At 48.9% G+C, this 140,018-nt stretch overlaps 6 protein-coding genes across 6 annotated transcripts in view; 4 read left to right on the forward strand and 2 right to left on the reverse strand.

The window, feature by feature from the left end:
• Positions 1-16,198: 16,198 nt before the first annotated feature.
• Positions 16,199-31,505, forward strand: MYOCD (myocardin). Its single transcript, XM_058038785.1, has 10 exons — positions 16,199-16,229; positions 18,510-18,671; positions 22,528-22,703; positions 24,068-24,193; positions 24,681-24,934; positions 25,283-25,436; positions 25,799-26,740; positions 29,341-29,454; positions 30,326-30,383; positions 30,943-31,505. Exons 1-10 carry the CDS (start codon positions 16,214-16,216, stop codon positions 31,503-31,505), a joined length of 2,565 nt encoding a protein of 854 aa, XP_057894768.1. The 5' UTR covers positions 16,199-16,213.
• A 7,251-nt stretch (positions 31,506-38,756) lies between these two features.
• MAP2K4 (mitogen-activated protein kinase kinase 4) lies at positions 38,757-100,910 on the reverse strand. Its single transcript, XM_058038786.1, has 11 exons — positions 100,787-100,910; positions 78,238-78,340; positions 63,468-63,642; positions 54,045-54,164; positions 48,726-48,845; positions 47,937-47,988; positions 47,423-47,550; positions 42,549-42,626; positions 40,966-41,114; positions 40,440-40,485; positions 38,757-39,706 (listed from the first exon to the last, which is right to left on the reverse strand). The coding sequence occupies exons 1-11, from the start codon at positions 100,878-100,880 to the stop codon at positions 39,593-39,595; spliced, it is 1,179 nt and encodes a 392-aa protein (XP_057894769.1). The 5' UTR covers positions 100,881-100,910; the 3' UTR covers positions 38,757-39,592.
• A 5,390-nt stretch (positions 100,911-106,300) lies between these two features.
• On the forward strand, positions 106,301-111,154 carry TMEM220 (transmembrane protein 220). Its single transcript, XM_058039065.1, has 6 exons — positions 106,301-106,372; positions 106,477-106,506; positions 107,305-107,365; positions 108,447-108,570; positions 109,376-109,435; positions 110,474-111,154. The coding sequence occupies exons 1-6, from the start codon at positions 106,301-106,303 to the stop codon at positions 110,604-110,606; spliced, it is 480 nt and encodes a 159-aa protein (XP_057895048.1). The 3' UTR covers positions 110,607-111,154.
• Positions 111,155-111,222: 68 nt separating this feature from the next.
• On the reverse strand, positions 111,223-113,949 carry ADPRM (ADP-ribose/CDP-alcohol diphosphatase, manganese dependent). Its single transcript, XM_058039063.1, has 3 exons — positions 113,386-113,949; positions 112,807-112,923; positions 111,223-112,403 (listed from the first exon to the last, which is right to left on the reverse strand). Exons 1-3 carry the CDS (start codon positions 113,936-113,938, stop codon positions 112,117-112,119), a joined length of 957 nt encoding a protein of 318 aa, XP_057895046.1. The 5' UTR covers positions 113,939-113,949; the 3' UTR covers positions 111,223-112,116.
• Positions 113,950-113,983: 34 nt separating this feature from the next.
• Positions 113,984-117,488, forward strand: LOC131092155 (protein SCO1 homolog, mitochondrial). Its single transcript, XM_058038706.1, has 6 exons — positions 113,984-114,145; positions 114,248-114,338; positions 115,249-115,446; positions 115,658-115,750; positions 115,864-115,979; positions 117,116-117,488. Exons 1-6 carry the CDS (start codon positions 113,984-113,986, stop codon positions 117,242-117,244), a joined length of 789 nt encoding a protein of 262 aa, XP_057894689.1. The 3' UTR covers positions 117,245-117,488.
• A 7,235-nt stretch (positions 117,489-124,723) lies between these two features.
• The window catches only part of LOC131092213 (myosin-3-like), a 20,614-nt gene continuing 5,319 nt past the window's right edge, over positions 124,724-140,018 (forward strand). Inside the window, exons 1-30 of the mRNA XM_058038827.1 lie at positions 124,724-124,927; positions 126,076-126,219; positions 126,301-126,457; positions 127,181-127,208; positions 128,090-128,198; positions 128,560-128,562; positions 128,691-128,783; positions 129,092-129,155; positions 129,237-129,335; positions 130,304-130,407; positions 130,493-130,631; positions 131,166-131,284; positions 131,886-132,035; positions 132,466-132,636; positions 133,285-133,594; positions 133,764-133,837; positions 134,073-134,160; positions 134,244-134,361; positions 135,689-135,812; positions 135,904-136,040; positions 136,112-136,367; positions 136,547-136,789; positions 137,156-137,332; positions 137,413-137,558; positions 137,641-137,731; positions 138,152-138,541; positions 138,793-138,919; positions 139,013-139,131; positions 139,380-139,576; positions 139,748-139,931. Coding sequence (XP_057894810.1) covers positions 124,724-124,927; positions 126,076-126,219; positions 126,301-126,457; positions 127,181-127,208; positions 128,090-128,198; positions 128,560-128,562; positions 128,691-128,783; positions 129,092-129,155; positions 129,237-129,335; positions 130,304-130,407; positions 130,493-130,631; positions 131,166-131,284; positions 131,886-132,035; positions 132,466-132,636; positions 133,285-133,594; positions 133,764-133,837; positions 134,073-134,160; positions 134,244-134,361; positions 135,689-135,812; positions 135,904-136,040; positions 136,112-136,367; positions 136,547-136,789; positions 137,156-137,332; positions 137,413-137,558; positions 137,641-137,731; positions 138,152-138,541; positions 138,793-138,919; positions 139,013-139,131; positions 139,380-139,576; positions 139,748-139,931 — 4,365 coding nt within the window. The remainder of the gene's footprint in view (positions 124,928-126,075; positions 126,220-126,300; positions 126,458-127,180; positions 127,209-128,089; positions 128,199-128,559; positions 128,563-128,690; positions 128,784-129,091; positions 129,156-129,236; positions 129,336-130,303; positions 130,408-130,492; positions 130,632-131,165; positions 131,285-131,885; positions 132,036-132,465; positions 132,637-133,284; positions 133,595-133,763; positions 133,838-134,072; positions 134,161-134,243; positions 134,362-135,688; positions 135,813-135,903; positions 136,041-136,111; positions 136,368-136,546; positions 136,790-137,155; positions 137,333-137,412; positions 137,559-137,640; positions 137,732-138,151; positions 138,542-138,792; positions 138,920-139,012; positions 139,132-139,379; positions 139,577-139,747; positions 139,932-140,018) is intronic.

Below are 140,018 nucleotides of genomic sequence, written 5' to 3' on the forward strand. Positions count from 1 at the left end.
CGCCTCCGGGAGCTGAGCCCCCCAGCCCCAGGGAGGTGCGGGACCCGTGTCCCACCACGCTGCAAAGAGTTAAGCCCTGGCTGTGTTGATATTTCCAGCGGCTCCCAAAGTCGGCGCAGACGGGGAGCGCCCGGATTGGCTGCGTACGGCCGGTAGTAATTAGGATCAGATATCAAACTTCTGTCTTTGCTAAGACCCTTTCCGATAGTCGCTGCTCCCCGCTAGACGATGACATCAGCCAGGACACCCAGCTGCTGGTAGTAAACTACGAGCGGGAGGAGGCTCCCGCTGGCTCCACGTTAATTAGTTCAACACAGCACAGGGGGAGCAGTCGGTGTCTGTGCAGGGTCACTGCTGGATGGGACCAAATCTTACAAAGCCACTTGCTGCTCCTTGCCAGCCGGCTGTAAAAGCGCCCCGAGAGTCCAGGAGAGCTGGATGAATGCTGAGCACCAGGCACGCTTTGGTCGGCTTTTCCCTGTGGAGGAAGTTAATGGTTTAAGTGAGGGGCGTCTGGATCTGCTCCCCGAGTCACCATGACTCTCCTGGGGTCTGAGCACTCCTTGCTGATTCGGAGCAAGTTCAGATCAGGTAGGGAAAACCTTGAGATTTCTCTTAAAACTTCTCTCTCTGTCAAGCCGTAGGTACAGAGTGTTTTGCATTAAATGTTGGGAAGCAGCATGTGAGCAAAAGACTCGAGGGGTTGTAGAGCTGTCACGGCTTTGCTCTTCCAGAGGCTGTTCCACAAGTGGAGAGACTCATCTTCCTTCCTCTCTCTTGCTTTTTTTGCCTCCTGGTTTTTTGCTGTCTTTGATTTATGTCCGTGGTTGATTTGGGTAAAACTGCAGCTCCCGGTTCTCCTGCTCTGGCCCTGCTGGGAAGGATTTGGGCAGGAAGCCAAAAGGGCATCTGGGATAAACAAGGTACCTGCTGCTGTGTGTATATTCCAGGTGCTCCTGTGGGTCTGGGTGGGATAACCATGGGGAGCACGGGCCTGACACCCTCTCTGACAGGCAGGCAGCCGAGCCTGTTCCATTAAGTTGTGACTAATTGGAGAAAAATGAATTTGAAGAAATGCGTCATTTTTAGAAGTAAAAATAACAAATGGAACATGAAAAGTATTTAAAGTGACATCATCAGAGAAATAAAACCAGAGGCACACACAATTGATTGCCGCTGGCGGAGGGTTTGCAGTAAAACATGCCTCCAGCTCGTGAGGCAGGGGAAGCACCAGGCAGGGCTTCTCTGAGGACAGGCACTGAGAGAAGGTGAGTGAAGGTGAACTATGGGACAGTCTCTCCTAGAGCAGCCCCTCTGCTGGATGTTCATGCCTCTAGTCACTGGCTGCATCTATAGTAAGTATGCTCTCCTTGGGAGTGGGGATCCTGACTTGTCGTTTTGCAAATTTTAACAGTAATGCCAAAAAAATTGTTCTCAGGGTGCTTTCTCTGACCTTCCCAGAGGTGAAGTTCTCGCTGGGGATATTATCTGTGAAGGTGTGCAGATAAATCAGCTGCATGTGCTGCATGGGATGCTTTAAATGCAGGCAGGGCAGTCACGTTGGAGCGTGCACCCGCTCTGGCATGTCACCCACGCCGTGTGTGTTTCTGCCTCCTTACTCACTGTAGATAATGAAATGGGAGATTTATGGTACTGATGGGAGACATGAGTGGTGTTATCAGGATCTCTTAGATAGCTGGGTGGTCAACTTAAACTTTGTTTTCTCAGCAAATACAAAGTTGGCAATTGGTTGAAAACCCCAGAGTGTGTGTGCAAACACAAGTGTCCTAGTCTGGCTGAATTATACAAAGCCTTGGTCCAGGTCTTTGGTGTGGTTTCCATATCGCTCTGATCTTACATTTCATTAGATTAAGTCATTCCTTAAATTTTGTTGGTATATTATGGTACACTGCTGTTCATTTGAAAAAAACATCTCAGTCTGTAACAATTCCTCCAGCATGTACAAAGCAACACTGCCACCTCCCTGAGGAGTGGAGGACGGGCTGTACATTGTCCCTGCATTCTTTTCAAATGAACCAGGATTGTTTTTAAGGCTCATTTCTGGTTTATTTGTAAGCTGGCTTTATTATGGAACCAACAGAGAGCTCTCTAAACATATTTTTCAAATGATTCTCCAGGAAAAGTAAACTTTGTGGGTCTTTGCATCCATAAATTCTCGTGCCTTTCAGCATTTCTAGGACAGTTAATTTGTGGGGCATTCTTTGGTTCATGATTTATTCCCACAACTGCTATCCCTTGCTATGGCCTGGTGAAAGGCAGGCTTCCCATTTGACAGGATTTCTCTGCCTGTTGATTTTGTTAGAGCTGGGCTCATCAACATCCCAAATGCTGTCTGCACCTCGCTCTCCCCAAGGCTGTGACCACTGCTAACATGGGACATGGCCACAGCACAGCCCTGGTTGTGACAGAGTGATGAGGGAGGAGACCAGGATGCTGAGAAACCCAAATAAGTCAATAAAGCAGCTTTCAGTCTGTGCTGGATTTTTAATAACATGGGGAACAGAGAAGAAAAAGCAAATATTTAATGGAATATCTTTTATTTGCAAAGTCTCTGTGGCACAGTTTCCCGTGGTGTCCCTGCTCTGTGTGCAGGATTTGTCAGCTGTAAAGCTCTACAGGCATGGCAGGAGGTGCAGAGCTCTGATTTTCCATCCTCCATTCGCTTGGAAGAGAGTTGAACACCTCAAACAGCCCATGGCTGTGCCCCACACCATCCTGCACAGCTCAGGGGCTGTGAGAGGGGACAGCAGCAGTTCCAGAGCTGTGTGGCTTGCACAGAGGCAGGAGGGATCAGCCCCAAGGAGCCACACTGAGCTGTGCTCCATCACTTTGGGAATGCTCCTCAGCCAGCAGGTGTGAGGCTCTGTTTGCTCCAGGTTTGGGAAGGATTAGCTGTGCTCCATGACTCATGATGAGTCTGAATCCCTTTTGAAGGATTCCAGGCCAATATTAAAGAGGGCTGAAGTAAATCTTAATAACTGAACTTGTGCTGTCTCTCCCTGGCCTGCACAGGCTGGGCAGCTGAAGGAGCAATGTGAGTGTGTTTAGAGGAGCTGGACATACATCACTTGGTGTTTCCTCCTCCCAGAGTCCCTTTGATCTCTGTGTTAAGCAGCAGGCAGAGAGTGGAGCAAGGAGGAGGCAGCTGGAAGATGGTGGCACTGGTGTGGCTCCAGGGCCAGCGCTCCTATCCCTCACTTCCATCCAGCAGCAAGCAGAAATGTATTTATGCAGGAAAGGCTGCTTGGTGGTGGCAGTGGCTTTTCTCAGCATGCCCAGCCGTGATGCCTTGGGTGCCAGAGCTGTTTCTGCTGTTCTTGTCCTTGCAGTGGTCCCAGTGAAGACACAGCTGTGCCATGAGGAGGGACAGTGGCTATCCCAGTGCCAGGCATTGAGGAGAGAAGGAAAATCACCCCCACACTGCAGTCCTGCAGGGTCCTGCTTCCCTTCCTCAAGGAGCTGTGTGCCTCTTTATTTTGTCTGTTTGGCCAAAGAGAAATATTCTGATCTGAGGTCATCCTGACAAATTTTGCAGGAATGATGATTCTTCAAGTCTGCCATGCTGTCCCATACGATCCAGCTATCAATGGGATTGCACTAAATCAACAGGACATGGAAGGGCTGTTCCAGAAACACATTTAACTCTTCCCAGAGATGATCATTTATGTGATCTCTTGCTCTGAGTAAAAACCAGTTGTCCTCCAGCACTGGAGAAGCTTTGGCATCAGACAAAGCAAACAAAGCTGACAAATGCAGATCCAACCTTAGCCCTGACCTTTTTTTTGCAGCTACATGGAGAGAGCTTACAAAGCCAACATCTGCCTAACTTCAGTGGTAACTCAGATAATTGGTGAGAAGTGAAAGTTTAACACTATAAATAAGGCTCTGCATGGCTTGGCATGGGGTACCAAGACCTAATTGTGGACACATGGGTGTGGGTTTGCAGAGAGGACTTGCCTGGCTCCATGGAGGAAAGAATTCCTGCTTACACATAGGGCTTGAATGAAACTGAGATGGGAGAGGAATTTATTCTGTCTGCCTACAGTGGCCAGAGCAATTTGGACCAAAATCAGCAGGTCAATAAAGGCAGAAGAGAATAGGTCTTGGTAGGGTGTTTGGCCAGGCGTTTTGGCAGAATCTTTATTTTGATTTTCCTGGTGTCCAAAGATAAAGCATGTGCCTGTGTTTCCTCTCAGATCATGAACTCATGCAGCTCACAGTCAGTGTGTGTGTGTGTTCAAACATGGCCTTGCTGTAGCTGATGAGACTGGTTTGTGAAGTTTTTGTAAAACACTGACTTGATGTAGATCAGTTTGTGCTTAGTTTCGTTTTTCTGGCATTTTGTCCCTCGGTGTTTTAATGGGCAGTCAGTTTTAATGTTTCTTTGTCAATCAAAGATCTTGCAGCACAAATCTGTCTGGGCTGCTCATGGGGGTGCTGAAAGGGTGACTCCAAGGGGAGAGCCTGTTCTCAGGACCATGGTGAGGTTGGGTTGCACATCATGATGGATTCAGAGGGATTTCACAGCTGGCTGTGCCCATTTGGTGCTCTGGGCTCCTTGCTAGCCAGCTGTGCTAACCTAATATCTCTTCCAAGGTACCTGAAGACTTGGGGTTAGAAATGAAGTTCTCACCCATGCAGAGATTTTTCAGTGCAGTCTCCCAGCTAACACACACATTTGTAGCACATCTGTCTGTCAGAAGTAAAATGTTCCCAGCTCTAAAATCATCACAGGCAGAGATAAAGCAGTGCCCACCTGGGAAAGGACTGACCAGGGCTGTCCTGGCTGAGCAGTGCCATTTCCAGCTTCATCTCTGCTCACACAGCTCCCACAGAGGTCATGTTAAGGATAACACAGCCCTGGGCTGCTCAGCCAATTCCCCAAGGACAGGATGGTGCTGGAGTGCTCTGGCAGTGCCCCAGTGATGGAGGTGATAAAATCCCATCCCACCCTGATTATCTGCTGAGCACCAGACTCAGTGTCCTCAGAGGCTGAAGGAGATGCCAGATCTGCCTGTTCTGGGGTGGGGAGAAGATGTGAACATGTCTTTTCTGTGCATCATCAGGCCAGGCAAGGCCCAAGCTGTTCTCTGAGCTTCCTCCAGCTCTGAGCTCAGCTCCAGGATAGGAGGATGACTCAGGACTGCAACTCACAGGGCTCAAAGCTTGTGCCACCAGAGGCAGCTGGAGCTGGTGCCAGGAGGTCTTGTTTGCACCCCAGCCCTACTGCACAGGACATTTCTGCAAGCCAATATCACTGGATGGGGCTTGGTGCTAGCATAGAAGAGAGGAGTATTCATTTCTAACAGAAAATTCACTGGGATAGGTCTGCCCTGTCTCTCACCATCCCAGGAGGGTTTCTCATCGTGGAGTACCCCAGCAGGGAGCAGGATTGCTGAAAGGAAGGTGGTGGTGGCACAGGATGAGCAGTGTGCCTAGCTGCTCCCTGGCTGCCACTTCTCACCATCCAAACTGCTGCAGGCAGCCAACAAGGATGGGGGGTGGCACCAAAATTGTCTCTTCAGTGCTCCAGCCACCACTTTTCATATGATAAATGTTCCTCTGAAGTGTTAGCAGAGCAGTTGCCTTGTTGAAATAAGAATGTTCATGAAAATTTAATTCTCATACGGCACTCAGGCCTGCAGACATGAGCAAAGGAAGAGGAAAGGAATGGAGCTGGGGTCAGACACAGCTCCAAGGAAAGCAGCAGCTGCAGCTGAAGGGTGGTTTGGATGGTGCCAGGGGCTCCTCCAGCCCTGGTTTTAAGCACTGTAGGTTGTAAGAGAAAGGTGCAAGCCCTAAGCTGGCATCTGCCAAGCTCCAGCACTGCCTCAGAGGCTGCTCCCCTCTTGTTCAGGGATGTTCAGCATTTTTGTCTAACACTGTCCACTACATTTCTTCAAATGGTTTGCAACAGATCTTGGAAGTCCACAGAAATATTTAAGAGTCAAGTCATGCATCCTACTGCATGGGGAGGTCCAGAATGGGATGAATATTTGGTGGCTGAAGTAACTCTTTCATCTGTTGAGTGTGTGCTGCTCCTGGAGGTGGCTGCTACTTGCACTGGCCTGTCCTCACGTTATTTGACAGCATCACATTTTCCTCCTTGCCCTGTAGCTTAAGGATGGGCCAGATTTAGGAGATTTGTAAGCTCAGCATGGCCCATGATGAGCTCCCTGCTTAGGGAAGGAATTGCTCAGCTCTCTGTCACCCCAGAGCAGTGGGTGACATTGCTGGCTCACAGCCTTTCTGCCCCTCAGCACAAAAACCAAGCTGGAGACCTTTTCATCATCATCCCATAGCCCCAGACCCCTCTGTGACAGTCTCACCACAGGGCAGGAGGCAGAGGAGGGGCTGTGAGGTGGAGAATGGACCAGCTGCAGGGGGATCTGGGGAATCTGGATACCCAAGGGTTGCTCCTGCAGTGGGATCTGGGGGATCTGGGTGCCCAGGTGCTGCTCCTGCAGTGGCAGAGCTGTGGCAGTGAGACCCCCAGGTTTCCATCACTTCTTGCAGCAGGGCAGATGATGAATCCTACACCCACCACAGGGGAAATCATCATCACCCTCCCAGCTATGCCCCAGGGGGATTTGTACCCTCTCCTTTTCCTCCTCACCAGCCTGGCTGGCAGCTGGCTGCTCCAGGGGGCTGGGGAATTGTTTGTTTGCTAGGAAGGGCTGGGAAATAAGCAGGAGCAGCAGGGAATGTGGGCACAGACTGTTGGAATCCCCTTGCCTGTGTGGATGTGGTACAGCACTTGGTCTGGCTGTGTGGGAAGTTGGAGTGAAATGGTGCAAATAATTGGGCACCCGTGGGAGCTGTGAAGGGAAGTGATGGAGGATCCTCACTCAGATATTTTACAGCCTGCTGGGGCACTGCTGTGGCCTTGGCAAGGTGCTGTGTGTGACTGGAGAAGGCTTTGCTGTCTCTGGTTCCTGTTCATAATGTGGTATTGTGTAAATTGCCTCACTTGAAGGCAGGATTCTCTAATTCCTGGGACACTGGACCAGGACTAGAAGAGTAGAGAACCATTCTTGGGTGAGCAGCAGATTGGTTTTATTCTTGGCCAGTTTCTGACCTCCCTGAACTCACCTATCCGATAAAGATCCATCTCTTCCTCAGGGAAAGTGCACAGTATTGTGAGCAGTCACAGAGAAGGTTCTATGCAGAGAAACTGGGCTACAGCTCACACCTTTAACCTGCCTGCATAGCCCAGGAGGAAACCCAGGCATGCCCAGAGCAGGGACTGCCCCATTTGCTGTTGAGGGTCCATCAGGGGTGACTTCTGCAGATAACGGGGTGCAGTGTAGGTACTCAGAGAGTGAGGGGCTAAATCCATGTCCACAGGCAGAACCAGCACTCACTGGTTCCATGGGAAAGGTGGTGAGGGTGGTGCCATGGGGCACAGGAGGGTTACAAACCCCCTGGCAGCAAGGTTTGCCAGTGATTTCAGCCACCAGCTTCCCCCTGGGTTCAGAGAGCAGCACACACACAGACTTCACCACATACTGAAGGCTGCATTTTTCCCTCACAGCAAGAATCTATCTTTGGTGTCCAAAGAAGTGCTGGAATTTGGCAGGAGATCATTGTCCCATAGGAAGCCTTCACTAAACATTTGCCCTGAATGTGAAACATGGTTTGTCCAGAGGACATGGAAAAGTCACAAGCCCTGGCATCCCAGGGAGCGCCATGCTTTGGGGACTGCTCTGGGAGGGATTATTTTTCAGCTCCATCCCACATCCCAGGAAAGCTGTGTTGTGGACATGAGCTGCTGGCAGAGCAGGTTGCTCCCAAGGACAAAAATGCTGTTCTTGCCTTTCTTTTCCTTCCAAGCCCAGCTCAGTCCAGGCAGCTGAGGAGAAGCAGCCTGGGGCTGTGCTGGTGGGCAGGGAAGTTTGTGCTTGTTGTGACTGAGGTGTCTGTAGTCATGGCAGGCTGTACTGAGCTTCCAGCAGGACAGCAGGGAATGAGCTTTGTGTTTTCTTGAAGACAAATCTGCAAAGCAAAGGTGTAGAATCTGACTAACTCAAAGTACAGGCATGGTTCCCAGGATGATGGGATGAGCTGAATTGTTGCCAAGGCTGGTCCAGCAGTGCCAGAGCTGTGTGCCACATACAAACCCTGCACACGTTGTCTCTGTGTAATCCTGCCCCTGTCCCTGACTCTGTCTCTCTCTCTCACACACAGTTTTACAGCTCCGGCTCCAGCAGAGAAGGACCCGTGAGCAGCTGGCAGACCAAGGCATCATGCCACGTGAGTACCTCCTCTGCCTCTTCATCCTGGCTCATCCTGGGCACTGCTGGGGCACTGTGTGGCACCAGCTGCCTGCTCAGAGCTTCCATGGGCTGCAGAGATGTGGTGATCCCTGGTGCTGTGCATTTATCACACAGACTGTGATGGCCCTTCTCAAGCTGGAGTCAGGAGGGATGCTTGCCTTACACCATCCAGAATTTCAGCTGCAGAGCTCCCTGTCCCAGAGGTCACTTAGCAGGACAAGCAAATCCAGCTCCAGCAGGGGAGGCACAGAGCTGTGCACAAGGCAAGGGCAGAGAATTTCCTGTGCTCCTGTAAAGGCCAGGAACCTCTGCAACAGGACAAGGGAGAGGATGAGGGGGGTCCTTCCAGGCAGCTCTGGGAACTGCCTTGGCCCCAGTGCACACACCAAGCCCTGGAGGAGTAGGACGTCCCCAGATGTGTGCCCAGGCAGGACCCCACAGGGCAGAGCTGTCACTACACCCCTGAGGCCATGGGAGCTGCTTGCTGCACAGTGACAGATGTGTTCCCCCTCTGCCCCCACCCAGCCCTGCTCACCTGGCATTCCAGCTGAAGGACAAACCCCAGGACAGCGTTATCATGAAACCATTCTGCACCAAAACGTCAGAGCCCAAAAAGTCAGAGAATGAACACCATCCCCTTCTGCACCTGCAGGTGCATCATGAAAGCTGTAGCAGCACTGGAGAAAGGATGTTGGGAGCTCAGCCCTGCTCAGTGGAACACTCCATCCTGACCTAGCTCAGGCTCCATGTGCAAATCTGTGCTTACCTGGGACCCAGGTAGAGGATTCTCCTTTCTGTCTCATCAAGGACCCTTGGGGTCACTGCTGAGATCACCATTTCCCAGAGGCTGTGGCACTTCTGTCTCTTCTGGTTGCCCCTGCAGGCTGTGATGCAGCTCCTGCCTAAGCAGCAGAACACCACCTCTCTAAGGCATGGCCCTGGCACTGCTTGCTGCACCCTGTCCCTTTCCTGTCCCTGCTGGAGGATTGTCCTGAACCCCAGACACCTTCTCAGGACATTCTGGTCAGCACCAAGCACCAGGAAAACTTGAGCAGGATGACAAAAATATATCAATGATTTTAAGACTGATAAATGAATACTCTCCATTTTTCACCTGCTTATTTCTTCAAGCATTTAGATTTTATGCTTTGATCACAAGACTCCAGGGGCTGAAGCTTTAGACAAAATGCTGTGATATTTGTTAGAGCAATGCAGGAACATGGGGCAGCAGTGCCCCCTGAGAGGTTTGTGCACCTGGGGTGCTCTGTGAGACTCTGCTGTCACACGTGGCACCCCACACCTCCAACCTGACACATTGCAAAGGGTTCAGCCAAATCTCTCTGATGGCAGCTGAAGGGTATTTTCCTCTTACTTACAGCTTCTTTTCACTCCCAGCTTCTAGGCTGACATTTTGCAGTCTGGTTTCTGTCCAAGAAGACCATTTTGGGAAACTTGAGCACGGTTCACTCACTGAAAGTAATAGAAGAAAAGGCACTTATGCCATTATAAAAACAAACAGGCAGAATTTAACTGCTGAATTTGACATCAAGAGGAAGTGTTAGATGTTAGCATTTCATACATGAGAGCCCCAGCCAGTTTCCCCATGGCTTGGGCACGTGCAGACATTCCTTAGGAAAAACAAGGCTTTGTTATCTGTATCTTCCCATGCCATGTTGGTTCTGAGGACCAGCAGGTGAGTCCCCCTGGCTGTGATGGACTGCAGAAATACCTGTGCTTGAAGGCCCTGCTGCTGTACAGCCACCCCCTCATCCTCACTGAAACCTTAAAACAGCTTTCCCCAGGTGATCAGCACCACACGAAGCACCTCTGCCCTGTGCCCCCAGCCCTCACCCATCTCATGCTGAAATGTCATCCCCTGACAATTTCTCTGACCTGGCATTGCTAGCAATGTCTTTATTTGTTCTGCAGGCTGCAACAAGCTGCAGCACCCCCCTAATTCCTCCAAAAACCTTGGTAAATTACTAAACTCTGCAGCACTCTCCTCTGGAATAGCCCAGCACTGGCCAGTGCCTGCAGCACGCTGCCAACACCAGAACCTCACATCAGCAGGGCTGGGGACCTCATCTCTCTTGCTAACTCCATTTTCTCGTGTGCACTGTTTAATTTTGCTTCTGGTTATACCAGCTGTCACCAGGGCTGGTGGCTGCTCACTGGAGCGTGGCACAGCAACACCAGCTTGTCTGTCTGTCTGTCTGCTTTCCAAATGGCAGGAGCAGAAATGCGCCCTCTGTGGCTTTCTGTCACTCACTGGATGTTCCAGGGGTTGCCTGGGTGTTGACTACCAAAAGTCAATTCAGAGGGCCCCCAAAGCTTTCCTGTTTCTCCCCAGTCTTCTTTCCATCCTCCCCTAGACTGATGGAGGATAACAAGGCCTGCATGAAAATAATTTCTGTCTTTATTGGATCCCATTCAGAAGATGAAAAGAGAATTTCTGTTGCCAGACAAAGAGTTGCAGCACTGTTTCTGTGGGTCAGGACACCTTCCCCTTCCTTGTCCCAATGGGAACAGTTAGTTTTGTCTGCTTACACAGACAGAAAAGAATTTTTGTAGGATGTGAGAAGTATTAACCCCTTCACCATGCAAATTCTGCCTCCGTTTCTACTCCACCACAGTAAAAAGGGGAATGTGCAAGATTCCCCATGACTGCAGTACAGGCTGCTCCATGGGGCTGGTGCTCACTGGTCCCAGAGTCACCAGGGATTGTTTTTGGGAGCACCACTGGGTAAATCCTCTTTGAAGTCAGGAGATGCTGAGAACATGCTCTGCTGCTTGTCATGGGAGGTCCCAGATGTCACAGCTGCTTCTGAGCAGGGGACAGCACAAATGTCAGCCATGGTCAGTGACAGAAGAGGGATAAAGGAGCACTGGCAGTGCCCCACTGGAGGCTGCACACAGACCCCAGGAGCTGAGGCAGGTGTTAATCCTCCTGCTGGCCTCAAGCCTCAGCCACCTGCAGGTTTTACTTTCAGCTGAGGTCCCTCTCAGGTGTTTGCTCTTCTCAGATCTGTCTTCTGGAGCTGTGGTGCCTTCCACACCTGCAGGGCACATGAGAGGGAAAGGATTTCTCTGCTCTCTGCCGTGTCCCACAGAGCACTGTGTTTCAAAGCCTGCACCCCTCCCTGCCCACGTGCCTCCTGCTCTCCCCATGCTCTCCATCCCCCTGCTCTCTTGCCATGGACTGGCTGAGAGCATGGGATTTCCCAGAGCTTTCCTGAGTTATTTTTAGTCAGCACAATAAAGAGAACAGCTAGTTTGTGTTGCTATTTTTATGGCACTCATTAAAACGCTGTTGCTGAATATCCTGGTAGCTGCTTGCTTCCGCTCCTGTGCTGACTGCTCCTCTCTCTTTCCTGTTGCAGCACTGAAAAGCCCATCTGCATTCCATGAACAGCGAAAAAGTCTGGAGAGAGCCAAGGTAACTCCTGCAGAGGGAAGTTCCCAAAGAGGGAACACACCCAGGGGCTTGCTTTGCATGGTCACGGGGTTTGAAAGCACCTTGCACCACTGTCCCCTCCTCTGGCACCCTCCACGCTGGCCCAGCGGCCAAGGATGAGGGCAGGGCACTGCTCTGCCTCCAGAAATGCTGCCAGGCTCACAAATCCCCTTCTCTGAGCAGGGATGGTTTAGAAAAAGGGCAGATGGGGCATCTGTGTGCTGAGCTGTGGGGTTTTACAAAAGGGTTCAAGCAGGGCAGGGTTCAGCATGGCTTTGTCAGTCCTTGCAGTAAATTCCAACCAGTGGAGCTGCTGCTCCCCCCCAGGTCACATCCACAGCTGCTCCTGCTGTGCTGGCTGCTCTGCACCCCTGGCAGCCAGCTCAGAGCAGGGAACAGGGTCAGACAGGGTGCAGGGGCCACCTCAGCCTGTCCCAGGGAACTCACACTTGTCACCAGGCAGGAGCTCTGCCTTTCAGCTCTGCAGTAGCCATTTCCAGGAAACTTTGAAACTCCGTGATCTGATCACTTTTTGGGAAATCACATTGGTTTTCCAATCACCAGCAATGCAGCCTTGCTCAAGCTGGAGGGATGATCCTAGAAAGGGAAGCAATTCATCGTGCAGGTTTTGCTTGAACACGAGAATTTGTTCCATTAATCTGCAAAATGTGCTTGCAGTCACATAGGAAAGGACCTTTGCAAGGAAGAATGATGGTGAAACACAGGGAAGTGCTCTTCTGAACTTAAACACACTCCAAATCACTTGCCCCAAGTCTCCCGTGGTAATAAATGGCGAGCATAAGAAATACAGCATGACTCTGAAAGATTAGTATGCTTAAAAAATTTCAAGCAATCCAAAGTATCCTTGAAGTGTCATATATTTTACAGTTAAAGTATACATTTGTGTCTCTTTGTCTTTCTCTTCAAAAGCTTTCACTGGCTAGTTGCCTGGGGAAAGGGGAAGGATGGTCTAGTCCATCCCAAACCATGAGCATGTTTAGAAAGTGCTAATGAAGACACTGAGCTCAGCCCATAATAAACATTATTCCCTTGCAAAGCTGCCCTGCTTAGACCTGGGAAAGGGAAGATCAGCAGCTGTTTCCAGACAGTCACTCCAAGACATTTGTTGTTTAGCTGATACTGCCCCAAGCTGATGTTGTGCAAACAGAAAGCAGATAACTGTTCATGTGTTGTGAAAGCTCCTCTGCTTCAGCTGATGTTAACAAAGCTCACATCTGAAGGGTTCATCATTTGCACCCCAGAGACACAAATGCAGCTCATTAACAGCCAGGGTCCAAAGGAACTGGAGTCACAGCAGGAACACAGCTGTGGGACAGCAGCTGGAGCTGAGCCCAAGGCAGGACCTGATCTAAGGATTAGTTGGACATGCATGATGTGAGTTTAAATGCACTCAGGTGCAGACACCAGCTTGCTCTGACCTGGCACAGGAACCAGACAAACCCACATGGTCCCAGCACAGGATTGTGTTGGTGGAAAAAAGCTGTGAAAAATATGGGGGAAGGGTGAGGCGTTGTAAAGACTTTAGTAAATAAAATGTCTATTGTTTGTTTAAACATGTCACTGGCTATGTTAGAGGCTGGCACCAGGCCAGCACAGCAGACTTTGATGTTCTGTAATAGATTCCTGGGGTGGAGGACAGAGAGCAGGCTGGCTGTCCTGGGGCTGTCTGGCTCAGCACACAGAGGCTGCAGGGTGGCTGCCCCAGAGCAGAACAGCCCCACTGGGCAGGTCACAGAATCCACAGAATTCACAGAATTCACAGAATCCCTGGGTTGGGAGAGACCTTCAAGTTCATCCAGTCCAACCCAGCCCCAACCCCTCAGCTAAACCCTGGCACCCAGTGTCACATCCAGGCTTTGTTAAACACACCCAGGGATGGGGACTGCACCACCTCCCCGGGCAGCCATTCCAGAACTTTATCACCCTTTCTCTGAAACACTTTTCCCTGCTATCCAACCTGTATTTCCCCTGGTGCAGCTTGAGGCTGTGTGCTCTGGTTGTGTCAGTGCTGCTGCAGAAAGAGCCCAGCCCCAGCTGAGCACAGGCACCTTTCAGGAGCTGTGGGAGTGACAAGGTCCTGACTAAGGAGCACTGACAGACACCCACTGCCATGAGCTGCTCTGGTGCTCTCTGAACTGAAACCCAGCCCAAGCTGTTCTGCTGAGGTTTGAGCACATTACTGTGTGTATTCAGAGCTGGGTCTCTGTTTTTTTCTGTAGCACTTTAAAAGCTGTTTTACATCCTGTGCCCCAATAGCCATCTCACCTCTGGGCCAAGCCACCTCCCCTCCCCTCAGCCCCCTCACTGGTCTAATCTCTGACCCAGGGGTGATGTCTGTGGCTGCTGCCCAGACCCTTCCATGGGCACAGACCAGGGCCGAGCTGACACCCTGTGCTCTGGGTTTGGGGTTGTGGGTCAGCTGCTGACCACTGGATTCTCCAGAGCCTTTTATACTTTCCCAATGCATGGAGTAAGTGATTTCTGCCCAAGGCCCTGTCCAGTGACCACTGCAAGAGCATCTCTGGTGCATTAAATCTTCATCCACCGCAGCGCCCAATCTCCTGGTTTAGCTGTGGCTGTGTCCTGACCACAGCCCTTCCCTAATGTCCTCCTTGAATCTGCAGCACATGTATTTCAGATCATCAGCTGTGCCAAAGCCTGGTGTGGTGTAATCAGTTAGCCTTGAATGATTCAGAATGAGGGAGTATGTCTTCTATCATTCAAGGCATTAACTAATATATTGACTAGCAGGAAAAATTGCTTTGTAACAGGATTTGATTTATTCTTGTTTAGACTCTGAGCCATTTCCAATTCCTCTGGTGATTCAAAGCTATGCTCCTTTTTTATATTAGTCTTATCCAGACCAAATTTCTCTGGCTTGCATGTGAGAAAGCCATGGGAGATAATGTCAAAACATGCTTTGAGTCAAGCTGCATGATATTCATTGTTTATTGCTGTACCAGAAAACTGTCATTTCTCCATAGAAGGAATTTTGGTTGGTGTGATGGGATTTGTTCTTGATAAATCCATCCTGGCTGTTGCTCACCTCCATGCTATCTTCAAAATTCATTTCTAAAGATTGTTTGATTGCTTGGTTCAATATCTTGCTGTCTGGTTTCTTCTTCCCATCTCTTTTAAAGCCAGCAATTACTCTCCTTTGCCCAGTTTCCTGGAGAACCATAGATAGCTGCTATTTCTCCAGCCTTATGTGTCTCCAAATTGTTTGGGAACATTTTACTCCTCTGAGTACCCTCTAACCTGCTCTCCAACGTGACAACTGGGGCTTCTTCTCTTTTCTTGCTGAAGGTTCTTGGCTGAGTCACCTGTTTGATAAAGAGCCATTTGTCTTTTAAGTGGGGATGATTTCTAAAAGGCATTAAATCCTGTAGCCATCTCAGCAGTATGCTGAGAATTATTTCTCCTGTTTATGGAACACAGACAGCACTTTCCATTGCCTGATCCTGGCTGCAGAATCCTTATAAGATCTTTTTCTTATGATCCTGTACATTTTGTACTGTGGATTTCCAGTTTTGCTCCAGCTGCTTGTATTATTCTTTTATATTTATCCTTAAGATTTTAGTCTCTTTGAACTATGTACAATTTCTGTGCTATTTCTTCTTGCAGCTCAGCTTAGCTAAGAGCTTGTCTAAGTTGAGCTCTAGCTTTTCTTCACCAGGGGATAAGATTATATTTGTATTTTTGAGGTAATCTGCCCTCAAGGCTCTTTCTTGGCCCTTATGGATGGTGTTCCTGTAGCTCTGTGTGCCTCTCTGTTCCCAAAGCCATGAGGGGGTTGGCACAAGGCTCCAGGAACGCGTCCAGCACCAGCCCAGCTGCAGTGACTGCAAAGCAGATTTTCCCAAGCCCACATCACAGCTTGGGTGGGGAACAGAGCACAAGGCCTGCAGGGCTGCAGGAAGGTTAACCCTGGTGGCTGACCTGGGTTCAGAGTCTGAGTGGGTTCAGGACTTGTTCTGCCTGATGTCTCACCCCTGAGTGCTGGGCTTCCCACAGAAGCCACTGCTGCCAGGGCATTCTGAGCATCTCAGAGGGGACATGATGGGCAGGGCCACCACTCCCAGGGAATAGTGTCACCCTTCCTGTGTTCTCATAACACTTCAGGCATCAGAAGCCCACTAGTGATGGCAAAGGGCACAGAGTGGGTGCAGTGAACAGTCAGCAGCTTCATGCACCTTGTTCTCTTTCTGAGGAGCTTCTGCCCAAGAACAGGACAGTGTTTCAGGGATGAGAAATGTCATTTAGGAGCTCGCTCAACCCAGCTTGTGATAAATTCAAAAGAATCATGGGATGGCCCAGGGGCAGGTGCTCTCAGTACCTTAGTGCTGCTCCAGGCAGGTAACTTTGCATTTGTGTTCTGCAGACTGAAGATTATCTCAAGCACAAGATCAGAAGCAGGCCTGAGCGCTCAGACCTGGTCAATATGCACATTCTGCAAGGTAAGAGTTTCTCCCACACACTCCTTGTGTCTCCTGCCCTGGGACTTGTGTTCCTCCTGCCCTTCTTGTGTTCCTTCAGGAATATCACTGCCATTACCTTGTTCCAGCTGCTCATGGGAGGCAGACTCAAATGGGACATGTTGTATGAAATTGTGTCCAGAGCTGGTGTTAGGAAGCAGGACACACTTTTATTTCCTGACAGACACAGTCCCCAGGCCACCCAGGCTTTCTCCCATCTCTGGCAGTGTAAGATGCTGTATGGAACAGCTGTGAGAGAGAATTCTGCTACACACCAGTGCCAATATCTGATCATGAAGAGCAAGCCCAGGGAATTTGTTGTCCAGGGCACTGAAATTCCTATAGCAGACCATTGTAGCACCTTCCCAAGCTGGACATCTTTTGTGCTGCTGTAATTCTGGATATTCTGTGTGACAGCCCGTGCAGTCAGTGACCCAGGCAGGGCAGTATGAAAAGCCCTGCTATCAGTCTGTGAGCCACAGCAGCTCTCTCCTCTACTCTCCCATCCTGGTGTTCCCTCTCAGGCAGAGCTGGCAGAGCTGGATCCCATCACAGACAGCAGAACACCACAGTGTCCCTCGTTATCTCCAGAGATAACAAGATCCTTAGAGACAGAGAGGATGTGCAGCCTCCCTCCCTCCTTGAGTCCTGTCACTTGCCTGGAAGAAGCAGATCACTCTCTGGCAGCTGTGACTGCTGCCCTCTGCTCTCAGCACGGATGCAATCTGTGTTTCTTTTTCCCTCTGGCAGGCAGGAGGGCTGAGCCTGGGTCCAGTGCTGGATCAGTGTTGCTGCCTTGCTTTTCCCCCAGGTTTCCATCCCAAAAAAAACTAGCACCATTGCTTGGTGAAGAGATGGAGAGTGTGATTCCCTTAGGTTAAATAATGGAGCTGGGGGGCTGTTACCAGACATGGAGGCAGCTTCAGTCCCTGGGCATGGACAGGGACAGAGGGACAGAGACTGCAGAGAGCAGAGTGCCTGGCTGTGCACTCAGCAAGATGCATGTGCTGCCCCACACCCCCTTACCTGCACCCTCTGCTCACACATCTGTCCATCCTGCTCTGCATTTCAGAGCTCTGTCTTGCCATATCCATTTGGTGGATTTGACTTACAAATCCATTTTGTTCACAAATGGACCTAGAGGTGATTGGAACTGGCCAGGTGACACAGTTGGCATCATCCAAGTGCTTTACAGGCCTCCCTTTTGTTACAGTTCACCTTGAAGAGCTCATTTGTGTTCACTGGTCTGTATAATGTGAATGGCCCTAGAGCAGCTCTCCTGTAGAGCTCTCCTGTAGAGAATTTCCGTGGTGCCAAGCCCTGTAGCTCATGTTCCCTACAATATCTCTTCCAGAGAGTGTCCAGGCTTTGAGGAAAGAACAACCTCAATGCAGCTGTTCTTACTTTAGACCCTCCAGGGTTCAGAAATGATCTGGTTTAGGATCCCATTCCCTCACTACTCATGCCTGGTCCAAGAGAGGAGCCAGACAGCTTTGTTCAGGAAATCTTTCTGTTTAAGTTGATATTCTTCTGTCACCCTTTAACAGCTTGGGGTTTCTCAGCTGGCTTTGGTAGGGCTGCAGTTTCCAGATCTACCTTTTCCTCTGCTCATCCCCAGCTCATTTTTCCCTGAAGGCCTGGAGCACTGTAGTCATGTCACCTCCAAAAGTGCACAGCCAAAGGCTCAGCATTTTAAATTCCAGTGTAAGCCATTTACTCCAGTTGAGCACTGCCAGTGGTTCTATTCTCCAGCTGTTTCCCATCTGCACTAACCCAAAAGGGGCCAATGGCAGAGAGAGGAGCTGGAGACCCTTTGGCCCTTTTTGGTGGCAGTTTGCTGACGAAGTTTCCATCACAGATCACTCCTGGTCCCTGCAGAGGCTGGTCCAGCTGTAGGCAGGGTTTGCAAGCCCAGGATGGTAGAGAGAGGCTCTTGTTTGGGAATGGAGAAGCTGGGCCTGAGGCTCAGAGATGTCCCAAATCAGCCCCACCCAGTGTGGCAGAGCAGATCCTGCTGTGACTGGGGACACGGGTCCTTCTCTGGGCCTCAGGACCTGTGTCTGGCAGAGCAGACCCTGCTGTGCTGAGCCATGCTCAGGTACCACAGCCCCAGAGGCTGTGCTGGAGGGCACCACATGGTCAGCTGGCTCCTGCTCTGTGCCAAAGCCCACTGTTCATGCAGAAATCCACTGCTGGGAAGGGAATCCTGAGTGCTGTGCCCACAGGAGCCCCTGACCCTGATGCCTCTGTTTGGCCTTTCAGACTCAGCTGCAGAGGGGTCCATCCAGTCCACCCAAATGAAGCTGAAAAGAGCCCGGCTGGCAGATGACCTCAATGAGAAGATTGCGCTCAGGCCGGGTCCTTTGGAGCTGGTGGAGAAGAATATTATTCCAGTGGACTCAGCTGTGAAAGAGGCCATAAAAGGTACTGACAGTGCATGTGGGTGTTGTGTGTGTGCATGGAGTGGGGCAGGGGCTGCCACAGTGACTGCAGGAAGTGACCAGCCTGGATGTAAGAGCTGCTTTTATTGCTTAAATTGAATTATTTTCAGAGTAACCATCCCAGTCCAGCACAGCCTGGGAGCACAGAGCTCTCATCTTAGAGCAGTGACACAAACATGCACCAGTGCTCAGCCACATTCCCCCAGAAGGAACCTCCCTTCTTACACCCCTTCCCTCCCCAAGGCTCTGAGCACAGCAGTGGTGATGTTGGAGAGAGGACAGTCCTTCCTTCAGCATGGGAGAGAACCCAACAGGGTTTGGTGGTGAGAGCAGCCCAGATTCTCCCACTCATGCCCTGCCAAGCTCTCACATCCCAGTAAATGGGGGTGGAGTGGCCCCAGTTCAAGAAGGCTGAGGGTTCTCTTTTATTTTTTACCTCTGGTGGTATCCAGGACCCAGCAGAGCAGGATGCTGCATCCCTGGGGTGTGGAGCACCCTTGGGGTGCTAAATTGCTGGAGAATATAAACAGGGCACACTCCTACCAGCCAGAGCCAGCACTTCTCTTATTCCTAAGCTCGGTTTTCCTCCATCACCTCCTCCCACCAGAGGAGGGAGGAAGAATCATCCACAATTACTTCCCCCACGCTGCTGTGGGAGCCAACACAGAGCAGAAAGGTGACTCAAATTTCACCAGGGCTCAGTGCCAGGACAGGGAGATCCAAAAGCAAAGAAAGGAGCAGGAAAGCCAGCAGGGTCCTGCAGTGACATGGCAGCAACTCTTAGTTTTAAAGTCTGGGGCTGTGTCCACATGTCCAAACTGACACTCAAGTCTCCAGTGAGACACTGAGAGCTGCTCTGTTCTGTTGCTCACAGTTCCTCAATTAATGGGATCATTTCCATTTCCATAATCCCGTTTAAAAGGTCTGTTCTGGAGCTCAGAGCAGGCAGGGGACAATGGCAAGGTTTTGGGGAAGAAAGGGTCTTGGAGTGACAGGAGAGATGCCAAAAATGAGAGTGGAAACAGGAAGCACTTTGACTTTTATTTCATCTCAGAAACCATATTAAATGACATTAAATACTGCAGGCTCAGATATTGCTCTGTCCTGCCCCACAACTATTCCTGCTCTTGGTTTGGGGCTGTGAAAGGCAGGCTGTGTATGTACAGCAGCTTCTCCAGCCTGGCCCTGGAGCTGCTCCATTCCCAGCGTGTTGCAGCTCTCCTCTTTGAAGGTGAAATGTTCCAGGACTCTGCCTGAAGAGGAATTTTTAAGGAGAGTTCAAGTAAAATCTCCCCAGCCACTTACTAAAGGAGAGTACAGTGGAAAAAAAAAGGTTCAAAAAATCCCCCCCTTTATAAACAGTTGAGGCAGTGTGAGCATGACTTTATCCCCTGGAGCTGAGGTTTGGAGACAGGAGAAATGAGCTTGAGTCTTGAACAGAGCATCTCTCCAGCTGCCTTGTCAGGAGCTGGTGGTAAACAGAGATTTACAGGACCAAACTGTTAAAAAGTCTGGCTTAAAAATGATTTGTTCAGTTTTAAATTTCTCCCCTTCACAATGCTGTTCTATCACATTGCTGGGGAAAAACGTGTCCTTGTAAGCCAGTTCTATCCCATTTAGGGTCAAACATGCAGCTCATTAGGGTCCAGCATTAGGTTGCTTGGTACCATAGGGTGCCATGAGAAGAAGATGGTGCAGAAACCATCCCTCAGGTTTCTGCAGAAGTTGAAGGATCCTCAAGCTCATTTTTGGAGTCAGAGGCACCTTGTGGTACTCACAATTTGGGGCAAAGGGCTGAACACATAGCGGAGATGAGTACCGGCACTTCTGAACGTTAAGCCTTTTGTTTTTGCAATACCAGAAAGATGACAGGGTTTAAAATCATTTTACTTTAACCTTGGAATCTCAACTGTTTATACAGTGGAAAGTTCAGCTGACGTGTTCCTCTAATCACCTCCGGCAGGGCGAGCACAAAGTGCCAGACCCCAACCGAAAGCCCCAACGTCGCAGTGACAGGAGGCCGCCAGTGCCCTGCATAGCTGAGCAGTGATACAAGGAACTTTTTTTACCAGGTCCTTGTCATCACTTTGTCCAATGCGCTCCAGAGGACAATACCCAGTGCATTAAAAACAGCCTGGAGCAAACACCATCCTGCCTGAGATTACAGCAGGGACACGGGACTGAGAAACAATACGCTCAGGCCGGGCTGGGTGAGAGCAGGGCAGATAAAGGAAGCATTCCCCATTGGCACAGCCCTGTGGTATCAAGCAGCAGGATGCAGCACATTCCTGTCGTGCTCTGGGCTGTCGCTGTGTCCTGAAGGTCCCTTGTGCTCCCAGCTTTGGCACCACTTCCCAACACACACTCCCCTGTCAGCACAGCAGGAGCCCTGCAGATCCACAAGTCCCCATTGCTTGGAGTAATTTGTCCCAAGAGGGGATGTCCATGCTGGCCTGCAGCTCCCATGCAGCCCAGGTGGCCCATGGAATGCTGCAGCTGCTCAGGGACCTGTTTGGGTGCTGCCTCTGATGGAGAGGACACAGACCCTCTTTCCAGGGACAGCAATTTGAACACAGCTGCTCTCATTTCCCCAGCCCATGTCTGGGCAGCAGCTCAGGCAGGGAGCCAGGGCTCTGTCCTCGCCCACCCTGGCACCAGCAGCCACAGGGAGTGGAGATAACCCTTATCTCTCAGATAGGGCCAGGGGTCAGAGCAGAGTTGCGTGTCGTTGAGAAGGTGCACATTGCTAGGGCAGCAGCAGGGACAGGTGGAAGCTTGTCCCCAGGCCCTTCCTACTTCCCCATTTGTCACCTCACTATCAGCGTGCCAAGCTGCCTGACAAATGCCAGACATGAGCACGAGGAGATTACGAGTGTGGCCACGCTGCTCCTTCCTCTACCCCCACCTGCAGCTCTCCTGAGGCTCACATGAGACCTTTTTTCCTCAGCACTTTATTTATCATCAAACCTCGGGGTCAAGAGCCCTTGCCCATCTGACTAGCAGACAGGAGTGCAGGAGCTGTGCAGGGAGGGCAGCCTGGGGCTGTCAGGCAGCAGAAGTGGTTGGAATTGTGTCCTGTGGGTGAAACCTGTGCACAGAGACAGCATGTGGGAGCCTCTGTGCACCTGCGGCCACATCCACCCTTGTTGGCTCTTGTGCTGTGAGCAGATGGATCACATTCCGAGCTGATTTCAACCTCACTCCTTGTGCTGAGGACAGAGACCATGCATGGTGTGGGTGCTCAGCTCAGGGAGGGCGATTTGTGCCCCTCTCCCATCCCAGCCCAGCAGAGGGGCAGGATGGCAGAGCCCCTCCCGCCCCAGCCCCACCTGTCTGCACCAGCCCTGCTGTGCTGGTGGAATGGGCTCCTCCATCCCTTCCTCTCTCCTGTCTCAAGGAACAGGGGCCATGGTCCCAGCTCCTGAATCCCCTCCTCTCTTCCTATCCCAAGGAACAGGGGCCATGGTCCCAGCTCTTCCATCCCATTCTCTCTCCCAAAGAACAAGGGCCATCCCGTCTCCTCCATCCTCTCCTCTCTTCCTCTCCCAAAGAACAAGGGCCATAGTCCCGGCTCCTCAGATCCCCCTTCTCTCCGATGGGACACAGTCCATGATCCCAGCTCCTCCATCCCCTCCTCTCTCCCTGTCCCAAGTGCCCTGTGCATGGCTGGAGTCCCCCTGCTCTCCCCCAGCCGCGGGGCACCCCCGGAGGTGCCCGAGCCCCCCGTGTGCCCTCACCAGGGCCGGGGAGGGGGCGGCGGGCCCGGCCCGGCTCCCCACGGCTCACCCCGTGCCCGTGGCTCCCCGCAGGCTCTGACCGTGGCCCCTCTGCCCCCGCAGGCTCCCAGGGCGCCTTTCCCCGGCAGAGCGACGCCTTCGCCTTCGAGGAGGACAGCAGCAACGACGGGCTGTCCCCGGAGCGGCCCCGCAGCCGCGGCTCCCCGGGGCCCGCCGAGCCGCCCCCCGCCTCCAAGGCCCCGGAGCCGCCCCCCGCCGGCCCTGCCGAGGCTCCTCAGGTACGGAGAGGCCTCCTGGGCCCGGGGGACATGCGGGGGGACAGGAGAGACCCGTGCGGCACAGGGGATGGCACGGGGGATGGCACAGCGGAGCGACACGCGGGGTCCCGGGCCGGGAGGTGATTCCTGCCCTGTGCTCGGCACTGCTTGGGCTGCACCTTCCGTGCTGTGCCCAGTCCTGGATCCCTTAATTTAGGAAGGATGTGGGGATGCTGGAGCGTGTCTAGAGGAGGCAACAAGGCGGGTGAGGGGTCTGGAACACAAGTTCTGTAGGAGCGGCTGAGGGAGCTGTGATTGTTTATCCTGGAGAAGAGGAGGTTCAGGGGAGACCCATCACTCCCTACAGCGCCCTGACAGGAGGGTGCAGCCAGGTGGGGTCGGGCTCTTCTCCCGGGGAACAGCGACAGGACAAGAGGACACAGCCTTAAGCTGCACCAGGGGAGGTTCAGATTGGACATTAGGAAGAAATTCTTCACTGAAAGACTGGTTGAGCATTGGAATGTGTTGCTCAGGGAAGCGGTGAAGTCACCATTCCTGGAGGTGTTTAAGAGCCTGGATGTAGCAGTCAGTGCCATTATTTGGTTGACAGGGTGGTGTTAGGTGACAGATTGGACTCGATGGTGACAAAAGTCTTTTCCAGCCGTGTTAATTGTGTGATTCTGTGACATTCTGTGTCATTCTGTCATTCTGTGTCGTTCTGTCATTCTGGGACCGCGGGGGGACCGCGCTGCGCGGGGCCGGCGCGCCCACTGCCGGCCGGCGTGGGAACTGCAGCCTCGGGGAGCGCCGGGCCGGGGTGGAGAGAGGGACTGGGGGGACTGGGAAAAACTGGGGGAAACTGGGGGAATGTGGAGGCTGGGGGAACAGGGGGACTGGGAGGAAATTGGGGGTAAAATGGGGGAATGTAGAGGCTGGGGGAACAGGGGGACTGGGGGAAATTGGGGGAATGTAGAGGCTGGGGAAACAGGGGGAATGCGGGAGCTGGAGTGGATTGAGGCAGACTGGAGGGACTGCGATGGACGGGGAGTAAAGGGAGGAACTGGGGCAGGCTGGAGTGAGGGAGGACCAAAAGGATTTTGGCCATCCACAGGTCAGCTGAGAAGAGTGGGCTGGTCTGGAGGATACTGAGGGGCCAGCTGTGATCGAGGATACAGGGCTCAGGTGAAATTGGGAGGGCTGGAAAAACAAGCAGGAGGCAGAGAACTGGGAAAGGACTGGGATAGACATGATGGGACTAGGATGCACTGAGGCATCTGTGCGGATTGGGAACAACATGGGGTGAGGAAACGGGGCACCAGGAGCCCTAATCCAGGCTGGACAGCCCTGGACCCGGCCCCACAGCCCCTGTCCCCTCTCCCTTGCAGGATCGTCCCCCCAGTGCCGATGGGCACGCTGCGGACGCTGCCCCGGGGCAGGGCAGCCAGTGCGACAGCCCCAAGCAGCCCGCGGGGCAGGAGAGCCCGACGCTGCCGCTGCCCTCTGCCGTGAAGGTAATGCCGGTGCCTCCGGCTGCCCAGGAGGAGAACCATACCGGGGCAAACCAGCCTGGAGTGCCCATGTGCTGTGCCACTCTGGTTCTGGCCTTAAAGGCTTTGAATAATTCAGGCAGACGTCCTTGTGTCAAAAACTAATTTAATGAATTGTGTTATGGTACAAGATACAACATTACACCTTGCTAGAGGCAGCTGCTTGAGCCCTGCACTGAAAACATCCCCTGGGGCTGGAGCAGGAGGAGATACCAGGCCACACTGGAGCACCTTCCAGCAGGGAGGGTCATTCTCCCATCTCATGTGCTCTCCAGCCCAGCTGAGATGGGACGCAGTGCCAAGGGAGTGCCCCACAGCCAGGATCAGCAGCTCAGAGCTGGAGTGTCACAGTGCCAGCAGGAGCTGCCTTTGTTCTGTCCCAGGCCTCTGGGGTCCCATGGGGATGGCAGGAGCTCTTCTCACCCCTAATTCCTTTCCTTCTTTCCAACAGTCCAAATCATCCAGTGACAGCAAGAACCGTCACAAAAAGCCCAAGGACACCAAGCCCAAAGTGAAGAAGCTCAAGTACCACCAGTACATCCCTCCAGACCAGAAAGCAGAGAAGTCCCCTCCACCCATGGATTCTGCATATGCCAGACTGCTCCAGCAGCAGCAGCTCTTCCTGCAGCTCCAGATCCTCAGCCAGCAGCAGCAGCAGCAGCAGCAGCACTTCAGCTATCCTGGGATGCACCAAGGGCAGCTAAAGTGAGTGGCACTGTGCCAGCAGCAGGACTTGCTCCTGTTTCTCTCCAGGCTTTCCCTTCTGTATCCATTTGTGCCAGAGTAAGGCGACAGAGGCACACCACCAAATCAGAAAAACTTGGGAACAGCACAGACTCCTTCCAAACCACTCTGGCTTTGCAGTCTGGTTGAGGCACCTGTGGTGGGACACCAGCTATCCCCTGCAGCCCAGCCTGGTTTTCCTTGGCCATCCTGAAGTCTCACATAGGGGACAGCAGACCCAGGGGAGCAGAGGGATGGGATGCTGGGCACAAAGACCTTGGGGGAACAGACAAGTTACCCCAAATCTCCTTTGTTATTTTGTTATTGCAGGCAATCAAATGAGCAAATGGTCAAAAGCTCAAATCCTTCATCAACTTCTGGCAACAACACCCCTCTTTCTCCAGTGAAAACCACCTTTTCAGGCCAGACTTGTGTCTCATCTATCAAGCCAGGCCCTCTGCCCTCCAACCTGGATGATCTCAAAGTGAGTGCCAACTTTGTCACTGCAGGAGCAGAGTGTCACAGCCTGAGTGTGCTGTGCTGCCTCTGAGTGTGCCAGGGAGTGCCCCAGGCTGGGAGGGGCCGTGTTAGAGATGAAACAACCTGAGCCCCCTGCTCTGAGCCACCCAGGAGAGCAGCACAGCACCCTGGGCAGGGCTTGGTCACTGGGGAGGCTCTGAACACCAGGGCTGGTTGCTCTTCAGGTGGTCAGGGGTGCACTGCTCCAGCCTGTGCAGCAGCAAACCAAAGGTACAGCTTCTTAAGGAGCCAAAGCATAATTTGATCACTCTGTCAATAAAGGGGCACATCCCTACAGAGTCTGACCACAAGTGATTTCCCTTGCAGGTGTCGGAGCTGAGGCAGCAGCTCCGGATCCGCGGCCTGCCCGTGTCGGGCACCAAGACAGCGCTGATGGAGCGGCTGCGGCCCTTCCAGGAGTGCAGCAGCAGCACGGTGCCCAGCTTCAGTGAGATCACCACCGTCACCTTCCCCGTCACCCCAACCAACACCCTGTCCAGCTACCAGTCCCAGTCCTCCACCAGCATGTTGTCCAATGGTTTCTACCACTTTGGCAGCACCAGCTCCACCCCGCCCATCTCTCCTGCCTCCTCTGACCTCTCTGTGAGCGGCTCCCTGCCCGACACCTTCAACGATGGGCCCATGGCTTCCCCACAGTTTGGCCTCCAGCCATCACCAGTGCAGGGCAGCGCTGAGGAAAGCCTCATGAGCAGCATGAACGGAGGGAGCATCCAGCTGGAACTGGAAGGGATAGACACGGAGAAGGACAAGATGCTGGTGGAGAAGCAGAAGGTGATCAATGAACTGACGTGGAAGCTGCAGCAGGAGCAGAGGCAGGTGGAAGAGCTGAGGATGCAGCTCCAGAAGCGGAAGAGAAGCAACGGCCTTGAGGAGAAGCAGCAGCCTGCTCAGCATTTCTTTGGTGTCCCCATCAAGCAGGAAAACACCGTGTCCAGCTGTCCATTTGCATCCAAACAAATGGCCCTGAAAGGCCAGGCGGGCAGCTCGGATAAGCTGAGTAACTGTGGAGTGCCACAGGTGCCCCACATCGTGAACAGCCACTGCTTGGAGCCCGCCGGGCAGAGCACCATCACCTCCTCGACATTCCTGAGCCCGCAGTGCTCCCCGCAGCACTCTCCCCTGGGCGCTGCCAAGAGCCCCCAGCACATCAGCCTGCCGCCGTCCCCCAACAGCCACTACCTGCTGCCCGTGTCCCCCGAGGGCCGCAGCGGGTCCCCCCCGGGCAGCAGCTGCCTCCGCACGGCCCCGGTGAGTGCCAGCCCAGCCCGCAGCCCCCCGCTCACACCACGCGGGGGAGGCCCTGCAGATTCCTGCTGCAAGCGTCCCACACGGGCAATGGCATGGAGGCTGAGAGCACTGCAGGGTCCAGTGCAGGGTTTCTTCTGGGGAGCCCTGCCACCGCGGCCAGTTGTCCTGGAGGGGTGACAGCACAGCTCTTGTGCCCCATGGAGCCCTGGCACAGCTCCTGCTGCCCTGGGGAAGCCCTGGCACAGCTCCCCTCCTCCCCAGCACTGCTCTCTCTGCCCCTAGGTGAGCCCTGGCAAAGCTGCCTGTGTCCTGGGAGCATCCTGGCAGAGCATCCTCTGCCCTATGGAGCCCTGGCACAGCTCCCTCTGCCCTGGGGAGCTCTGGCACAGCTCTCTCTGCCCTATGGAGCTCTGGCACAGCTCTCTCTGCCTCTGGAGGAGTCCTGGCAAGCTCCCACTTCCCTGGGGGAGCACTGGCACAGCTTCTCCTACCCGAAAAGAGCCCAAACCCAGCTGCCTCTCCCCTCAGGGGGAGTCCTGGCACAGCTTGCTCTGCCCTTGGGGGAGTCCTGGCACAGCCGTGCCCCATGGAGGCCTGGCACAGCTCTGTACACAGCAGGGACGCCCCAGCGTGGATCCCTCAGCTCCTGGGAGAACCCTGGCACAGTTCCTACACCCCTGGGAGACCCCACTGCAGGGCTGCAGGCCTTCCCAGGAGCTTGCCAAGCCATTGTGGCTCCCAGCAGCGTGTGAGGGATTTTCACCACTGAGCTGGAGGAGAGCAGTTCCCCTGGGGAAGCCTTTTCTCAGGGAGCTGGAGCAGGGCTGGCAGCTGAGCTCTGCAGTCAGAGAGAGCTTGTGCCTCCCCACCAGGCCAGCACAGAGCCATCCTCAGCAGCCACCACTGCTCACTCAGCCCCCTGGCCCGGCACAAACACTTGGGGAGGGGGACATGCTGCACAAAACAGCTCAAGGCTCTGATCACAGCAACCCCAGTGCCCTCCCAGGTGCCCATGCAGTGCCAGGTGTGCTCACAGGGGTGTGGCAGGGCAGGCTGGGTGTGTGGGACAGCCCAGCCCAGGGCAGGGCTCTCCCAGCCCTGCACAGTGGCCCTGAGCAGGCATTGGGGTGCAGCCCTGCACAGTGGCACTGAGTGGGGCTCAGGAGCATGGCAAGGTAGGTGCCATGGGCAGCTGGCAAACAGCACAGCCAGGGAGGTGGGAGAGGGCAACAGCTCAGGGTGAGGAGGGCACAGGCAGAGCTGCCAGTGGAATGGGCAGGGAGGGCAGTGGGGCTGTGCAGGGGTGAGGAGGTGATGGGAACACTGGTTTGGGTGGTGGGGAGCAGAGCAGGGGATGCAGGGGGTGACCCTGGCACTGGGCACTGCAGCAGAGCTCTGGGGGCAGTGGGACACAGGGCTGTGAGCTGGTACCCAAGAGAGGCACCAGGGCTGCTCTGGACAGATGGACAGTGGGCAGTGAGGCTCAGGAGGGAGCTGTGACACCACAGGGGCATCTCCAGCTGCTCCCTCACTGCCCAAGGGCAGGGGCATAGTCCCATTGTGTCCTGCAGCTCGTCCCAACTCCACCATCACCCATCCTGGACCTCCCTCTGCTGCCTGCAAGGGGCTCCTGGGGGTGAGGGTCCTTCTTCAGCAAGAACTCTTCCTTTGTGCCCAGCACTGCAGTGCTGTTCCCCATGAGCCAGGGGCAGTGTTCCTTCAGGCTCCCTCCACAGAAAGGTGGCCAGGATGTGCATGGCCAGGCAGAGTGACCCCACTGCTGCCCTGGATCCAACCCACCTGGAGGGACAATCCCCTGGGGCTGGTTTTTGTGGGACAAGGCCATGGCCAGGCAGCAGGGAAGGACACACGAGGGCTGGAGGTGATGGGGACAGCAGCTGACAGGCACTGGGCTTCACATGCCATCCATCCTGGAAAGGGAGCCTGGCAAAAAGCTGGCAAAGACCTGCAGGTGTTTGGCACAGGCAGAGATTTCCCTCTTCCCAGTGACCTTTCCTGGCCTGAGCTCTGTGAGATGCCCCCTCAGGTGGTGATGGGGAGGGCTTGGGGTGGCTGGGGAGGTGCCTCATGTGGGGTTCACACTCTCTGAACCTGAGAGAAGCAGAGAAAAGAATGATCAAAACAATTCTTACCTCACTTATTGCACCTGTGCTGTTCACAAGTGGAATGCATTGTGGAGATTGTTCACCTGGAGGGAATTGGTCATTGGATTCTGGTGTGAGTGTTTTGATCATTCTGTTCTCTGCTTCTCTCGGGCTCAGAGAATGTGAATCCCACACCTCATCACTGGCCAAGCACAGCTGACCAGCAGCAGCATCTCTGCCCTCCCCTTGTCCTGCATGTCCCCAGGACACCAGGCTGTCCTGTGCCACCTGTCTGGCAGTGACAAGGGGCCAGCCTGGCCCTGGCTCTCAGAGCTAGCTCTGGGGCTGCTTTACCTGCCTCTGTCCTGCTCAAAGCCAGGCATTTTGGGTTGGTTTGACCCACAAAATTGACATTTTCCCTCACCAACCACAGCAGGATGAGAGCCAGGGCTCCTGCCATGCACTGACTCCATTTCCCTGTATCTCCCCATGCAGATGGCTGCGCAGTCAGGCCAAAAGTTTTCTATTTCATCCCCAAGTTTTTCTAAGTCAAGCCCAGCCCTGTCAGAGGTAAAGCAGCCTCCACCCTATGAGGATGCAGTGAAGCAGGTAACTGCATGGTTTCTGTTTTCTCCAGCCTAGGGCTGCCCCTGCTGTCTGTCTGCAGTCAGTGGGACTCAGCTGCAGGAGTCCCACCCTGTTCTGTTCTCTGGGCAGGACAGACCTGTTTCCATGAGGAATGGGCTTTCCTGAAGGGTTGGTGCTGGCTAGCTGCCACAAAGGAGGACACCCTGCTGGGCTGGATGGTGTCCCCTGTCAGGGCTCCTGGCACCCCCCAGCTCCCCTGGGTGCCAGTGTGCTCTCTTTGGGTGCTCAGTGCTGTGTCAGAGACAGACCCAGGTCACCAGGAAAGCTCATCCTGCTCATCCGTCTGCCCCTGAGCCATACCCTGGAGCTCTGTTCCTGCAGGGAGGACTGGCCATCACCCAGGAACACCCAGAACACCCAGAACACCTTCCTTCCCATCACTCTGGGAGCAGCCTCAGTGTTGGGACTGCTGGTGCCTTCGGGAAAGTGGAGTGATACTGTTAGCAGGTTGAAAATGGGTTTATGCCAGCGTGCAGGAGATTTGCAGGTTCTGGCCAGGGAGAGGAGGGAGACTGGGCAGTGCAGGGAGGGCAGACAGGCACGTGCCAGTGTGAGGTGCTGGGGCCAAAATGCTGTGTCCTGAGGGCCCTGGGACAGGGCAGGCTGTGGTGGCCACAGGGCAGAGGTTGGCAGCAGGGAAGGTGCTTTGCTCATTGTGCCACATCCCTGCAGTGCCCTGAATGCTGCTGCCAGCCCCGTGTTGGTGTGGCCTCTCTTTTGTGTGGGAGGAAGCCATTTGTGGGGTCTAGAGCCATCCTTTCTGGGGTATAGAGCATCCAGCTGGCTTGTAGCTCCTAATGGCCTCTCCTCTCCTCTTTGTCGCTTGCTGCAGCAGATGACACGAAGTCAGCAGATGGACGAGCTCCTGGATGTGCTGATTGAGAGTGGAGGTATGCTCTGCTTCCCTCTTCCCCTCTGGGGCTCCCCCTCCAGTTCAGTGCACCCCTGCAGAGCTGCCTGAGTCGAGCATGGCTTTCCCCTGCCCTCCCTGTGCCAGCAGCCACTGAGATTGGACCCAAAAGCACATTGGCCTTCCTGGACTCTGCTCCTGTGTGTGCCAACTCTTTGGGGTGGTCTGGGCTTGGCTGTCACCTGTGCAGAGAGAGGGGACAGCAGGACAGGAGCCCTGTGCATAGCACTGCCAGCCCCCAGTGCCCCCCATTCCCAGGGCTGCCAGTGCCATCTCCCACACTTCTGCTGCCCTTCCCTGTGCAGAGTGCTGCCTGTGCCCTTCCCCAGCCCCTTGGGGACAGCTGCCAGTGCTTGTGCCCTCGGGACTGTGTCCAAACCCAGGGGATAAGGTCAGAAAGCAGGAATGTGTGAGGGATGGTGGGCAAGCAGTGCCACTGGGATCGAGCAGGTCTCCAGAGGGATGCCCAGGAGGTCAGCTGAAGGGCTGTGGTGGTGGGCACTGCCAGGGCACCTCAAACCCTTCTCCTTTGTTGACAGAGATCCCAGCCAATGCCAAGGAGGATCGTTCCTGCCTGCAGAAGGTGCCTCAGATCATGGTGTCTGCGGGGAGCTCGGCTGGCCCTGTCCCCAAGGGCTCTGCCCCCTTCGAGCCGGGGCCCCCAGCCCCGCTGCCCTTCGAGCACTGCCCGGGCAGCAGCGACGCCCACCTGGAGGTGCTGCTCAACAGCCCCCTGGGCAGGGTCAGTGAGATGGCCCTGCTCAAGCTGGGGGCAGAGGAGCCCCCCTTCGAGGGCATGATGGAGGGATTCTCTGGCAAGGCCGCCGACGAACTGCTCAACTCCCAGGAGATTTTACAGACTCCCCTGTCGCCCATGGACACCCAGCTGTCCCCCTCCCCTGCCGAGGGCTCTGCCTTGCAAATGAGCTTCACTGAGTCTCCGTGGGAAACGATGGAGTGGCTGGACCTGACCCCCCCCAGCTCGGCCAGCGGCTTCAGCTCGCTCACCCCCGCGGGGCCCAGCATCTTCAACATCGACTTCCTGGACGTGGCTGACCTCAACCTCAACACCAGCATGGACCTGCACCTGCAGCAGTGGTGAGGGCACGTGCTGGGGCAGGGGGCTGTGGGCCTGCAGCAGGCAGCACAGCGTTCCTGCCGTGCCACAGAACGTGCAGGGCTAACGTGTGCCTCGTCCAGGGCAAACTGGAGTCATTTCCCAGCATATAGACTTGTTTGGATTTCCAGTCACTGAAAATTGACAACACAGCTCTGGTACTTTGGTTTTCCTCCATTGACACAACCCCACAGAGGACACCAGTGCCTGAAACAACACTTCCTTTGATTGAAAAGAACTTCCATTTTCTTTCCTTAATCTTTCCCCCTCCCAGTTTTAGCAGTCACTCTTGTGAGAACTGGAGCAGCTCATGACAAGACTGTGTGGTGAGGTGACCTCACCTGGGTGGCAACAGGAAATCATGGAGAGGGAAACGCCCTCTCCTCTCCTTTCCTCTCCTCAGGCAGACCTGTTGGGCTCACTTTGGCCGTGCCCATGCCAGGGTGAGGAGCAGGGGCTGTGCCCAGCCAGGTGCCCAGGTGCCCAGCACCCTTTGTGCACAGCTGGGCTCTCGTTTCCCTCCTGCCCAAAGCTGCACTGCCCCATCGAGCAGAGCTCTGCTCCAGGTGGATGAGAGATGGAGATCACCGAGCTCACGGTGGCACCTTGGCATGTCCTGAGGGGCTGAGAGCCCAGGACTGTCCTGGCTGCATTCTGAGCTGGATCAGGCTGCAGCCTGGGAGCAGAGAGCTCTGAACGTTGGAGCAGATGTTGAGGATGCAGGCGCAGGAATGGGGGATGTGGCAGCCCGGCCGTGTCCCCGTGCACACAAAGAGATGAGTGATGTGTTTTGGCCAAGGTAGGAGCAAGTGGTGAGAAAGGACCAGCCAGGCTTTGGAGGGGCTGTCCGTGCACAGCCAGGTCGGGGTGATCTCCAGCCCTTGCATGATCCGGGAGCAGGGGGAGCCGCGCAGGGGCACTCGGTGACATCTCGGGGGGCAGAGCCGAGCGAGCCCTCGCCTGGCCGAGGCTCTGTGTGAGTGCCTGCCCCTGCCACCCTCCCGTCCGTCCCTCCTCCGTGCCCAGCAGCGTTCCCCTCCTCCCAAGGTTATCCAGCGTCACTGCCCCCAGCCCAGAGCAAGGCTACCGGAGAACAGCTGTGAATCACCGAGCCGGAGGAGCCCGTTCTCCCGCAGTGATGCTCCCGTTGGGAATCACCAGCATTTCTCCTCGGAGTCTCTGTGCAATATTCTTCCTCAGGCTCTCACAAGAAGGAGCCTTTGCTTCACTTCTTGGCTTCCACCAAAGAACTCGCTGCAGACTTTGCGACGGGCAGCGTCCGTTCGTCGCAACTCTGGTTTTGCCAAAGTAAATATTGTTGCTGACAAAGATTGTTGAACTATTTACAGACTGAGTGTATTTAATATTTGTTACTGGAAGGACAGCGCACGGAGGTGAAGCTGCTGGGAGGCTCCCCCAGGGATGCTGGAGCTGTGGGAGGCAGCCCTGCAGTGTCCCCAGGCCCTGGCCTTGTTGCATGCTGTATAAAGCACCCGGCAGTAGCTTTCGAGTCACTATTTAAAGCACCATTTTTCTATTGTACAAATGTCACAGGGCACTGCTAGCATAGACAATCACAGGTTGCATTTTTTTAAAAGAATTTCTTTTTCTAAGTGAGAGATTTTTTTGAAGCCAGTCCGTGGAGAATATTCAGAGCACTTGAAGCAGAGTAGTGTTAGCTGCTCCACTGTGGCCTTGTACAGAGTTTTCCAGGTAACTTTCTCCTCTCAGCAATTGTATTTCCTTATTTAAAGGGATGCTGTCAGCTTCAAACCTGTAAGCAAGCACATTTCCTTACCTATGTTACCAGCAACACCTTCATTATTAAAACCCTTGTCTTGCCACTCTGTCTGCTCGTGGTTTGCTGTTTGACTTCACCACTGGGACAGCCACAGCCATCCCAGCTGCCACCCCCTGGGACCAGCTCCATGCCCTGGGACAGCCACAGTCCTTCAAGGCCAGATGAATTTCATTCACAGCAGCACTTTCTCCTGGAAGATTTCTGAACACACCCACCAGAGCCTCCTGTTTTTCTTCTGTTGGCTCTGGCTTTGCTGTTTTCCTGCAGCCCCCACTCCTTGTGTGCCCCTACAGGCAGAGCTGAGCCCCTGCCCACATCCCTTGGTGTTTGTGTCAGCACTGGGCTGGTGGCTGCAGGGTGCAGCTCTGCACAGCCAAACCTTCCCCTGCCCACAGGCACAGCAGGCTGGGACCTGGGGAACCCTGGATCCTTCTCCACAGCAGCCCTGAGTGTCTGTTTCCACATTTGTCACATCTTCCCTTTGATTAGAAAAGTTTCCCAGGCATTTGCCCACCTGTGTGCAAGGAGGGACTGCCCAGGGGGGCTAAAGGTGAAATGGTCCTGAGACATGGCTCAAGTGCACCTGAAAATATGCAGATGAGCAATTAACCAGTTCCTATGAACATCTTTAATGTCTAACCACACCCTGCAGCCAGGTGGGCTGTGATGAACAGCCTGGCTGTGGTCACTCAGAGGATGAGGAGACAAACCTCAGCCTGGGATTAATTCAGGAATGACCATGGAGTGGAGCACTCCCCTGCCCGGTCTGCCTGCTGGGGAGAGCCTGCCCGTGCTGCTGTGAAAGGCAAAAGGCAAAGAGCAGAGGGAATGGGGCAGCTCTGAGGGCAGGAGGGATGCCTGGCAGGTGCCAAGGTAGGCTGAGTCCAGACCAGGCTGCAGCGGCTGGCAGAGAAAGGGATCACAGCCCCAGATTTTCTGCTGCATGGAGAGCTCAGCCCAGCTCTGCCTGGGCCCCTGGTCCTGCAGCCAGCCTGGAGCAGCCTCCAGGGAAAGCAGAGGGTGTGCCAGTGGGATGGGACCCCTCCCCAGTGGGATGGGAACCCTCCCCTCCACTGCCCTGAGTCAGCCCTCACTCAGTCTTCCATGTGTAGGTGATCTTCCCACACAGCCTGCCCCAAGGAATTTGGGGGTCTGGGATTTTCCTTTCTCTCAACACCAAGCTGAAGGATCCCAGTGATGCCCTGCTCTCCCTTCATCTTCCTGCCAGAAACAAACAAACAAACAAACAAACAAACACACCAGAAGTAATGCAAAACAAACAAACAAACAATGTTTTGAGAGTCAAATTAACACTTTTCATGCCTTTAGCAAGCTTTTTAAAATATGAGCTGCCTGTCTCAGTTCACCATGCAGTGCTTCCCCCACCACAGGCACTGAGACATCCTCAGCATCTCCCCAGCAGCCCACAGGACAGGACGAACCATGGGAGTTTCCCTCCACATGGAACCCCACAGGCACCACAGGATTTACCACACACAGTCCTGAAAGCCAGAAAATCTTCTCAGTGTCCACATCTGCCTTCCCACACAGCCCAAACCGCTGCGGGAAGGGAAGGGAAGGGAAGGGAAGGGAAGGGAAGGGAAGGGAAGGGAAGGGAAGGGAAGGGAAGGGAAGGGAAGGGAAGGGAAGGGAAGGGAAGGGAAGGGAAGGGAAGGGAAGGGAAGGGAAGGGAAGGGAAGGAGGGCACAGCCACACCTGCAGGGTGACACCCCTGCACCCAGCTCTTCTGCTCAATTTGAACAGGAGTTTCCTGCTTGGCCACGCCACGTTCTCCTGATGGGAGGCATGGATTTATGCCAAGACAAAAGTTTTCTGGCAGATGTCTCCCGGAACAGCCCAGCCTGCCCTGCTGTTCTCTTTCCAGCAGAAAGTGCCGTGTCTCTCCAGGAGAGGGAGTTTGTGCTTCATCTCGTTCTCCAAGCACTTGCACAGCTGTAAACATAAAGGCAAAATACAGCATTTTCCTTTCCTTGTTCCTCAGAGCATTGAGGAACCTTTCCTTACCTCGCTTTGAGCCCAGGGAAAGATGGAGTGATTTGTGTCAGTCCTTTCCTCAGGACTTTTTCTCCTGAGAAGCTGAGAGGCCTCAGAAATGAAATGCAAACTATAATTATCTGCTGCTGTGGAATGCAACAGGTGCATCTGTGATTGGCTCATGTGGTTCTTTTTAATTAATGGTCAATCACAGTCCAGCTGTCTCAGACTCTCTGGTCAGTCACAAGATTTTATTATCATTCTAATCCTTTTCCTTTCAAGCCTTCTGACGAAACCTTTTCTTCTATTCTTTTAGTATAGTTTTAATATATCATTTTCTTTTAATATAATATATATAAAAATAATAAATGAAGCCTTTTGAAACATGGAGTCATTCTCATCTCTTCCCTTGTGGGGGTTGCCTGCAAATTCTACATTTGGTGACTCCGAGTGAGGAACATTCCCACACAGCTTTTCCTGATCCTGAGCTCTGCCATGAGCAGGGGTCCCTGCAGGTGCTCTGCTCTCCCTCTCTGGGCTGGGCACCCCTGGCCTGTCCCATCCAGCCCAGTGCAGCAGGACAGGCACTCCTGACCAGCTCCTCTTCCTTCCCAGAGGGGCTGCTGAGGTCCAGCTCTGACTGGGCAGATTTCAAACCCTCCACAGCTTCCAGCAGAAGAGACCTCCCAGCACCAGGACTCACCCAGGACTCTGAGTCCATCTGGGTTCTGAAGACCTTGCAACCATCAGAGCTGGGAGCTCCACCTGCCCTTTCCCTGGAGGGTGGGCACAGCCCCCTCTCACCCTGGTTTTTTAAGATTTTCTAAGCCTTCTGACGTTGACATTCCTGTAGTGAACTTTCTCACACACTTTCTGTAAATAACTCATTGTTTTGCATTCCTTTATAGAAGAGGAGAAATTTGATGGACTGTTGGTTTGTCCAGTGTCATTGGAGAGGTGGCACTGTCACCCTCCAATCCACTGTCACTTTGGGAAAACTATAAATGTTGGAGTCAGAAAATAAACTTCCCTTTTTCTTCACCTTGAGAACAGTGGTGTGTGCTTGTGTTCTTTCATGTCCTACAGTGAGCCCCCTGCCCTCCTGACAGGGACAAGGTGTCCTGAGCCACCAGGACCTCCCTGTGCTGCAAACACTGCTTGTCTGAGAGGAGCCCAAACACTGCCCAGCAGAATTCCAGAGCTCCAAAACACATCCAGGGCTCCCTTCACCTCCTTCATTCCAGAGCTCCAAAACACATCCAGAGCTCCCTTCACGTCCCTCATTCCAGAGCTCCAAAACACATCCAGGGCTCCCTTCACCTCCTTCATTCCAGAGCTCCAAAACACATCCAGGGCTCCCTTCACCTCCTTCATTCCAGAGCTCCAAAACACATCCAGAGCTCCCTTCACCTCCTTCATTTGGCACAAGAAGATCTGAAGGTTGCTTTCCTCTTCCACCTGGAAGGCAGGTGTTCCACCGCTCTTATGAACCTTCCCCTTCATGTCTGACCTTACAAAATGAAAATAACAAGGTCACAGTCGCATCTTAGTTTTATTACAACTGACCTGCAGGCAAAAGGATAGAACTATTACATAAACACTCTGATCCATGTAGAATAGCTTAAATAGAGGAGGAAGTCAAACCAGGAGACCGGATAAAATATTCGGAAGCTCTTTGAAGCAGTTATGTTCCTGAGCTTCGTTTTACAGACAATAAGGCAACATCCCTGCACATCAGCTTTTTGATATTTTTATACATTTTTTTTCTATGGTACAAGAAAAAAAATTAATAACCAGAATTCACAATGTACAGTTCTTACACTATTTTCACAGCTTCTGAACACTATACACCTTTTTTTCTTTTTTTTTTTTTTTCTTTAATAGATACATTGCAATAAATGGTGCACCCTTAGTAATTTATAAGAATCTGTGTTGAATAGGCTAAACCTGTCCTGTACAGCAGCACCTCCCTCCTGTCACTGGCAGCTCAAAGCAGTGCCAGCAAGCTGGTTCTGGGCTGGAGATGGGACAGCACCAGAGCACAGACCCAGCCATGCCCACAGGGCAGAGCAAGGCAGTCCTGTGTGTTTTAGGAGGTTCCATCACAGTGCTGCCCCTCTGAGAGGTTTTTGGGCTCCCTGCTGCCAGGAGGAGTCAGACTGACACCAAAGGGAGGGTGAAGCCCCAGCTGTGGCTGCCCTGGCTGGGTCTGGGTCTCTCCATCCCCACAGCCAGCAGCCCTGGGGACCTGCAGTGCCACTCCAGGGGCTGGGGCTGGAGAGAGGAACCCCATCTCCACGGGGATCTGCCTGAGAAAGGCTCTGGGGTGGGCACACAATGGCTGCTTTAGGCAGGCATGGTCTGACTGACCTCCGTGCAGAGGCACCAGAGCTGTCCAGGAGGAGCAGGGACTGCAGAAAGCTCTGCCTTGCCTGAGGAGCAGCCCAAGAGGAACAATCCAGGAAGGGCAGCAAAGGGAGCCAGCAGGAGCCCCAGGACCTGTCACCTCCGTGGCAGACAGACAGACAGACACCAGCTGTGTCCAGGGCCTCAGCTCTCCTTCCCAGCTGGGCTGTGCTGCTTGCTCTTCACTCAGCCTCGGGCTGCTTTGTGCATGGTGGCTTTGGTGGATGTGGGGAGCCCTTCCTGGGGATCCTGCCAGCACCACGGTGTTTTCATTCCCTCTGTGTCCAGCTTGCTGCTGAGCTCTGATGGGAGGCTGCTCGGGAGGCTGCTCTAACACTGATGAAGTCCTACCAAGCACCTCAATCAGCTCAGAATGGAAAGCAGAGACCCTGCAGCCTCCATTTTATCCCTGGTGTGCTACTAAACACCTGAAAACTGCAGTATTTGGGGGGGAAAAAAAGGTTTTGGGGAAAATTAATCTTTGAAAAATATGTCAATTAAGCAAACAGAAAAGCCTGATGTGCTGTTTCACCTAGGAGTGGACCAGAAGATGACAGCTTGCCTGGCCTTGCTGGGCCAGCTGAGAGGAGTTGGAAGCTCCTTCACCTCCACCTCATCTCCCTCTGCACCCCACAACCTCAGAGATTTGCTCAGGGTGCAGCAGCAGGAGCTGTGGAGGTGCCAAGGAGGTTCAGTCTCCAGGTGATGGTGCTGAAGTGTCTCCAGCAGCTCAGCAGGGTGTGCTGGGCACAGGGTCACCCCCCCAGTCCTGCCTGCAGCAGCAAGGAGAAGAGCTCAGGTCTGTGGTGGGACTCAGGAGCTCAGGACACGGGCTGGGAGGGCTGGGCCGTGCCACAGGTGCAAGCAGCAAGGCTGGGGACAGCAGGGACACGAGAAACACTGGCCAGGACTCTCAGCCATCAGCTGGTGGCCCACTCAAGCAGCTGCAGCCTCTGTGGATGGCTCTGGGTGAAGGCAAAGCAAAGCCAGTGGGTGGTGAGCACTGTGCACTATAAACCAGGTCAACAAGCAGGTTAAATTCAATCAAGTAGTTTAATAATTCTTCAGGTCAAAGGTCTTATCTTACCAGGTAACAATTTACAGGACACCTAGTTAAGAGTGAAGAGTGGCTGGCTTGGTAAAAGGAGGAAGAATACATTATGTCCCATCTCAATAGTTTAATGTTAGCCTCTTTCAACGCAACATATTTTTGGTAAAGACATATTCACTATATTTAACATGATCTCTCTTTAACAGGAAGTTCAGCTGAGCACACTGTCCCCAGAAAGTACACTGCGACTGTAAAGCAACAGAATTTCATAGCAGTAAATCTATTGCACTTTGTGAAGAATAAAATTCTCCTTTGCCTTTCCAGCTCCAGAAGGCAAAGCATCTCGTTGGTTAAGCAAGTTCTTCTCCCTCCAGGCAAAGTCTCTTAATGTTCAGACAGACAACGCCTAACTTTTGTTTGTTTGCTTTTTATTATTACTTGAAACAACAATCGGAAGAGTTTGAGAGAAAAATCTTTCCAGTAGCTGCTGAGGAGTCTCCAAGTTTTGAGTCTAGAAATGAATTTTAGGTGCTATCCAATCACAGTCAACAAATATATGTACTTATTTCCACATTTCATGAATATGTCCACAAAAGAGCAAGATGAGGTCTCTCTGTGACCAACACTAACACTGTGTGATCAGGTATTACAGGGATGCACTTTATATGTGACAACAGTATACAGACAGGATGGAAATAACACCAATATTATTGCACATGGTGTCTGGGCGAGCATTAAAAACACTGCAATATGTGATGAAAATTCTTTACAGCTTGTTTTCTCTCAGCCCTTTTTCTAGAGTTTGATGTAGCAGCAGTATCAATCCACGTACATTGGAGAGCTGGGAGTTGCTGGCATTTGATCCAGGATTTTACAAACATAGCATGCAACATCCACTGTGCGTTCCTCATACATCAGGATGAAGGGATGTTTCTGGAAGCAGATAAAAAAAAACAACAAAGTTATGGTCACCCTCCTGGCATGTGCCTCTCAGATAAAAACTGAGCAGGGGAATTTGTCTGGTGCAAGAACATGGTTTGTGGTGGCTCTAGGGCACCAGGACACAGCCTGGTAGATCCATGTCTTTAACACGGGAGGTTTCTGAGGCAGGACAGGACTGCAGAGCTCAGGAGCTGCCAGGCAGGAGGCAGTGAGGGTGCAGAATCAGCAGCTCCTCTGCAGCACCGACATTTCCTGAAATCCCTTCAGGAGGGGTTTCATCAGCAGCATTGTCACAGTGGGGACAGTGACAGGAATGACAGGGAGTGGCTTGCAGGGGTCAAAGCCAAGCTCCGCTCTCCTGAGCCCCCACCCTCTGCTCTGCCCAGCAGGCAGCACTGGCCAGAGCCAGGTCAGAGAGCTGGCACAGAACATCAGGGAGGTTCTGGGCCAGGACATCAGGCAAATCCCTTTCACATCAGGTGATGTGAAACCCAGGGCTGACTGTGGAAGCACAGCCTCCAAGAGGTGCCCTCCAGGTGCCCAGAGCTCCTTGAAGTTGCCACATGTGACTGACCCAAGCCAAAAGCATTGCTGCTGTCTTCTTTATCACCTCCCCACAGACAGGCCCTGCTGCTGCCCAGCTCCAGATCTCACTTCTGCCTGAGCCCAGCCCCCTGTGAGCTGTGTATTGGAGACATTGAAAGATGCAGCACTGAGAACTCACCAGAAGCTCTTTGTACTTTGGCCTTTTGGACTCGTCCTTTGTAAGGCTAAAGAAAGCATAGAGATAATTAGGAGAATGTGGGATCAGGGAAAGTTACAGACTTCAAGTACAAACTTTTACAGGACATGATGCTGTCAGAGTGGGACACACCACCTTTGGTTTTCTGGAAAGCCCATCCTTACCCTGTGAGTGACCACAGGAGTCATTTCCCTTCCTTCCTTGCAGCCATCCCAGCTGTGCAGGCAGGGGCTGGGGCTCAGTCTGACACAAGCCTCCTGCCATGGAAACTTCCCTCCTTACCATGTCTCCTGTCTCTAGCACAGCCTCTCAGAGCTTTTCTCCTAATTCCTTTCCTGAAGAGCAGTTTCCAGGCTCTGCCCTTCAGTCCCAAACCCCTGAAATGTGAGAGGTCCTCCCCTCATGCTGGTGCAGGAATATGAAAGGGAAGTGCTGGACACACGACCCTTGCCAAACACCGGCCAGCAAAAGGAGCCCACCCCCAGTGCCTGCAGCAGCACACACTCACCACAAGTTGACGAAGTTGATGAAGCTTGGGGAAAACTCCCTTTCCTCTGAGTTACTCAGCTGTGGTGGGTCTCCTTTCACTACTTGTGTCAACTGGTCAAACACACTGTTCCACTTGGGGTAGGGGAATCGCCCCGTGGCCAGCTCGTACTGCAGGAGACAGGAGCAGAACCAGGCAGGTTTATACCAGGGAAGCTCAGTCAGGGAAAAAAATGCCTGCAGCAAACTTGAACCACCCCAGAAGGAAGACTGAGATGAGATTTTTCATCCTATGCCCTGTATGGTTCTAAGTAGAGGGAAAGTTTTACTCAGCAGTAAGTTCTGCTGCTGTGTGAGTGGCATGGCCAGATCTACCCTGACCAGGCCTCTGTGCCATGTCTGCTCCTCCACTGACTATAAATCAAACCAGTGTGGCAGAGTAAAATCCTCCAGTCCCTCCCCAAGCATCCTAACAAGCACTAGAGAAAATGGATAATGAGAATGAGACAATCACATGATATCTCAGGTTGGAGAAGACCCATAAGGATCCCTGAATCCAACTCCAGGATAATGAAAATGAGTTTTTTTAAACATCAGTAGTGAGAACAGAAGCTACTGGTACATACTTAATTGCTTCTGCTTTCTCTTCTGCTCCACAACCTGAAGAAAGTAAGGGCTTCTCAATGTGTAGAGCGAGCAGTGCTGTGGCTGAGCCAGTGAGGAACCCCAGAATCCAGGATTAACCAAAGTCTCTGTGCAGCCAAAGCACAGCAGCTGCCAGAGGCTTATTCACACAGCCTGGGTGCTCTGCTCTGCATCACCACACTCAGCACCCTCACCTCAGATTCTGAACACAAAATTCATTTACAATCCAACACTTCTGTCACTGTTGTATTTTCTGAAAAATCCCTTCGCCAGGATTTCTTCTCCTGGGAAGCTGAGAAGCCTCAGAGAAAAATGTAAATAATAATTATCTGATTCACTTCTCCTGTGTTTGCTGCTTTGGAATGTGGTTTGGACATTGTTTACCAACTGGTCATTGTTTGATTGGTTTCATGTGAATTGTTTCAACTTAATAGCTAATCATGGCCAGCTGTGTCGAGGCTCTGAGAAGTCACGAGTTTTCATTCTCATTCTTGTTAAGCCTTCTGTCTGTATCTTTATTCTCTAGTATAGTATAATATAATATATATAATATAGTATACTATATATAATATAGTATAATATATATAATATGGTATAATATAATATATATACAATATGGTATGGTATAATATGGTATAATATATAATATGGTATAATATATAATACGGTATATCATATATCATATCATATAATATCATATCATATCATATATCATTAGCTTTCTAAGAACATGGAGTCAGATTCACTCATTTCCTCCTCATCCTGGGGACCCAGCAAACTCAACACACCTCCTCCCTGCTCACATCCACAGGGGCTCGGGAGAACCATGGACGTGGGAAGCCCCCAGGCTGTTCCAGAGGCAGGGAGTGCCCACTGTGAGCAGGGCCCAGGAAGGAGCTGGGCTGTGCTGCCCCTGGCACAGAGCAGTGCTGCCCCTGGCACAGGGCAGTGCCCACTCACCAGTGTGATGCCCAAGCTCCAGACGTCGGAGCGCACGTCGTAGCCTTGCCGCGAGGCGCTGGGATCTATCCGCTCCGGCTGAAACGGCAACAGGAGTGTCAGGCTCTGGGCCATGCAGGGAGCCTCTGCAAAGCTAGAGAGAGCCCTGAGCCTGGCACAGCCCCAAGCAAAACCTCTGGCCAGGGCAGCCATCCAACCCCAGCAGAGAAACATCTCAAGGAATCACTAAAAGCACTGGTTTTATGGAGGTGTCGCGTAAAAGGTGATCAGAAATGGCAACTTATCACAGTTCAATGTTTGGGTTTTTTCTTCCTTTTGCACAAACACTTTGAATGATTATGACTGTCTTATTCATTTAGTTTTGTTCAACTTTGGGATGTCTTTAGCGCCAAGTCTAACTTTCTGTTTTGACACCCAAGGGATGATAAGAACTGGAATCAACATCTCGCCCCCACCCTGGGGACTGAGGCTCAGCAGCATCTACCAGAACTCTTCTCCCCAGCCAGCTACTAAGAAGGTATTATAAACTATTGTAACTATTTTATTAATATTTATATAAATATAATTTTTATAATTTATAATATAAATTATACATTTGTTATAAACACATTATGATAGTGTGCTTAGTATATATATATATATATTATATATATATATACTAAGCACACTATTATAATGTGCTTCAAGAAAAGCTCCTCTGAACAAGGTTTCAGTCATCCCTTGAAGGCAACTATGATGTTACAAGGCTTTAAGACATGCAAAATGCCTTTCATAGAAAGCAATATTGGGCCAGACATGGGTGATTCACACCTAAGAGCAGAGCTGAGCCAGCAAAAACATCTTTATGCCTTGCATGTCATCTTTATGAGAAACCTCAGTCTGCCTTCTTTAGTTAAAAATATAATAATTAACATGTCAAAAGAAAGAGACTCTCATTCAGTTTTGACTACAACAATAATAAAGATACCTGCATAGCAACAAATCCTAAATTATGGGGTACAGGAAATATTCTGAAAGCCCTGGTTGCTTTTGTAAGCTACGTTTTAATACAATTTCATGGCAGACACAGCTGAGAAGTGCAGCAGCAGGTGGCCCAGCCCTGAACTCCACTGGGGACACACCATTGGTGTCTGGAGCTGCCACCAGGGATGGACCAGCTCAGAACACATCAAATGCTGGGGATGCTGGCCTGGCCAGGGCTGTGACCCACGGGGATGTGCCCCAGCAGAGAAAGCTGCCAGGCTGCAGGTGAAGGATGGGAGCAGCCCAAGAGGGACTGGTGGGATGGGTGGCACTGGTGAGACACAGCTGGTTGTCTCAGGCACCCATGAGGGGCATCCTGCTCCTGTCAGCAAACAGAGCAACAGGGGTTTGGCCCCAGACCATGGTGGCACAGTTAAAGGGAAAGCAGGATGGACCCAAAATAAATCCCATCTAAATACAGAGCAGGAAGAATGCTGAGAATTTTCCATGTAGATCACATGGGAGCAATTAACACCAAGGAAGGAAGAGTCACCATGTCACACTCTGGGGACCTTCAGGGCTGCAGACAAAGCCTGGCTCAGGCCAGGTGTCCTGATGCCAAGTGCAAGCAGGAAAGGAAATGGCTGAGGTGGAGACCCAGCTCTGGATGTGCTGATGGGTGAGGAGACAGGGGATGGATGCATCAGAGAAGGGTACAGGCTGCCATGGGGCTCCTCCAGTTCAGTGTCCACCTGAGCACCAGCATCTTGACTGAAAAATGAGCACAGATCCTCCCTCTTCCAAACCCCAGCTACACAAACAGCCATACCTGGCCTGATCTCTGCCTGAACCACCTGAACATAAGACATCCAGCTGGCCCTGACAGCAATGCCAGCACCAACTGTCCACCTTCACCAGGGAGAAGTGAGAAGCCAGGGTTTGCAGCCAAAGGCTCCAAACTGACCTGAGAAAAGGACCTGAGTGACCAAGGATGGAGGCGACACCATCACACTCCACTCCTGTGGAGCTCTGGAAGGAGCAGGGCAGGATGTCCATCCTCACAATGGCTGGGCCTGCCCCTCCACCCCTGCCCAAACCAAGCCCTTCCAGTCTCACCCTTCCTCTCTGACACGGGCACTGGGTTCACTGGGGCACTCAGAAGGCAAAAAGCAGAAATGTCACACAGAGCTTACTCCCAGCAGCATCCCCACAGCCAGAGCAAGGCAGGGAGCACAGGGAGCAGCACTCAGGGAGGATGCAGGGCTGGCCAGGAGCATCCACTGCTGGGTAAGGGCTGTGCAACCACACCTGGAACAAACCCCAGAGCTGGCAGCAGCACAGGGTAGGGCTGAGGAGGGCTCAGAACAGCCCAGGCTGCTCCAGGGGCCAGAGACTGCCTGGGAACTCAGTCCTGCCTTTCTTTCCCCCAGAGAACACGAGGTACCCACACTCAGAGGTCTTTTCCCACTGTAACAATGGCAGGAGAACTGAAAGCCAAAAGCAAAACAAGCTCCCAGCACCGCAGCTCCAAGGCTGAGGCGCCGCTCGCTCTGACAGCTCCAACCATCTTGGTTCAAGCCCACAGCACTTGCTTGGCAGCTGGACATGGCTCCTGCTGCCTCCTCAGAGCACTCACAGCCAGACTGGCTGACATCCAGGGCCATTGTTACCAACAGCTCCCTGGGGACCAGGCTCCTTCAGGGGTGAGTGCCACGGGGTTGGTGAGCCTTGCAAAATGAGACACCATCATCCAGCAGCCTCCTGGCTGAACAGAGCTACAACTCTTGGCCCATTTTACACTAAAAAAATACTATTTTCCTTTTGAAAGGAGTGTGGCAGCCTGACTCCTTCCCAGGTATATCCAATTTGATCACAGCATCCCTTCAGACATCAGCCTCTGCTGGCTTGGCAGATGTGCCTGCCCACTGGGGACACCTCCCCATTTCCCAGGCTCTCTGTACGTGGAAATGCTCATGTACTTGGAAAGGAGTCACTGAGGTTGCAGAGCAGCAGGGAAGAGGCCAATTGTCTCCCACATCACTTGCCAGCTGCTGGCTGCCCCACAAAACCTGTGCCCTGCCAAGGCTCTGAAAAACACAAACTGAACACTTCTGCTCACTTAAAAGTCCACCCAAGTCTGGAGCTGCCAATGGAGCTGCACAAATCTGAGTGCACACAGACAGACAGACAGACAGGAGAAAGGAAAACCAAAGGGCTATGGAAGCACTCACTCACCACATCCCAGGGGAAAGGGTGCACTGCTGCTCTTTACAGACATCTCAGTCATCTCATTAACTGTCATTGCAGTCATCTCAGGAACTGTCATGGCATAAATACACCAACAGCCTGAGCAGAACTGGCCACCCACCCATGGCTCAAAGAAAGGTCAGAGTCAGGGCAGACAGGTTTCACCTTGGACACCACAGTCAGAAAAAGCCATCTGAGAGCCATGGCCTGAGCCAGGTGGAAACCATGTCTTGGAAGAGAGATATTTTCCTTTTTTCTACTTGGTGGTAGATAAAAAGAGTTCAGAAAACAGTATTTTTCAGCATACAGAGCCATGAATATGTAACAAAAATTAAAGCCAGGCACTAAAATTAAAGTTATATGAGCAGCAACAGGCACAGCTCCCTGCACAATGTACCCTTGGCTCAAGTGAGAACAGAGATGCATTTTCAAAGTACCCTGAAGCACTGAAGTGTTTAAAACCTTCAGACAGCTTCCAAAATCACCACTACAGCTTTTCACTCTGGGAGGGGGAGGGCAGCAAACAAGCAGGACAGACTCCCAGGAGCCACAGCTCAGCCCCAGCAATTTCCACACAGCTGCTCTGCTACTGCTGCTCTCCAGAATCACATTCTCCTGGAATGAAGTTCTGGCACACTTTGGAATTAAAGTGGTTTACAAAAATCACTGTAATTCTGCTCTGCAATAACTCCTGTGAAATAATCTTACCAGAGCAAATGGATTTCTTGCAGACCAAGACAAACCCACACTCTGACAGCCCTGCTCCCCTGGGCAATGGTGTTTTGGAGCTGCTGGAAGGCACAGAGCTCCTCTCCACTCCAGCAGCACAGTAATGGCAGCAGCAGAGGAACCCAGCAAAAACCCAGGAATTGGGACACTTTGCCACAGCCTGGATGACACTGTCACAGCAAAGCTCAATCCAGAGCTCAATTTAATCCATGAAAGGGGTGTTCATCCCACAGGAAGGGTGTGTTGGGGAAGATGAAACAGAAAAGCCTTATAAATATGATTGCCTGGTAAAAGATTTTGAGAATATAGAAACTATAAGCGAGATTGAAATTAAAGCAAGCTTTGAGATCCCTCAGTTACTGAACAACTGGAAAACAATGGTGTGGCCAGCTGAAGGTAATCCCCTTTTGATGGAACAACACCCTCTGCTCACAGACAGCTCCAAGGGTCAGAGCAGACCCTACAGCTTGGCAGAAGGAGTCCAAAGAGGAGTTTTTAGGGTTTAAAACTACTGCAAAGAGTGGTTTTTAGGATTTCCAAAGAGTAGTTTTTAGTCTTAGCAGAAAGGGTCCAAAGAGTAGTTTTTACGGTTTTTTAGGGTAAGTATGGTAATGTAATGATTCTTATAGGCTGTATGTAAAAGCTATAGGATTTGTATCTTGTATTAGATTGGTTAGTGAGAATTAGAATATTCAATACACAAGAAGATTGGTGGTATTGTAACTGGAACTTCAACCTCTCATCCTCTTTACCACTCTCTTGCCTTCTCTCTCTTTACCACTCCCTTTACTTATCTGAGCTGTGGCTGGCAGCTCCCAGCAGGGCCCTGCACTTGGCCCTTTGCAATAAACCACAAGTTCCAAGCCCTGGCTGCAGAGATCTCTCATCTCTGTCAGTCCTGCAGGGTGGGATCCCCCAGAGCCCGTCCCACTCACCGCCATGTACGGCCGGCACCCTGCATCCCGCGTTTTGGCAATGGAGTCCACGAGCTGTCCGCTAATGCCAAAGTCACAGAGTTTAATATTCCCATTTCTGTCCAGAAGAATATTGGAAGGTTTGATGTCTGCAGGGGGAAGAAATTTAAAGCAGTAAGTCATGGTTGGAGGTGTTGATTTCAAGCAGAGCAGCTGCAGGGGATGGAGGGCAGCAGTGCTGTGCCATCGCTGTCGCCCTTGGGGTTGGATCCTGCATGGGAGCACAAGGGGATGGAGCCAGCCCCAGAGGTGCCACAGGCCCAAAGGCAGCAGCAGATCACACTTACATGGAAAAAGCACATGAAGGGGCAATAGGACAGGCACTGGGACACTTGTTCAAAACCTGCACTCAGACTCATGGTGGTACATGTGCTGTGCTTACACTTGGAGTCAACCAAAGGCCACTAACAATTCTTGCAATCATTTTAACAGACAAGAAAAGACATTAAGTTAAAAAAAGACATGAAGAACTCACCTCTGTGAATGATTTTCAAGTTTTCTTTTAAGTGGTTTAGTGCTTTCACAGTCTAGGAAAGAAAAACAGATGAAAAATAAGCAGATGCCTTAAGAGTCCTGTGGTTATTACATTTTTGGAACTCCAAGAAAAGGTGTAAAAAGCATTTAACACATTAAGATATCAATGCTGTAATATGCCATGTAATAAAACATATTTCTCTGAACCTCTTCTGCAAACAGAAGGTGATATAAGGGAGAGTGTGGGCTTAAGTGAACACACATCCCCTGTGACCTGCAAAGATCCCACTCTGGGACAGGGGAGCCAGAGGTGGAGCCAGAACAACCTCTGATGTTAACTATCCTCAGCAATCACTTATTTCAAGCCCTATGCTTTATTTTTTTCAACAGGTCACAACTGTTTCAATTATCTGACTTTTCATTGGACCAGAACTTCCGGGTCATATTAGAAAACATCAGCCAAGTTCTCCAGTGCTTTTGGAGCCTTTGCACAAGAATTCCAGAAGCTTCTCTGGTCTGGGCTGGTGCCTGTGCTGCTGGTGCTCATATTCAAGCAGACAGAGCAGGAAAATGATGCTGGGGTCTGTTTATGACCCCAGGAGCTCTGTTTACACCATGCAACATACTTTGGAAAAGTCATGAGCACCCTGAAGAACCATTCCCAGTGTGGTGCAAACAGCAGCAGCAATTCTGCTCCACAGACCAACCAGCTTTTCACAGGGAGGGGGATCTGAACAAGGATGTGAACTTATCAATTATCTTCAACAAAAAGGTTTAACAAAATACTCACAGCTAAAGTGATTTTGCCTAAGATTTCTTCTGGAATAACATCATCTAATACACTATATACATATTTGTAAAACTTATCAAACGAGGTAGACATGAGCTCCATACAGATCCAACAGTCACCCTGGAAAGAGAAAACAGTGTGAGATAAAAATGAGAAATACAAATCCAGAGAGCATACAGAGATCCACTGAATCCTATGAAATACATAAATAGCAACATGTATTCTATAGAAAGGATGGAATTCAGCTTGATTCGTTTTAGCAATGAAAGACTTGCTCCCATTCACAGCAGAGGCATTTACCTGCCCAGCTCACACCTGACATCTGACATTACAGTTTAGATGCCTGAACCCAGGTGAATCCAAGCCTCACAGAGTGCTTTGCTCTCCAGGAGGCTGCAGGCACAGGGGAACACACAGAAGAGGGGAGCTGCTTTCCTAGGAAGGGCTGTGTGGCTGAGGAAGAAGACTTTGTGCATCTCCAGCTTACACTGCTCATATGGCATCAGCTTTTCACATCAGCTCAAGGTACAGCAGGAGCTGATGCAATTCTCTCAAGGGCTGCTACAAGCCTGAGCACAGAAAACTCTCACTGCACCCAAAAAAAGCAGAAGATGGAGTAAGTGTTGTGACAGACATGGAAGCAGGGACATCACTGAAAGAGGCCAGAGCAGCACAGCAGGATGAGGGCATGACCAGCACACTTCAGGGGGCCTGGAAAAAGCTGTACAGACCACAGGTTGGCTATGGAGGAACTTGGCTAAGGAACTGTTCAGATTTCAACTACAGAAATGAAATTGGGCAATACATGTAGAAAATTTCTCTTTTCTGCATTAGCAACAAAGGCAAAGTGCAGATGAAGCACTTGCATTTCAACAGGAAGAAAAGGAAGGCTGGCTGGGGACTCAGCTGTCTTCCTGACCAAATACCAACAAGCGCTGATGTACATGGGCAAGTCCTGCTCCATTGTGAACTGTGAGGAAAAACCACCCTAACGGGAGTTTCACTTCACATTCTGCCTCTTAAGTCAGGTTGATTTCTGATCAGAAAATGACAAAAGAGCTTAAATTTTCTCTTCCTGTTAGAGCTATTCTTCCAAAGAATGTATTTTAGTCCTTACTGGGTATTAGATTACCAGATGCTAATGCCCATCTCATAGACATTGCAAAAAATGTCCAGGAACACCCTGTGCATTTAATTCAAAATATCCCTGTCCAGGACAGACACAAAAGCCACTTCACAAGCAATGGAGATGCTTCAGCTTCTGAATGCAGAGAATTCCCACTGACAAGGGAGCAAGTGTCACAAGGATGTCACCCATCTGGAGAGCAGCTCACCACGAAAGGACCTGTGGCTCCAGGTGGACATTAAACTGAACATGAGCCTATAATGCATCTTTGCTGGGCTGAAGGATCACAGCATGAGGCAAAGCATCACCAGCAGGTGGAGGGAGGTGATGAGGTTCCCCTCAATCCAGCAATGGTGAGGCACACCTGGAGTGTTGTGACCAGTGCTGTGCTCCCCAGGGCAAGAGAGACTCCAGCAAAAGGCAGCTAAGATGACTGAGCAACAGGAGCATCCTCCCCATGAGAAAGGCTGATAAAGACAGGGCTGCTCAGCCTGGAGAAGGTTCAGGGGAACCTCATCAACCTAAGGGGAAGCTGCACAGGGGATGGAGCCAGGTTTGCTCAGTGGTGCTGAGCAACACGAGCAGGGGACACAGGAGGCTCCCCCTGAGCATAAGGAAACACTTTTTGTGAGGGGATTAATCACTGGCACAGGCTGCCCCAGGAGACTGTGGAGACTCTGTTCCTGGAGAGATTCAAAGGCTTTTTAGACACAATCCTGGTCAAGTGGCCCCACTTGATCACGGGGGTGGAAAAGGTGCCCTCAGGGGTCCCTGCCCACACCCACCACTGTGTACAAACACTGAAGGTTTATCACACCTGCTCACTGCAGGGGCAGCCAGCTCTTCATGCAGCTACACCAGTGACAGAGACTGACAAATGTCACCACCACCATCATATATTTACATGGCACACAGGACACTTTTCCTAGAGACCAGGGACTGAAAACAGGGACAGATGTGCTGAGGAATGGCAGCACAGTCAAGGATTTCCATAAAAACAGTGTGAGGTGCATCAACAGCAAAGAGATCAAACTGAGCAAGGCTGTGTCAGCAATTCACACCAGCCCAGCTCTGTGCTACCAGCACATCCATCCCAGCTCCTCTCTGCTGCCAGCAGAAGCTCCCCATGGGCTGATTTACCCAGCTTCCTAAGCATGTTCTGCAACTTGCAATGAATTTTTCATTGAATAATTTTATCAAGTATTGAACTTATTGGTTTAAACTTGGCTCAACTACACTTGCACTGTGTAGGAGTCACTCCTGAGATTCCAAGTCAGATAAGGCTTCTTTCCTCTTCTCTTAAAAAGAAACACAATCAGAACAGGTACCTTGAAGAGCCACTAGTGTGGTCATGGTAACTACCCAAACATTCCCAGCTTTACAGGTACTGTTTTAAACCAGAGCAGCTGCAAAGCTTGTAGCAGACAGGCAAAAAAAGACCTGGGTTTTTTTCTCAGACCTAAAAACCTCTTAAAACAGCAATGCTCAGGGGGGTCTTGGGGGTCCCAGTGGGCTCAGCCCACAGCTCCTCTCTTCTCACAAGGAGAAACTCAAGTGAAATGTTTGCAGAAGCCCTGTCAACTGACTTTTTTATTTTTTTCTTCCCCCATCTATCAAGTACAGCCCTGAGAGGAAACACATGAGCATGAGACCCTCTTCAATGAGAGCTGTGATGGCTGATGTGGACAGCTCTGGGCTGTCCTGGGTTTAGCATGGACAAACCAGCTGGTATCCTGGTGCCAGGGGAACCCCACAAAGTTCAATGAGTGTCAGATCCTGCACTTGGCTCAGGGCACTCACCAGTACAATGATGATGGGATTCAGAGCAGCTCTGAGGAGAAGGGCTGGGAGATACTGGTGGATGAAAAACTGGACATGAGCTGGCAGCCCAAAAAGCCAGCCATGGTGTACTGAAGCCCCTGATTGCATGCATAGACTGAAACAGTCTTTTACTTTTTCAGCTTTGTTCTTGTTTCACTGACCAGGCAATTTAATCTCATCTAGTGGGTTCCAATGAGCTGAAGCAAAGTCCTGTACCTGACAATCAACCTGTGCTTGTGCACTGTTACACATTCCATCACATGTACAGACATACAGGGACAGAAATGTCCCTCCTGACTGAAGAACAGGCAGCAAACGATGAAGGTTCAGGTGCTGCTCGCTGAGGGACAAGCAGGACCCAGAGAAGACTCTCCCTGTCACAAAATGTGGAACAAGCAAGAGAAAATACAAATTTCTGTGGAGTATTTCCTGCCTTTCCAAATCCTGCTGGTATTCACAGAGGCTGCCACAGGAACTTGTGTTCACAGCCACTTCCCTGACTGCATGCTGGGACATTTGTCTGGCTACAAAGTAAGACCTTGCATAACTTTATCCAATTTTTGGTTTAGTATTCCCAAACTGTGAGGATCCCAGAGCTTAGCTCTGCCCCTCCACATCCAGCACTCCCTGTTGTGGGAGGCTGCCTGCCTTCCCTTTGTGCCAGCTGCCCTGCTGCTTTCCTGGAGCTGCCTGGATCCTGCCAACCCTCTGCACAATTCAGCCTGCTAAACCCCTGTAAAGAGGCTCACATGGATGTCTTTCTGGTTGCTCTATCCACAGCTGAATCCTAGCTCAGAGCAGGTAACCCCAAAATGATTTCCTTACTTTTCAACTTGAAATGCTGCAACAAAGAGCTTTGTTTTAGTTTGCTGAAGATTTCCTGAGAGAGTTTTGGTCTTTCCCAATGTCCCATGAGCTCTTACACCTCAGGGGATGGTGCAGCAGTGACCTGGATCTTTCACAGTTATTTGAGAACAGATCTGATAAACAGACTGGGGGGGGTCAGACAGATCCAAACATCCTGGTGAAATTACTTTTTTCTCTTCCTGTGCTTCTCTGGTGCCATACTTTGCTATCTTTAAGATATTAAGATTCTACTTAATACTGGAACAAGTAATTAATGAGACAAGACACAAAACTTTATGGAAGCCTCCCAGCCCACCCTGGGTACATCTGAGGAAGGTGACCTAGAGCATCCCTAGGCAGTGGGGACCAAGGAGAGGGGAAAGTTGCTTTCATCTCTGAAGGAAACACCACTTATGTAGAAGGGAAAAAGGGGATTTCACTCCAACCAGAGCAATACCAATGAAACCTTTCCCAGACAGAGCAGGCAAGGAGCCCTGGGAGCCCTGCCTGGCTGCAGGATGATGAGATTTTGGACATGACAAAGAGGGCAGCCAAGCTGACATCTGGGTGCTGATTAAAGTAAGTTTTTATGTTGTTTGTGTATTTACATTTACACCCTGGAATGTGTCTAGAGCTGAAGGGAGGTGAGAGGCTTGCACAGCCCTGAGCATGTTGCTCCTCAGCATCTGCTAAGACCCTGTTTTGTCCACAGACCTTTCCTCACACCAGCTTTGTCACCTTTATCTCAGCAAAGCTGGAAATCTCCAGCCAAGCTGAGGCTCCACACACGGTAGGAGCTTGTACTGTGTGAGTATGGGCAATGCCTGAGGGCCCAAAATGGCTCTGTGTTCAAAAAGATCAGAAAAAGCAGAGCATGGGAAAAGGAAGGATTATTATGCTGATTTTAGAGAATCAGATTTAAAGCCAGAGGAGTGACCTGGCAAAATTACAGAGGCAGACTCTCTAGAAGCAGGAATTAAATATTCACACATAGTTTTGGGTTTTACCTACAACACTGACCTCTCTCTGAATGTTTTCCAGTAAAACCCCACAGGACTCTGCACAGGCTGCTATGCCTAATAACCCCCAAGGACCACCTGCAGCCCTTAGGTCTCTGTTTTCCTCCTTCCCTTTAGGAGAGGGACTGCATTTGTGCTGAAGTAATGGAAAACAGGCAAGGCCTCCATGTCTGTCCCCCTGCACTGTGGCAGTTTCAACAACAGAGCAATTACAGGAGCAGGGATAATCCAACCCTGCCGAGGAGATACAGGAGGAAGGAGAAGCAGCAGTCAGGTTTCAACATTCATCTTCTCCGAAACTCCTGTTGCAAAGGGACCAAATGCTTGCTCAGCGTGCCCAGACACCTGGGTCTCCTGGCTAAACACCCCTGAGTAAAAGTGCAGAACCAAGAAACCTAACTTAAATCAATTTTCTCCTCCTTAGCACGAATTTAAAATTACAAAGGGGAAAAAACCCAAGGTAAAACCCAAACTCTGCTGCAAGTGAAGCAAGTTTGGGGTGCCCACCTCTCTGAAGAGTGCGCCATAAAACTGAACAATGTAGGGGCAGTCACTGCTTCTCATCACCACATCAAGGTCCATCAGAAGCTGCTTCTGCTCCTTCTCATCCACTGTCGACCGAATTCTCTGAAAGAGGAAGAGTGGCAGAGACTTCATCACTTCCATGCCATTACTGCACCCTCAGCCCTGCTGCTGGAGACAAGTGACCAGGATCCCAAAGCCAAGCATGCTCAAAAACACTCTGGGGAATCAAGCAGTGCTCTCAAATAGGAAATGTAACTGAACACTTCTAAAGCTGTTTAATCAGACTGTAAAGCCCTCAGTCCTCACAGAAGCATCAACACTTTCAGATGAAATGTCAGGAAGAAATTAAAGAGCTCAAATTTCATTGAAAACTACAGCAAAATGCCACATCCAGGCTTTCATTTCAAAACAAATTCCCACACAGTTCTTAGCCATGTTGGAAGGGGCTTGAGGACTGGTTTGAAATTTAACCAAGGAACATTATGTTTAAAATGTCTAAGAAGCCATAAAAGCTCCTTCCACAGCCTCCTCCATGGCTGGGGAGAAGGGACTGCCACATAACCCAGGCAACACATTTCTCTGGTAACGTTAATGATGGGCAGCAGTCCTCTGAGCTCTTCTCATAAAACTAACAATCCTTTACCTAGTACTAGCTGAGGGAACATCAACACTGTATAAAAGAGTTTATACAGACACATACCCAATGTGTATATAGAGATATATATGTATACACACACACTATACTTTGTATATACACTATATATTATGAAAAGTTTCATTTGGGCTTGAAACAACAATGCACATTTGAAAGCAGAAAACTGTCCATTTTCAAACATGAAATTGGTTAAATGAAGGATGGAGATGACCATACAGTTTTTCATGTGATTTTACAGATATATTTAACATCTTGCACTAATTAATACTTTCTCTGAATCACAAGTGAGGAAATCGTGATCCTGAAGCTGTGACTCATGTTTAAAAACCATTAAAAAAGCCCAGAAAAAATATCTGGCAAGAAGTCCAAAGCAACAGAGCTAGCCAGGATCATCCACAGGTCCCTACATGGCTACCCAAGAAAGAAAAACTATTCAAGCTTGTGGAAAAAATCTGCAAGATATAGCACCCATTTCACCAATACTATGGCCCTGTGGGCAACTGCTGGTGGCATCAGGACCACACACATCAGCCAGCCCAGGCCAGGTGAATGAAGGTACTTTCAAGGTTGGCCATTTATATAGCACCACATGTGAAACAGTGCACCATTATGTACTTTAGGACTTATTTTCTGATGACCCATACAAAACAAGGACAGTATCAACACTGTAATTTTCCTTACCTGTGGTGTATCCTGGTATTTAACCACTTGTTCTTAATGTTCTAGTACCTCTAGTTTGGTCTAGACCAGTAAATAGTATGTTTATATTGCCCTTTTCCCATCCTGTGAATTCTAGAGTTCTTGGGGACCTGTCAGGAGACTTGTCCAGCACCCACAGTCCACAATATCCATGATGTGCTGAGCACGTGGGGTTCTGTGCCACCAACAGAGCAAGCACGGGCCAGGAATGGAACTGAAGCACTTCACCTCCAGGTCACTGGTTCAGGTCTGTGTCACAAGCTCAGCCAGCCACTGGCTGCTCCCTGCTCTTGTGCCCTCACTGTTCAAAGCTCTGCAATCCCCCCAGAGGCTGAAGGCCAAGCAGAGTGAATGTTTCTCTCCAAGTGACACACCAGCAGCACTGTGTGAAATGGAAATGCCATAAAGACACTGCTGTGACCTCCACAGAAGGTCATGGATGCCAAAGCCACCACGGTGAGACCTATGACCAATAGCTCAGCCTCTCACTGAGACATGACCCACACTGAAAATGTGTGGGTCATCTCTGGTGAGGAACGAGGAGCATTTCTCCGTATCGTAACTTGTGTTCTCCTTCGGTGCCCACTCCATGTCTGTCTCCAAAAAGCCTCTTTCCTGGTCATCTGAGAATTGTCCTAGCCCTGCTCTGCATTCCCCTTGGCCCTGCACAATCCTGTCACAACCAGCCCCACAGCATCCTCCTCAAACTCCACCTCTTCACCTGAAAGCATCTCCTCCCACCTCTGACATTGCTCCTCTGCTGCCACTTCTCCAGCACTGCAAACCATGTGAAATACACACTATGGTGGAGATGATTTTAATGGCACTCCAGAACACCAAACCCAAACACTCCTCTTCTCAAACACGAGCTCCCCAGCAGGAAAGGGCTGGCAGAGCACCCAGAGCACAGACAGTGGGTCAGCTGCAGGGCAGAGGACAGCTTGAGAAGCCAACGTGGACACTACAACAAATACTGCTGCAGGGAGTGAAAGGAATGCTGTGATACAAGACTGGGAGGTCTCAGAGCAGTGCTGGAGACGGGCAAAGTCAAGAGAAAGGAGAACTCTGAGGAGTAGCATGCAGAACAGCACACAGACAGGGTCAGGCCAGGCTGCACAGGGTGGCTCTGCTCAGCTGAGTGTGCCAGGGAGCCTGCTGCAGCCCAGCACTCCCAGTTCAGCAGCAGAACAGGGAAGAGAGGAGAGCTAACAGCAGTCAGTACACAAACAGCACCTGAGCCATGAGACAGCCTGCTTCCTAAACCCCAGGCATGGTGCAAAGCTCTGCAGCAGCTCCCACAGACACAATCCCCAAGAACAGGGGACATGGCAGGGAAGGAAGACACAGGGTGAGGCAGCTCCTTGAGGGGAGCATTTCAGACAGGGATGGACAGGGCTGACTTCACCTCAGGCCTTACAGATCTCAGCCCAGTCACCTTCCTGGCAGCCACTGATAAGTCACTGCTAAGTGACTCCACAGCCAAATAAGCCACACATAGAAAAAAGGGGGGATTTGTAGTAGAAGCTTATGGAGTTTCCTTTTTAACAATTCCTTGTTGGCCTCCAATTTAAACTGTATCAAATCCTCTTAGGAGAAATTCTCCAGTCTTTTTATTCAAGCATAGGTTAGGACAAAGCCTTCCAGGAAGAAGAAGCCATGCTCTGAGTAGCATCAACAGCAAAAGCACAGTCTGTGCTGTGGGTTGTGCCACCCTGACACCTCAAACCAGGCAGATTCCAGAAACCTGACCCAAAACAGAAGAGACATCATCCAGCCCAATATGCACACAGAAAGGTTCAGGTGCAGCGTGAAGTGACTGGTTGAAAAAAAATAGAAGAAAAAAAGGAAAAGAAAAAAAAAAGCTGTAAACACCAAACCGAAACTCAACTCCTTGAGCTGTGAGAGAAACCAGAACTGCCCTGAGCATGGGGCTTATCCTCAGGTGAAAGCTCAGCACAGCAGTGCCTGGCAGTGCCATGGGAGAAGTGTCCTTCCATGGGATGGCAGGATTTGGGACAACAAACCAGCAGCAAAAAGAGGGTTTACCCTGCTAAGGATGGGAATATTTATCTCCCCATCTGAAACACTGAAGCAGATCACAACCAGCTTCTCACCTCCTGTGATGAGGCTCTAACTCTCTCTTACCATTCTCTTCCAGTTCTTACTCATCCACTCCCCTCCTACAGCAGGACTGGGAACACTGGTTTCCCCAACTCTCAGCCAGCAGACCTAAACAAATGACTGAAACAGACAATTCTGAAGGTGTCACTCAACTGTGTGAAGAATTACAATAATGGTTTGGCAATAAAACCCCAAGACTTCTCTTTGGAAGTCATATGGACATGGAAAGAACAGAGAAATTTGCCCCTGGATGGAGCTAAATATACTGATGTATCATTCTGATGGGCCTTTATGGGCTATCAGGCATCCAGGAAAGGATGGAGGGACCATGGAGGCATAAATAAATGTTACATTTCTGCTCTCAGGGGCATTTGATGCTTAGCAACCTCCTTCTGCTGTGAGACTGCCATGGAGAAACCTGAGAAAGTCAGACAGGAACTTCTGGTTTGAAGCTGTGGATGAGAGAACAAGCCCTGACTACCAAATGATGTACAAGAGACACTGTGCTCAGAACAACAAACAGCTCCATGGCCTGCTGGCCTCCCCAGGAAAAACAGGGATCCTTCATGGGCTCGTGGGTTGGACACTTCCAATTACCCAACTGATCTTGAAAATGCCTCTGATTTCCTTAGCAAAAGTTTAGAGAAAAAGTAGAGCACGTCAAAAATATTGTTAAACTAAAAAGAAAACACTGACTGTAGAGGACACTGACTGTACCTGGAGGCTGGACTAGGCAATACTGCAGAGGGATGTAGCCAGGCTGTATCCTTAGCCAGGCTGAGGATATTGGAAGACACAGAAAATTTTGGCCTACAGATGAAAATCACTTTCTTTTGTGGTGGGGGAAAATTGAACACTGTGGACAAAACCACCCTCTTCTCCAGCTGGGTTACTCTCCCAGCTGTAACTTATTTCTGACAGAAAAATAATTCAATTAAAAAGAAGTGCAAGATGCTTCCATGGGGCAGTGATAAGAAGCCTGAAAGCCAACCAAAGCACAAACCACTCCACTCATCTCTTGGTGATGTATATCCCAGCCAGGTGAACTGGTTGAAACAAAACTGGGAGAAGCTGCTGGTGGTGAACCCCAGATGGATGTTTGAGGTGTTCCCTGCTGCAGGGCAGAAGAGGTGGGGAGCAGGTGAAGATCTCCTGCCTGAGCCTGAGGCTCAGACATCACTGCCAGGAACACCAGATGCTCAGGACATGACTGCTGTGTTTAGGCTCCTGACCTGCACAGGAGCCACCCAACACATCAAAGGTTGACTGGTTTAAATATGTTCTTATTCCTTTTATGAACTTTTCAAACAAGCAGCTTTCCAGGCCTCCAGAGGCACTGTGAAGTCCCCTGGCTAACAGAACCCACACCATGTACAGCATTTCAGTACAAAGCAGAGCATCCTGCTCTAACTGGAGCAATGCTCCCCAGCTTTCATTCCAGTTTGGGCTATTTTTTTTACTAAATTAATATTCCAGGGATCTTTTAAAGCATCCTTTTTGTGTGAACTATCACCAGGACCAGAAGGAAACCTCAGGCTAGAAATGACAACCCCCAGCAGTTGGGCAAGTTTCCCAAGAAAACATTTCCTCCAAATAAATGGGGCTTCTTCATGTGCCTCTAATTTGTGGTACCCTCACAGAACAAGAGGGACAGTCCCTGGAGCAGCTGGGACAACACCTTGTGGTGATGCTGGAGGACAAATACAAAAAGGGCTGGAGAATTGCACATACTGTGGAGCCTCTCAGACAAAACCAGGACAGCATTGGAGCAGATCCTGAGGAGGAACCAGAGATCTCTGCACAGTGGGAAGCCCAGGACAATGGTCACAAGTCACTTATGGACTGGGAGAAACCAGACCAACACAAAAACAAGAAACCAGAAGCAAAATCAAAGGATAGTGGGTAAAACTGGAAGCCTGACCAGGCAAGATCAGAGAGCTGGTGCAGCAGACACACACCAGCCAGGAAAAGAGATTTCTCCCAGTAAAATGAGGAGCCAGGAAGAGAAACCTGACAAGGTGAGGATTCAGCATACAAACTGGCCTTGCATTTATTGGTTTGCATAGCCAGATCTGGCACTGGACAAAACTGGGCTGTTCTCTTTCCCACCTGGAAAAGTCTTGACCTCAAATGCCAAAGAAATCCCTAAGAAAATGAAAAGGGTATTTCCAGTAACAGGAAGACAGTGATGGCATTTGACCCAGAGTAAAAAGGTGCATCTCCAGGAAGATCTGAAAGGAAGTGATCTAAAGAATGAAAGGATTGGTTTCTATTTGGAAATAAAAATTTGGAAGATTAGGAGGACATAATGCAACATTTTCTAGGGGCAAAAATGACAAAGGTTTGAACACAAATCCCCCTCTTTCCTACATCCTCTCCCCCTCCTCCTGATAGCTCTAGGAAGCAGCTCTCTATGGCAGAAAACATAAGGGGTGCACAAACAGCTGAGGTGGCAGAAACAGGAGGACCAGGTCCCTGCTCTGCAGACCACTCCAGCCTGTTCCCAAAGAGGTACAGAATGTCTTTTTGTCATTGATACCAGCATTCACAGAGAATGACCAAGGCTAAAGGAGAGGGAGAAGCAGGACAGGGCACAAGAGCTCATCAGCATCATCACAGCCATGCTTCACCTGCTCAAGCTTTGCTGCAGCTGTTTTAGCCAGTGACAAAACAAAGCTCATTTCAGGTTCATTTTCCTCCTCTTCTACTGACTCTGGAGCACAGATGAAAAGCCTGACTCACCCAGGGCCTGGCAGCCCTGCCCATTCCAGGAGACTCATTAAAGGTACCAGGATTGTATCTGCCAGGACAGAAATTACAACCATCAGCACAGGCTGATAGTCCAAAATGAGTTACGGGGGGAAATGAAAGAAAACAGTGTCTCCACCTGCAGATCTCAAGTTATTTTGCTGATATTTCAGCCCTCAGGAACAGCAGCCCATGTGCCCTGTGACACTGAACTTTCCTAAGCAGGGGAAAGCTTGGGAAGCTTCAAGGAACTGTTCCTTAAGAAAAGGCAGGACAGGCTACAAAAAGCAAGAAAAAAGAGCTGGGAAGAGGGTTTGAAGATATGCTCTGGCAGCCACAGCCTTTGAGGGGAGCAGGATGAGTGACCAGAGGTGCCCAGCTGGCCTGGCACAGCAGGAGCTGCCTTCAGCCAGAGGAAGACTCCAGCCAGAGGAAATGAGCAATGTTTCAAGCTCCACACTTGCAGAACAAGGAGGATTTGAATCTCCCTGTGGTAGAATAGGGTGACAAGCCTGGTCATGGTAGCTGCAAGCAGGACACAGCCCTTCCAGAAGTGGGGTAGGAATTTCCTGACTGCACTGGGAATTTGCAGCAACAGTAGTGGAAATTTGGGGAGTGGTGGAGAAGGATGGAGGAGCAGCTGGGACAGGCCCCTGAACCAATTTTCTCTGCATCTAGTGAGCAGTACAGAACAGCTAACTTTTGGCTTGCAGCTTCCATAAAGCTGTTTCCTTGTGCTGAATGTCCTTCCAAGGATGCTTGGCCTGCTGCACTGGTGCTGCTCTTGGGGAAGCACAGGAATGACAGCAACCAAATAACCAGACACTGGCTGCACCATCCAGCTGTAAGGGTACTCTGTCACCTGCCCCCAACACAGTGCCACACCTCAGAGCTGCACCTGCCACAGAGATCATAGCCAAGACCTCACTAAACTGACACAGATTCACAAAGCACAACTTCCCTTCTCAAACTTCTCTTTCAGAAGAGCTTTATGCTGAAGGAGAACACATGGCTGAAGGCAACAGTTCCACAGTGAAGAGACCACAAAGCTTGAGAGAAGGAGAGTGCAGGAGGGGGACAGTCCTCAACATGGACAGATGAAGACAGAGAAGGAGCAGAAGATTAATGCACAGCCATGGCTGCCCCAAAAGCATCAGGAGGCTGAGAATGGAAAATCTGAGGAGTGTGGGATGAACTAGTCACTAGGCCAAGCTCAGCCCCATCCTGAAACCTCATCTCCAAGAACTGCACCATCCAGTCTGGGGAATTGCTGCTGCTGCCTTGGAGGCCTCACTGTTCCACCCACAGATCTTCCTTTGCTCAATTTTGTGTTTTCTCCCTGCTGGGACAAACAGAACAGTTGCTTACCACTACTGTTGTAGAAATGATGCTGCTGCCCAAACCCTCCAACCTTTCTTCCCCAGCTTGAAAGAAAGAGGGTCAGAGAAAAGAAGGTGGCACCAGCCCAGCCAGTAACTTTAACATTTCACAGTTTAGTCACTGTAAATAAAGCAGATTTACTTGTTTAAAAGTGAGCCCCCAAGCCCAAAACCCCGAGGCTCAGAACACACCTCATCCCTTGGGAACACCAGCTTAACATGCTGCACTGTGCCATCTCCAGCCATGTGCTTCAAGGACACAGAACTGGTGCCTTCTGCCTCCCACTGGCTGTACCTGCACCAGGGGCCCAAACAAGGCTCACCTAGGGTCCTGAAAAGCCCTTGTGCAAACAGTGTGGGACAAGAGAAGCCCTGTGCCAGCAGAAACAGCTTCTCCATGACACGAGGTAATCCAACAAAGTCCTGCTCCACATGGCTGTAGCCACTGCAGAGCTCCAGGGAACAGCCACTCTGCCCTGGGGGTTCACACCCTCAGCAAAACTACAGCTACCCAGGCCACACACCCTGGGTCTGAGAGGATGGAGCTGTCCAGGGACCACTGCACTACACCAACATTTTTCAACCTGTCACCTGCAAACTACACCCATGAGTTCTGCCAAAGGCAACTGAAAGAAACCAGCATTTAGCTACAGGCAACCTCTGGCTCCACTGGAGACTTTCAGGGATTCAAACCCAGCTTGAAACAGCACTGCATGGTGATCAAAAACACTCAAGAGACCTAAGCAGTGATGCCAGCACTGTGAGGAAGTCAGTATTTACTGGAGCAGATCAAGGGATGAGGGTTACTCCAGTAACCTGACACACCAGAGACAGGTAGGAATTACATTCAGAGCAGCTGGGGCTGAGATGTGTCTGCTTGGCATGTGAGACCAGCAGAGGCAAACGTCTCCAGATTCCAGGGAATATTCTGAAGAAGACAGAGAGTAGAAAAGACAGCAACACAGACTCCTACATAGCTCATTTTTTCTCTCTCCTGGGAGCCATAAGAGCACTTACAGTTAATATCATCAACAGAGTTAAAGATAGATGTCATTAGCAACCTGCAGTGAGCAAAGGAAAGGACCAGAGAGACAGGGAACAGCTGCTGCCACCTCCATGGACAAACAGCTCCTCAAAGATGCCCAGTGAGCAGCACTGCTGTGGCAAGACAGGCAATTATTGCCCTGCTGGGAGAGGAGGCTGTTCCTGGTTCTAAGGTGAGTTCTGGGGTAGCATAAAGTAGAAAACGGACAGTCAAGAAACCTGCTAGACTTTCCACCTCCAGGACAGTCTGACATGGTGAGCACAAAGCAGACACTCCATCACACATCAGCAAGAGCACAACATTCCCTAGAGGACAGCCACTCCATTCCAGCTCCTCCTGGTGAGGCCACACCACATGCTGACATAAACAGCTAATTTTAAGCCATTACCTTATTTCACAAAAGACACCAAGAAGCTATGAGATGTCAAGCTGTGCCTACCACCAGCCTAGGCTGTACCTGAACCAGTGACCCAGAGGTGAAAGGCCCGTGCCCCATCATCAGTCTCCAGAGACGTGTGATCCCCTCAGAACAGCAGGCTCCTGATAGACATTTTGAAAAGGGCACAGCAATTATGAGAACTTCACAAATCACCTGAAAACATGCCCATTATACACTGCATTTTCAGCAAACAGCAGCCTTTACACCAGAAATAAATAGAACAGAGCAGCAGATGGGTGCTAGATGGAAGAACCTTAATTCTCCATCACACTGCATCCCAACGGACTAAAGTACAAATGTAAGGATGGGCATCACCTACTTTAACTGCCATAATTTGCCCACTTGGTTTGTGGACCATTTTGTTGACAGAACCATAAGCGCCTCGTCCAATTTCTCCAAGGTCTTTCAAGTCCTCTGCTGTAAAATCCCAATGTTGCTCAGGGGAAATCTTCAATTTTCCTGATGATTCAATGCTGTGTGTTCTCAGTCTCTCTCTGTCAAAAATATTGGGAAGCAATTTTTCCACATTTTAAATAGTCTTTAAATGTCTCTTTTCAGCACTTGATTAAACATTAGAAGAGAGGGGTTTACAAAGCTACAGCAACAATCTGACTCCACAGAGGATTTTTGGTTGGGGTGGGGGTGGAGGGGTGAGGGAAAATGTTAAATCAAAAATGACATACACTTGCCCACAGCTTCAATTAAGGATAAGTTTCTCCAGCTGCAGCATAAAATTCAATATATCTCATAGAATCACTCTAAGCACCCATTTACACAGTTCTTTCTGCTTTGCACAAAATTCATCAGGGTGTGAGCAGGATCTGGTAACATGCAGCACCAAGAGCCTGAAGAGCTCTCCCAGCCCATCTCCCCAAAGCTCCTGCTGCTCTACACCACCACATCCCAGCACCTGCCTCCCTTCCAGCTGGGATTCCATCAATATAGGCAAAGCTCTTCTGGGTGAACCAGTGAGACTTTAGGAAAAGTTTATCCTTATTGGAAGACTCCAATTAAAAAAGAAAATAACCCCAAACCCCCAAAATCTAATACATACAGATAATAATTTAATTCATCCAAAACTAAAAAAAGAGCAAATAATTTATAAAAACCAAAACAAGTTCTTTGTGACGTATGAAAACAAAATCTGCCTGTTCAGGTGTTTCTTCACCAAGAACCTAAATTAACTTTCTCAAGCAAACCCTGTCCCTACTGAAGCCACCAGGATTTGCTAAGGAGCAGATGAATGTCCAAAATTTGTGAACAGAAGAGTTCAAAGGTGCCCCCCAACGGCTCATTTACATGCAGCAATGCTACCATTGAATTAGCAGGAAATGCACAAGTATTTGCAACACTTTTCATCTTAAAATGCCATGCAAAATTTCAGGTTTTCATTAGTTAATTAGCTGATTCACACATCTTGAGTCAAAGTAAGCCAAAAGCCCACATTTTCCACTTTCAAGATGCACTAAGAGCAATGCAGACAGCTCCCACTGCAGGGCACACTGATCTCACATTCTGAAGCACACAAATCCTTGTGACCCCCCCCCTGTCACAGGAGAGATCTATCAAACCCTGTGGATATTTGATCCAGCCCCCACTTTCCTGGCCAGGGAGCAGAACACACATGGAGGATTCCACCAAACACATGGAGCTTATTGAGTTTATCAGCCGAGGAATAAACAGGTCACGGCTGATTCCACGCTGATAAATCCCACATTGGTCACCAGCAGATGCAAACATCACCCAGCTGGGGGCCCAACCATGGCAGGGTTTTATTGGGATCCCAGGTTCTGAGAGGGCAAAAGGCCAATTGACTGGAGCAGCTACAGCTCAAATGGCTTCCTCCTCTGCTGCACTTTGGGTTGGCAGCTGCTCGTCCTGAACCCTTGAGCTGTTTGGTGAAAGCATTCGGGAGCAGCTCCTCTCCCCACTGCTGGGCTGTGTCTGCCGTGGTGTTTCCTGCTCTCTAACCTGTCCAGCCCAAGATTTCCATCTTCTGTTCCCTACAGTGCCCCTACACTGCATTTAGAAATGATTTTGGGAGCTCCAACACAGCACAGGTGGGATGGATGCCATCTCAGAGCTTCTGTGCACAACAAACCCTGCATTCTGTGGGGTTCTCCATGGATATTGCTTACTAAAAAGCAAGGAATGAAAAAAAGCAGCAAAATGACAAAAAAGAAAAGAACAGAGGAAATAAGAAATGGAAAAAAAAAAGAAAAGAAACATGACCTCCACATGTGCCAAGTGTCTCACTGACAGCTTATGTTGGGAGCTCCTGACTGGTTTCTATCTAACAGCTCCACCATCCTGTTCTGTCAGGGCCATAAAAACAGCTCTTGTTTTTGGGAGGGAGGTGAGAAGCACCATGCCAAGGAAGCACAGACAAATGGGCATTTCCTGCCTCACCTCCTGCCAGCTGGTGGGCATGAAGGAGCAGGATATTTGGGAGGGAGATGGCAGACAGGTGAAATACTGAGTTCTCACAGACCGAGCTCCCTTTTCAGCTCTTGTTTGAAAATAATGTTCCCTATCAAAGTTCTCATGGACTGAAAAATTTAAACATTGAGGCAATTTATTCAAATAAGCAATTAAACCATTTCCCTCTGTTTTTCAGGGTAGGAAACTTTGCTTTTCTGACCCTACCCCAGAAGAGAAAGGGAATTGGAATTAATTATTTCCCTGTCACACAAGCAGCCTGTGTGTCCCCAGCTGTGGTGTGAAAGCAGATCTGGGCCATTGTTCCACAGCTGCAGGGAAGAAGGTGGGAGCTGGGGAATTTCCCTCCTCCCCAGGGCTGCACCGAGGGCTCTGCTGCTCTCCAGGGCTTTGCATCCAGACAGACCAAGACCATCCACCCCCAAAGCCTCCCCTCCTGGAGCTTGGCTTCATTTCCATTATGTATTTATGATGCCATCTGCCTTGTCTCGCAGCCACAGCTCCTGCTTAGCTCTTCTCAAATACCCAGGGAAATGGTCAAATAACCAAATTACCAGTCTGACAGAGTGACAGATACTTGAATAGAGGTTTTGCTCATTTAGCCGATTTGCCAGATGCAAGCAGGGCAGTTTTCCTTTAGGTAGCATGGCCCACCTCAAGAGTCGTAACTGGAACGCAATAATTGCTTTTAATGTCAAAAAATCACACTTATAAGAAACTTTTCAGTGTAAATCAAAATCCCAAAGGATTACCATGCCAAAAATGCAAATCTAGAACACAGACTCTCTGCATTGATCTAAATTGGGAATTTCTGAGTGAGGCAATAAAAACTAAACTGCCAATGCAGGACATCTTTCTGTTTGTACTGCTGCAGATGTATGAGCACATAAATCCATAGGATGGATGTGCCTCCAAATGCAAAAAAGCCTGCCTAAACCCTGTACTACATCCTGGTGCTCTGGATACTACAGCAGCCTGCTTCAGGGAACAGCAGGACAACCACACAGCCCAGGCTCTAGTGAAGGTAAAAAGAAGTTAATGCCCAGTCCCTGGGATTAGTGCACGTCAGAGTTTGCACAGAAATTAGCACACATGTGCCTTCTGCTACCATTTTGTTTTTAGATTGTGAAATCTAACCTTCTCTAAGGCTGGGAATGTTGGGCAAAATTTGACATATATTCTCCAAATGCCCAGCATGTGTAAGATGGACTTGTGGGGCTTCATATATGATTAAAAAAATAGTATAAATAGCTGAAGTGGGCTTGATACTCTTCAAACAGTTAAAAGCAGCATTTCCAAAGGTCACCTTAGAGGGACCACAGATCCTGACAACTCACCCAGGGCTTGAGCTTCCAACTGCCCATCTTGCTTTTGAAAATTTTTGCAAAGCCAAGAAAAAAGGGGCCGAGGAAGTGGCTGCGATCCTTGCACTTGAAAGGCACCAATGTGTCAGCCTCACTGCAGATGGTTACTATGCTTGTCACAGCAGTTATCCCAGGGATTAGGAGCACCAAGCAGGACAACAACTCCTGCGAACAGTTGTCCTTTGTCAGAGCTGTGTCCAGCCTGGCAGGAGGCGGGCGGGCGCTGGCGCCAGGCACCGCCGCCACGGCCACGGGGCTGCTCGCCACAAGCGGCACAGCTGGGCACACATGGCGAGGGCTGCGGACCCCAAAATCTCCCGTGCAGACCCACAGACACCTTGGGAAGCTCCCTGACAGGCTGTGAACTGAGCCTGATTGTCCCCGAGCCCTGCTGTTAACAACCAGCTGCAGGGAGGCCACAACTTTTAAAAACAAGCATTTCCTCGGCATGGAAAAGGAGGAATGTTGAAAGAAGCAGAGAAAAGGTGGTGGGGTTTTTTAAGCAAAATTGAAAGTCAACAGACATGAAGCAAGGCCAAAAGGATGTAGGTAGCTGCCTATCTCCTCTGTTTCACTTTGCTAGGAGCTCTGCAGGACTCAAAGGAGCCCAAAATCTGACATATTCGATGGTACAGCTGACATGAATAAAATCTGCAGAAGCAGAAAGATCCAAGCAAACCAGCTGTGCTTCCCAAGCCTGCCTGGTGCCGCACTCTGCTCAGAAGTCTTTCACTAAAGCTCCTATTTTCACTAGGGTTAATGAGAATATATTCTATTTCTCCACACGCTTGGTAAAAAGGCTGACATTATAAAAACTGATTTGTGGTCCATCAGGCAAAGCTAAAATGTAAATCCTAACAAAAAAACTTCCAGGCAAACTGCAGGGTTCAAACGACACTGTGAAACTTCAGAGTAGAAACACAGTTTAGTGGCTGACATGTTCCTACCAAGACTCTCAGGCATCCTGGACAGATTTTGGAGAGCTTTGTTTCTTCTGTCTCAAAGTTTGTGTCATTTCTAAAACCGTTTTCAGACCCTGCAAGGCAATGCTAAAACCATATCAACCCTAGTTTGAATTTCACTAGAAAAGGCCTCCAAAAGAAATGTTCCTTTTTTTTTTCTAGGGAGGTGAAAATGTTGGTGCTGTCATAAAAGTTTTGGATTCTCAAAAGAAGAAATTATTGTTTTTCATAAACAAACAGCATCCTTGCAAGAGGGGCAGAACTAATTTGGGTTTGCTCTGACCCATGTAAGCTGTCCTGAGGCTTCATTACATTCAGGAATACATTCCTAGACATGAAGAAGAGATACAGAAAATGTGGCAAAGGAAGGAAATAGTTTTGCACCTGTGACCTACCCAGATTAAAGGAAAGCACATTTGCTCCCTTTCCTTGAGACCAAGAGGCTGAAATTGAACCTAGCACTGCTCTGGCTTTTTATGCTCCTCCAAAACTTTAAGATAAAGATAAGAACAGAAAGTGGAAGATGGCACAGCCCTTCCAGAGTTCACAAGTCTCAGCCCAGCATGTGCTCAGAGTCTCCCTGGATTCAATGGGGCTTGGCTGAGGCTTTTAAAATGTCAATATTTTGTATTAAGCTCCCCTGGTAAAGTACTGAGTTATAATGGATTTTGATTAACCCTGCCCTTACATGAAGGAAACCTCTCCAGCCACAGTGGTGAAGATTGAGCTGAATTTAACTGAGCACATTGATCTCAAACTCATTTTGATTCAGCCATGAGTCAGACTGCAGCACATTCACTGAACCCACCATTGCTGGGATTTTAAAGCTTAACTGGATTCAAGAACTTCAGGATAATACAGGAAAATTCTGAGCTAATTAATTTAAATAACCCTTCTGAGAATGCTGATTCTTTTTATTTCCTCTCCTGGGTCATGGGCAGCTCCCTGAGAGAGAAAACAGCAAACAGAGACAAGAGCACAGCCATAAGAATCAACAAAATAACCTCAATACAGACCATAAATAGTTTGCAAAATCATTATTACACAGCAATCACCCCATGGAATGACACTATTCTGGAGACAATTTCATTACTTTCAGAGATGCCATTTTTGGGGGATGGAGAAGATTTGACAATGGCTAACAGACAGGAAAGCTTACTGTAGCCTGCTGGACAGTTTCTGGATGAGGTCCGCTTCTCTCCTTTTGAAACTGAACGGGACAATGTGATTACTACCCGGGGTTGCTTGTGTGTCACTTCAGCCAGGAAAAGTTGTGGAAATGACAGGAAAACATGGTGCTGTTATCACATGACACAATAACATACAACACAATACTCAGCTAGTCACACTGCCCACTGAGCACTCAGCAGCACAAATCACAGCCAGGTCTTTTCCTTCCAATTTCCACCTAAGCTACCTCCCCTCCTTGGGGACAAAGCAGCACCCAGTGATTTGAACTCCTTTTAAGGCAAGCAATTTGTTTTTTTTACAGCAATGAGAATTATTACTTCCAACTGTATTATGACTACAATTAGAAACATGCATTATTAACTTATCAGCCAAATACCTGTATATTAGTGACATGCTACTTCCCTCAAGGCACATTGTCCATCCCTGCTCTGCTTTTCTTGTGCTAAGACAGATCTTACCAACAACTTTATTTCCCTTAAAAAAATTTAAAATCGAGCTTCCATCCTGAATCCACCAATCTAGGACTGGTGGTCTTGCCATTCATCAGATCCCCTCTCCCAAATAATTCTGAAGGAATTGAACAACTACATCCTTACTTATTCCCTCCAGAGCCCTACAACTGAGAAGAGTTAATCACCACTCTGCACCATGAGACTTCTCTAGGAACAGAAGTTGTATTCTGGATCTCAGAGTCTCTCAAGCTGTCCAGCTCCAGAAATCTTTCTCAACATGAGGACCTGTTATCTCAGAGCAGTTGGAGGAGCTTGGGCGAGAGGTGTTTCTGCTAAGCATTGTGTGGAGAACAATCCCTGGATCCTTGCACCACTGACCACTGCAGCCAGCACAGGAACCAGGGGCTCTGCTCAGCTCCTTGTGGGAACCACCTGAGAGGGGCAGATACTGAGCACTGCTAATTCAAATATAAGAAATGGTTTAGTTTCAAATACTCTAAAGAAGTGATTTTTCTAATTTAAACTGCTGTAGGACAAAAAAAATTACAACCCAAGTGTGGAAAAGTCCAACTTCTCTTTTGGAACTTAGAAAAAAATACAACCAAACAGTATCTCACAAACTCTGGGCAGCACCACAGCCTGAAATAACCTGAAATTCACTGCCAAGAATGCACCTGGTCATGTATTTCTTTCTGTGGCAGACAAGGACAGATGGGAAACACAGAAAGCACCTGACTGCAAGACAGAGACTGCTTATTCAGAGATGCAGCTACTTCAATGTGGTGACCAAAAGAGCTCGTAACAAGACCAAGCAGAGCAAATTTGACTTTTATTTAAAATGTCCCTTCTCTAAAACAAAAGATTTGTGCAGATCAGGTGAAGATTCCCAGGCTCCAATAGTATGGTGAGATTTTCCATGCTGGGCTCTTCTGTGATGGCTGCTGGGGCACGGGGCTCTCACTGACCCTTCAGAGCCAAGAGCTGGTTTGCTGTAAGCTCTGCAAGGATGCTAACAGAAAACTGAGAGTGCTGTAAGGAGCTAAACCAGTGTTCCTAGACAACCACCTTTTCCCTTTTCTCTGGTGTGAAATATCCACCTAGAATATTAGAGAGAAAAGAATAGAAGCTATGCTATAGCAAAGCCCCTGTGCTCCTCAGAGAGGACAACCACCTTCACACTGCTGGAACAAGAGATATCAGAAAGAATCACTTCCAACTGATCCACACTTGTCTCTGCAAAGGCACCACTTATGCCAGGCATGAAGAATCATTTGCTCACCTGGATTTATTCCAAGCTCATCTCAGGAAGGAAGGAAGGAATTAAAACAGGCTCAACAAAGAAGAGTGTTTAATGTTGCCATAATCCACTGGAGACTGGCTTGGCCATTTGGATTTAGGTTGGATATTAGGACAAAGTTCTTCTCCCAGAGGGTGGTGAGGCACTGAAAAGGCTCCCCAGGGAATGGTCACAGCCCCAAGGCTGACAGAGCTCAGGGAACATTTGGACAACAATCCCAAGCAGAGGGGAGGATTTTTGCAGGGTACAAGGCCAGGAGACTCAATGATTCTTTGTGAGTCCTTTCCAACTCAGTTTATGCTATGATTTGCTCTCTTTTTACTGAAGTTTCCCAAAATGAGAAGGTGTTTGTGGTTTGAGGCAAGAACATTCACCTGATATCAAGGATGTCTGTAGTCTTCACAGACACAATACCCAGCAAACCCAGATAATTGAAGTCCCGTTCAGGAGCCTGTTCCCCAAACAAGCAGAACAGCAAAACCAGTTCAGTCCCACAGGCCAACCCCCACCTCCATCACATCCATCCTGTCCACCACAAGATACTTTCCATGACCACTCTGTTCAACAGCTGATTTTCCTGTGTGAATCCTGTCCATTCAGAGCCAAGGTTTCCATGGCACATGCTGGAAGTCATTCATTTGTGCAAAGAATGAGAAGTTGTCAACCAAGACCCATGGGGTCAATGCAGTCTTTGAATCTGAAGACTCTTCTCTCTTTATTCTCCATTCCTCAACGTGCACAGAAGATAAAAGCAATGACTGATTCCTTCAGTTTGAACCCACAAAGCAGAAGAGTTGACTCACTTTTCCATAGCCAGGGGAAAACAAAAGACATTTTACTAAGAGGTGCTGATTAAAGTCTGAAGAGATAAAGGAGGTGCCAGTCCTGCTCTGATGAAATGTGGGATCCCAAGTACAGCAGCAATGAGCAGAGTTTATTCTGAGAGCTGGTTTATAGGGGTATCCTGCAGGAACATGGTTTTCCATCTGGAGTCAAAGGGCTGGAGTCCAATCAGATACAAACTCTGGTGGTCCTTGCCTGAACCTGTCAGATGAACAGTGACACTGGCAGCCCCTCAGGGCCAGAGCCCAGCTCCACCAGCTGCTCAACACAGCACAGACACACAGGCACCAAGCTCAGCCCAACGCATAAGCCATGTTCTACTTTGCTACTTGTAAATAATTATTTTAAAAAGATACTTATCAAAAATATGGCTGGGGACCAAACCTGTGTGTACACACAAATATATTTACACACATGTATTCAGAGATGTTACACATAACATTCTGCTTCATCCCGTTTTCTTCTCCAAACATCACCATAGGAAGCCAGCATGTGTGCAGCTGTCCTTGGGAGTGGATGCAGCACCTCAAAATAAAGGGAAGGAAAGAAGGGGAGAAAATTTTGCTTCTGGTAACACAACAGCATGAAGGCAAGAGCTGATGTCAACTCTGAAACTCCTCAACCTACTTTCCCTGCTTTGAAACAAGCCACCAGGATGAAGGGGAGGCAACAGAGCTCACCAAAAGCCAGGCATGAGAAGGAAAGCCCATAGGAAACCCCTACCCAAAGGGACATCCCCAGCTTTGCTCTTCTGTCCAGACACTCTGTGTCCCAGCAGGCCACACTGATGGAGGCTTCATGTTCAGTGAAGTCAAGTTCAGTTTGAAAATGAACATTTCCAGCTCCTTGCTCTACCTCTGTCATCCCCACTGACCCAGAATACCTCACCCCCATCCACACCACTCAACTCACTAGGAAAAAAATCTGGTAGTCAACTCAAAACCACTGCTCTTGACTGACTTACCCCAAACACCACCTTAATGTCCCTGGAAAAGTGAGGACAACACTTAAAAATACCTTTACAGTTAACCCAGCTCTGCCACTACCCCATCCCAACTTCTTTTGCCCAACATGCCATGGAAAACAGCCCTGAGAAGGCAGCCCAAGCATCAGCCATTGCACCTTGAATTAGGAACTGCAGGAGGTTCATGCCTTGGTGTGTGAGACATCTGTGTCCCAGCTCAGTGCCAAGGATGGCTGTGCTGCCACAAGGGCCCACAGGGACGGGCACAGCAACCTCCAGCCTCTCCCACCTTGGATAACCCAATGTCTCTGCCACCACAGCTCCTCTGTCACTCCAGTACCCAGCTGCTGTCCCTGTCTGGGCAGGACAGGCCAGGTCTCAGTGTTTGGAAGGTGACCTGGCACCATCCCCATCCTCTCACCCATCGTTTTTCTTCCCACCATGGAGGGGACAGGCCAGCCCCAGCCCTGGGTGGGGGTCCTGTTATGCATCACACTGAGAGGGTTGAGCTGCAAGGTTCAAATTCTGCCCCCAAATGAGGAGCTCTGGCCATGGCTGTGTGCACAAGAACCAGGACAGCAGCTCCCAACCATGCCCAGGTGGGACAGGTAGCACAGAGCTACCTGTGATCACAGACCAGAGATCCCTGATGAACTCTCTCCCTAACCTCTGCCTCTTCCAAAAGTCGGCATATCCCATCCACAGGAGGGAGAATGCAGAGATTTGTGCAACAATTTATAATTGCACAGCTCAATCACTCAGCACCTGTGAAGCACCTGGAACCCATGGGAGTCAGGTCATTACATAACATCTGGATTTGATTTAGCCACCCAAGGGTGGCTCACCAGTTTTCAAAAGTTCTGAGGAGCCCCGCAGTGTGGCAGGAAAGCAGGTGATCAACACCCTTGAAAAATTCATGTGAATTGGCTTAATGGAGATATACAAGGTGCAAATTTTGGTGCCAGACACAGAAGGACTAAAGTGAGAAGCAGAGTGCTGGGATATCAAACCCTTACAGAAAGAAGAGACCAGTCCTACCAGGGCACTGAAGCTCCAAGGGATGTGGAAGCTGCTGGAGAAGTTTAATTTGGAAGCTGCAGACAGCAAAAAGCTCCTTTGCAGAGAGGATTTGCACTTAAGAAATACTAAAAACTTAGAAAGTTAAAAAAAAAAAAAAAAAAAGAATAAAGCAGACCTTAAAGCAGCATATTCAGTGAAAATCTCACACTGACTCTGGCAGCACCTTCTCTGAAGCAGTGACCTGCTCAAAGCCAGAGATACTCAAGTGTGTTACAGACCACATCATCTCTGTCATGCAGAGATCACTGGCCAAATGAACTCCTAAACTCTTGGAAGGAAGAGGAAGGTTAAACACAAGGCAAAATTCATCAATTTGCAAAAACTGCTCCTGAAAAAATTACAGAAGAAACATTGTTCCAGCACTGAACCCACAGTGATGTTTGTATGAGAAATTAAAGCCTGGTTACCACAGGCTCCCTCAGACACTGAGATGTCTCTGCTGAGGCTTTAGAGGGTGCATTTTACTTGTGCTGACTTGAAAATACAAGTGATTATATCCAGATTCTGCAACTTTCAGGAAACAGGACAGAATCAGTCACAGAAAAAACTTCAAATTCTTGGTACCTTTGACTCTGAATATTGCCTCCAAGGCTTCCAGGCAGCACTCCCTGCCACAGGAAAGTATCACATAGCAGAAAGGTAACAAAAATCAGTAATAATAAAGATGTGAGGTGACAATTACAGAAATGAGGAAGAGACAGAGAAATATTTACAGGAAAATTCACACGAGTAGTAGGAAGCATGCCAGTTTAGGATATTCCCCTTTGGGGTTTAGGTTTTGGGGTGTTTTTCAAAAATGGTAGGAACTCTCTCAGGTTACTTCCTAAAAAAGTCCACCAGCTGCAGGCTATGCAGCTACAGAGCCTGACCCCACATGCCAGAAGGGTATGGGAAAGCCTAAGAGGAGATTAAAAGAGCAACAGACACCTCAGAGAGGCTTTGGAACAGCCAGAAAAAGCCTCTCCAGGAATAACAGTCCCTGAACTATACAGAAAAAAGGAAGCAGCACAGTCTGATGTGCAACTGGACCTCCACTGGCTTTTGAAGAATCCAGCAGAACATCCAACACACTCTTGGGGCAGCTCTCTGGGAAGTGTGTGACTCTCCCAGGTGTCACAAGGAGAAGCTCCACGCAGGGCAGCTCTGGAAAGCTTAAATCCCAATAAATCCAGGAAGACACTCACAAGCTATAGGGAGACTGTGGAGTTCAACGGGACACCAGACACTTCAAACATCAGATTTGTACAGTAAAAGAGATGAGTTCATTCTGTCACCTTTCCAGGTGAACTGCAATGCTCTGGTAATCAGGTTCTCAAGAGGTGGCAACTCTGAGAGTCAAGAGACTTCCCAGCCAGCAGACAGAACAGTCAGGAAGCAGCACGCTGCCAACCACGTGCCAAACAACATCCTCTGTGCTTGCCCATTTCCTGGCAGATCAATCTAAATCCTCAACATCCACGTACCACTGCACAAGAATACAAAGCTTTCCAGACAAAAATCTCATCTACAGCCAAATGGTTTCCATCTTGGTTTCAAGAGCAATGGGCAGCACAGCCCAGCCAGAAATCCTGCCATGCACAGCCACAATCACACCTCACATCACTCCTGGTAGTGTGATCTGAATTTCCTTTTAGCAAAGGCAACCAGCTACAAGCAGATCTGTAAAGCTTCCACACAGATAATGGAGTAATCTAATTTTGTTTGTGACCTAAATACTACTTGGACACAGGACAGATGAGGTAAAAGGTGGGATGCCTTCCAGTTGGTATAATGGGTTGGAATTTGAAGAGCTCACCCTAACCATGGTTTGTGTCCTCCAGCCTCTGCAACGTCTGCTGCAGGGAAAACAAAGTTAGCAGCTGTTAATCTGGTCTAAGTGACAAAGTCAGCCTGAACAACTCACAGAAGCTGTGGGCTGACCTGGCAGATGTCCACAGCCTCAACTGCTCCCCAGCCTGCACAGCATGGTGATCACACAGCCTCACTGCCTGACCAGGCACCAGCCATCAGTAAAACTCTCACCTCTACTCTAGACTCCATCCTTCCATCAGTACAAGTCTTACCTCTTCTCTAGGCTCCATCCTTCCTTCCACCAGTACAACTCTCACCTCTTTTCTAGACTGCATCCTTTCAAGTATGAATTATATTCCTCAACTACTGTCTGTAACTGAGGCTCTATTCTGCCTTATCCTGTACAGGTCACATGTAAAATTATGTTTACAACTGTGCTGGATGCCCTACAGACAGGCAGGACACACATCATGCCTAGATGAAAATCTCTTTGCACTTCTCAAGAAGATTTGGTGGCAGCAGTTCCAGCTGAACCAAGCAAGACACAAACACACCTCTTCCATCACGTGCAGTCACAGAACCAGAATGGACCTTCCTTCCAAACCCCTGCCTTGCTTTCTGCTGCTCAACACACCATCTCAGGCAGAAGGACACCCCTGGATTGGTGGATCCAAACCACAGAACCCCAAATTTCATGTGAGAAATGAAACCTCTCTGTATCTTCAGATCCACCCATCTGGAGCAGGACAATCCCCAGCAGTGTGGAGTCAGTGCTCATTTCAGGAGGACACCCAGGCTGAGTAGTGGCTTGGTGAACAGAAACACACTGCATCAGGAATTCGTCTGGGAGAGGAGGTCTGAAACATCCAGCTAAAATCCAAAGTCTAGGAAAGGTTTCTAGCCTACTGAGGAAAATGTCATTGCAGCATCTCAGGGAAGAAGGCAGGAGACAGAGATACATCAGCTGCCAGACAAACACTGGACAGAAGCGTGATGATGAGAAGATGTCAACACTGCTTTTGAGGAACAGCATCTGCTAAGGCCACACAAAGGAAACGAGGACAATTTGCTGCACCCAAGCTCAGCCAGCCTCACCACAGAGAAAGCAACCAAGCCAACAGCATCCACCTCTTCCAAACAGAAATGGCCATTACAGCCTGCAGCCTCCCAGGAAAGCTTCAGCACAGACACATCACCATCAACTGTGGCACCTGAACAGCTAACACATCCAACCCAGAACCCTGCAAGCCTCAGAGCATTAACCAGCCCAGGATCCAATCCCTGCCAACAACTGCAGCTCCCACAGAGAAAGAGCAGCACCTGTCTTGCACAGGGTTGACAATCACCTGCACAAACATGAAATTTAAGATGTCACAGACTAACAATGAAAGCTCTTCTGTACTAGACAGGAGCCACTGTGACTTCCAGTGAATCTGAGACAGAAATCCACACAGATAAGCACAGAAAATTCAAATCCCTATAGATGGCTGATGGTGGGGACTCACTAGCTGAGACTAAGTCCTTTATTCAATGAACTAACAAGATCAGAGAGATGAAAGAGCCCCAGAAGGGGTTTTGCAGAAAATCTTAACAAGAGTTTGATGATGAGTTGAGACAGAGAAACTAAGTCTCTAAATGTGAACTCTATAACCAATAAAATACTCTATTTCAGAGAGTAGAGAGAAGGAAAGAACACAACTTGCTGGACAGGTCACTCAAGATCTTAAGAATAATCTAAAGTACTCTATAAAATTTCTCTATATTGTAATTACCACCAGTAACTCATCAGAAATATGTTGCTAACTTGATAAAAGCTTGTTTGAAAATCCCCAAAGCTCCCAGGAACAAAGCCCAGCAGGTATGTCATGGGGAAGCAGAAAGCCCTGAGCTCCAGGAGGGAGGCAGTGACATGCAGAGCCAAGCAGGAGCAGCCTGTGACAGGGACACTCAGAGAGCCCAGGCAGCAGGGAGGCTGCAGCTGCAGATTCTGAGACCTGACACTGACAAAACCCCTGAGACGTCCGAGAAGAAAAATGTGGGACATGTTTTACATGCTTGCTGCATCTGCCACAGGGACTGGCTGCAGAGCAGCACTGTCCAGCTAGATTGGTGGATCTGAGGATACAAAGCTGATCTTTTTGGTGCTGATGTACCCTGGTATTTATTAGAGTCAGGAACAGCTCTGTGCCACACTTGCTGTCAGACTTTGGACAGGGATATCCTGGGGCTAAACTGGCTAGAAAATTCACTGAGACCTAATCTCTGCATAACTAACATCTCCCTGCTGCTAAAATGACAATCCTCAACCTTTGTCTGTTTTAGTGCTGAAAACAATTCTATCACAGTTATGAGTTTCACAAGTAACACAGAAACAAGAAATTCTAACAAAATGTAATAAGCTGAATAAAGATACAGGAAAACAACAGTGAATCAGTCTAGACATTAATTATAGGTGTATCTAGCATTATCAGCTACAATACTCAATTCAATCAATTCTGGAAGGCATTAACTCCAGTGTAAACCAAGATCCCAATTTAACCTTCTTTTGAATTCTGGGAAAAAAATATTTTACAGTGACTCAAAACTGAGAGATTTAAACAAACTGACAAATAACTGGACTAATCAAATTGCATTTAACTAACACTGGGTGTTGGCTAATTCATTTCAAAGTTGTTCCACTAGTTGTGCCATTGGCTTTATACTCACATGTGTGGATTTTGGAAAGGAACTCCAGAAGTATTTAGAGTAAATCTTGCTGTGGACTTGAAAGGTGGATTTGCAAAATTTAACTTCAGCGCTTTGCGTTTACCTGGGAGACAATGAACATAAAGTGAACTTTTTGTCAGCACAAAATATTGAGAGCATCTGGAAATAAACAGGAACAAAATGACATCTTGTAAGAAAAGGATTTTACATTTTACAACATTAGCAAATCACAGCTTGTGTTAGGACACAGGGATGGTGACAGAGTCAGCTCTCATACCAAGGTCTTCCCCAGCCCATTCCAAGGCAGTTGCCAAAGCAAAGCATCCACAGCCCCTCCTGGGACAGCTGGAGCACCTGGATCCAGCCAGGGCTCCAGCAACCACCAGCCCCATCCCCAGGGCTGAGCATCCTCCATGTACACCCATGGGGCACAGAGGCCCAACCTGCCACACACAGGGGATGGCTCTGAGGAGGGAGGGCACCTTGGGGTGTCCTTTATATGAGCTCCAAGCACAGGATGGCTGTTGGGGTCCAGGGATTTCTTCTATTATCCTTTGAGTCTGTTTTGTTCACACTCCTGAAACTCCAGCCTCTGTCCAGGGCAGTTACATTGTGTTGGAAGATTTTCCCTTTCTCACAGCAATATCTATACAGCTCAGGAGGACATGGGACTTGACATGATCCAGGATTAAAATTGACACAATTAACTACAAACCCTCATCACAAAATCTCTTCACAGCCTGCTCCTATTCTCATTATTTGTAAACTTTATGCACCAAGTTTCTTCTTGTTTTTACTCGGGACACTTTGTAGCTCACTTAAATATTGGTCTATCGATTTCAACCTCAGTAGATTTCTAAGGATAGTTTCAATTATGTCAATCCACCATGTGAAGCTGGATTTTCTACAAATCCAACAAATACAGAAGCTTAGGCTGCCCCTGGGAAGCAAACAGGATGGTTTGTTTCTGCTCAGCTGATGAACAAGGAATGTGACCGGGAAAAACGAACATCCTGAGAAATGCCAGGAATTTCCATCCAGCACAGATCACATGGAAACGTACTGTAAGTGAAACAACAGACTCAAATGAAGCAAAGTCTGAGGAGAGCCAAAGCAAACTGTGCTCCCCAGCAGCCTTCCACAGCTTCAGCTGTGCACTCCAAACCTTGAGTTTCATCCTGAAAAAGACTTTTGACTCCATGTTTCTATTCCTTGCAGACACATCCTTCTCACTGGAGGCAGAGGAGCCCCTTTAAGTGCAGTTTAGCTGTGATTTTGCTACACAGGTTCATTACAGACCACCCTGCCTCACTACAACAAAGAGGGGTGGGCTTTATAGTGCCTCTGGAATTCACTAGTGCTCATCACCACCAGGGCTCTGTGACCTAAACTGCCTGAAAATGTGCTGCAGAAATATCCACCCCATATAAATTGTCTTTTAAAGGTTCTGCTAACTTAACACATAATTCTAATCATGAACCATTACAGCATCTACTTCTCTGAGAACTTTTACAGTAAAGACTATGGGAGAGAGAATGATTCAGAAGAAACCAAAACTAACTCTGAAATAGATAGCTTTTTCACAAATTAGGGTAATCCTCAACACCAGACCTGAAATTATGAAGTTTCTTGACTTATGGTCTTCCCAATCTTGACTACTGGGTTTGTTCAGCTGCACATTAATGGTTATACCAAGTCCAGACCATATTTGAAACCAGGATGGCCCAGATTTCAGCTGAGCAAAGGTGGTAGGTACTACTTTATGTTTTGAGGGAATCTAAACAGGACTCTATCCTATGTAAGGCTGCTCTCCCAAAAGAAAAAAGAAAGCCAAGAAGAGCTTTCTGGTTGCAAATAAGTTCATCTACCCATAAGGATAGCCATCTTTATTGCAAATCATCCCAGCTTTAAAGTGGTAATGGTGATGGTGTCCTAAAACAATTTTTAAAAGGATGTCATCATTCCACCACCAGGCCTGTGCATGGAACTGAGGTCCAGGAGGGTCCCCAAATGCCCAGCCCTTGGCATTCCACAGATCACAGCCAAAATGGACATTGGGAAAAGCACCTATACAACAACTCCAAAAAAAATCTGGGCTCACAGCAGCCCTCGTTCCTTGCTGCACTGGTGAATGGGTGTGAGGCCAAGGACAGAATTATTTATGTGCTGCTATCCGTCACCAGATTTAATCCAAGCACTTGGCTCTGCAGTTAAGTTCTCATCACTGTGAGGCTCCTTCACCACCAACCACAGCCAACCAGCCCTCACAAAACAAGAAACAGCTGTCTAGCAGGTCACATGCAGGCCAAAAGTTTTCCTCCAGAGTTAGATTGTGTACTACTATTTTTATTTCACCTAGGACTTCTATGATTTACAGAATCACAAAATCTTAAAGGCTGGAAAGAGCTCTAAGATCACAGAGTCCAACCATCACTCCAGCACCACCTCGTTCATCATCAAACCATGGCATATCCACATGTTTTTACACTTCCAGGGATGGGACTCTACCACACGCCTGGGCAGCACCTTCCAATGCTTGACAGCTGAAGAAATTATCCCTAATATCCAATCCAAACCTCTTCTGGCACACCTGAGGCCCTTCCCTCTCCTCCTGTCCCTGTTCCCTGGAGCACTGTGCCCCCAGCTGTCCCCTCCTGGCAGGAGCTGTGCAGAGCCACAAGGTCTCCCCTGAGCCTCCTTTTCTCCAGGCTGAGCCCCTCCCCAGCTCCCTCAGCCTCTCCTGGAGCTCCAGACCCTTCCCAGCTCCATTCCCTTCCCTGGGCATGCTCCAGCCCCTCGAAGTTTGTCTTGTCATGTTGGATTCAAGGTGCCCACACAGAGGGACTGGCACTCTCCTGGTCCTGCTGGACCCACTGTGGCTGGTACAGGATGCCCTTGGCCATTTCTCCAAGCCTCTGAGTCACCTCCTGTTGGAGAAAGCAATTCCAACTCTTCCCAGAATTTCCTCACCACCACTCCTGCATGCCACACCCCAAGAGCACTGCTTCCCATGTTCAGGTTACACAGAACAAAATGCTCCCTTTTCAAGCAGCAAAATTTTGAAATCAGCAGTAGTTTAATGGATTTTTCCAAGGTTTCTATCCTCCAAGAGTACAAAATAATCCCTGTAAAAATATTTCCACTCTGTTCAACTCTGCAGGATCAAGCTCTTGATTGAGCAAGGTCAAGGGAGCACAGGTCCCAGTGTTCAGGTGAGTCACAGTGCACAGGTAAATATTCTCTCTGGGCAGATGCTGAAGTCACTCTCTGCTTGTGGAGTGATGATACACCAGGAATCAAATCTGCACTCTCTCTCCTTACTGTAACCAGGAAAAAAAGAGACACAACCACAGAAACACAAGCTGTGACAGCACACAGCAGGAAGGAAAGTCAATGGATCTGCAATGAACTGTGCAATCTTTCTACCTCTCCCTTGTAGTATTGAAACACATCAACAAAAAGACAGAGGAAATGGGGAAAAATTGATTATTTACCTCTATTTGAAAATCGAGCTCAATGTTTGAGGCAATTTTCTTAATAGAAAACTATCAGTTTTGATTTCTTCCAAGGTAACTCCAAGCAAAACTAGTGCAAACGCTAAGGTGAGACATGAAAAAAAAAAAACCAAAAAAACCAAAAACAACACAGATCTGCGCTCTTCCAACAGCTTTAAAAAACCAAACTGCTGTATCTTGTCTGCTAACAAAATGCCTGCTTTGATGTAGAGACAGCAAAGAACATTTACCTGCGTTCAGAGCTGCAGCCCTGCAGTTGCTGACATCCTGAAGGCTCCCAGGATTTCCAGCTGGTTATTCCTGCGGCTGTGAGCACAGCTCTGCCTGCCCACAGACCCTTCCAATCTACCATCTTGCACTTCTATTTCCTTCCTTCCCAGTCTTGTTCATGTATCTACTCCAACATCAGCACGGCTCATTTGAGACTAGAGGAGGTTTCCAGTCTTACATCCAAAATAAACTATTTTTCAAGAAAATCTAGTCAAATTTTGCAACAAATCCTGAAGAACTTCAACATATCATACAGTTCTATTTGAGGAGTCTGGATGAAAGAAGTGGCCTGGGGTTTGATTTATGAGTTTTAAGAGGTGCAACCACAGAAATTCACTTTAAAGGGTGCAAATATTTTCAGTGCATCTCTTATGATATTTTTAGCCCTTCAATGAAACCTTCAATTTTATACGATCTGAGAGTCAGCATTCGAATCTGAAATGATGATTTTGCCCCGGAGTAAGCTAAGTATGCTCATTTTTAGGAGTCACCTCATTAGAAAGAGGATTTAGCCATAATTCACCCACAGCCACAAGTGTGCTTCCAACTAGGGACTACAAACACCCAAGCCTAGAGCAGCCAGGACTCTGGAAGGATTACCACTGTAAAGACACATTCCATGGCAAAACAATTGTACTAGACAATATTTTAATGAGACATCTGCATGATTTGGGGCTGAAGGGCAGCTCACAGCTGCACCAGCAGACACCCACCCACCAATGCAGGATAAGGGCTACATCCAACAGCACTTCCAGCATCTATAAATACCTCCACCACAATGCCTGCTAAAGTAGGTTAAGCTTAGAGGGCAAGAAATTGCAATCGGATTAAGATTAGTTCCCTCAGACTGGAAACTCCCAGGAGCAAAACCTGAGAATGAAGTCTCTGCACTCTCCAAAACCCACTGGGAACCTTTAATATTATCCCTGATGCTTTAATATTTAACCTTTAATATTTCCCTGCGTGCAAACACCATTTGTATAAAGAGGGTTAAGGCTCCCTGCCCAGAGGAGGGTGCAGCACCAGGATGAAACAGCAGCTTCCAGCCCAAGCTGGGGCTCAGGCAATTTCCAGCTGGAGAGCAGCACTTCACACATGGCTCACAGCCCAGCACCAAGCCTGGTGGAACAGGGCTGCAGAAAACCTGCAGGGCTCAACTTTCCACACAGGAGGTGCTGCCACACCAGGAGTCTGTGTCTGCTCTCGCAGCAGCACTTTGCTTCACCCAAAATATTCCAGCAAGCTGTGCCCAAAGCAGCCACAGCATAACCCTGCAGAGCTGAGCCTGTCATGGAGCAGCTGTCAGGAACAAAGGGTGACACTGCCCTGGGAAATTTATTGGGCAGCACCTGGAACCTCTCCTGGTGAACAACAATAATAAATTACGCAAAGGGCCACGCACGATACTTTTTCAATATGAAACAGCACAGCAACAATTATAAAATATACCACAGGAAGGAGGACTGGGGAGGGAGTTTGGTTGATTTTATTACTTTTCGTTTTAATTTTAGGAGCCTGTACTCAGACTAAAAGCAAGGGAAAAAATCTGCCCTTGAGGGCTTTGCTTAAGGTCAATGGAAAGGATTTAATTTCTTTGGATAAAGCAACAAGCATGTTTCCATCATCCCTCCAGATACCTTAGGCCAGCAAAGTGGTAACACTAATCACAGCCTGCATCCCACTGGGTCCAAAAAACACCTTGCACCCAGACTGATTCCTACAGTGACACAATCATTGAATAAGAAATCCTCCAGAGGCAGGGGAATAAGAATAGTTACATGTTGCCTGTCAGCAACTAGTTAAATAACTAGAAAGAGAAATAAAGATAAGCAGATAAAGTGTATGTGTGAAAATGTTCAAGCTGCACTAACATGTACAAATAAAATTCTGGAAACAACCTGTACTATAGTGAGGAGACCCATACTGGAATGGGCTTTTAACAGCTTCAGACTCTCCTGAGGAGGGACAATGCTCTGACCCCAGCACTGGGCTGCTTTTCCACTTAACCACTATTTCCACAAGCAATAATCCTTTGCACAATGCAAGCATAGCAGATCTTCATGTCTGGACCCCAAATTTCCTAATATATAGAGTTTTGGGGTTATTTTCCAAATACTACCAGCCCGACATCTATGCATAACTAAAAATACACCGAGACAATTTTCCAAGTTTTGGATCTGCTTCACATGAACTGGTCTGTTGCTTGTGAGTGCCCATGTGTGCTGCTCTGAACAATTGATCAGTATCTTCACAGCCTCAGAGAGGAACTGAGCCCTCCTGAAAACCTGGTCTCACCTGCAAGGTTCTTTCTGCACTGTTACACTGGGAAAGATTTTGATCTGGATCTTAAGAACACCTTGGAACACAAGGTACCAATTGGCATTTTTGCTTAGTTCTGCTGAATTATAATGGACGTGTGTAGAGTTGCTTAAGCAAGAAATTAAATTGCAAAATTAGAGAGTATATAAAGCTTTTAAATATCTTTGAAAGCACTTGGTTGGAGAACTTTTAGACACTAAATTCAAGGCAATTTGTGCTAAGCTTTAGAAGTGGTATGTGTAGATAGGTCTATCTGATCTATTTTTGTACTTCTCCAGTCTGGATTTCAGAAAAAAAAGTTCTAATTCCAGGGCTAAGGGCTATATCCAAAGACAAAGAGCCTAAGAACAGCTGTAATGGTCCATCTAGCACATCATCTTGCTCTCCATCACAGCACAAGACAGCAATGAAAAGAGTGATAAGCGAAGCCACAACATCCTTCCTTCAGCTATTCTTTCATCCTCCAACTACTTCCAGCTCAAGGTCCTCCTCCATCAGCCATGGCATCTCTGTATTTAATGACTGTGGCTGGGTTTCACTTCCCCGGTCCTATCCCATCCTCTTGTTGCTGAGTGTCAGACCCCATCATGCCAGGCTGGCAAGAGCTCACCCAGCTCAACACAACACTTGCTTGAAGCCCTCAGACTCCAAGTCAAGTTCAACAACACAAACCCAACCCAGCAGCTCAGCTATGAGAAGAGACAAAACCTGTCACCTGTACCTGGTGCTGTCACCCCCTGCTTTCTCTCCTGGTCACACAGGACCTGCCCTGACACTTGCATTTGGGACACAACCTGAGTTTGTTGAATTTACATCATTGTCCAGCACAGCAGCACAGATCTCTCCATGGCCACACAACAGGTCTGGGTGTTCCCACTGGATTCTTTGCCTCTCTGCAGGTAAGCAGATCCTCAGTGCCACAAGGGATGTGCAGAACCCAGCCCCAGGGTTTGCCCAGCACACCTCCACTATGGCCAGGGTGCCCTGCTGCCATTCACAGCTCTCCTCCCAGCACCTGAATTTCTCTGCTTTCCAAGGAACTGGAGAGTGGAAAAACGAAGGAAAATTCACATAGCAAGCAATAAAAAAAAAAAACAAAAAAGGGCAAAAAAAATCTAAAAAAGCTTACTTAAATTAACTTTGGTTCACTTTCATTACTTTGTTCAAACCTTTCCTCATGCTGAAATCCAGCAGAAACACCCATAGGCCAGTTATTTCTCAACACCAAAATAACTTAATGAACACTCAGAGGCTTTGTTAAACATCACACCACAGCTCTGTGAACATCAGCTTTTTGGGCTGATGTTTTTCTTACCAAAAAAAAAAAAAAAATCTTGTGCACTCATAAAAATGTCTTGTGAAGCATTCAGTACAAATTAGCAATACCCTGTAGCAGGACAAGCACAGGAAAGAACCCCTGATTCCCACTGCTGAGACATGTCAGGCATTGTGATGCTTCCAACAGAATTTTCAGCTTTAACAGCATCAAACCCTCTTCAGAAAGACACACGGTGATGGCACTCTTGGCCAACATTGTCATTCAAGTGACAAAAGACACAATGCCAGGAATGCTCTGCTGCTGTGCTGGAAGGAGTGAAGGCAGCAGGTACCAAAGCTCTTGCCGGGCTACACTGCAGGCTGGAATCAATCAGGGATTTGGGCACAGGCTGTTGCCTTCAGGAGCCTGGCAGATTGACAGAGCAGCCTCCAACAGCTGGCTGCTCCCAACAGTGCTCTGGGTATTTACTTAGGTGGCAGAAATCATCACTTTCTTGCTAGTGAACATAATACTGAAGTGTGACAACAATGAAACTTCTTCCTGAAGGAAGAACTGCACAGATGGACACAACAGCACTGACTCCAAACCAACAGCCAAGGGATCTGCAGCAAGACATTTCTGCAGCAATGAGCAACAGACTGGCTTTGGAACATCAGCTGATGCAGCTCTAGACAAACACCTTGCACCCTATCTGTGAAGTGAGAACAGATCTAACAAGACAAATAATATTTTAAATAAAGACCTTAATACAGCCATTCCTGATGCAAGCAAACACTGCAGAAAGTGAAAGTAGAGAAATGAGAAGCTGCAATCACGTTACCTGCAGAGCAGGAAGCTGAGGGTTTTGTGGTTTTCCTTTTCTGTGTGGTTCCAGATGAGTAAAACCCCAGTGTTCCCAGCCAGGACAAACCCAAGCCTCTGCAGAGCTTGGCTCCAGCACATGGATCACAGTCAGGAGCTGAAATTGCTGTAGAGAGCTCTGCTCTCCTTCCACCACCCAGCTCAAAGGGTTCTGCTCCCCCAAAGGACACACAAACCCTTTATTTCCACAGCAGGGGAACTCCTGCTGCCTTTTTATTGCTACAGTTTTTATAACTGAAAAAAAGAGTGCTTTTTATACTTCGTGTTTATCTTGCAGCACTATTAACAGGCCCTGACCATAAGACTGGGATCTTGCTGTGAAATTCAATGAAATTACATTGGGAAAGGACCTTCACATCAAAGTCTGGGAAATAAATTTCAAACAGTTTGGAGGTTTGCAACCCTGATAGAAAAAAGAGAGGAGTCCCTGACCCTTTCATTTTCTTTATACAGACTTGTCAGCAAAACACAAATGGGAAGGATCTACCCCTGGGAACAGCCCTCCCCATAGCCAGGGCAGAGCTGGGCACAGGCAGGAGCCCAACACACAGAAAATGGGACTGGCCTGGGCTGCTGCCTGGGCAAGGAATGCCACGGGACAGGGATCTGAGCCATGGGAAGCTCAGCTCTGCATCCTGCTGCTCTGCAGAGCTGCATCCCAGTGCACAGCAGAGGCTGCAAGCTGAAAGCTGCTCCCTTTGGGCCAGCAGCAAGTCAGTTCCATTGCATATTTCCCCCCTCATTTCACCATTTATTAACACCCTGACTGCTTACTGTCAGGGTCTCCCAAATCTAGGTTAGCAGAACACCAACACACCTCTGCCTCACCTGACAGCGCAGTTTTGCTGAATTATTCACTAAGGCAAAGCTGCCATCCTGAACTGACACTTGCTGCTGTTTTCCCATGAAAGGGCTGCAGAGCACTGGGGATCAAATCCTGCCACTTCTCAATGGCTTACAAGAGAAATTCAGACACCTGTGTTACATTCCTTTCATTCACAACAAGCAGAGGATGTGCAAAGCATCTCTCTCCAGTAAAACCCTTTGATCTTCCAGCACAGAGAACAGCGACTGCCTTTTCCTTCTCAGCACAAAATAACCCCCACCTTCCAATTAAAGATGTTCTTCTTGAGGAAAAGAGGTGGAGGCACAGCAGAATCCATCAGTTAACAGGTATGTGCCAGCCTGTGCCAGGTCCAGGCCAGACCCCTCCTGCCCTCTCTAAGTGCCACCAGTTTCATCATCAACAATTACTAAGCACTGACTGAGTACTTGAAAAAATAAATTAACACCCAATTCCTGCCACAGAGCTCTAGCTTGCAAAAGAGGTTTGAAATTTCAGCTTCAAACATCAAGTTTCCTAAATATCTGTACATCCTGAGCTAATAGAAAGCTATTAAAAATAAATAGACGCTTTCCAACTCTGTCCTAGGGGAGCCATTCTGACACATGGGCTCACTCTGGGCTGGAACTCTGAAGCATAGCTCCTTCTCAGCTCTTCCACGACAGAAAAACACCAGTCTGTGAAAAGTAATGGACAACAAAAGATTTTCTATATACAGCATCTCAGAAGAATGTCTCTGAACTGCAATCACAAGATATACCGAGATAAAAGATACTGTTTAAAAAGCATTAACAATTATCTCTTCAGATATTAGAATTGCTGCAACAAATTTGCATATGGAGCAAAAACAAAAAAATCTTTACGTTAATTGAAAGAAGTGCAAAGGCACAAGATTTCTACAATTCAGATTTACATTAAAAAAAAAAAAAAAAAAAAAAGAAGTAAAATAAACAGTGCTACCCTTATGTCACAGGCAAAGCAGAAGGCACAGATCTACCTCAACAATTGGTGGCCTTTTAAGAAATATTAATTAATTTTTGCTACACCAGCAATGTGAGAAACAGTTGCTCTCTCAGGAGCAGAATGGAATATCTGGTTAGCTGCAAGAAAAAGCAAATTTTCAGTACCAATATTGATAAAAAAGCAAGGATAATGCTAAAAAAAGGCATAGCTTTCTCTTTTTGTGCTTTGGCACAGAAGCTTCTTTGAAAGCCTAAAGTAAAATACCATTTCTCATCCATTCACTCAAAGGAGAGCACCAGCATTAAGGATCTCCTTTTATCTTTCAACATTTACTCTAAAAATCATTTCAAAAATCGATTTTTTTGATCAAACTTTAGGCTGCACTGCTTTGAATATACAGAACAGTCCCATCATCAGGACCCAGGGGGACAAACACTGGCATCTGGCAGGAAAGGAGAGGACATGGGTACCATCTGAAGTAACAAACTTTAAGCCTGAAGAGATTGTTTTATTCCCAGAAAGCTGAAAGTTTGCAGCAAATCTGCCCATATTAAACAATATTTTAAAACAGATGGTCCAGCTGCTCATGCCCAGGCAGTTTCTCAGAGAAGCCCAGATCTCCAGCACTGCCACCACAGCAAATGACCAGACCTGGGGGAGCACAGCATTCCACACTTTCATCAGAGACACCTGCCCAGAGCAGGGGAGGATACATATGAGGAATTTTGAGAAATTCAGGTGCTGCCAATGACAGTTCACCTGTACAACAGCAACCTGGGCAAGCAGCACTGCCTGCAGTCCCCTCTGCACCCTCACCAGCAGCCAAGCCAGACTCACAGAATGCCAAAACTGGGTGAGAAAACTTTAAAGACCATGTCATTCCACCCCCTGCCATGGCAGGGACACCTCCTACTATCCCAGGTTGCTCCAAGCTCCATCCAACCTGGTCTTGGGCACTGTTATGGATCCAGGGGCATCCACACCCGCTCTGGGCAGCCTCTGCTAGGGCCCCATCACCCTCATAGGGAATAATTTCCCTTTTCCATTTTCATTTCAATTATTCCCTATAAGGGGAATGTTCATTTCCCTTATAGGGAATAATTTCTTCCCAAGCAAAAAATTTCTTCCCAATCACAGAGAGATCACACCAGATAACCACACTACAGATCTGGGTACAGATCCCTTGCTTGATATAAGGGGCAGGTCATGGCAAAGCTCCCAGTCTGAGCAGTGACAAGGACCCGAGCCACCAACATTTGGAAGAGGCAGGTGTGATCCAGCAGGCTCTGGGATGCAGGCACTACAGCAATGTGCATGAGGAATTTAGCACCACTGCGCTCTCAGGAAGCAGCAACCTTGCTGTTTACCCTTTTACTAGGGTAAATAACCAGGAGCAAACACAAAATTGCGCTGCTAGAGAAATAAGCACCATAAAATCTCTCCATAAAAATTCCCCAAGTGCAGTGGATTTTGAAAGTCTGTGTAAAAAAGCTCTCCTGGTGTGCAGAGGGCAGGCGGGCCCTGAGTCCGGAAGGAGCCTGAGAGTCTGCCCAGCTAATCCCCTGCTCTCACTGGGTAACAGAAGACTGCTGCAAAAATACCAGCCAGTAGCCCCAACTCTGATCCAGTTATCTTCTTCCCTTGCCCTTGTCCCCATTAACTCCTTCTCCCTCCAAGCTTCCAGGAGGAAACCCTGCATACAAACTGACTGTCCCACATAGTGCACCAGCCCTGCAGACAAACTGACTGTCCCACACAACAGCACCAGGAGTCCCCTCCTGGCTCCTGCAAGGTGTCCCAGCACCACAAAGAAGTTTTCCACCTTTGCAGAGCCAGCCCTGCTGCCTGCCTGTTCCATGCTCACCACAATGGTTTATGGTGCTCAACTTCTCCATGACAGCAGGGCTCCCAAGCTTTTGCTGAGAAGGTGGGAGCTGCATGACTTTGTGTCAGTGATGCAAGAGTCATCTCTGCTCGTGGCACCAGCACAGCTTCACTCTGCTCCTGGTGCTGCTGCTCTCAGAGGCATCTGAGAAGGGGGGAAGCTGAGGTATATCAACCTGGCTTTGCTGCCCATGTTTTCTGCTCCATGCAAGACCATCAACAAAGCCCAGAGACAATGTGAACTCCAAAGATACCCCAAATAACATCCCATCAGTGGGAACAGAGCACCCACATGCTGGAAAGGAGAGAGGAGATGGTTCCTTGCCTAGCCCAAGGCACACCAGGGCAGGAATTTCATCATACCCTAATACACCTCTGAGACACAGGCACTACAGAGGGAGCAGCACATGCATGCTGAAGATGCCAGAGCAGCAGCTACACAGGTGCCATGAAATCACCAAGGTGTGGCAACAGGAAGAGTATTATCAGCTAATGACTGAAATCCTCTACTGAAAGCCAAGAGTCCTAACTGTTTTTAAGGAGGAGTCTGATATGCTTATGCATGAGGTAAAAAGGGGTAACTAGTGGAGACAAAATATTAAACTTGTCACAGGAATCCCAGGGCACCCAGCCTGCCAGTTCCCTTAGCAGGGCATAAGGGCATTAGTTGGTCTCCGGCTGGTCCCAGCAGAATGTGTGTGTGCCCATGCAGTGCAGACACAATTCTTCCACTGTGCTGCTATATGTCATTATTTTTCTCTTTTCAAAGAGATTTCCAAAGGTTATTGCATTTCTTTGAGCCCTAACATGGACCAGGTCATATCAAACCCACAGTCATCTAAAACAACTGCAATACTTGGGACTGAATCATCAAGGTTGGAAGAGCACTCAATTTCCTTCTGGCACGAGTCAATGCTCCTGCTGGGCAGCAAAGCAGCAGCAACTACTGAAGCCTGGATGAAGATGACCCAAACTTCCTCTTTACCAGCTCAGCTGCCATGGAGCAACCTGTGCTGGCTGCTAAACCCAAAACTCTTGAACACAATGCTGAAGGGACAGGAAGATTACAACCCCAGCATTATTACACCCTCCATTTCTGCATTGCCCAACAGCAAGGACATCAAGCTGTTGAAGAATGCTGTCACAAAGCACTATCTGTGTTTGGTTTGGGTCCCAAGGAGCCAGGACATGCCAGCCCAGGATTATTCTGAGAACACTGGCCAGTCAGAGCTCTGCTGCTGAAGTCAGAGTACCACTCAGCTCTGGAGGGAAACCCTGCACAAACCTTCCCAGAAAGCTGTTATTTACTACGTGGAAACAACACTGTGGACAAGTGGCTGCTGGACTGTGTCCCAGGTGCTGTGAGAGCAGCACAGTGCCCTGCTATGGGGCAGGGTGCCACTCAGACTTTTGGCAGCTCATGGTGAAGCAGGGTTCCTGCTGCCAGGTCAGTTCCAGGCTCCCATTCAAGTCAGCCCTGACTAAAGCCGGTCTATATTAAAGCAAATTACCAGACCTAGAAACATTGCAGGGCTTCATTGAAATTCACACATTCTTCATTTCCCGTATTTTTGTAGGGCAGGCAAAAAGCATCCATACTAACAAATCAGACTGGGGATTTCTTCAACTCACAGAAGATTCCAAATGACGGCCCTGATGGGGAAGCCAGGACCCTCCAGACAGACACACACGGGCCTCAGACACCAGCTCCCACCACTCCTGTCTCAATCTCTGCCACTTCCACACTTGCTGACAAGATCCTTCTCCCATGTGCTCAGCTGCAGTCCTCATCAGCAGGATCAGCAGGGATGAAACCACAGAAACAGGCCAGAGAGTAAATTTTTGTTCTTAGCCCCATGATATCTAGCACTGATACACAGTGGCAAAACTTAACCCATAAAAAGCCTATCTGGCTATTTATGACTCTGGCATAACCAGCTGGGCAGATAAGCTCCAGGCTATTACTCTCAAAAAGAAATACATTAATTAGAAATACATTTTAAAATAGATTTTGCATTTCCAGGAGAATGCTGGCAGGCTTGTTCAGATATTCCACAACATGTGGCTCCAGTGCAGAAAGAACTGCCAAGCTGCTGCTTAAAACAGCACATATCTAAACCTTTGCATCCAACCCTCTCTTCTTCCAGCAGAAGTCTGAGCTCATTCACAACTCCTCTGTGTAAACTTGCATACTAACTTACACCTTAGTGTCACACTTTCTAGTGACAACAGCCGGGCTAGATCAGATCAGAAAGCTGACCTCTTCCTCAAATCACAAAGCAAACCAGCTCTAAAAGCTGACATGCAAATAATAGCCCACTTTCCACACACTGATTGTTGCAGCTACCCAAGGCAAAAAGGACCTTGAAGAACATCTCTTCATCTCCTGGCCAGCATTGCACAAAGCCATTCTGACCATCCTCCCCCTTGCTACTTTCTGCCCATGCAGGTTTCTGAGTGGGACAAGGGAAAACAAGAGGGTAGCAAAGGTAGGATGAGGTTTCCAGAGTATGGCATGAGGCCAAGTCCTGAACTGAGTGCTCAGGAGAGGAACTGGTCTCTACAGGAAAACTCCGACATGGCCCCACTGCTCCCCAAAGAGATTTCCAAACGCACCGCTTTCATCTTAGTCCACAACCCCTCCCAGGTCAAACAACACAGCCATATGTTTTTAAAGGAAACTGTTTTATCTCTGTCCACAAACCTCTTCAAAGTACAAACACTTTGCTTTATGGTCCAAAAGCAAAGTGATAGCTAATTCACTTCAGAGACCCACTTCCAGAGAATTAGGTCCAAAGCAAACCACACAACCCTTCTGGTCCACAGAAAAAAAAAAAAAAAAAAAGCCTAGACAAAAAGGGATAAAGGATAAACTCCCATTCAGCTCAGCTGTCTGCTCCCAACAGCTGTCCTCCTTACGCCACAGGGCATCTCCCGAAGCACCTCAGAAAGATCAGATAAATTATTCAAAACACAGACTAATTCCTGGCGCTTGGACTCTTTGTTTGCTCCAGGACCAGCAGAACTGTCTGCTTCCTGGAGGGCTCGCCCTGCCTCCAGTAAAGGCTTTGATTTGCAGAAGAGGAACTCAATTTAGCAGCTAATAAATACACAATTTGTGCAATACACATACTCGAATCTCCCTTGATGCTCATACCCAATGAACACTGTCACTGTAGCGCCCATGTGCACGGCAGGTCAGCTCACCTGAGAGGAGAAACAGGAGAGGAATGGGCACTGATACTTGGCAACACCGTGCTGTGTTGTGTTTCCTCACTAACAGCAATAGCAGAGATCTCAGCACCCAGGGTACAGCCTGAGGTGTCAAGGTCACACATTTTGGAAGATGCTCTGCAGCATCACATGATACTCCTGATGCAAATCCAGGCCAATGATACCTCACATGCCTCACAAAGGATCTGTGCAGGCATGGAGCAGGCACCCCACAGGGCTGCAGAGAGCTCCACTGGGACTGCGCTTAAACAAACCTATGACATCTGATAAAAACCACGTTTGCACCTTTCCACCTAACCACGAGGAGACACAGACATGTTACACCTGCATGAACTGCAGGACTCATCTTGAAGAAACAGCCACCTAAGCAGAGCAGGAATGCACACCATGGGGAGCTTCAAGATCTAAAGCTTCCCTTCAAACAAAAGCAAAACCAGTAAGATTGCAGATGGCCATAAAAACCAGACTAATGTAGCATAAAATAAAAGTTTAGAACCAAAGTCAGCACCACAGACTGTCCAAAACACCAGCTCCAAAATGCAAATGCTCAGGCTGACAAAGCTTCACTGCTGGGGCAGAGCAAGTTTTCAATTCTCCCTTCCCTCCTTATCATTATTTCCAAATGTATTTTGGCTGCCAAAGTTTATCAGTCTTCTTTTACATACTCTGCTGTCCTCTGGGTGCTCTGAGTTTATCATATTAAATCCCAGGAGTTGGTTCAAGTCTCTCCTACTGCAATTCTCCCTGCAGTCTATCCTTCCCTTCAGCTTCAGGGTCTCAGGAAGAAGGCCAATTCACTCAGACACAGTTCCAAAGAGGGAAAACGGGTCCTGAGCTGGGACCATGCATGAGGCAAGGGGACAAACATGGTCCAACACGGGACATGCCTACAAGGTGAACAAACAGATGTTTATGTTAAAGGTACATGTATTTAAAAGGTCCATTCATCCAGCTTGTGCAGTCAGTTAAGTGCTGGTAGCACAGGAGCACCCCTTTGACAGGCTGTCACATGAGGTGTCACCTGCAGTGGCAGTTTTCCAAGCATCTCATATACAGTTTACATAAATCCACCTAGCAAACCTCAGCAAGAGACCTGTAACTGAGATAACTTGTCCAACAACTCAGCAGCAGTACAAAGACGTGGGTGGGGGTAGAAAACAGGGTGCAGAGTCACAGCAAAAATTATTTTGTCTTGTTCAGACACTAACATAACCATGAGTTAAAAAAAAAAGGTCCAAGGCTGCACAAATCCTTCCTGCAATCCTGTCCCAGGAGAATGGGATCAAACCCACTCTCCCTGCATTTCACATTTTATGAACAATGGCTTAACCCCTCAGCACCTCCAGGATAACTCTGAGCACTTTCCTTCTCTTTGGTTTGGATAATCAAGCATTTTAATATTTTGACAGCCAAGTCAGTGCCAACTGCAAGGGGTGAGCCTCAAACTCATGTTGCAGACATCCTCCACATCAGAGGGACAAAGAAATGCAATAGCTGTTCCATTCTCAGCCTAGCAGACACAGTATTCAACTTATCTATGAACTGAACTGAAGAAACACAGGTGAAGTGTCTCTCTCCAGGGATTTACCATAACTATTGCACATTCAGTAAACCAGCAACAGTAACACACCTTTTTGAAAGACATTTTTCCGTGCTCAACAAGCACTGTACTGTCATTTACCCCTTGCTCACACATCCCTTCTGCAATCAAACAAATCCACAACATGAAAAGAAACCTGAGTACCCAGAAGACAGACAAAAGCCCTTTGCAGGGAACACCAGCAGCCTGGAATAACACAGTGCAAGATTCACATTACTGAAGGCATTGACCAAAGGAGAAGCAGCAGAACTGCAAAGGCAGAACCAAAACCAGAAATCAACCAAACTGATATAAAACCAGTTTAAAAATGCATTAACTCTTAGGCAAATAGACTTAAATACACAGATTCTTTTGAATGAGTGTCATTGGAGGAACTCAGTTTCTCAAAGCAGAAGAGATGTTACAGCCCAGCAACCATAAATGACCAGCATCATCAAAGGAATCCCCAAGACATTTGTTCATCTCTCCAAAGGCAGCAGACAACACTGCACAATAATACAAGTAATCTATTCTGACCAGAATATCCATGAAGAAGCCAATATTCCAAGGTGATACTTCCTGAACCACAGTGAAAAGGCTCAACTGCCAGTATCAGGCAGGTTTTCCTCAGCCTGCTGCTGCAGCACAGCAATCCTCACCTTTCTGAGTGGATGCTGCAAATCTGAGTACAAGGGAGAAGGGCAAGACACACATGTACATCTAAGGAGGCAATTAAACGCAATGAAGCCCATTTCAAATGAGGTACAAGAGAGCAGGGAACACCACCAGCACCTGCCCAATGCTGCTCCAGATGCCCTCCAGCCTTTAAGACGACGCCAGAAGCATCACATCCATTCAAAGATTTTTATACCTTCTTTATAAACACCGCTTCAGTGGAGCCTGGAATGGATATTTGCTGCTAGTTCCTATCCACAGGGCAGAGCACTACACAGACACCCTGCACAGCTTCTTCTCCCCACACAGTTTTCCCTTCCAGTCTCTAAAGGCTACAACAGTTAGCCTGCTTCCTCCACCAGGAAGCAGACCTCCACATTTTCTTTCACACAAAATCTTATCAAGCCTAAATCCAACAGAAGACATCCAACTTCAAAGCTGCATGATGCTAAAAAGCTGTTTATGTGTGTTTGATACACAGAGAACTTGATATGGTAACACAAGATTCCTGTAATCAGTGCTTCACTACATACACACAAATTTCATTTCAGGGACTCCTCAACAACATGAAGTTTGGAAAGCACACATTCTGGCTTCTTCTGCTTCCTCACAAAACTCATCTTTCTCTTGCAGGATAACTCTCATTTTGATGGGCAACAGTCACTTCCACACCTCTCGGCTTCCTCAGATCAGCATTAAATAACTGAAAAAACCTCCCAGCATCTGAGGAGACTAACTAGTACTTTTGGGCTGCCCCTTTACCAGGAAAACAGAGATATCAAAACCATCAGTTGATTCAAAGTAAAAGAAAATTGAAACGCAAAATGCAAAACCATATGCCCACATACCAATACAACCCTACACACACAAGCTTACACCAAGACTCAAACACAAAGCAGACAAGGCCATAAGGCCCATACAGGAATAAACTGGAGGCAGAAATGAACTAAAACACACTGATTTGCTCATCTCACAACTTTTAGTGCTCTTAACAAATGCAAATATGTCCAAGTAGACATACACCCATCAATCTGCCAGAGTCAGCCTGCATCAGTGCTGCCTGCTTACACACATGGTTTGATAATTCCACCAAGGGCAAGAGTGGGGAGGGGAGCAGCTCCAGTCACCCCATGCACTCACCAAGGCAGCAAGCAATAGAGGAGGATATGGGAACCATGGAATCTCTTACTGAATTCCCACACTGAGGATCAGTCCAGTTTCAGCAAGCTCACAAATGGTTTCAAGCAATATTCACTACCCCACTGACACAGTGCACATCACACACCCACACCAAATTCACCTGACCACAGTGGCTGACAGAGTCACAGAGTCCATCACAAACATGAACAATTCCTGACCTCTCAAAAAGCCTCCCAGCAGTTTTTTTCTGCCAGAAAAAAAGGTACAGGACAGAGTTTCCTTGTAAATAGGAACTGATCACCCACCTTCAGTAAACCACTGATGTCATGAATGGCACCCAAGGGTAAGAGAGGGGCTCTGGTTCATCTCCTCATGCACTCAGACACCTCCTAAAAACCTCCCTGTCCAGGCTCCCTGCCTCCTACCCACAAAGGACGCTCTCACCAGAGACACACCTCCTCTGATTTTCTGCTAAAATGGCTGGAGTCAGATGAAGAGGGCAAAGACATCAATGAGGGAGCAAATGGGACCAGACACACAAAGGGAACTGAGAATCCCAAATTCTGGTCCGGAATTCCCACCCAACACATTTCAGCCATGATGTACACTCTGAGAAGACACACACAGTAGCTCTGCTTTGCTTTTTAACGACACCAGAGCACACCAGGCAGTGAGAGTGAGTATTTGGAGAAGTCCCAGTTGCCTCCAGTCCTCCTGAATGCCCAATGCAGCTGAGCTGATTCCATAATCATCAGTTATAAGTGGTTCCAGTTCCTCTTTGGCACTGTAGTTAGGATGAGTGACTCCACAGGTTTTAATTAGAATCAAAATTCTCCCCATGCCTTGGAATAAACTACATTTCTAGATTTCATACCACCTTTCTTCAAATTATCATTTTCTGAGTAATGTTAGCAGTAATGACTATTACTGATTTTGGCAATGAGAGAAACACAAAATTGCTCCAATTACAATTTGGGTACTGTTTTTTCCTTAAATCACTGTCAAAGGCATCCTACTTCCCACAGAATCTGTTTCCTCCACAAAACATCCAGGACACTAAATACTCAGGACTGTTCCTGAATTCTAACATTACACATGAGTAAGAACAACTTCACCACCCATCACCAGCACTGGACAAACTTCATTTAGTGTGCACGCAACAGACATTTAAAAAATTATGGAATAGACTCTATTTTAATACTCAGAATTCCAGCTCTCCTTTGTCACCAAGCTGTGCCATGAACACAACACCATTGCACTGGCCAGGGGATTCTTTGGAAAGAAAAAAGGTCCAGGTCCTTTGGCATGGGCAGCTGATCCAGGTAGCCAAGAGAAGACATGAGAGTGAAGCTGGGACATGCAGAATAAGGGTGAATAATAACAAGGTCTAAAGCAACCCCTTGCTTGGTCATCAGGCTTGAGAGCCATGGCTGCACAGTGAGCCCAGCACAAAGGCAGTGTCCCTTCACTTCTGCATTGTCACCTGGAGGACTTCAGCCTGTGTGAATCAAAAATCCTGCAGGATACAGAATTAAAACCAAAACTGGGTGGCCTGCAGAGACCTTCTGGATCTGCTGCCCTTGCCCTGGACATCAATTTCTCTGAAGACTCCTCCCCTGTACCACCATCCTCACAACTCTTCCCTGCTCCCAGGCCTGACAGCTGACACTCCTTATAAAACTGCCAGCCTTGACACCAACACAGAAACCTCCTGCAAGGGACTCTCACCTCAGGTGAGCTTGCCCAAGCACATGGCCTCTGGGCAAGGTCTCCAAAAGCAACAGGCTGCTGTCCAGGGGAGCACTGTCACAGCCCTTTGGCACAGGAGTTCCACCCTCTCCAACTCCCACCTCCTTCAAAAAAGCAGTTGCACAAGCCAGGTCAGAGTGTTTGTGGCTGAAAATTAACTGCGCAAAACTTTTTTTTTTTTTTAATATAATTACTTGTTTCCAGCTTAATGACTTCCCTGCTCCACCTTGTCATGCTGTTTAAGCCAATTAAATCGACACTGATGCAGTCCTACCTACCCTTCTCCCCACACAGCAATGCATTCCTGCACCTCCCTTGCTCCAGTGCCTGCCCAGCCCCACCACAAGCACAAGCTGGGCTTCCCAACTGCTCAACACTTTTGTGGGGGTTTTCTTTGTCCAGCTCAGCTTGCCTTGGCATCAACAGGAACTCGTGTTGTGGGCAAGGGCACTGTGCATCTTGGAGAGTAGCCAGAGCCGCCCAGCAGCCTGTACACCACCTGCAGCCACATCCAGCCCCTTCCCATCCCACCCAGGTGCTGTGGCAGCTCAGCTTCTCAGTTTCTTGCATGTTCCAGGAACATCACAGTCACAACAACCTGCTGCTCCAGAGCCCGGCCAGGATCCCACACACAGCTCCTCCTGGGACACCTGAACACTCACCTGTTAGGGAAAGCCACCAGCACTTGGGCATCATCACACTAGCCCATGGTCCTGAATCCATATTTAAACAGCCACCCTAACCAGCTACAGCAGAACCAAGTGCCCTTCTTCCAGTGGACACAGCATGCAGATGCTGCATCACCACAAGCTCATAGGGCATCACAGGTGCCAGGGTGCAAAACCAACTCTCAGCCTTGGAACATACAGGTGATTCAGAGGAACAACTCAAATACGAGAAATGGGTCAGGTGGAAATACAATAGGCAACTCTGACAGTTTTAACTGCACTACAAGAACGAAGCTGGTTCTTATTAAATCACAACTGTTTCAGCATATTATGGTAAAGTTTTTAATCCATGCATTTAATGCACAAAGCCTGGGATTCAGGTTTTTGAAAGATGCATAACACTACCTTGACAAGGCCCAAAAGGTACCCAATCCTTCATGCAGAGGAAGCTACAAGGAGCCAAAATTCACCTTTTTACTCCAAATATACCAAGCTCTTCAGTTGAACCATCAGTTCTCTGCCCAAACAAGTCCCCACCAGTCTCAGCACAGTCCATACCAAGGCCAACACAGAATACAGCAAATAACAGTGACAAACATTATTTCACAACAGTACCCACACTTCTGTCACAGAGAGAGCAACCTTTCTGTTTCCTGGTCCCAAAACAGGGTAAACTGCTTCTTTAATATAACCATCACTGTATTTAATTTAAACAAACAAACAAACTAGCACTGTGTCACCTCAGCCTAATAAGGCCTAAAATCTTTTTCAAGCACAGAGTACATTTCAGTGCTTTAACTTTAAAGGAGAAACTCAAAGGGTTTGCTGAGGCCTTTCTGAAAAACAAATATCCACCGTTTTTGCAAGGCTGCTCAACCATCAACAAGTGCCGGTGGAAACCAACAAGACCCGCCGCAGCACTGTAAATTTCCATCGGAACGGAACGAAACTGAATGAAACTGAACGGCAAGTTCGCGCTGAACTGATTCCACTTAGACGTTCGTCTCGAGAGAAGCCCAGAGCGGAGGCGGAGGGCCGGGCTGGCCGGGGCAGTGCCGCGGTGCCGCAGCCCCGGCCCGGCCGCCCCGCGGGGCTCCTGCGGGCACGGGCCGCCCCCAGCGCACTTGGCTCCGGCCGGCGCCCCCGGGGATGCTGCTGCTGCTGCTGCAGCCGCGGCCTGCACCGCTCACCCGAGCGGCCGCACAACCGTTCCCCGCCGGGAGAGGCCGGAGCCCTGTCCAGCCCGGCCTTTGTCCCGGCGGCCGGGGCCGAGCTCCGGGCAGGCCCTGCGCCCCGGCAGCCCCGGCGAGCAGGGCCAGGGCCGCGCTTCCTCCCGCCGAGCGCGCCGGGCGCGGCCAGGCCGCTAGCGGGGCAGGCCCGGAGCGCGGCCGCCGGGGTCGGGCCGAGCCGGGGCCGGGGATTCCCGCGGGCAGCGCCGCTGCACAGCCGCGGCCCAGCGCGGGGGGCGCGAACGGCAGCGCCCGGGGGTCCCCGCGGCCCGGGCAGGGCGAGACCTGCGGCGGCTCCGGCCCGGCACGGCCCCGCGCTGCCCGGGCCGGCGGTGCTTACCCTGCATGCTGCTGCTGCTGCTGCTGCCGGCGGCGCCCGGGCCGGGCCCGCTCCCGCTCCCCCCGGAGCCGCCGCTGGGGCTGGGAGTCGCCATTGTGCGCGGAGCGGGAGCAGCGGCGGCGGCGCTGCGCAGGGCCCTCCCCGGCAGGGCAGGACACACGGCCCCGCCGCCCGTCCGCCCCCGGCTGGGGCCGCGAAACCCCTCCCCGCCGGGGCCCCGCGCCTGCGGCACCGCTGCGGCGGGGCGGAGGCGGCGCTGCCTCCCGCGGGGGGACGGGGCATCCCCGGGCGGTGCTGCGGGTCCGCTCCCGCGAGCCGGGGGGCACCGCCCGCGGGGGACCCCGCACCGCGCTCGGCCCCGCCAGCCCCTCGGCCGGCGGTGCCCGGACATCTGCTGGCCTGTCTCGCATCCCCGCAGCCAACCCCAGCAGCTTTAGAGCATTCCTCATCTTCACCCTGGGGTTAGGGCTTCTCCCACACAGGCAGCCCCTTGCAAACTTCTCCCGACTCCCTCGAGACCACAGGGCACAACTCCGTGCTGTGCTTCCCCGGACACCCAGGGCATCAGCCTCTTCCTGCCACCATCAGTCTCCCCCTCGTTTGCTTTCTTCTCTTGGTCGCTGCTGTTCATGCCAGCACATGGTTTCTGACCATTCCTCCACACTCCTAGTCATAGGGGCAGCACATGCTGGGAATTAGAGCAGTGAAATTGCTGCCTCAATTTTGCTGTGGTCCCTCTCCAGCCTGCTGCATGACATAGGGGAGTCCCTTCACCTAAAAGGAGGCCTTGTGTCCTCATCTTTGTAGTAGAAACAATACTGACCCCTTTTATGAATGGAGATGGGCTGAGGAAAGAGCTGGATTAGAAGAATGAGGACTCTTTCCCTGCTCTCCATTGCCCAGGTCACCATGGAGGTGATAATACAGCCCTGAACACACATTGGAAGTGCCTCCAGGAACCGCAAACCATCACCCTTTGTGTTGAGTCCTGACACAAAAAACACTCCCTTCCCTAGTTCTGTATCTTTGCTTTCTCTTCCCTGTTTTGCTTAAGCCTTCTGTTCTGCATTAACCCCTGAGGGCAGGTCTAGGGCTGGCATCTTGCAGGCTTTGATGCAGAAACCCAGTGCCTCCTGGCAAACACCAACTTCCACTTCTGCTGTGTGCCACCTACATGTGTTTGCTTACGATTAGCTAATGCCATACTTTTCCTTCACTGCAAATCTAGGAGGATCAACAATACCTGTTCTGACATGTTTGTGAAACCTTTCCTTAAAGACCTCCAGTGATGGGGATTGTGCCATTCCCTAGCAATCTGTTCTGGCACACATCCTAACATGATCCAAAAGCCTAACTTCGGGGTTTTTTTAAATTTCAAATCCTTTATATCCTGCCCTGATCACTATGGCTATAGCCTTCTTCAAAATGACCCCTTGGGCACTTGATGATGTGCAATGATGAACTGCAATGTTTCCCTTCTTGTCCTTGCCTCAGCCTTCTCTTCTACACATTACATCAATTCATTTCCTTCAGCCTTTCTCCATGTTTCCTGAGCCTCTCAGCTTCCTCGCTGACCTCCTTGGATTTTTTCCTCTGTCCCTCTGCATTTTTTGAAGTACAGTATCCCTAGCTAGGTATGCTATGCCAGCTTGCCTTGGAGACTACAGCTCACATGCTCCAGGATGGTGTTTGCCTTTTCCATTGCTGGTGTTCAGTTTGCTCTCCAGTACACTGTAGACTCTTCTTTTTTTGGGGAGCAGGAGTGTTTTTTGGGTTGCTGGGTTTTTTTTTTTTTTTTGAAAACTGCATCCACCCAGTTCCCTCACCTGAACCTATGTTGCTCACTGCTCATAAAAGTAATGCTGGGAGTTGTATCTGTTGAATATTGCCCTGTAGATTATACAGGCCATTTCTCCATCTGAATCATTTTGTCTTTGCTGTCCTCAACAATCTGGAGTAATTAGCAGATTTAATAAGGCGATCATGGGTGTTAATCATCTAGGCTGTTTACTGAAGTAATTAAAAAGATCTGGCATCAGAACGGACCCCTGCAAAAATCCTATGAATATGTCCTTCCATTTTGACAAACACTGATAATTAGCACTTGAGGTACAATGATCTCACCAGTTTTACACTCACCCTGCCCTTGTATCTTCTTAAGAAGGGGTCAGGACAGCCAATGTTAAAAACCTTCCTGAAGTCAATAGGTGTGACATCTGTTACTCATCACTTTACTCCTAAAACATTGTGCCACACCAGGACATGAGAGTGGTTTGTCTGCATTTTTTCCTGGTATGCCCTTCTCTCTGCACCCAGGACATCATCCTGGTTTATTCTGTACCATTTACATCATGCCCATATCTTATATTTCCCAACTATGTTATATGCATATATATTCATATAACTCGACATGAGCACAGCTATTATTTCAGTAGTCACTGGCCATCCCCACCAAGATGGATCTGTTCAGTTAGGCCATGGCTGGTGTATCTGGAGCAGTCCATACTCACTGCTCAGGGTAGCTATGACATACAGTGGCACTGTCATTCAACAACAAATATTACATATGAAACTCAACATTACAGGCTGTTCCCACCCAAAAATCAAATCTCCTTGAGGTACGTATCATGTTTCCCTGTCCTTCTGCATTACACACTTGGTGCACCCATGTCCTTGAGCAAAGACAATCTCTGGGATGGGTTTGTCTTTGCTTCAAAACTGTGTCCTCTGAAGCTGTTCAATCAGGGAACACAGGGCTGCTCCCATTCTCAGGAAGGTGAGCCCCATCCTTCCCTGCTGCTGGCTCCTGACCCACCAGTTAAGGAAATAAACCCAGAGCCCCTTTGGCAATATCAGCTGTGCAACCATGCATTTATCTCCAGATGTCCCCATTGGAATTGCAGTCAGGGTTCTGCAGCCAGGAACTCACCAAAGGCCTTGAACCCTTCACCTGCCCACCCAGAGCCTTTTAATCACCTTTGATCCAATCTGTGACCATTCAGGACACAAGAATGAGGGCCATTATGAAATGGGTCACTGTGATGGGTGACTGTGGCTGTGGTGCAGTAAAATCTCTGGTACAGGCTCCTGGGAAAATCCTGACTCTCAATATCACAGCTTGGCTGCTGGGCCCATCCCTGCTGCCTCTGTTCTTTACAGGTGGAGTGGCCTCAGTGAAGATAAACTCGGGCTGCTCTGGGCTGAGTAGCAGATCCAGAGAGTCATAAAGAGAGAAGATGTTTTGTCTAATATCGAGGAACAAGTAGCTCAAGTTCTACTCAAGGATACTGAAGGTTCTTGGCCTCCCTCTCATGGGAGAAGTCAGTATTGCCTCCTGCCGACGCAGCCTGCTGTGTCCTGCAGCGGGTGCCGGAGGAAGTGCTCGCTCAGGATAGCTGGTGAAGCTTTAAAGGGAACAGCCCCGACCTTTTCTTTGCGATAAGCGCACCCAGCGCTGAAAGACGTTTTTATTTCTAAGACGTGTTACAGCCTGATTGCTTTTGAATCCCATTTAGCTCAACTGGCCAGAGCATGATGCTGACATGAAGGTTGTGGGTGTATGGGCCATCCACTCAAGAGCTGGACTCCGTGGTCCTTATGGGTTCCTTCCAGCTCAGAATGTCCTGTGATTCTGTGAATTAGAGCAATAAAGAACACCACAGTTGCTAAACCAATCCCTCCTTCCAACCATATCCTCAGGAGAGACAGAGGGGCCTTTTGCCTTCCCTTGCTCTTGTGTCACTGAACTTTGGATTCAAGGATTGCCAAGCCTTCCATGCCATGCCTCCCAAGTGCCCATTAGAAGCTGCTTTCTGCCAGCCCAGCCCTCCCTTCCCCTCAGCAGAGTCCTGTGCCACACCACACAGGGCCCTGGATGTGTCTGCCCAGCTGTTCCTCTGCTTCCTTCCCAGTCTCCATCAGCTTCTCCCATCTGCTCTCTCTCCCCTCCTGACTGTGCAGCCCATGAGATGTCAAGGAGCAGCCCTAGTTTGACAGAAACTAGGTGGGCTGTGCAAATTTGCACAATAGCTTGTGATCAGACAAATTAAAGATCCAAAGATTCATCACAGATTAATTTTCATATTGAAGATCAGCTAGTATGGTTGGAAAAAATGGGCAGTGACTCATAATTTTGTTTCCCACACAAAGAACTGGTGTGCCTGAAAAGCTTGGCTGCTTTTATTTTCCTATCATATTATGCTAATAATTATTATGCTAATGAAAGTCATGCTCTTACATTCTTCTTACACTTTTATCAACACTGTTGCTTTTTAATCCATGACATTTTCATTTTCTAGCCTGAAATTACATCCCCTCTGTTAGAAAATACATTCAAGAGCCTATCTTTGACCTGGAAACAAGGCATGAAGGTGATTTATTACTAGAGTTCTGCTTTTCTTTTTGAGGTGAGGGATAGGGACTCTCACAAAGACAACTCTTGCTTCTCTTCTTGCTTTAAATGCAGTAATTTCATCTCTTGTAACCTGCTCAAGGAAAGACTCAGTTAAAAATGAGAATGAATCCTCTCCACAAATGTGAGCACGTTTACATGTCCTCCACACAACAATTCAGCAAGACCTGATTCTGTTGGGTGTTGAGGGAACTGTATGAAATTGGTGGGAGACATGATCTCACAGAGGCTTGGTTTTGGTAAATATCACATTTCTAAAGGACCCACTTTCAATTCATCACTTATTATCACTTTTCATCATAAATAATCAGAGAACAATGGCACAATGCTATTCTTCTGAACAATATCCTTTTTGGTTCTCTAGACTTCACAAAATGACTGAATCTCTTGAACACAAAACTATTTCTGAACCATTACAAAAATCACAAAGTGGTTTGGGTTGGAAGCTTTTTTAAAACCCATCTCATTTAGTCTCCTGCCATGGCAGGGACACCTCCCACTGTCCCAGGCTGCTCCAAGCCCTGTTCAACCTGGCCTTGGGCACTGCCAGGGATCCAGGGGCAGCCTCAGCTGCTCTGGGCACCCTGTGCCAGGGCCTGCCCATCCTTGAAATATTGCAGTGCTGCCCGAGATCGGGATCGGGGCCGGGATTGGGATCGGGAGCGGGATTGGGATCGGGATGGAGATGGGGATGGGGATGGGGATAGGGATTGGGATCGGGATGGGGACGGTGATGGGGATCAGGGCCGCGATAGGGATGGGGATGGGAATCGGGGATCAGGGCCGGGATGGGAAAGGGGATGTTGATGGGGATCGGGGAATGGGGGTCGGGGATGGGGGTCAGGGCCGGGTTCGGAATCGGGACTGGGGCCGGGATGGGGATGGGAATTGGGGATGGGTATTGGGGTCGGGATGGGGGATCGGGATCAGGGTGGGGATCGGGATCGGAATCGGGGATCGGGATTGGGGATCGGGATGGGGGATCGGAATCGGGATCGGCCCCGGGATCGGGATCGGGGCCGTGGCCGTGGCCCGCCCGCGTCCCGCCCTCTGTCCGTCCCTCTGTCCGTCCCTTCGTCCGTCCCTTCTGTCCCGCCCCGGCCATGGCGGCGCGGCTGTGGCGGCTCTGCAATCTCCTCATGGCCGCCTTCTTCGGGCTGGCGGCCGCCGTGCAGGTGAGGCCGGGGCTCCCCTCCCGTCCCCTCCGCTCCCCTCCGGCGGAGCGCGGCCCCGGCCAGGCCGGGGGCTGCGGGGTCTCAGTGCGCGCCTCCCGCTGCAGGTGAACGACCCCGACGCGGGGCTGTGGACGGTGAGTACGGGCCGCCCTTCCCTTCCCGTCCCCTTCGGCACCTCCTGCCCAGAGGTCCCAGCCCCGCTCCGCTACGGCCCGTCCGATCCGGGGCTGCCGGAGGAAACGTCCCTGCTCCCAGCTGAGGAGCGGGCAGAGCCGGGAAAGCGATGTCTGTACTGCAGCGACGGCTGGAATCCCACCGTGCTTCCAGGATCTGCCTTGTTTCACCCCAGATCTGGCCCTGCAGAGCATCGCTTGCCTGTGCAGAGCGCCCCGAGCCGCTCCCGCTGCTCCTGCCCCGCTGTGCCCGTGGCCCTGGGCTCGCCTTGGGTCTCCAGCGGGAGCCGCCGAGGAACGGGAGCGACCCCGCTCCGGTGCCCGCCCTGCCTCGGGCTCTGAGCATTGCCTGGGCTGGGCACTGCGGGTGACAGGGACAGACTGTGTGTGCGACAGGGGCTGCTGCGTGCCCTGCGGTGTGTGAGCCCCGCTGACAGCGGCACCAAAGGGGACAAAACGCCCCAGCGCGGGTGGAGGGTCTGAGGAGGGTCAGGATTCAGGGAAGGGGCTCTGCAGTGCTTGGTCAGTATTCTGTAAGGCAGGAGCAAGGGCTGGCTGTGGGCTCATGGCCCGGGATTTTGGGTGGTGATGGTGAAGATGAGCACCAGCAATGCCAGGGCATGCTGGAAGGCGAGGGACTGAGATGTGCTCTGTGCCTCTGACAAACTGTGCAAAGGGGAAAAGTGCTGCTGTGGCTGGGCACTTCTGCTTCCTGAGCTTGCTAAGTTTTAATACCGAGTAGATTTATGTCATTAACAGGTTGTCTACTTAGTGCCAGCTGCCCTGACACTGCTTGTCAGCATCAACCCTTCAATAACAGGTATGATACTGGTGTGCAAAACAGGCTCTGCTCAGATTTTGCCCTCAAAAGGTTTTGCTTTTTTTTTCTTTTTAAATTGAGTCACAGATTAAAATCAGGCTGTGTAGAAACACATCCTACTACCTTCTGAGGGCAAAAAGCTGCAGAACCTATTTCTAGAGAAGCTGGTCATTGCTTTAGTGCTGGTGGCTGCAGGTGAGGAGAGGAGCCCAGCAGAAAGCCCAGTTGCTGGGATGGGCCTGCCTTTGCACCCCAATTCCAGCTTAAAGCCTTCTAGAACACCTGGGAGCATGCTGTGAACCTGGCTCTGTGCTGACCTTAGCAATTGACTTTGTTTCGTTGTTGTAAATCTGTTTTTGTTTATCTACCTCGTGCAAAAGCAGCTGAGCTTTGCACAGTCCCATGAAAGTGCTAAAGGTCTTGTTCAGTGCCAGGTATTGCAGCTGCCCCACAGAGCCATGGGCAGGAACATTCAAAGGCTGTGTTTCCAAGGGTGTGTGTTGTGGGGCCAAGAGCAGTTCAGAGGATCATTCAGATGAGATTTGTTTCAAGTCTTCAGAACATAGTTAAGATTTTTGTATTTAAGATTTTTATATTTTAATTCAGTGGAAATAATTTTTAAAAAGCCATTTTATATACATAAAATATATTTATATAAAGTAACTGCATCTGTTCTGGATGAATACTTATGCTGAATAAACTAAAATCACACTTAAAAAGAAAACCTTCAGGAGTGCATGGTATTTCACAAATTACACTATTTTACACTATTGCAGTCTCTTGGCATTCTGGCCACCTTAAGCACATAAAGTAGCAGCATTCCTAAGTTCAGAACTCATGAGTCTTGAATATTGCTGGGGAGGTTTTGGCTGTTCAATAGAATCTGCATGTTAAACTCATAGTTAGGGTTTTCCTTGTGCCCAGATCTGTGGAAAATAAAGATTATAATAGCACAACTTCTGTAAAACTTCATGTTTATGTAAATTCACCAAGGGGTATTTGCCATTCAGGTCTGTGGAAGACCCAGATGGGTTTACTTCATTCTTCATGATAGTGGTTGACAGTCTGTTTTTTTCTGCAGACAATGGTGTTTGGAGGAACCTCTGTGACCTTCATTCTGCTGGCTGTGTTGTTGGGACCATTGCCTTGGCTTGCTCTTTGTTTGCTTATGCTCAAGGAAGCATTTTTCATGAAGAGGAAGGCAGGTAAGCAGTGGGTTTTATGTGCCCCTGCCCAAATCCAACTCACCAGGCCATCTCCTCCTGGTGTCACCTTCCAAAACTTTATTTCCTGGGCTGTTGCAGTGAGAGCTGTTGGTCCAGAGGAATCAGACCAAAGAGGAGGGGCCATAATGCTCCAAACCAGTGACTGCTTGGGCACAGGGAAGGGAACAGTCATTACCTCCCTGATTGTGGCAGTTGGATTTACTTGTCTGGCTTTCAGACACCAGGGCACAAGTGCAGTGAAACAGCTTTGTGCTCTTTTCCTGGATCTGAAGGAGTGGTAATGTTTTAGGAACTCTTGAGGCGATACCAAATTCATGTTTATCTGGCATGGGCTGCTGAGTCCTCCAAGGGATTGAGGACAAGGGAGAATTTCTCACCTGGACATTGAGGTGTGTAAAAAGTAGGTGCTTGTAAAGTACTGAAGTGAAGCCCTGGCAGCTACTTCTGTACCTAATCACAGTCTGGAAAACTGGGATGTTGCTTTGCTCTGTTTCAATGAGAGAAATGTGCCTGCTTTGCCTGTGTTAATGAGAAAAATGTACTATGGAATATAAATCCAGCAGTAGAACAAAATGTGGAGGCAGGAATTTCTGCAGCTGTTTAGCTGTCATGTCGATTTGTAGATTTGTGGTGTGAAGCAAAGTTACTCTTTGTAAATACCTTTATAATTCTAGTAACTACTCCAAGGAGCAGCCACTACTGTTTTGGAGGCAAAATTTGTATTGTAGGAACATAAACATCTGTTTGTATTATTTTCTGATCTGTTTTTTGTTTGGCTTTTTAGAGAATTGTTTGGCCTGGTGATTATTACAATATGGATGAGTCTTTGTCGCAGTTCAGCAAAGTAAGTTTTATTTTCTCTTTTTTTATAATGCATTCCAATGTTCACATTTAGTGACTAGCTCCTTGAAAACACACAGCTGATTTTGGCAGCTTGTTTTGCTGTTTCATGTCACCCTCTGAACCTTCCAGATGCCCAAGCAGTAGCAGCCTGGAGGATCTTGCACAGATAAATTTGGGGCAGGGGATAATGTAAAGTTACATGAAGCACTTTTTCTGTCCCCCTGCCATCATAGGGGAATTTTCCCTTTACTTAAGGTGCTTTATTTAATTCCAGCTAGTTTCTGTAGCCTGCGTTGTCTGAAAATTCTTTGTGCCTCTCCAGAAAAGACTGGTGATACATCCATAGGAGCCCCATTAAATTGGGCAAGGGCTCTCTGCTCTTCCCAGCTGCAGGCTGATGTGATTGTTATGTGGTGGCTGCAGCAGTGGGCAGGGACATCCTGGGCTGTCCCATCATGGTGTGGTCAGCATGACCCCTGTGGTCAGTGCTTGTCCCCTGTGCTGGCACTGCTGAGGCACCTCCAGTCCTGGGGTCTGGTTTGAGCACCTCACTTCAAAAAGGACTTTGAGGGACTGGAAGTGAAGGGAACAGAGTTGGGGAAGGGTCTGGAACACCAGGAGTCACCAGGGGAGCTGGGGTGGCTCAGTCTGCAGAAAAGGAGGCTCAGGGGGGAGCTTTTCAGTCTAAAACTCTCTGACAGGAGGGTGCAGCCTGGTAGGGGTGAGGCTCTGCTTCCAGGGAACAGTGACAGGACCAGTTGAAACAGCCTCAAGCTGTGCCAGGGGAGGCTGAGATTAGATTCTAGGGAAAATTCCTTCACTGAAAGAGAGGTCAGACATTGGCACAGTCTGCTCAGGGAGGTGGTGGAGTCACCATTCCTTGGAAGTGTTCACAAAAAAATCACTGGATGTGGCACTACACTGTAGGGTTTGGTGGGTGTGGTGGTATGCAAAGTTGGACCTGATGATCATGGAGGTCTTTTCCAGCCTCAAAGATTCAGTGATTTGAAGCAGCTCTGTTGGATTTGTTCTGTTACAGGAGTCCCCTGGGAGGAGCTCGTTTGGTTGCTGCAGTTGTTGTTGCCCTGTTCCCCTTTGTTTCGTGGCTGTACATTTATGTGAACAAAGACATGCGAGAGTCTTGGCCAACACACTGCAAAACTGTGATTTAATGGGATGGGAGAAAGTCTGTAGTGACTATGCTGACCTTATTTGCCTTTGGTTTTGGTGCTTAATGAAAGGTGGGTGTCAGTTTGATAGCACCCAAGAATGCCTGGCTGCTTCCAGCAGTGCCAGCTGAGATTTGGTAAAATGTTGAGGAACACTGTCAAAGCTGAGTGGGGAATTTTTCTACAGAAACTATTCACCTTGCTGCTTCTTACATTTTCCAAACACCATTGATCTAATGTCTGTTCTGATGGTATATTCAGGATATCACTGTAGCCCTGGATTACTCTCCAATCACCTCATAGTTTGGGAAATCTATTCTGTAATGTAAGGAACAAATAGGGCAAATACTATTTTAATAAATGACTATTTACAGCCATAGAACTTTCAATAATGTGCCTGGACAACCCATTTCAGACTTTTTGAAAAATTGAGCAGTCTGTATTCGTTCAGTGCTAAGATCACATGTAGAATATATCTGAAAAAATATTTTTACTATTAACTGAAAGTCACTGGTTTTACTGAATAATAAACATTATTTTTTATAAGAAAACTCAATGAAAGCCTCCATATCTTTTATTTTCTGGGAGATGCATATTCAAGCCTGCCACAGCGGATGTGGGCACTGTCCCAACTCTGCAGCTCACCTCATTTTTCTTGGAAAGCAGGACCCACACAGTAGCCCTGCAGCAGCAAGCACGTCCCACTGTTCATCCTGGAGAAAGAAGCACAGGTGGATAAAATGGACTCAGGATCTGGCTGGGACAGAGCCAGGACAGCTCCAGGTGTAACACACAACACTTTTATTTAGATGGGTGTCAGAGCTCACTCTCAGCACTGCTGCAGGTGATCCCAGCTGTGCACACACAGCACAGCCTGAGCCATCTGCAGCATTCCATGGTGCAGCACAGATGGTCTCAGCTTTCTCTGAGGATTACTTTAGTATTTTAAAGCAAACTTGGAAGACTGAATTAGGCTACAGGCTGGATATATTCTGCCAGACATGAGACCTCACTGTAATGTTCACAGAAAATAAATAAATAGAGATGTGGATGGGCAGGTACAACTCTGCATGCTTTAATGCTCACTGAGAGAACAGCACTAGGGCTTTTTTGAGCAATATTTATTATATGGTTTGCATCTTTTCACAGTAGCAATCCACTCTTAGAGAACAGCATTAGGGGCTTTTTTTGAGCAATATTTGTTATATGGTTTACATCTTTTCACAGTAGCAATCCAGTCTGGATTGGGTGTTGGAATTCAACATTCTGTATTCCAGTATATTAATTTAAATAACTGTCCTTCTCTATTCTCCAAAAAGAAATCAGGTGCTCTCTTACAGAAACACAGTTTCTAAAATTCTGTATCCAAGAGAAGAACGCCTGAGCTAAAGCAATAAGGATCAGCCATGCACAGCTTTCTAAAAGCAAACAGCTGAATCTCCAAAAATGGACATTTTTGTCCATTTTTCATCCAAGTCCTTCCTGCAGAAGAACAGTGTCTTTGCCTGGTGTTTCAGAAGTGCATAACTCTGTCAGGAATTCTGCCCCTTCCCTTCAGCACCATTTTATCTTCATAGACATGAACAGTTGCAAAGGCGTTGCTGTCGGGGGGGGTCTCGATGAGCCCCTCCAGGGTGAGGTGATGAACTCCGTGCAGGTCCCGGCAGTAGGCGCCGTCGTGCAGGTGCCCTGCGAGCACGCAGACCACACACCTGTGTGTGTGTATCACTGACAGGGCAGCCTCGTAATTCCAGGCCAGGCAAACCCCATTGGAAGCATAGGGATGGATGGGCACGTGAGCTGCAGTCCAGAGGGGAAGAAATAAAGAGAGTTAAACTGTAATAAATCTGCCTCATTGATGGGAAGTTCAGCCATCTCATTGAGAGTGGCATTCATATTTTATGAAAAATCCCTTCACCCAGGATTTTCTCCTGGGAAGCTTAGAAGCCTCAGAGAAAAATTACAACAACAATTATCTAATTTGCTTCTCCTCTGTTTTGCTCCTTTGAAATGTGTTTGGAGATTGTTTACCCACAGGTGGTTGTTTCGTTAGTTTCATGTGAATTGTTTTGACTTATTGGCCAATCAGGGCCAAGCTGTGTCAAAACTCTGGAAGGAGTCACGAGTTTTCATTATTATCCTGAATATATATTATCCTGTAACCATTCTGATTGTCTATTTATCCCCCTCCATATCTACCTACCCATAACTATAACTTTTTCTTGGTTTTCATCAGAGAACTTGAGGACTTCATCAAACCAGTCCAGCTGGGCTTGGCTAAATCCTCCATTAAATGCTACAAAATTAGGTTCTTTGAGCCCTGCAATGAAGAAGAAGGTTAGGCACAAATGCATACACCTCCCCTGGTTCCTCTATTTGCCTTATGCAAATCTGCTGATGGTTGGTTTACTCTCAGAACCTTTGGGGATTTTTGCACTTCCTGGATCAGAACTCCATCACCTTTGCAAAAAGAAGATTATTCGTTAGTGTTTTTGGGAGTTTGGGTCACAGTACCCAAACAGGGTTTCCACTGTTGGGTTTTCCCCCTGGCATGGGGCAGGGTGGGCACAACTCGGTGCCCTGCACCAGCCGCCTGCCCGGTACTGCAGGGCACAGAGCACAGCACCAGGCTATAGGGGAGCATCTCCTGGGCCCGCACTGACGGCAGGGAGTGGGCAGCAAAGAGGCACATCCTTGTGAGCCCCGGGCATCCCGCTGTCAGCACCGGCAGCTCCGGACAGCGAAGCTTCGGCCGCCCGCGCCCCTGCCAAGCCGGAGGTACCTTCGGGGTTGTTGAGATCATCGTTGGTGTTCTTCTCCCGCAGCACCCGCAGGGACTCCTGGTAGCGGGGGCTGCCGGGGTCCCTGCCCAGGGTGCTGGTGTCGTAGCTGTCGAGCACGACGAGGCGGAGCCGCGGGGCCAGGCTGCAGTGATACGCGTGGCACTCCCTGTCCGCGGGCCCGTCCGAGCCCCCCGCGGGCCGGCTGTACAGCCCGGTGTGCACCAGCCGCGCCCGGCTGAAGTTGTAGAGCTCGTGGTTGCCCCACGCGTGGTGCACGGGCACCGAGAGCTGCCCCAGCACCTCCAGCACCTGCTGCAAGGCGCTCTCGGCCTCGCCGCGCCGGGCGTTCTGCCCGTCGATGCTGTCGCCCAGCTGCAGCACGAAGTTTATCGGCGGGCTCTCGGCGGCCCACTCCCACACCGCCTCCCGCAGCAAGCGCAGGCTGTGCCGGTAGTAGCGCCGCCGGCAGCCGTAGAAGTCGTACCCGTCCTCCGCGTCGGCGAACTGGATGTCGGCGATGACCCCGAAGGCGAGGCGCGGCGCAGCCTGCATGGCGGCCTCGGGCGGGCCGGAAGGGGCGGCGCGGCCGGCGGGAACATGGCGGGGGCGGCGCGGCTGTGGCGGCTGCCGGCGGGCGCGGGGCTGTGGCCGCTGCCGGGCCCGGCCGTGCGGGGCTGGGCGGTGCTGCCCGCACCCCGCAGCCGCCCGCTGTCAGAGCTGCCGCCGGGCCGCGGGCCGCGGGCGGGCGCGCAGAAGCGGGTGAGTGAGTGAGGGAAGGACGGACGGAGGGAGCGCGGGCCGTGTCGGGCCGTGCCGTGCCGGGCCGTGCCCCGATCAGTCACCAACCCTTGTCCCCCGCAGCTCGTGTCGTGGCGGTCGCTGGCGGCCACCGTGGTGCTGGGCGGGGGGCTGCTGGCCGGCATGAAGCTGATGAAGCGGCAGAAGGAGGAGAGTGAGTGCGGGGTGCGGGAGGAATGCCGGGGTGTTGGATTGCTCTATTTCCCTTTTGTCCATGTATGATCCTGTGGGCTGGGGTCCATAGCTAGCCGGATTGGACACGATCAGCCCGTCCAGGCACGGATTCTTACACCGGGGATGGCGCGTTTCGTGTTCACATGAAGGGTTTGTTGGTTTTGCATTCACATGTATTTTACCTGCCTGGGCATCGTCACTGTACCGCTTTCCACACGGCCGCTCCGTGCCTGGGTTTACGGAAGTGCCGCAGGAAAATTTCAAAAATTAAAAGCGATTAAAGGTTCAGCGTTTTAAAGTTCCTAGGATGGAATAGTCGTGTTTGGCCTGCCTGTGTTTATGGAAGTGCTGCAGAAAAAATTCAGAAATTAAAAGCGATTCAAGGTTCGGCATTTTAAAGCTCCTAGGTTGGAATAGTTGTGTTTGGCCGCACGCTGTGCCAGCCTGTGCAGCGCAGACACGGAGCTGGGTGTTGTGGGCTCGCCCATGAGCTTTGCCCTCTCCTGCAGCAACTGCCCACACATTTCCTTTTTATGCATTTACAGTTGAAAACAGAGATATTGCAGCTTTTAGGGTATTGTTCAGTTTTCAACGGATGCTGGTTTTGCAGTTTCACAGCAGGCCAGGTAACTTGTCTTTATTTTTTCCCTTTTTAAACAAAAATGCATTGGGGTAACAATGAAAGATAATATATTGTTTCAAAGGAATTTAGTGATATATTTCATTTTGTCCAAAAGGAACACTTTCTGGAAGGCATGTGCATGTTGGGTGTCTGCATGACAGGCGTTGGTGGATCTTGACATGACCCTGAGCAGTGTCTGACTCAGCTTGCCTGGGAAGCATTGTGCCTTGTGGCATGGCTGTGTTTGATTCCCACTTGTGTTTTGTAGAACTGGAAAAGGAACGGAACCGAGGCATTGGGAAGCCACTGCTGGGAGGGCCCTTCTCCCTCGTCAGCCACGAGGGACAGCCCAGGACCAGCAAGGACTACATTGGCCAGTGGGTGCTGATCTACTTTGGCTTCACTCACTGCCCTGACATCTGCCCTGATGAGCTGGAGAAAATGATTGCAGTGGTAGATGAAATTGGTAAGGGAGTTCAGGGTCTGGAAGCACAGACACAGAGCACTGCATCTCATGGCACTTGCTTCCTTCACAAATTACATAAATAAAACTGCGCAAAATGTTTTAGTCATTGTGGTGGGCTTGGATTGATGTTACATGGCTATGAGCTTGTTTGAAGGAAGATGAGAGATGATACCTGGTTTTCTAAAATAAATAATAACTGTTAACATCACAGATCGAATTCCATCTTTGCCTAATCTGACCCCACTCTTCATCACCATCGATCCTGAGAGGGACAACCAAGAAGCCATTGCCAGATATGTCAAAGGTATTCCTGCTTTCTTCCTCTGTGTCTCATAGCATGTAGTACAGAGCACTAAAAAGGAGCCTCTTGAAGGGATTCTTTTCACCAAAATGTGTAAATGTCTTCTTTCTATCTAGAATTTTCTCCCAAGCTGGTGGGATTGACTGGTAGCAAGGCACAGATTGACCAAGTGGCTAAAGCATACCGTGTGTACTACAGCGAAGGGCCCAAGGATGAGGACAACGATTACATAGTGAGTAAAAGCAGCCTTTGCTTACTGAAAGACTGGATAAGAGCAGCATGAGCATTTTAAAACCAGCTATTGGATCTTTACTGAAGTCCCATGTGCAGTGATATGTTCACCTGTCAGAACCACAGTGCCCTCCTACAAGCTCAGCACCTTACCAAAGTGTGTTCTAAACAAGCCCAGAAATGCAGACAGTAGCACAGGGACTAACAAGCCTGGCAATGGTTGGATTTCTTTCTGATCTGTAACATTTGACTGCCTCTTTCCCTATGTGTGCCAAAGTTGCTGTGATTTCTCATTTCTAATGCAGCTGAACTCAGAGCACGGTTGTATTTCAGTCCTGAGCAGTCATGGCTTCCAGAGCCAGAACTCTGTGTCTTTGCTGAGAAAGATGTTGTCACGGTTAGGTGCCGACAGCACTCGTAGCGTCATTAAATAAATTTGCGGTGGAATTAATTTTGATACAAATCAAATTTTGATATAAATCCGGGATGTGCCTGGGTGAGGCTGCTTCAGTGCGCCGGCAGGGGGCGCGCCTGTCCCGCATGTCCCTGTATCCCTCTGCCTGCCCCAATCCCAAATCCCAATCCCACATTTCCCTGTATTCCACTGCCAGTCCTGATCCCAAATCCCAATCCTGCATTTCCCTGTATTCCACTGGCAGTCCCGATCCCAAATCCCAATCCCACATTTCCCTGTATTCCACTGCCAGTCCTGATCCCAAATCCCAATCCCACATTTCCCTGTATTCCTCTGCCTGCCCCGATCCCAAATCCCAATCCCACATTTCCCTGTATCCCTCTGCCTGCCCCAATCCCAAATCCCAATCCTGCATTTCCCTGTATTCCACTGCCAGTCCCGATCCCAAATCCCAATCCCACATTTCCCTGTATTCCACTGCCTGCCCCGATCCCAAATCCCAATCCCACATTTCCCTATATTCCACTGCCAGTCCCGATGACAAATCCCAATCCCGCATTTCCCTGTATTCCACTGCCAGTCCCGATCCCAAATCCCAATCCTGCATTTCCCCGTAGCCCCGCTCCTGATCCCACATTTCCCTGTATCCCACTGCCTGCCCTGATCCCAATCCCTGATTTCCCCTCTGAGCTGGTGTTCTGTGCTGTTGTGCTCTCCTGCAGGTGGATCACACAATAATCATGTACCTCCTTGGCCCTGATGGTGACTTTGTGGACTACTATGGCCAGAATAAGAAGAGTGCTGAGATTTCATCTTCTATTGCTGCACACATGAGAAAATACAGATCCTAAAGCAGGCAGTCCTCAAAGATTGCTGTGAATGTCACCTGTGGGTTTGGCTGTGATTGGACACTGGAGTTAAAGCAGAAGCACACAAGTGTAACATCCCATCAAGCAGGTCTCCTTCCAAATAAGAAAGGTTATCCTTGTTTCTGCAAATTCCCATTACCAAAAATCTCTACGGAGCCTTCCCCATGGATACAATTTCCAACAAGATCTTGGGTACAGAATAAAATTTGAGACTTCTCTGAAATAATGCTGGGAGCAAATGATGGAAAGCACTTTTTACTTGAAAAGAATGTATGTGTTGCTGGGAAAATACTGCTGGTAAAAAAAAACTGCTGGTCTGGCAAGGACAGCAGCCACTGCAGGAGCATTGTTTGATGCAAAGCCATTGCTGAATGGGGCCATGGCATTCTCAGAGGAGCTCTGCCCTCTGGTTTCTCTGCACTGTTTTGCCTTCCAGGAGAGGCAGCTGCCCTATTAGAAGCAGGGGAGCCTTAAGAGTGCTTCTTTATCCAGGTTAAGAAGGTGAAGAGCACTGAAAGCACCAGCTGCTGCCACATGGGACCAGCCCTGTAGCAAGCCTGTTCTTTTCATCTGAATGCAGAAATGAAATGTATTTTTCTGGTGGTTTTTCCAGGTGAACACTGTTCACTTATAAGGAAAAGAGAATTGGGATGCAAATAGCTTTTTCTTCTGGTGCAGATGATGGTGTGTGTAGTTGCTCTGCTTGTGCTAGGGGAAGTGGGGAGGGTGAAGGGGGGCTGTGTCCATGCACAGGGCTTGCAATCAGATACATTTTATGCAGTGCAGAATTTGAAAATAAAGATTGATTTGTATAAGAAGTATATCTTTTTGTTTCCTTAGGTTTGACTAAAATGTCATCAGAACTTTGTATCCTGGTCAAACTTCATATTCTTGCTCTGCTTTCCTCTTTTTTAGAAAGCAGTATTTATTTCTAGTCATGCACATCAGGAGCTGAATGTGCTTTTTTAAGCTGAACCTCAGAGAAGGGCCCACAGGAGACAAACCAGAGCAGTTCTTGGTGTGAGTTCCAGAGGGTCTTGGACTGAGCACAGATGTTCCTGCAGGTAGCACTGGTGTTCTCCTGAGTGTGGGGTTGGAAGAGAACGTTCCCATCCAAGGGAAGGTGCAAAGCCTATAGAAAAATTCTGTCATTGCAAAATTGTGAAAACCATTAAATTTCGCCTGTTTCAGAGCAGTGACATCTCTCATGCATTTTTACATTTATTGCATACTTGCTCTCTTCCATGGGTTTTACCTTCAGGTCTGTATTTATTTGATTCCTTGTGATTTATTTTTGTTTGTGGAGTCCTCAGGGCCCATCTCTGCCCCATCTCTTACCAACCTGTGGCTGTGCCCTGCACAACAGCCTTTGTGTGCCCTTCTCAAGGTCTCTGCTGTCACATCAGGCTTGTATTTTAAATATTGCAGCAGTTTTTTAGGGCCAAATACCTTTTCTACACAGAGGACAGTCTGGACAACCATGATTGTATGAAGCAATGGTAAGTAAAAATAAAACAAATCAGTTAGAAGCACCTGCTCAGAAGAAAGAATTGGTGTTACAGCAGAGCCAAGTTAAAGCAGAATTTGGACAAGGCAAACCTCTGTCCTGAGGCTTTGCAAAATCAGCACATGACCTGGGAAGTGTCACCTGTTACACTGATTTCTCTAAAGCTCATTTGCAGCTGACCACGGAGACAAATACAGGATTCCTGGCTTCTCCCAAATGTTTTGGCAGCTCTGTTGTGTCCTTTACCTTGTTTTTCTGTGCCCTGAAAGGCAGAACCAGCTGAACCAGTGGGAGCAACTGATCTCCTGCTTTTCTCAGCCTCCCAATTTGACCTTGCCCATCACTTTTCCCTTGGCTTTTCCATGGGGAAACTTTCTTTGGAAGTGAGGAGTTCTATTTTTATTGTTGTGGTTGGTTGTGGGGTTTTGTTTTTCTGTGACATTTGTTTTTTTTCTTTATTTGGAGTTTTGTTGGTTTATTAACAACCAAAAAGTGTTGTTTACACAACTGTTAGGATTTCCCTGCCCTGTTCAGTGGCAGCAGGGAGCACACATGTGTTTTCTGTGTGTTTAGGAGGCCCAAGGGTTGTGCTAAGTGCTCACTGGGAGGAGGCAGAGTTGGTCAGGGAGGGGAAGGGAATGTGCTGGGGGTTCTTGGAGATGCTCTGTCAGTGGATATTCAGTATTTTTCCGGTCCAGTATTAGAAATGAAGCAAACTGCACTCATGGTACCCAAATTCCCTGTATCCCCAGTACCCAGACCACAGGGAGGGAGCTCAGCTCTGGCAGGGAAGGTTTGTGACAGGGCTCCTCTCCTGGGGCTGAGCAGGGCCAGGTGGGTGTCTGGAAGCTGCCTCAGGTGCAGGTTCCATTTGGGAAGCTGCACCAGTGCAGGTTTCATTTGGGAAGCAGATTTGTCAGGGCCTGGGGCTGTGCGTGGTGAACCTGTGTTCCCCAAGGCCAGCAGGGACTCCTGGGTACCCCAGGGACAGGAGGAGGGCAGGGCACAATCCTGGCAGAGGCCAAACCAGAGCTCTGCTCTGTGTGCTCACACAGACCTGGCCTGGCAATGCCAGTGGAAAACAGCTGAGGGGCTGCTGCCATCCCAGCCTGGGGACCAGTGACAAGATGTCTGAGGAATGAGGATTGGCTCCATTTGTCTTCCCAAGGAAGGCAGCACATTCCTCATGTGCTGCCAGCACAGCCCATGGAGGAGCTCAGCTGATGAGTGACACTTAAGCCACACGAGGGAAGCTTGGCTGCTTTAGGAGTGTTCTCAGCACCAGCACAGGCAGAATCAGGGCCTGAAGAGGTGCAGAGACTGTGACCTTGAACAACTGCAAAAGCTGTGCATTGCATTTTCAGTCCAGATGATGGAAAGACACAGATAAGAAAGGCTCTCACTGAAAATGTGTTGCATTTTCAGTCCAAATGATGGAAAGACTCAGATAAGAAGGACTCTCAGGAGTTCTGCAGTCCAACCTCCTGCTGCAGCCACCCAGAGCCTCTTCATCCTTGTTCACAGCCTGAGGAAGAAAGCAAGCCTTCCTCATCTCCACCTTGGGTCAAGGTCATTTGTGGATGGAGTGGCTGTTGCTCTTTCTCCCCTTCTGCAGTGCTTTTGAAGATAGCTACATTTTCTGAGCCTTTTCTCACTTGGTCAGACTTGCCTGGTCCCAGGACCGACCTGGCATTCCTAAAATGTGCTTCCACCAGCCCCCAGCCAGGATCTGGGACAAATGAAGGCTCTCACATGGTTTTCAGTGAACTGCAGGATGGAGCTGGAGGCTGAGAATTGAGTTGGGCTCTTCACCACCTCTGTAAATCAGTGTGTGTTTTCAGCCAGGTGGAACAAGCACAGAGAGTGGAGTCAGAGCTGGGAACGGCCTGCCCTGATGTGCTGAGGTCGCTGATTGCAGCCAAGGCTTTCCAGCCCTGCTGCTGAAGCAGTGCTCTCACCTGGAGCCTCCAGGAGCTGTGGCTCCAGCAGTGTGTGCTGGGGCTGCTCAGGAGCTCCCCAGCCTCGGGGCAGGGAGGCTGTGCTCAGTGAAGCAGATGTGCTGGTCTGTGCTACATGTGGTGTCCATTTTTAGTCCTTACTTTAGACATGACTGACGAGTCCCTCTTTTACTGGACTCCTTTTAGGCTTGCTGGCCTAAAAGCAAAGGCAAAAAGCTGACTAATCGCCTCCTAGAGGAGAATTTTAAAGTTTGTTTTGGTTCAATTGGAAACTGATGTTTTTAAAGGAAGATATACTGGCAGTGGAGTGTCTAGCCCCTGACTCCTAGCAGCTCTACATCAGTTGTGCATGTTGCTGTGAAGATCTGTGCTTGGGAGACCTGGGCAGGAATGATTGCACCTGTCTCTGTGCTAGAGCCAAATCATTCCATGTTTTAAGCTGTGCATTACTAGTTTAATAAAGCAGGTTCCTTCAGCGTGCCAGGGAACTTACTCAGCTGCAGCTTACAAAACCTTCTTGTTCTCCCAAAGTTCTTAGTGCAAAAATAGATAGACACCAACCAGTAAATCCACCTTTAATTTGCAGGGGTATATTGAGCTATGAGTGTGCCCTTTTCTGAATGAAGGGCAGCAGTAAAAGCTCCCTGGCAGGCCCAGGATGGGATGAGAGACCCTTGCAAGGCAATGTGGCTTGTGGTGACAGCACCCTTGTGACCTTCACCTCAGGCCAGCTCTGTGTGTGCAGTGATGTGGGCAGCACAGAGCAGCAGATGTACCTGCAGCTGCCGTGGGTCATTGCTCAGTGCCACTTGTTTTCCTGCACTCTCTTCCCTCCTGGACACCTGAACCAGCCAGAGAAAACCAGGAGAGGCTCTCACTGCCTGAGGGTTCTCTTTGCTCTGCTTGCACAGCTGGCTGTGGGGACTTAGCCAGCAGTGTGGCCAAGAAGGGCAACAAGAGCTGTGTCTGCAGCAGGCATGGTGTGGCCAGCAGGACCAGGAGAGTGAGCACCCCAGAGCTGGGTCTGCGGCAGCCATGGTGTGGCCAGCAGGACCAGGAGAGTGACCACCCCCTGTGCTGGCACAGCTGAGGCACCTGAGTGCTCTGTCCAGCTCTGGGTCCCTCATAACAATGAAGACATGGAGGGGCTGGAGTGTGTCCAGAGAAGGGGAAGGAGCTGGGGAAGGGTATGGAGCTCCAGGAGGGGCTGAGGGAGCTGGGAAAGGGCTCAGCCTGGAGAACAGGAGGCTCAGGGGAGACCTTGTGGCTCTGCACAACTCCTGACCGGAGGGGACAGCCGGGGGGCTTGGGCTCTGCTCCCAGGGAACAGGGACAGGAGGAGAGGGAACGGCCTCAGGCTGGGCACCAGGAGGAAATTCTTCTCTGAAAGGGTGGTCAAACACTAGAAGAAGCTGCCCAGGGAGGTTTGGAGTCCCCATCCCTGGAGGTGTCCAAGGAAGAGCTGGATATGGCACTCAGTGCTCTGGGCTGGGTGACAAGGTGGGCACTGGTCAGAAGTGGACTTGATCTTGGAGGTCTTTTCCAACCCCAATGATTGTGTGAGTGAGGTCCAGTCTGTCCAGTCCTCTTGCCCTGAGCATGCCTGGGAGCAGGAAATGTCCTTTCTGCATTACAGTGGCAGTCTGGTATCAGGACAAAGCCCAGCCTGCTCACTGGCCTGGTGTGCCTCAGCTTTGTGCTCGCAGCACATCCCCTGTGCTGAGTTCAAAGGGCCGATCACAAGGGATGTGTGCTAAAATAAGCTTTTCCTCATCCCCCGGGCTTAGGGGGATTCTAGGAATTCATGGTTCATGAGATATGTGGCTGTGGTGTCCATTTTTAGTGACCTTAAATGAAATTAAGGGCAACATGAAACATGTTTTTCAGAACTCCAGGGACGGTGACTGTGCTGCAAGCCCACAGGCTCGGCTCCCCTCGGGCCAACACAAACAGGGTCAGCCCCTGTCCCAAAGGGGTGACATCCCCTGTGCTGCCACAGCAGCTGCAGGTGCCCCAGGGTGCTCCAGCTCAGAGTGGGGCTGTGGGAGGTGGCAGGAGCTGTTTGGGGAGGGTGGAGGGGGCTTCTGGCTTCACACAAGGCTTGTGGGCTTTGTTCTGCTGAGGGAAGGCTGGTCCTGCAGCCTTGGGTGATGTCCATGCAGGGCAGAGAGCAAACAGGGCTTGCTAAACAGTGACAGATGACCTGAACAGCCAGAATGGCTCGGGATGGAGGACACCCTTCCTCTCCTGCACCAGGAGCTCACTGCAGCTGTGTGTGAAGGCTCCCTCTGTTCTGCCAAGTGCTGCCCTGCTAGCCATTGCTGGCTGCTCTGTACCAACAAAACAGTGTGTATGGGACTGGGAGACCTCCATCTAAAGCCCACTTTCTCAGTATCCTTCTGTGGGAATTGCCATCACACATGTCTGAGAACATCCTTAGCATGGTGTGACGGGGCTTCTGCAGCTCCTCTTGGCAGCAAGGGCAGTGAATGCTGTGGGCAGCCAAAGCTGTATTCAAAGCTAAACTTGTGCAGTGTATTCATGATTTGACATTCATGAACCATCCATCTCTGGCCAGATTTGGGTGTTGTTCTTTCTGATTAGTCTCTAATTTGCCGTGTTTGTCACATTGTATTTCAGTCATGGCCTTCATCTTGTTCTCTCTGACCCATGCAGTGGTGTAAGCCACAAGAATTGCCATAACTGATCCTACATGAATCCTCATCCTCTTTTTTCCTTCCCATGGCCTCGCTCTCCACCCCACAGAGAGCTGGTTTGTGTTCCTTCACCTCTGTGCAGCTCTGCCCAGGCACTCTGTGAGCAGCAGCAGTGGGGCAGGTCCCTTCTGGCTATCATTTGTTTGACATGCTGGTGAGAGTGAAGTGCTGGCTGTGGTTGTAGCTGGCAGGAGAGCACGTTCCCAGTAAAGGAAACTTCCACCAAAGAAAAGCCTACAAAATCCCAGAGTTACTAAAATGGGGAGAGAAGATCAAGTCCTTTCTTTACACACTGTATATGGCAAAAAATGAACATGAATTGGTGAGCAGGCGGGAGTGTCGATCCCTTCCTTCCAAATATAGGGACGGGGCTGAACCAGGGGGACTAAGCTGAGCCTATAAAAGCCCAGGGAGAAAGCCCTTGGTGGCTGCTGATGTCCTGGCCAAGCTGTGACTGACCTGCAGAGGGACAGGAGGCTCATACCACAGGTCCTGTTCCCCAGGCTTGGAGCCTCACAGGGCTGCAGCACTGTGGTGGGAATTCTGCTGTAGATTCCCCACTGGGCCACTGCTTGGGCAGGGAAGGAGTGGTCTCTGGTGAACTTTGCTGGCCCTCAAAAGGCACAGTTAACTGCAGTGAGAGGTGTTGGGCCTTTGGAGAGGCTGCAGCTCAGTTGAAGTCTGACCTTGGACTCTTTCTCTTTCAGAGATACGAGATGTCAGCCGGTCCCTTCCTGCTTCCTGTGGGCTGATTGTCCAGGTGAGGATTTGAGGCATGAACACTAACAGCTTGCTCAGGCTGGCATGAGCTGGCTTTTCTCCTGTGCCCACCATGGGCAGTGCCTGTTTTTCCCCCTCCATGATCTCCTTTCAGCACATGTCCATTCCTGTCCACTGTGGCTGCTCACCAGAAGACTAGGACAGGTTTCATGTTGACAGAGAACAAGGGAAGTAATAAACTATAAAACAGAAGAAAAATAATCTTCAGGGTTTCACTTTTTCTAGCACTACATTAATCCCTCAGATCTGACCACTTTCCTGGGGAGCTCTCCTCCTCCTTTGGACATGGATCTCCTCTCCTTGGGTCCATGGAGGGTAGTGGCTCTTCTTCACTGCCTTTGTACCTTCCAGCTTGGAAAAGCAAACTCCCTCAAGATCTCAGCGCACACAGCTGAGAGCTGGGAGGGGGCACCTCGGAGCACCCAGCTGGGGTGAATGTTCAGCTGCTCTCTGCCCTGAGCAGCACACAGGGGTCTGGGGGTCTCTGTCTTCCAGAGCCATGAGCAGAGACGCTGGCATGGAGATTTTTGGTGAGGCCGCGCCGTACCTGCGCAAATCCGAGAAGGAGAGAATAGAAGCCCAGAACCAGCCTTTTGATGCCAAAACCCACTGCTTTGTGGCTGACCCCGAGGTGGAGTACACCAGGGGGAGGATCAAGGATGCACAGGATGGGAAGATAACTGTTGAGACAGAGGATGGCAGGGTAAGTGCATTCCTTGTAACCCTTCTCCCAGCCCTGCTGAGGGAGCCAGGGCATCTGCTGGGGACAAACTGGGAAAGCACCAGGCAAGAAATCTGCCCTGCCCTGCCCTGCCCTGCCCTCTGACTGGGACCAGCACAGCCTCTGCAGGAAAGTACAGCTCCAGATTCTGGGATAAAAGTATTCGTTGGATAATTATTCTTGGTTTGGGCTCTGAAAATCAGACAATGCTCTAAACCAGGTTGGATCATAGCCTAGCCAGTCTTAACTTAGTTTTTAACACTTTCTCAGCTAACACTGTCATATCCACTCATAAATTCCTTCCTTTACTGGTAGCTGATCAGACAGATAACTTTGCAAGTCGCCTTTGCATGTGAAATTGTCAGTGTCACTGGCTGCAGTTTCCCAGAGGACCATCCAAGGTGTTAATCTTCCAAAAGGCTGAAATGTCAGCAGCTTGTGCCCTGACACCTTTTGTAAGAATAACTGCAACAGCTCAAAGAACAACCATGACCAACATCTTGGCAGAAGGTGCTACAAGGCTTTTAGAAAGCAGTGGCTGAGTTAAGCTGCTGCCAGCTGTGAACATCTGCCACCCCCACAACAAATCCACAGGCTCTGGCAGTGGGACTGGGTGGTCCCCCACAGTGTGAGCACAGCAGACAGTGCTGTTTGGTAGAGACAAAGCTGTTCTTTCATTGGGAATGGCCACAGGCAGGAGAGCAACAAGTCTGTCCCAAGGATGGATTTGCTGTTAATGAGTTTTGTGCTGTTTGTGTCCCCGCTCTCTGGCAATTTCATGGGAGCCTGGCTGGCCAGCAGATATGCCCCAGGTTCTTACAGCCAGGAGCAGCAAAGACCTAAAGTTTATAAGCAGTGATAATGTGTTGAAAGATCTGTTCCAGCACAAATCATGTCTGTGTGGTCCCAGCAATGCCAGGAAATTGACACCCTGTCAATGTTCCTGTGTTGTAGATTTCCTGGCTGGCTGCAGTGTTTGCCTGAAATAGCCATATTTTGCTTAGCACAGTTAAACAGAAAGAAAAGTATGAATTAGAGCAGCCTTAGAGATGTTATTACTTCTCTGTGGTTGTGGAAGGACTGTCAAGAGCTGCTGAACCAAGGTTGGGCTCTTTCTTTCTGGGTTGTAGACAGTTGCTGTCAAACCTGATGATGTGTATGCCATGAACCCACCCAAGTTTGACAGAGTTGAGGACGTGGCCATGCTGACCCACCTGCACGAACCCGCTGTGCTGTACAACCTCAAGGACCGCTACAGCTCCTGGATGATCTATGTGAGTTCCTTCTTCTGGCAAAGGAGGAAACACAGCTGCAGGAGCTGGACTTCAGTGCCACCCCTGGTTTTTTCCCTGCAGACCTACTCGGGTCTCTTCTGCGTCACTGTCAACCCCTACAAGTGGCTGCCGGTGTACAACCCCGAGGTGGTGTTGGCCTACCGAGGCAAGAAGCGCCAGGAGGCCCCTCCACACATCTTCTCCATCTCTGACAACGCCTATCAGTTCATGCTGACTGGTGAGTGGCTCTGCTTTGACCAGACTTGGAGTAAAAAAGTGTGTCAGACCTGCTGTTTCTGCCAAATGCCATTCCATACTGCCACGGCTCAGTCACCTTTGCCAACTCTTGCAAAGTACTTGGTGTGTAACATTGTAGATTATCTGCTTGGTTTTTATCATCAGCCCTAAATGATGCAAACCCAGCTCCAGACAGTTTTCCCCATCCCCTGGAATATTTTGTTTATTTTTGAAGCACTGTGCTGTAGCGCTGCACATTATCTGTATTTCTGGTCTAAGTACTAAGCTAAGAAGCCCAAAAGAGAGCCCTGCAAAGGGCAGTTGCACTTGGACAGGACACACTACCTGGGAAGTCCCTGGGCTGCACACCTGCATGGGGCTTCAAGGAACAGCAGGTAGATCCAGAACACAGCTGATAGAAATATTATCACCAAAACACATGGTTTTGATATGAATAAAGTCCTGTCCCATATTTAATAGTATTAAAGGTAAAGAATAAAAAAGACAGAAGCGAAAACAAGCACAGGATGAGCAAAGGAGGTGGAAGGAAGACAAAAAGTGGAGTATAGGGAGGGAAAGAGAGGTGGAGAGTAGACCCTGCACCTTTTCAGTTTCACCTGCAGAGATTTTGTTTCATTCCCCAATGGACACCAGGTCACAGCTAACTGAGAACCAGCACCTTCCCTACAGCTTCTCTGACTGCAGGTATTTTTCCCTCCGACAGATCGTGAAAACCAATCTATCCTGATCACGTAAGTGCATCTGCCACTTGTCTCCAACAAGAGCTGTGTAGCCACATTTCTCCTCACAGAGAAAAGCAAGGCACAAATCTTCCCAAGAATATTTCTGAGATTCACATTCTCTGAACCTCAGAGAAAGGAAAATCAATTCTTATCATTTGCTGTGCCTGTGTTTGTGCCAAAGTAGAATGCAAAATGGAGATTGTTTACCCACAGTGATGGTGTTTTGTTTCCTTGGCCTGTCAGGGCCAGGTGTGTGTGTGTGTGTGTCAGGACTGTTGGGTGACAGTCACAAGTGCAGGTGTGTGCAGGGTTGAGTGCTTGGCAGATTCAGTTTGGATATAATATGATATGATATGATATGATATGATATGATATGATATAATATAATATAATATAATATAATATAATATAATATAATATAATATAATATAATATAATATAATATAATATAATATTTAATTAGACTTCTGATAAAGTAATTAATTAGCTTTCAGTGCGGTGCAGTTGTGTGCAGGGTTGAGTGCTTGGCAGATTCAGTTGAGATGTAATTAATTACTTTATTATACTATATTATTTAGATGTAGTTAATTACATTATACTATATTATTCTGTACTATATTACACCATAATGTAATATTGTGCAGTTGAGTTGAGTGCTTGGCAGATTCAGTTTAGACGTAATATAATATAATATAATATAATATAATATAATATAATATAATATAATATAATATAATATAATATAATATAATATAATATGGTATAGAATAATGTAGTATAATAAAGTAATTAATTAGCCTTATAAGATGGAGTCCTCCCTGCCATGGGGATCCCTGTCAATGCTACAGAGGGGGGCATGTTATCCTTCACTCTGAGCCTTCTCCCTGCAGCGGGGAGTCGGGTGCTGGCAAGACGGTGAACACCAAGCGCGTGATCCAGTACTACGCCACCATCGCCGCCAGCGGGGACACGGCCACCAAGAAGGAGCCCCCGATGAAGGTGTGAGGAGGAAGGGCTTGGTGGAGGGCAGTTCAGGATGTTATCCTCCTGTGGACGGCACTGGTGACACACACTTACCTCGAAATATCTTTTATTAGCTTCAGCCACTCTTTGAAAGGCAGTAGGTGCAGGGGCTGATGTGCAGTTAGGACCACAAGAAATACCAGAGCTGCCACTGCCAAGGTGTAGCTTTACCTGGACTCAAACAGGAAGAATCAGAGGCTCCAGTTTCTTAGCATGGATCAATCTGTCCTTGTGGCAGGGAACCTGAGAGTTCTGACTGTAGGAGAAATTCTGAATAAGAGGAAAATGAGTTATTTGTTGTTTACCCCCAGTGCTGGTTCTTGGTGCTGGAGTCGAGAAGGTGCAGCAGTAGCACCGCAGAGCTGAAATGAAGTGCACATGCCTGCACATGTAATCATTCCTTAGAGCCACTTTCTCTTACCACACAGCTCACAGTGTTTTTCAGTAATTATTCAATTATTCCTGCAGGGTTCGCTCAAGGATCAAATCCTCAGCGCCAACCCACTGCTGGAGGCCTTTGGGAATGCCAAAACCGTGAGAAATGACAACTCCTCACGCTTTGTGAGTCACCCTGTGTCTGCCCCTCTGTGTTTCTAATGCTCTTTGCCTGCTTGTTAGCTGTGACTGAAACCCCATTTCTCCCCCATGCGAGCTGGGAAAAATATTCTTACTAACCAATTTCTAGGTTTTTATGAAATGCTGATGGGTTAGCAGCTGTTTAATGCTCACATTGCTGCAGCAAAATGTTCCCTTTTCTCTATCTTTATATATCAAAGCCAATCAGACTGATTTGGTGATGCTGTCTAAGACTGAAGAGATTAAAACACTCTAAGATTGCTGCACTGACACCACTTTTGTCTGCTTGCCAGGGTAAATTCATTCGTATCCATTTTGGAACATCTGGAAAGCTGGCCTCCGGTGACATTGAGACCTGTGAGTAACTGAGGGGGGCTGACAGCCTTGCTAGAATATAAAGAGCCTGAAAAGTGTCTAAAACGTGCATATACATTACAGACTTGCTGGAAAAGTCAAGAGTCACTTTCCAGCTGAAAGCTGAGAGAAGCTACCACATCTTCTACCAGATCCTCTCCAACAAGAAGCCTGAACTGCTTGGTAAGGACAGCCACCACCTGGTGACACTGAGTAAAGTCAGCCTGGCAAACATTTCCCTCTGTGCCAGCTCGGTGACAGAGTCCAGTGGCACAATGCCCTGTGTCCCTGCAGAGCAGGGATCATGTAATTCCAATAATCATGTGCTGATTTATGTCCTCAGCATTGCAGCCTCGGCCCTGCCCAGGTTCCCCAAGCTGTACTTGTGTCTCTGCATAACACTAGGGCTTTACTCCACCTCCATTTATCCTCCCTGAGTAAGGTCTAACAGAAACTGTGTGCAGGTGAGGTGCAGGGGTGGCCAATGTACTCTGCCTTGCACCTTGCTATTCTCCATGGTGTGGAAATTCCAGCTGAGGTGGGCCAGATCCTGTGAATAATCTTCAATGGAAAGGTAAGCAATTCTGGGTGCAGGATGGGTAGGTACCCTGATGTACAAACCATTCACCTGAGCTTTGCACCACATGGGCAAATGTTATTTCCTGTTTCCAGTGCAACCTTTCTGACCTTTTCCCCCTTCCCACTGCCACAGCACTCCCTACCCATATTACCCACATCCCACATCTGTCCCTCTGCCCACACGCTCATCCTTGGTCCACTCTGCCCCTCCTTCCCAGCTCTCCACAGAGCATTTCCCAAGGTGGAGCTCCTGCTCCCATCCTCCCACTCTGTGTCATGTATGAGGATAAGCACGAATGAGCTTTATCTGAAAGCCTCTTTCTTGAAAGCTGTTTCTGTGCATGGCCTGTGTTCTGTGCCCACTGAATGCTCAGCTCTCAGTTCACAATATTAAACTGGAAGGATTGCTCAGCCAGGGAAGGCAGATGAAAGGCTTTACTCTATCTTTCTGGTCTCTTACCCCAAACCAGGAGTTTGGGATGAAAGAGGAAGGAGAGCTTGTGAAAACTTGCAGAGGCATTGTTCCATCTCCCTGCCAGGCTGTGGCTCTCACTCCTGTGTTTGCCTTTCAGAGATGCTCCTTGTCACAGCCAGCCCCTATGACTATCCCTTCATCAGCCAAGGGCAGATCTCTGTGGCCAGCATCGATGACCAGGAGGAGCTTCTTGCCACAGATGTGAGTACAGCTAGCAAGGAGAGGCTTTTACAGTCTCAGTTTACTCTCACCACTGTTAAACCCAGCTGATCTGTCTGGTGTGCAGGCAGCCATTGACACTTTGGGCTTCAGCCCTGAAGAGAGGATGGGGATTTACAAGCTGACAGGAGCCATCCTGCACTATGGGAACATGAAATTCAAGCAGAAACCACGTGAGGAGCAGGCAGAGCCTGATGGCACAGAAGGTAATTCCTCCCTGGCTGGGAGAGGAATATTTCCAGCTGTTTCCATGCCATTTCTCACTAACAATGGAGGGAGTCTTCCAGGAGACATGGCATTGTTCCTTGATAAACATAAAAAGGAGGTTTGATTTTCAACTTATTGCATCAAATAGAGGCACTTTGTGCATCCAGTTTATTCCTGATGACTCTGCTGTAGGAGCTAGAGCCTGGGGCACATCACAGTAATGTTCTTCAGTTTCTGGTTACACATACACACTTGTTCTGCCTGGGTGACATTGTGGAGAAGTGGCTTGATGGGGAAAAAGTCTGTGTTGTCCCATCAACAGTGCCCTCCTGGGTTTCACCACATCTGTTGGGGCTGCTGTAGCCACTCTGTCACGAGGCTGTTCAGAAAAGTAAAGGAGAATGTTAGGCAAGATTTGTGGATGGGGTAAAGCCAATCAGTTGCAAGTTTCAGAGTGACTCTGGCTGGTTCCAATGCCCTGTGTGTGTCTGATTTAAGAAGAAAGTATTTCAAGTTATTATTTTGCTTTCCAGAGGCTGACAAAGCAGCATATCTGATGGGCCTGAACTCAGCAGACTTGCTGAAAGCTCTGTGCTACCCCCGGGTGAAAGTGGGAAATGAATATGTGCTGAAGGGCCAGACAGTGGATCAGGTGAGCATCAAGGAACAGCAGGGACTATCCTCTCTCCCTAAGGTCACTGCCACCATCATATTTTCTGAAAAATCCCTTTGCTGGGATTTCTTCTCCTGGGAAGCTGAGAAGCCTCAGAAAAAAATGAAAACAATAATTATCTGATTTGCTTCTCCTGTGTTTTGCTCCTTTGGAATGTGGTTTGGACATTGTTTACCAACTGGTCATTGTTTGATTGGTTTCATGTGAATTGTTTCGACTTAATGACCAATCAGGGTCCAGCTGTGTCGGGGCTCTGGAGAGAGTAATGAGTTTTTCATTATCTTTTCATTATTATCTTTTCATTATCATCTTTTAGCCTTCTGTCTGTATCCTGTCTGTATTCTTTAGTATAGCATAGTATAACATAATAAATATCATATCATATCATATCATATATCAGCCTTCTAAGAACATGGAGTGAGATTCATCATTTCCTTCCCTCTGGGACCCCAAAAATGCCACAGATCACAGCTGAGAATGGTCGGGGTTATGAAGGCCTGTTAGTGCAGTGTGGGTGGGCATGGTGAGGGCTGTTTTGTTCTGGCAGTGCCTGACACAGGTGTGTGACATCTCCCTGCAGGTGCACCAGGCAGTGAATGCCCTTGCCAAGTCTGTCTATGAGAAACTCTTCCTGTGGATGGTTGTTCGCATCAACCAGCAGCTGGACACGAAGCTGCCCAGACAGCATTTCATTGGGGTCCTGGACATTGCTGGCTTTGAGATCTTTGAGGTTTGCAGTACTCTCAGACTTCTGCCTGTCTCTTTTCCGTTTTGTCTTCTCTGACCTTTCCTCCTCCTCCTCACCCCAGTGCAGCCATCAAGCACATCTGTCTGAAGCTGCTTCTGCCTTTGTAGATCCATCACCCCTTTGTAAGACAAGAGAGAGGGCAGAAGCATGGCCATGAACCTGGTCTCTCTCTCTCCCCAAAGAGTTTGTATTTATGGACATTAGGGCCACCCAAACATGGCCAATGCAGGCTGCAGCAATCATGTACTGCACTGCACAACTTTTCTGTAAGCCTGGAAACCCATGGTATATTCTTTACCCTGCTATCAAAACCCTGTTGGGTCAGTCTGTCTAACCTTGTTGTGACATCCCTGTGAAAAAAAAAATGATCAGAGGCAGTTTAACAATATTAACACACTTATTCAACTATTAGTTCAACAGCTTTGAGCAGCTGTGCATCAACTTCACCAATGAGAAACTGCAACAGTTCTTCAACCACCACATGTTCGTGCTGGAGCAGGAGGAGTACAAGAAGGAGGGCATTGAATGGGAGTTCATTGACTTTGGCATGGACCTGGCTGCCTGCATTGAGCTCATAGAAAAGGTGAGGTTCTTAAGCATCTTGTGCAATCTATAGAGGATTCTTGAGAGTGTATGCTTTGATTGCTTTCAATACAATCTCTCTGGGAAGCTTTCAGGTCTCTTCACCTCCTCTATTTCTTTAAATATTACCCATGTGTGCAATTAATTATCCACTGACTGGGAATGTATCCTGTCTTCTAAAAAGACACTGATTTTAACCTTCCTTCCTTCCTTCCTTCCTTCCTTCCTTCCTTCCTTCCTTCCTTCCTTCCTTCCTTCCTTCCTTCCGTCCGTCCGTCCGTCCGTCCGTCGTCCTGTCCTTGTGTATTGGTTCTCCTCAGCTTTTCTCTCACTTAAATTCAAATCCCAGAAAACCTCATGTCTGCTTTCTTTTTGTTCCATCTCAGTTAGAAGTCACTACTGTATTCTGAGAAGTTACTGCACAGTTTTTGCCTGACTTCTCTTGTTTTCCACACACTGTCTGGGTAGTTCAAAATCTTATGAGTTCTTTTAAGTATCTTGCTAGCTGTTCACAAAAAATCTTGCTTACCTGCTCTTCTCAGGCTAATTCTCTATAAAATACCTCCAGTACTTCATTTTAGCATGTCTTTCACTCTGTTTTACTATAGCTTGAATTGATCTTATTTGAAAACACCATTTTTATATTCAGCCCATGGGCATTTTCTCCATCCTGGAAGAGGAGTGCATGTTCCCCAAGGCAACTGACACCTCTTTCAAGAACAAGCTCTATGACCAGCACCTGGGCAAGTGCAGCAGCTTCCAGAAGCCCAAGCCAGGCAAAGGCAAGGCTGAGGCCCACTTCTCCCTGGTGCATTATGCTGGCACAGTGGACTACAACATCACTGGGTGGCTGGAGAAGAACAAGGACCCTCTGAATGAAACTGTTGTGGGGTTGTACCAGAAATCATCTATGAAAATTTTATGCCATCTTTATGCCAGTTTTGCTTCCATAGATGAAGGTAAGCTTGGAGGATTATGTTTCCAGTTTGGGATTTCCTACTGCACCTCTCACCTGATGTGGATCAGTGTTGAGTCAGTGCTTGTGTGCTGTGTGTTAAATGCACAATTAAAATACTGTCAAAGGGATCTGCAGCAGTTCCTCAGCTGCACTGTCATCTCATTTTCCAGCTGAAGGTGGTGGGAAGAAGAAAGGAGCCAAGAAGAAGGGCTCTTCCTTCCAAACTGTCTCTGTACTCTTTCGGGTAAGTGTGTTTTCTGGCAGGGACTGTCACACCTGGCTCCACAGCCCTGTTTTCATTTTATACCAGGAGGGAAGTTTTTCAGTAGAAGCCATTTACTTTGCTGGTGCCTACACAGAAGTGTAGAATATTCACCAGGAGAGTAAGGAGAAAGTTCTGAATTTTTGCTGTTCAGCAGAGTCAAATCACTCTGAGAACTGAGATAATATAGAGATTAGAAATTATCTCTGTTTTACAGGAAAACCTGAATAAGCTGATGTCTAACTTACGAACAACTCATCCTCACTTTGTGCGTTGCATCATTCCCAATGAAACAAAGACCCCAGGTAATTCCTAAGACATAGAATAGAAACGGGCAGAAGGAGCAGTGCTAGAGCAATCAGTGTGTCCCCATGCTGCTCTGTCACAGGCCTGATGGATCACAAGCTTGTTCTGCACCAGCTGCGATGCAATGGTGTTCTGGAGGGCATTAGGATCTGCAGGAAAGGATTTCCTAATAAGATACCATATGGGGATTTCAAACAAAGGTCAGTAATAACATTCTTGTGTTTGCATTGAGCCAAACTCATTTGAAAGAAGACTCTTGCTAAATCAGCCCATGATTCAGTTGTTAGGAAAAGACTATTTTAATATTTAATACACACGGAAAGTAAAAGACATATCTAATAGCATGGTCTGTGTGGGCAGTGCCCACCCAGATGCCTTCCTCAATACTGTATGCCAAAACCTATTTTTAATTCATTCCTGTTAATTTGAATGTTTGTATAATCTTTGCTTTAATTCTCAAATTAGGCACAAGCATGTTTCAGCAAAAACACAGAGGGTGGTCTATGCACATTCTGTATTTCACTGCCATCTAGTAGAGGCTTGAAGAGTGTGGTTTAAATAATTCTAACTAGAATGGTTTTACAAAGAAGAAACTGTGTTAAATCCAATACTACTTCTTGATGAAATGCTAAGTTTGGCAAATAGAGCTGCAGTAACAGAAGGGACACCAACAGGAAATCCAAGTTAGTTCCACATGACCCTTTCATTTTGTAGTGGGTTAATATTTTGACATGCTAACATTTCTACAGCATTAGCAGATTCATTTGTAGATAAAACCCCATAACCAAAAAATCTTATCATGGGAACTGCTGCAAATAAGACATTTATAAAGGGTTGATAAATCCAGGGCAACCCAGCTAGGGTCATTCGCTCGTTGTGTTAGAACAAAGGCAAATGTAGGGTCAGATCTCTAAGAACAAAGCAATCACTCCCTCTTTACCACTCTGTGCGGGGTGTGCTGGAGAGCAGGGCACTGAGCAGGGCTGAAATGGTGTTTTGGATACTACCTGAAGGCATTGGCTCAGCCATTGATGTGGGAGGGCAGATTTGTGTATCAATGCTGAAAATAGGTATGGAATAATCTCTCAGTGTAGGATTAGGAAGTCCATTGCTGGATCCAAAGTCTAATTCTGGGTTACACGGTTCAGGAGGAATGTGAGAAGTTGGATTTGGTCCAGAAAAGCAATTTCCCTACTATTAAAATCCATCAATTTTTTGAATTTTCAGCTAACCCAGTGAGCTGGAGCCCTAGAGTAGTGATAATGACTGTGACACAAATGAGCAGTCCTTTTGGTCCAGAGAACAGACTATCCATGCCTGCAGTCTCAGTGAGGGCTGTAACACATCCTTGGTACCTACTGAACTGACCTGCTGCTATTTGCTGCTTTCCTTACTGCTTTGCTATTGAGGCTGGAGGTGTGAGTCAGACTCAGCCTTCCTCTTTATCTTCAAACTGACAGCTGTTCTTGTGGCATCCTGTGCACTAGAATGGTACTGATGGGTAAGCTTTTTCCTTTATTTTATCAGATACCTCCTTCTGAATGCCAGTGCCATTCCAGAAGGAAAGTTTGTTGATAGCAGGAAGGCGTGTGAAAAGCTGCTGTCTTCCATTGAGATAGATCATACTCAGTACAAATTCGGACACACTAAGGTAAATGTTTAATTTTGACATAGGATAAGAAAACATTCATTGCGTTGAAATGCAAACCCAGCAAGGAGTGATGTCTGTTCTTTGGCTGCAGGTGTTCTTCAAGGCAGGTTTGCTGGGTGTCCTGGAAGAGATGAGAGATGAACGTTTAGGAGAGATGATCACACGGACCCAGGCTTTGTGCAGGGGATACCTCCGGAGACTTGACCTGAAAAAAATGTTTGACCACAGGTGTGTGTCCTCTGCCAGGTCTGGTTGCTCAAAGATGGGCTTTATTTACTGATGGATCACTCTGGTTTCAGGGAGTCCATCCTCTGCATCCAGTACAACATCCGTGCATTCATGAAAGTCAAGCAGTGGCCCTGGATGAAGCTGTACTTCAAGTTTAAACCCCTCTTAAAAAGTGTGGGAACTGAGAAAGAGCTGGCCATGATGAAGGAAGAGTTTGAGAGAACAAAAGAAGAACTGGCTAAATCAGAAGCCACCAGGAGCAAACTGGAAGAAAAAATGATGTCTCTGGTGCAAGAGAAAAAGGACCTACAGCTGCAAGTACAAACTGTAAGTAATTCAAATAATTTTTGGCTCTTCAGATTACATCAGTTTTGTTTGAGTGTTCAGTAAAGGGCTGAAAGGAAATTCTGTTATTTCATGTACCAGCCACTTAATAAACAGGTGATTTATGCAAGTGTCAGTGCAATTGTGTGATAATGAAACACATTTCTTTTCTCTATAAAAAGGAAAATGAAAATTTGGCTGATGCTGAGGAAAGATGCGACCAGCTGATCAAACTAAAATTCCAGCTGGAAGGAAGAATAAAGGAGGTAATGGAAAAGCTGGGAGATGATGAGGAGATGAATGCTGATCTGGCAGCCAGAAAGAGGAAACTGGAGGATGAATGCTCTGAGCTGAAGAAAGATATGGATGAGCTTGAGTTAACATTGGTCAAGGCTGAAAAGGAAAAGCATGCCACTGAAAACAAGGTGCTTTTTATTTCTGCAATGTTTAATAACAGTTGCTCTGTGGATGTATAGGGTGTAAAGATTCAGTGAACTTGAATGCTTACATGCTGCTGTGTAAGGAGATCTATGGGCCTGGTATTGAACCTGGGCACCTCTGTTGTGCAGGGAAACCAATCCATAAACATGCAAAAATGCACTAAAATTAAAGTTCAGCATTGCTTTGTGACTTCTGAAGGGTTGATATATAAAAGCAGAGAGATTGTAAAGTGTGACCATAAAATAGTTAAAGCCTCTTTGGGAGTCTAACAGGAAGTTCATTGTCTGTATTCATGGCCTATGTGAGGACCAAAAGTATTAGTGACCTTGAACTATTTTGCCTTACAATAGGTCAAAAATCTGACTGAAGTAGTGAGAGGTTTAGAGGAGACTGTTGCAAAGTTAGTGAAGGAGAAGAAGGCCCTGCAAGAAGCCCAGCAACAGGCACTGGATGACCTGCAAATAGAGGAGGAGAAAGTTAATACCCTCACCAAAGCCAGGACCAAGCTGGAGCAGCAAGTGAACCATGTAAGCATGCTCAACACAAGGAGAAGGAGCAGATTCTTTAGTTGTTCCATCAGTCATGTTTATATATGTTTATGTTGCAGGTTGAAGGATCTTTGGAACTCGAAAGAAAAGCATGTATGGACCTTGAACGAGCAAAGAGAAAGCTTGAGGGAGACTTGAAACTTGCACAGGAAACCATAGCAGATCTGGAGAATGATAAACAACATTTAGATGAAAAATTAAGGAAGTATGAGAAACAAATTAGTAGATAATTTATTATTTGGCTTTAACTGGACTTATTTTCTTTTAATAAAACATCTCTTTCACAGGAAAGACTTTGATTTTAACCAGATGCAAAATAAAATTGCGGAACAGCAAAATTCAGGTACTCATTTGCAGAAGAAGATCAGAGAATTGCAGGCAAGAGACTTTACTTCATCATTACTGTTTGCTTGCTTTAAACTGTAGTACCATGAATAATGCTTGTCCTCTATTTGGCATCGGGTCCCTCAGACACAGGGGAACTTCCAGCAGCTTCTCATAGAAGCCACCCCTGTTTCCCCACACTCAAAACCTGGTAGTGGGGGAATACAGAGATGAAAACTCAAAACAACAACAGAAAGCTGTGATCTAAAGCTAGAATGAGATGATCCATAGGTCCTTTCTGTCAGTAAGTCTTTACCTACAATGCCAAACAGTGAAATTCAAAGGATGTTTGTTTTGCTTACAGTCTCCAAAACAAGGTTCTCAGTGTTCTACTGCGAAAAATATGCAGAGACCTAAGCACTGAATGACCTGTTCCCTATTTAATTCCTGATGTGCTATTCCCTCGTTGTCCAGGCCCGTGCTGCAGAGCTGGAAGAGGAGACCATGAGTGAGAAAACAACGCGGACTAAGGCAGAGAAGCGTTGTGCTGAGCTCACTCGGGAGCTTGAGGGAACCCGAGGGAGCCTTGAAGAGGCTGGCGGAGCCACCACGGCTCAAACAGAGCTCAGCAAGAAGCGTGAGGCAGAGTTCCAGAAGATGCGCCGTGACCTGGAAGAGGCCACGCTGCAGCACGAAGCCACGGCTGCCGCCCTGCGCAAGAAGCACGCGGACAGCACAGCTGAGCTGGGCGAGCAGATCGACAACCTGCAACGCGTGAAGCAGAAGCTGGAGAAGGAGAAGAGTGAGCTGAAGATGGAGATTGATGACTTGGCCAGTAACATAGAGTCTGTGTCTAAAGCCAAGGTGCACAATTATTTTTATTAGGAATTTGATAGCAATGTGGTATTTTTTCTTTAATCTTATATGATGTAATTTTTATCAGGTTGTATTATAAATGCTTTCTCCAAATCTCATGTGTAGAAGTTTGGGTGCATGTACAGTCCCAAGATGTCAACTGCATCTTCTGGACATATTTTCCTGCTAAAAGAAGGCAGGATCAAGGTATTTACTCTTTTTTTTTTTTTTTTTTTTTTTAATGTACAATTGATATCTAGGCAAATCTGGAGAAGATGTGCCGCACTCTGGAAGACCAGCTGAGCGAGTATAAAACAAAGGAGGAGCAGAATCAGTGCATGATTAGCGATCTTAGTGCTCAAAGAGCTCGTCTGCAGACAGAATCTGGTACAGCCTTTCCATCTGTAATTTGGAAATGGAGAACCCCATAAATTGCTCTCTTGGCTCTTAAAATTTTGTCTCAATTGCAAACTTTTTCAGGTGAATATGGACGCCAGGTGGAAGAAAAAGATGCTTTAATTTCTCAGCTGTCTAGAGGGAAACAGGCTTTCACCCAGCAGATTGAAGAACTGAAGCGGCAGCTAGAGGAGGAGATCAAGGTGAAGATACTCACATTACATATGAAATAAATATTTGACATAATATTGGTTTTTGGAAAGTGTTCAAGGCTTCAAAAGGTGATTCAATTAAAAGATGAAATCCAGGCCCTTGCAGTGCAGGACTCCCAGGTTTTTATGAGGCAGTCAGTTAACCTTTATCTCTTTGGGATGTTTATCAGTGTATAAGTACCAGTGAGAGAAATTTCCCAGGAAACACCTACTCCTCATTGCCATATTTTTACCACCAGGCCAAGAACGCCCTGGCCCATGCCCTGCAGTCTGCTCGCCACGACTGTGACTTGCTCCGGGAACAATATGAGGAGGAGCAGGAGGCCAAGGGGGAGCTGCAGCGAGCCCTGTCCAAGGCCAACAGTGAAGTGGCCCAGTGGAGAACCAAATACGAGACGGATGCGATTCAGCGCACGGAGGAGCTCGAGGAGGCCAAGTATAGATGAAATGAGCTGCTCAGATGTATATTGGGCAGAATATAGACCCACTTTTAGTAACCCGACCTAAATTTCTTTTTTTTGAGTTTTCATATAATCTTAATTAAAATGAGACTCATAGTGAAATTATTTTTTTTTATCATATGCTTGTTTTATTTATGTGCCTAAAGGAAAAAGCTCTCTCAGCGTCTCCAGGAAGCAGGGCAGCAGGCAGACACGCTGAATTCCAAGTGTGCCTCCTTGGAGAAGATGAAGCTTAAGCTGCAGGGGGAAGTGGAGGATCTGACACTGGACATAGAGAGAGCAAACACATCAGCAGCTGCCCTTGACAGGAAACAGCAGAATTTTGATAAGGTCATAAATGAGCACAGTATCTTTCAAGTGTAGCCTCCCAGAAAGCCAAACTAACACTCTGTACATCAGTCAGTGCTGAAGCCAAGG

Source organism: Melospiza georgiana, chromosome 21 (genome assembly GCF_028018845.1).
Source record: "Melospiza georgiana isolate bMelGeo1 chromosome 21, bMelGeo1.pri, whole genome shotgun sequence".
Lineage (NCBI taxonomy): Eukaryota > Metazoa > Chordata > Aves > Passeriformes > Passerellidae > Melospiza > Melospiza georgiana.

Bases quoted from the DNA above. Each gene is read 5' to 3' on its own strand.
- TMEM220 (XM_058039065.1), top strand. From the start codon at position 106,301: ATGGCGGCGCGGCTGTGGCGGCTCTGCAATCTCCTCATGGCCGCCTTC. The intron at 106,373-106,476 runs GTGAGGCCGGGG...CTCCCGCTGCAG, and splicing joins GGCTGGCGGCCGCCGTGCAG to GTGAACGACCCCGACGCGGG. The intron at 108,571-109,375 runs GTAAGCAGTGGG...TTGGCTTTTTAG, and splicing joins TTTCATGAAGAGGAAGGCAG to AGAATTGTTTGGCCTGGTGA.
- ADPRM (XM_058039063.1), bottom strand. From the start codon at position 113,938: ATGCAGGCTGCGCCGCGCCTCGCCTTCGGGGTCATCGCCGACATCCAG. The intron at 112,924-113,385 runs GTACCTCCGGCT...TCTTCATTGCAG, and splicing joins TGATCTCAACAACCCCGAAG to GGCTCAAAGAACCTAATTTT. The intron at 112,404-112,806 runs GTAGGTAGATAT...TCTGGACTGCAG, and splicing joins AGAAAAAGTTATAGTTATGG to CTCACGTGCCCATCCATCCC.
- MAP2K4 (XM_058038786.1), bottom strand. From the start codon at position 100,880: ATGGCGACTCCCAGCCCCAGCGGCGGCTCCGGGGGGAGCGGGAGCGGG. The intron at 47,551-47,936 runs GTGAGTTCTTCA...TTCCCCCTGCAG, and splicing joins CTTGAAAATCATTCACAGAG to ACATCAAACCTTCCAATATT. The intron at 39,707-40,439 runs GTGAGTTCTCAG...ATCTGCTTCCAG, and splicing joins CAAAGTACAAAGAGCTTCTG to AAACATCCCTTCATCCTGAT.
- MYOCD (XM_058038785.1), top strand. The intron at 22,704-24,067 runs GTACGGAGAGGC...TCTCCCTTGCAG, and splicing joins GCCCTGCCGAGGCTCCTCAG to GATCGTCCCCCCAGTGCCGA. The intron at 24,194-24,680 runs GTAATGCCGGTG...TCTTTCCAACAG, and splicing joins CGCTGCCCTCTGCCGTGAAG to TCCAAATCATCCAGTGACAG.
- LOC131092155 (XM_058038706.1), top strand. From the start codon at position 113,984: ATGGCGGGGGCGGCGCGGCTGTGGCGGCTGCCGGCGGGCGCGGGGCTG. The intron at 114,146-114,247 runs GTGAGTGAGTGA...TGTCCCCCGCAG, and splicing joins GGGCGGGCGCGCAGAAGCGG to CTCGTGTCGTGGCGGTCGCT. The intron at 115,751-115,863 runs GTATTCCTGCTT...CTTTCTATCTAG, and splicing joins CATTGCCAGATATGTCAAAG to AATTTTCTCCCAAGCTGGTG.